Source organism: Bufo bufo, chromosome 4 (genome assembly GCF_905171765.1).
Source record: "Bufo bufo chromosome 4, aBufBuf1.1, whole genome shotgun sequence".
In the NCBI taxonomy this organism is placed as follows: domain Eukaryota; kingdom Metazoa; phylum Chordata; class Amphibia; order Anura; family Bufonidae; genus Bufo; species Bufo bufo.
Window position 1 is genome coordinate 133,073,602 of NC_053392.1, and position 144,179 is coordinate 133,217,780.

General features: G+C 44.6%; 2 protein-coding genes across 2 annotated transcripts in view; one reads left to right on the forward strand and one right to left on the reverse strand.

Annotated features, from left to right (window-relative positions):
- PPP1R7 (protein phosphatase 1 regulatory subunit 7) overlaps positions 1-7,822 on the forward strand; it is a 20,931-nt gene extending 13,109 nt beyond the window's left edge. Inside the window, exons 7-10 of the mRNA XM_040427931.1 lie at positions 4,488-4,604; positions 5,345-5,449; positions 6,657-6,743; positions 7,327-7,822. Of these exons, the coding sequence (XP_040283865.1) occupies positions 4,488-4,604; positions 5,345-5,449; positions 6,657-6,743; positions 7,327-7,503 (486 nt within the window). The 3' untranslated portion in view covers positions 7,504-7,822. The remainder of the gene's footprint in view (positions 1-4,487; positions 4,605-5,344; positions 5,450-6,656; positions 6,744-7,326) is intronic.
- Positions 7,823-16,002: 8,180 nt separating this feature from the next.
- LOC120997700 (high density lipoprotein binding protein) lies at positions 16,003-69,584 on the reverse strand. The gene is made up of 28 exons (XM_040427932.1): positions 69,464-69,584; positions 46,532-46,598; positions 45,025-45,125; positions 44,789-44,943; positions 44,337-44,552; positions 39,869-40,075; positions 39,546-39,761; positions 38,518-38,724; positions 38,326-38,433; positions 38,093-38,197; positions 36,793-36,871; positions 33,511-33,650; positions 33,323-33,427; positions 33,128-33,241; positions 30,587-30,673; positions 30,367-30,498; positions 28,621-28,839; positions 27,687-27,908; positions 26,580-26,798; positions 26,347-26,491; positions 26,123-26,268; positions 25,905-26,009; positions 19,695-19,829; positions 19,450-19,593; positions 18,689-18,862; positions 17,535-17,651; positions 17,267-17,401; positions 16,003-17,156 (listed from the first exon to the last, which is right to left on the reverse strand). Exons 3-28 carry the CDS (start codon positions 45,098-45,100, stop codon positions 17,022-17,024), a joined length of 3,843 nt encoding a protein of 1,280 aa, XP_040283866.1. The 5' UTR covers positions 45,101-45,125; positions 46,532-46,598; positions 69,464-69,584; the 3' UTR covers positions 16,003-17,021.
- Positions 69,585-144,179: the final 74,595 nt, after the last annotated feature.

The following is a 144,179-nucleotide window of genomic DNA, read 5'->3' on the forward strand; positions in this document are numbered from 1 at the left end:
CACCAGCGACCTTATAACAGCGGCAGAAACCAGCCGATACTCGCATACCATCTTCAAGTATGGGTAGAGTGAGGAAAAAGGGCGAGCCGCCGGGCAAAATCGCGGCGTTCAGCAGAGCTCAGGGCCAGGAGGAAATCCAAAATGGTGCCCGCTCTCAACACCACACGGCGCCCGACACAGTGCAGGAGTTTGATCCTTTCTCCCTACCACATATATTAATACTATAGTCACTCTATAGGTGACAAGTGAGATTGACACCCTTATAACTGATACTGCGTAGCGACTGCGTTGCTTGTACCAAAGTATACGCATTTGCTAAGCAATATATATTATTATATACCGCATTATATTTTTTAAAAGTACTGTGCATTGTACAAATCTTATATTGCATTGTTAAGTCTGCTCTACCTTCACTGCAAGTAATGGTTATTAAAATATCTTCAATTAACGCCAATGGACTTTAAAAGATAGTTACTATGGAAGGAAGTTCATTCCCTTAAATGTGACGTAATCTGTATTCAAGAAACCCACTTGAATTCATCAGATACTCATAGACTCGAGCATAAAAATTTTGTCAATATATTTGTATCGCCTGCAGTGAACAAGAAAAGAGGGGTAATCATCGCCGTTAGGGATTCCCTCTCTTTTCAGCTGATCCACAGTAAATCTGACGATGAAGGCAGATATGTTATACTAGTATGTAATATTAATAATGTGCCATACACTCTAGTCTCCCTGTACGCTCCTAACTCTAACCAACTCGCGTTCATCAAAGAGGTAATAAACACCACCCAATCCATTAAACAAGGCTCCCTGATCATATGTGGAGACTTCAATTTACCTCCTTCTCCATCTCTGGACAAATCCAACCAAACAAAAACGCATACCCCCTCACAATTAGCTCAGTATCTTCTGACGGAAGATATATACGACACTTGGAGAGTATTACATGCTTCAGAACGGGATTATACCTTCTACTCACACCCTCATAAACAATACTCCAGAATTGACCTGATACTGGTCGACAAATGGACCCTTCAAAAAATATTATCGGCTAATATCGGATCCATAACATGGTCTGACCATGCATCTGTCTCATGTTAACTCTGAGAAATTCAACCAACCTCCTTACATTTCTTGGAGGGCTAACAATTACCATTTATCATTGCCCTCAATACAAATCCAAATCGAAGAAGCTCTGAAAGAATATTTCAAATATAATTGCACCCCTGATGTTTCCCCTACTACAATCTGGTGCGCACATAAAGCTTTCATTAGGGGCCAACTCATTCGCATTTCATCCTTTCTAAGTAAACAAAGACTTATACGAACAGAACAAATAAGCGCTTCCATCATTGAGTTGGAAAAAAAGGATAAAACAAATCCCTCACAAGCCATCAAAAAACAATTGGGAGATTTACGATACGAACTATATCAACTTTACCAAAATAAATATGAACACAATTTGAGGACAGTAAAGGCAAAATTTTACTCGCAGGGAAACAGAGCTAATGCAATGCTAGCTAACAAAATTAAATCCATACAAAAAAGGGAAAAAATTACCATATATTTATAATCCCCCAAAAACAAAAAATACTTAAATCCCAGAAAATCTCAAATACTTTTGCCAACTACTATTCCAATTTATATAACTTTCAAGATAACAAATCAGTTCCCCAACCTAACTCAGATATAATTAACAAATTCCTATCTGATATTGCCTTACCTAAATTGACTTCAGAGGAACTCAACAAACCAATAGAAACAACAGAAATAATGCAAATTATAAAACTGACTAAAAACAACAAATCCCCAGGACCTGACGGGTTAACAAATTAAAATGTTAAAACCTTCATAAATACTTTTAGCCCCGCACCTTTCAGCCACATAATGACCACAGGTAATATACCACCTGAAATGCTTCAAGCCACAATAGTGGCTCTTCCCAAACCAGACAAATCCCCTGAATACCCAGAAAATTTTCGTCCGATCTCCCTATTGAACTCTGACCTGAAAATCTACTCCAAATTATTGGCCAATAGACTGTCATCTTTAGTCCCGCAGCTCATCCACCATGACCAGGTGGGATTTGGTAAATCAAGACAAACATTAGATGGTACTAGACGTGTGATTGACATCATACACTGGACGGAGGTGAATCGGACGCCTTCTCTGCTTCTATCCTTGGACGCGGAGAAGGCATTTGACAGAGTTCATTGGGGATATTTAGAGGCGGTATTGGCGAAATTTGGCATACAAGGATACATAGCCAAAGCCATAGGGGCACTCTACTCTAAGCCATCAGTCAGTCTTAATAAATGGAATGATGTCCACCCCAATCCAAATCACAAATGGGACAAGACAAGGATGCCCCCTTTCTCCCATTATCTTCGCACTTATAATTGAACCATTAGCGGAACATATCAGAGCTCAACCACATATCGCAGGTGTTAAAATAGGGAAGACTGACCATAAAATCAGATTGTTTGCAGATGATATTATCCTTGCCTTAACCGACCCGATAAAATCCCTCCCTATAGTAATGCAAATTCTAAAGTATTTCAGTTCGGTCTCCTATTGTAGTCTTAATATAGCTAAATGTCAGGTACTTAATCTTGGACTGAAAAACTCAGACCTTAGCTCACTGAAAGACAATTTCCCCTTTAAATGGAATCTGGACTATATTACGTATCTAGGAATTAAACTGACCTCCTCTACGCCTAGACTTCTACCAATTAACCTTAAAACCCTAAAAGAAAAAATGACCACCTTAAAATGAAAAACCACGAAATTTCATGGATGGGCAGAATATCAGAGTTAAAAATGTTTATTATGCCACAAATCCTATACTTACTGCGCAATCTCCCTGTCTCTATACCTATGAAATACTTGAAAGAAATACAATCAAGGCTCCTCAAGTGTGTTTGGCAAGACAAAAAACCAAGAGTTCAAACGAACGTACTCTTTTTGCCTATTTCCAAAGGAGGATTGGGTTGCCCATCTGTCATTAGATATTACAGAGCATGTATCTTTGAACAGTTGAGATTTTCATGGCTAATTCAGCCTAATAAGCACTGGATTGACATTGAAAATCATATAATGGGAGTAAAAGACCCTAAAGTATTTTATTGCACATCTTTACAAAAACGCCCTATTAAAACACAAATCTCTCCTACAATACAAGCGGCACTTAAATTATGGACCCTATTGACAACTAAAATGAATATTAATATATCCCAATCTGAAATTCCACTGGAGGTCGTGGGTAATTGTATCCTAGAGTTAAATATTCATAATTGGATCGATCTGGGTATCTACAAACTAGGAGATCTTTATACCAACATCACCCTTAAAGGTTTCTCAGATCTAACTTCGAAGTTTATAGTTCCTTATAGAGACTTTTTTTTAAATACCTGCAAATAAGAAATTTCTTATCTAAGGTGCAACTTCCGGTGGCCGTTAATATTTCTCAACTGATGAAGACATTGAGGAACCCTCTGTCCAGTCTTAAAGCCCTTTCTCTCAGTTACCACCATATGACTGACGATTTGGACTCTCCACTGATCCCGCTACTACGTAAATGGGAATCTGCATTAAATATAGTAATTCCACCAGAACAATGGGATTCTGCATTCTCCATCATAAGCGTGTCCTCCAAATGTGTCAATCATCTAGAAAACTCCAGAAAAAAAATCTGTATAGGTGGTATTATACCCCCTATAGATTTTCTAAAATCTACCCTTTAGCGTCTAATATGTGTTGGAGATGTTCGGCGGCGGAAGCCCACATGGAGCATATATGGTGGGAATGCAGAGAAGTCCAACCTGTATGGAATTCAATTAATATAATCTTATCACAAATATGTAGCGCCACAATCTCATTAACAATGGCCCAAAGCCTACTCTCTATTAACTTAGATTCTTTCCCCGAATTATATCGAACAGTGATCATTCTCACAATTATAGCAACCAGAACAAAAATTGCTCAGTACTGGAAAAATACAAAACCCCTCCACTGATGTAAACAATTATTGTTAATGGCGTTAATTATTTCCATGAAATAAGTGCTGCCACTAATAACAAAACAGCCAAGTTTAAAATCACATGGCATTACTGGCTTAACTCTCATTTCAACAGGGTCTCAACAGATTTATGGTAAAAGCTATTAGGATCACTCCTTGTCATTCTCTTTTATCACCTTTCTTTCTTCCCTTTTACCCTCCTCCTATCCCTTGTTTTTGTTTTATCATTGTATTATTTGTACTTCTTATTGTCTTGAACCCCTATGTTGGGGGAGTATAAGACTTACACAAATTTATTTTGTCAATGGAAAAGTAGACTCACATACAAATTTTTGGTATGTATTTGCTTATTCCCTTTTTGAAAACAATAAAATATGTTTTAAAAAAAATTATTATTGTTTCTCATGGAAATTGGAGTACTTTATTAAAATAGCTTCATAAGTTTGCTCATACTTTGTCTTTGCAGGAGATAGAGAATCTGGATACGTTAAGAGATCTGGACAGTTTGTTTCTTGGAAAGAACAAGATCACAAAGTTGCAGAACATGGATACGCTGACTAACCTGACAGTACTTAGTGTGCAGGTAGGTAACCTGTACAGTTATCTCAGTGCATGTACTCGCTGGACTGCAGCATAAGGGTATATCCACATTTCCACAGCAAAATCTGTGCTGACTCCATTGCAAAAATTGGCATGTTGCATGTGGACTTGGTGCAAGTTTTGATGCTGATTTGCCAATGGATTTCTCCCTCTGCATTGCAGAAGGCAAATTTGCAGTTGATAGCCACAACGTAAATGGACATGCTGTAGATCTAAAACCCCGCAGGGCAGTTTAGTGCATTTTTTCCGCACAGCATGTGGATGAGGTTTCTTAAAGGGGACCTGAAGCAGGTACAATATAGGGCTAGCCCAGCTAAATGTGATATCTATGTGGTGATCTGTTGCTTCATTCTGGAGAATAAGTGCTTTTAATCCATATGCAAATGAGCAGTGAAGTGCACTGAGGGTGGACCCAAGCCACTCTGTGCACACGTGCTCCTCTGCCAGCCCCTCCCTCCCTCTCCTTGATTGACAGGGCCAGACTCCTGCATAGTCATCTCACCTGTCCCTTTCAATCAAGGAGAGGGGAGAGTAACAGCTGACACCCTACCGCAATGGTTCGGATTGGAGCGAACTACATCAGTACAATAAAGTAATCCTTTACTTTGCTGATGTATCATAATTCAGATGCATTCTAAATGCACAGCTACAGGGCTAGGTTCATGTAATGTAGAAATGTGTACAATTAGGGTGCATTAACAGTGTAAACGCTCTCCTCCTCAGAGTAATCGCCTCTTGAAGATTGAAGGTCTCCAAAGTCTTGTGAACCTGCGTGAGTTGTATCTGAGTGACAACGGCATCCAAGTCCTGGAGGGCCTGGAGAACAATGTGAGCTGTGGAAAGGAGCTAGTTTTTAAGGACTACTAGATAAACACTCATTCACATGACCTTATCAGTTTTGAGGTCCGCAGTTCACGAATCTGTAAAATACGGGTGCGGTCCGTGTTGGATCTGCAATTTTAGCAAACTTTTTGAATTTAATGGGTTTTACAGTCAGCATTTTGCGGACAAGTATAGGACATGTTCTAACTTTTGCGGAACAGACATACGGATCAGGAAAGCACACAGATCATTTGCATGATTTCCTTATCCAGATATCTGTTCCAGATTGCACACTTCCTAGTTGCTGTTCAAGTTTTGGATCACGTAGATGGAGCGGTCGTGTGAAGCATGCAGATGCTAAGAGCTGTGGATTGACGCAGAAGGTGCTCAGTCTACTGTTTCTACTTGAGATAAATTGTGAGCGGTTTCTACAAAGTATTACGCACATTTTCAATGTAAAAACAAGCATCCTTGAAAGCCATAGCTTTTCTAGTTATGTTAATAATTTGTGCACCTTATTTTCCAATGGGGCTTTATTTAAATTTCAGTGTTTTTATATATATATATATATATATATATATATATATATATATCCATTTTAATATAAGGGTGGGGCAATAAAGCAAGAATTGTTATTTTCTTTATTTTTTGTTACATTTTTGTGCCCTCCCATAAGGTCATTGTGGGGCATTACATTTTTATTGAATAGCTGATTTCTCCTGTAACACATTAGCCGCAGGTACAGGGGAATACAGCCCCCAGAGAGGCAGTACAAGGCTGATTTGGGTCTGCTAAGATCCAGCAGCATGTGCAGATACCCAGGCTCCAGTGATGACCATGATCACTAGGGACCAGAGTAGGAATAGCTCTTCCTGATCTGTATACCCACAGCGCTCATTGAGTGCTGTCTGTACAGCGATGGGGAAGGCAGAGATGATAAAAACCTGTGTCTTTCTTTTCTATGAGGAGCCCAGCTGACAGCTAGCACTCTGATTAGGCTAGGTTCACAATGGTGTTTTAATTACAGTTATTCAGTTCTGGCATAGGAACAGAATACTGTAATTTGTGGAACCATATGCCAGAATCTGCTGCCTTTCCCCCCACCAGATCCAATTTACTGTAATGGGATCCACCTGGTTTTTGTTATTCTACCGCTACATGTTAATCAAGTGATCAGTGCCAATATAATTTTTCTCCTTTTTTTGTTTTACAGACTAAACTCACAACTTTGGATATTGCTTCTAACAGAATTAAGAGGATTCAGAATATTAGACATCTGACAGAACTCCAGGAATTTTGGGTAAGGCATAGTTAATCTTCAGTCCCTGGCTGCATCTACTTTAGTATGTTTGCATAGACATGCTCTATCTTTAAGTCTTTATCTTACAAAGGCCTCTTAACATTATTGTTGGCCATACATATTAGAACTGCCAGTTTCAAATATCTGTGTGGGGCCCCATCACTCTCTTCCAACAGCACATGTTAATAAAGATAACAATTGGGCAGTGGAATTTCAACATGCCCAATCCATTTGCTCCCAGGAGCGGTAAGCCACATCAGAGGTGTTTTGGCTTTCTCCCTAATCAGGTTATATGCATGTTCGGCCAAGCCGAGCACATGTATGTGTATGAGGGGGTCAGAAGAGATAGCAGTTGACCAAACCATCGTTCTAAAATTTAGTCCAGTCTGAGTAATCCATATCCTTAAGCAATGATCCATAATTTAATAACTTTTTTTATAGTGAATTTACTGATCGGAAGTTTCAAAAAGCTGTGCGAGTAGCAACAATATTGTCTGTATAATGCACAGACCTGTTCAGAGTGTTTGTGTTACTAGACCAGTCCAGCTAGGAGAGCTTCTTATGTGTGTGTTCTTTATCATAGATGAACGACAATTTACTGGACAACTGGGCCGACTTGGAAGAGTTGAGCGGTGCCAAAGGTTTGCAGACAGTGTATCTGGAAAGGAACCCTATACAGAAAGATAACCAATACAGGCGCAAAATCATGCTGGCTTTACCTTCCGTCCGCCAGATTGACGCAACCTTCGTCAGGTTCTGATAGATGCCATTATGCCTCTCTCTCCTACTGTAGCAGCACAGTACAACTCCAACCTCTTTCAAACGACTGAAATATCCCACTGCATCGTCCTCTGCCCGCCGTCATCACATTCTTATGTTCCCTGCACTGCATGATCTTCTCATATCAAACTGAATGTAATCGCTCATTCCATAGACTACTCTGCTGGTCTCTTCCAGGGACGCGCCTCTAATCAATAAATTGAAATGACCCCCATCTGCTGGTGCTGCCACACCACAGAATACAGTATTTATTTCCAGACAGTAGTCCTCTGGTCAATAAAAAAATTTTTTTTAAATCTCAGCATGTCCATTACATGTCATTTCATGTAGTGATCGATCCTGTAATATTTTTCATAGTTGCATCTTCTTGGAATGTTTTGGTTACGAGACTTGTTTTTTTTTTTTTATCTGCAACTTGGACACTGTCTTTTTTCCAGCACACGCAGTACCTTCTTGGTTAGTCATATTGCGCTTTTATTTTTTGCAGCAGTAAGCTTTTATGAACCAAAAATAATTTTATATATATATATATATAATAAATATAAAAAAAATTGTAGAAGATAGTACTTAAAGACGACCTTTTCACTGGTTTTGAGGTTACAATATTAGTACCTGGTAGGGCATTACTAGTAGATGTCGGGGTGCTTTTTATTTTGAATTTTTTTTTTCAGATCGGCTGCTCCGTTCCCCCGCTGTGCCCCTCATTCTCTTTTGCTGCCCTGTATGCCAATTTAGTAGCATCGGTACAGGGAGTAGTAGACTGCCGCGTTTCTCAAGGGGTTTCTCCTTCTCCCTGGCTGTGGCCTGTCCAATCGCAGCAGAGGATGTCACAGGGAGAAAAAAGAAACAGGGCTGTCTCCTCCCTGTACGGATGCTACTAATTAGCGCAACCGGCGGCAAAAGAAAACGGGGCAGCGAGGGAACGGAGCAGTGCATCTAAAGAAAAAAACCTGACATCTACTTATCATGCCCTACACTGCCAGGTACTAATATTATAATATCAGGACCAGTGAAAGGTCTTCTTTAAACAAACAAAAAAGTAAGACTCAAGATCAGGGATGCATCATATTTACCAATGCTCCTTTTATCCTCACCATTCACATTAGGCCTCATGCACTTCACTTCAATAGGGCTGCAAAATATGCGGACAGAACTCCGTGTGCTGTCCGCATCCGTTGCTCTGTTACGTAGCCCCGCAAAAAAAAATAGCATGCCCTATTCTTGTCCGTTTTGCGAACAAGAATAGGCATTTCTATAATGGGCCGCCTGTTCCGTTCCGCAAATTGCGGAAGGCACACAGGCGGCTTCCGTGTTTTGCGGACCGCAAAAAACTGAACTGTCGTGTGCATGAGGCCTTAGTGGAAGGTTTCAAAATCAATGGAAAATTTTAAAGGAGTATTCCAGTTTAAGCAAATGTATGAATATGGGAGAGAAAAGGAGATTTTTGTAAAACTTACCAGTAAAATCTCTCTCGCTCCGTGGGTATAGCTATGTCCTCTAGGAGGCGTTGACACTAGTAAAAGCTGTTAGCTCTTCCACTGGCATTTATACCCCCTTTGTGCACAAACAGTAGGAGAAGCAAGCCAACCAAGAAAAAACATGGAACACCAACCATGCCAAGGACTCAATGGGGTTCTAACCAGCAACTGCCACAACTGTGGCCGAACAACAACACTGGGTGGGTGCTGTGTCCCCCAATGAATATGGGCGAGAAAAGGAGATTTTTGTAAAGCTTACCAGTAAAATTTCTAAGTTTTACAAAAATCTCCTTTTCTCGCCCATATTCATTGGGGGACACAGGAACCGTGGGATGTCCAAAAGCAGTCCACAGGGAGGGAAAAAAAACAGACCCATGGAAGCAAGCGTCCCTGCAGGCATCTAAGAAACTGCCGTCTGCAAGACCATGCGGCCCAAGGCAGCACCCACCGATGCATAAGTATGCACCTGATAAAATTTTGGGAATGTGTGTAAGGAGGACCAAGTAGCCCTTACACAACTGTGAAGCCGAAGCGCAATTCCTCCCAGCCCAAGATGCGCCCACCACTATGGTGGAGTGAGCCATGACACCTAAGGGCGGAACCCTGCCCCGGGCGCAGTATGCCTCAGCAATTGCAGCCCGAATCCAACGTGCGATTGCCACCTTTGGAGGCCGCCAATCCCTTGTGAGGACCCTCCGGAATGACAAAAGGAGTCCATACGCTGGAAGGGACCGGAGGCTGCTAAATAAATCCTCAGAGCTCTTGACAACATAGTAACTCCCTTTCCTTAGGGTGTGAAGGAGAGGGACACAGTGAGGGAAGGACAATTTCCTTGTTGATATGGAAGTCAGTGACCACCTTCGGGAGAAAGGAAGGAACGGGCCGGAGAACTGCTTTATCCTTATGAAGAACCAGAAAGGGTTCTCTGCAAGAGAGCGCTGCCAACTCTGACACCCGTCTGATGGATGTGATAGCTACAAGGAAAACTACCTTCCAGGACAGGAGTCGGAGTGAAATCTCCCGCAAGGGCTCAAAGGGGGAAGCCTAAGAGGACTAAATTCAGATCCCAAGGTGGTAAAGGAGGACGTTACGGAGGAACCGTATGTGCCACTCCCTGAAGGAAGGTTCTTACAGCTCCCAGAGGGTGCTGGAAAAGAATAGAAAATGCAGATGCCTGACCCTTCAAAGAACTAAGGGCCAGACCCAGGTCCAACCCTGATTGAAGAAAGGACAGGACCGTGGAGAGAAAAACGAAGTGGGGGAATGTTCCGGCTTTCACAGAAACCCAGGAAGGACCTCCAGGTCCTGTAATAGATCCTGGACGATGCAGGCTTCCTGGCCTGAATCATAGTGCGGATGACATCCGCCGAAAAACCTCTTCGGGTCAGAATGGCGGTTTCAAGGGGAGATCAGGGTGTCCACGCTAAAAGCTTCCGAATCTATTGCTTGGGAGAGGAAGGTGGGAAGTTTCCGATTGAGGCCATCAAGTCCACGTCGGGGCGACCCCAACGTAGACAGATCGCCTCGAACACCTCCGGGTGGAGGGACCACTCGCCCGGATCTGTTGTCGTCCTGCTGAGGAAGTCCGCAGTCCAGTTCGCCACACCCGGGATGTAGATTGCTGAAATCGCCGGTACGTGGCAGATTCCTGCATCACCGTGAAGCTGCGTGAGCCCGAGCGCGGTGGTAGAAGAATCCATTACGCAATTCTTCAATAACCTGAACTTTAGACACCGAACTTAAAACACAAGTTCGCTCAACACTACTCCTCGGTCCAGGAGGGACTGAATGGCCTGGGAGAAGGCGGCCGCCCGCTCGGGGTCCCGTGGAGGACGGGATTGACAAAAACCTGCCTGGGGGAGGGACGAGAACTCAATCACGTATCCTGAGAATACAATCTCAAGTGTCCAAGCGTCAGAGACGTGGGTCCGCTGGACGTCCTGGAAGAGGAGGAGACGGACCCCCACCCTTTTGGGTGGGGGCGCACTTTCAGGCTGAGGATTGCTTAGCCGCAGAAGGTCGAGCGGCTTGAGTCCTGGGACGCCAGGATAGCTGTGCCCGAAAAGGACAGCTTTTTGCGTCGATCCTGGGTAGGCAGGCACAGATGTGTTTTGATCAAAATATATTGGCTAAGGCCCCTTTCACACGGGCAAGAATTCTGCACGGGTGCAATGCGTGAGGTGAATGCACTAAATTCAGACCCATTTACTTTAATAGGGCTGTTCAGATGAGCGGTGATTTTCACGCATCACTTGTGCATTGCGTGAAAATCGCAGCATGTTCTATATTCTGTGTTTTTCACCCAACGCAGGGCCCCATAGAAATGAATGGGTCTGCGTGAAAATCGCAAGTGTGGATGTGGTGCGATTTTCACGCATGGTTGCTAGAAGATAATAGGGATGAGCAACCTCATTAAAGTCTAATCACTGTATTATTTTCCCTTATAACATGGTTATAAGGGAAAATAATGGCATTCTTAATGCAGAATGCTTACTAAAATGTTGATTGAGGGGTTAAAAAAATATTACTCGCCTCATTCTGTTGTTCGCACAGCCGGCATAGTCTTCTTTCAGGACCTTTGATGTAATGAAGATATAGAAGGACCTGCGCTGACGTCACTGAGCGCGATTACGTCAAAGGTCCTGAAAATACTTTTTTTTTAACCCCTCAATTGACATTTTAGTAAGCATTCTGTATTAATACTATTATGTTCCCTTATAACCATGTTATAAGGGAGAATAATAAAATCTACAGAACCCCTAACCCAAATTTCAGTGAAGAAGTCCAGGTACCACATTCAATTTTTTCAAATCACGCACGTGCAAAATGCATTTCACCCCTGTGATAAAAAAAACTGAACAATGCAATCAAAACTGACTGAAATGGAGTGCACACTTGCACATGTTTTCCACAATGCACACGCGACACCAGTGTGAAAGAGGCCTAAGAGTCTCAGACTTTATTACATTAGTCCATATATAATGCTTGCATCTATTTTGTTAGTCCACTCTTTCTTCTGTGATGTCATGAATGTAGCCAGCGACATCCGCTTATTTATTACATCGTGCACGATGTTTTTATCTTTTTTTTTTTCAGTGGTTTTTGAAAAGCTCTTATCCCTGCACCAAGTCAGACCACTTGCTATCTGGATCATGGAGATTTTTTTGTGATATGTAGGAATGCTGCATAACTTGATGTTTTAGGTCCTGCTTGGTAAGACTGGATGAATGCCACAATTTAAATTTTTACACAATATGGGATTTTTTTAAATTTATTTTTATGATTCAAGCTTTGTATTGGTCAGTGTGAAAACTGACCAAACTACAGGGAATTTTATTAATGCGGGGATGGCCATTTACAGGCTTGATTTATGTTCACCAAATTTAACAAACTGTCTTATGCCAAGAGCCTCATTTTTCAATTAGTTTTTAGGTAGAGGAAACACTCATGGCAGATGGAAGGTTCTTAAGAAGCTTTGCAACATTCTGATGGGTTAGGCTACTTTCACACTTGCGGCAGTGTGACCCAGCAGGCAGTTTAGTCGTCGGAACTGCCCGCCGGATCCGGCTGTGACTGAAAGCATTTGTGAGACGGATCCAGATTTGTCTCACAAATGCATTGCAAGAATGGATCAGTTTCTCCGCTTGTCATGCGGACAGACGGATCAGTCTTGTACCTTTTTTTCCACATTTTTACCGGTCTGCGCAGGCCAGAATGACGGCTCCAGCATTTTGAACCGGCACTAATACATGCCTATGGGGAAAAATGCCGGATTCGCCATTCAGGCAAGTCTTCAGTTTATTTCGATGGAGATAAAACCGTAGCATGCCACGGTTTTATCTTTTGCCTGATCAGTCAAAACGACTGAACTGAAGACATCCTGAATGGATTACTCTCCAGAATGCATGGGGATATGCCTGATCAGTTCTTTTCCGGTATAGAGCCCCTGTGACGGAACTCTATGCCGGAAAAGAAAAACGCTAGTGTGAAAGTACCCCAATGCAGCAGCTAGAAATTACAAATGTGAGTTGCTTTGTCTTCTGGATAAAATACACATGAATTATGCCTAAAGGAAATCATACACACAGTTGGCGTTTAATGTCTTTGCAGCCTGCAGTTCTTCTGGAGGGATTTTCAGACGTAGTCAAAATTAATTATGTTTTCACCCAAGCAAAACTTTTTTGAAAAAAAAAAAAGAAAAACACCTTCATACATAAAGGCTCAGGTACACTGCAGACCCGAGAGTTGCATTGGCAAATACCTCTGGCAAGTTATGGCATCATTTGCCAAATGGTCACTCCATTCTCTATGCTCCAGTGTATCCTTCAGGTTCCTTATCAAAAGGGTCCAAGACTGGATGGGGCAACAGATCGCCTATACACAACAACAGTCTTGGCTGAACTACATCTCCAAGTTGAAAGAGCATTGAATGACATTCTACAGGAGGACACCCAGCATCTGTCATAATTTACCATTTTTGACTCAGGTTTATATGATTTGGAGCAGAATTTATGAAAGCTCAGCTACCCACCATGTTACTCAGACAGGGCAGCAGTCCTCCCTGGCGCTTTCCAATCAAGGAAGAATTTTCAATAAGTTAATTATACAAACTAGCTGTATTTTGGTCACATTAAGGTCCAGCTTGTGATGCAAAGAGGGGGAGGGGTGGGGTTTGGAAGAGAAGAGTACCTGGACAGAATTCAAGCCATCACACACCTTTCCCAATGCTGCCTCATTCAGATAGCTGGAACCCAGGTGCATTTCAATATCTGTATTATAGTTGCGAATCTAGACCCTACCACGGATCTAGTGACCCAGACTAAGGGTCCATTCACATGTCTGCATCCGTGCCGCAATTTTGCGTAAGGAGTGTGGACACATTCATTTTCAATGGGACCGCAAAACAGTTGCGGATGTGTGAATGGACCCTAATAGCATTACAGGGATTTAGGATGCGTTTCGTTCTGATCACTAGACCTGCAGTCTGGCTGAGATTTGCACCATACTACAGATTAAAGCAATCTGAAATGAGGCTTTAAAGAGGACTTGCCCCAACAAAATGCAGCGCAATCTGCAAAGAGCAGGTTATAGAACAGGAGGAGCTGAGCGATCTAGTTTTATGGGGTTTTATCAGTGACTGTCTGTACTATGTACAGAGCTTGCCATCACTGATAACAGCTCCCCGTGTATGTAAGGCCTCATTCACATCTCTGTTAGGAGATCCAGCAGGCTCTTCCAGCACAGAGCAGCCAGCTGGATCCTCATTGACTAATAAATGCCAGGTTTCAGCCGGACAAACAGTTGCATGAAGCTTTGGCCGACGGCTGGCATTTGTGCCGGGTCTCCAAAATAGAGATGTGAATGAGGCCTGACGTTTTGGTTTAAAATCCATCAAAGCTGTAACTGAGCATTACCAAGGAGAGTGTGTCTTCTGTTTTACTGAGCACTAAAGTTACCTGTGTGCAATAAGTCAAAGAGGTGGACAGTGTTAGGCCACATGTCTGGGCTGAGGTAGTGACTAAGTGAATCGACTTTGGATGAAACATCTGAAGTTGATTCGCACAAAACTTCGTTCTAATTGGAACAACGTTTTATGTGAATCAATTTCAGATGTTTCATCCAAAGTCGATTTGCTCATCCCTAGTAGTGACAATAGGCGGCTGGAAACCTCTGAATGTTACACAGGCGTCTTCTGCAGACTGAAGACAGATTCTCCATAGCAATGCTGTTAAGGCTTTGCCAAGACTTTCCACCCTGCTCTGTTTTCTAGTAGAAAGGAACATCTTTCCCTAAATAAGTATATTACAAAAACATTTGACAAGCCTTTCCCTACATAACATTAAAAATAAACCAAAATGACAGTTAGCCTAGTTAGAAAAAGCAGAAACTTACTGAATATTTTCCCTATAATTTGTATAATCAATCTGCTCAGCTCCTCCTGCTCTATAACATGCTGCCTTCAGATTACAATGCATTTGATGGTGACGTTTCCTTTCATTATACGTCCTTTATAAAAAAATATTTTTAACAATAAACTGCTGTCAGCTGCTGTGATTTTGCATACAGTAAGGCCTCTTGCACCTGACATATGGCTTCCGTTTTCAGTCTGATCCATATCAGTTTTTTGCACTGGCGTGTATTCAGTTTTTCACTGATCCAATACTTTAAAGGGAGTCTGTCCCCTCCATATGGCCATATACAGTGCTTACATGGCTCTGTAGCACACCTATACAGGATTGTAACGGTACCTTTGTTCTTTTCTTTAGACTTGCACCAGCAGGAAAAACGAAGTTTAATTCATATGCAAATGAGCACTCGCAAGTGCCCAGGGGCGGCGTTCAGTGTGTAGGAGCCCAGGCTGCTCTGCCTTCTTTTCACTTTACTCCTCCCCAGCCTCTTCCTTTGCCCGCCCTCCAAGTCTCTTGCCTCATCGATAGGACAAAGGAAGAGACTGGGGAGGAGTAAAGTGAAAAGAAGGCAGAGCAGCCTGGGCTCCTACACACTGAACGCCGCCCCTGGGCACTTGCGAGTGCTCATTTGCATATGAATTAAACTTCGTTTTTCCTGCTGGTGCAAGTCTAAAGAAAAGAACAAAGGTACCGTTACAATCCTGTATAGGTGTGCTACAGAGCCATGTAAGCACTGTATATGGCCATATGGAGGGGACAGACTCCCTTTAATGGGTGGCTTGTATCAGTGAGACGGACATGTTCTAAAAATATCAGAATGGATACATGGATCGTTTGAAATAACTGTAGTGTACATTATACCATGGATATGCTTCAGTTTTATTGCTATCCAAGTGACCTTTGGGTGTGCTGCATTATTCATGCTGCAATTTTTACAGTAGTAGTAAGTGTGGACATGACTTGACTGCCGGTGGACGCTCCTTTCCACCGACAAGAGCGTGTCCAAAAACAGAATCCATTTGAATCTTAATTTCTATCCTGAAAGCCTTACTCCACCCTCCCCAAATATTAAGACAATGACACATCGAGGGCTGGCTTTTAAAGGATGTTTATTTCCTGACCTTTGTGTACAGGAAGTTGATACTGAGGCACAGTAAGTAGAAATGTCCAAGGAGTAAGGGGGCTGAGGAGAGGTTTGGAAAAAACCTGGAACTAATGTTAACCCCCCCCCACCCAAAAGGACAAAACATGATCCTTTCCCCCGGCATCAGAGGTAAGGGGACAAGAGAAAGGGCTGTGACGGGACTAGAGAGATGTGGTGGGCTTTTCAATCCTTTCGTCAGCTCATGGCAAGGTTGTTCTTTAGCAGCAGAAAGCAACGTTTCATCCTGATGCCACTGGTGTATAATTCTAGGCTTCTCCACGGCCTGGACCATGATTAGCTGTAATGTCATAAAACCGGATGAGAGGATGGGGAGGGGGAAGCAAATACACCTTCAACAACTCCCCCCTTTGTGCATATCCCTCCCTCACAAATGGCTCTGGCAGTGAAAGGGTTACAGGGCACTTCATAATACATTCTGTGCTGTAGCAGGACAGTATGTCAATTAGAACCATGGTATTTTACACATCAGATAATAGCATTACCTGCATCATCCAAGTCTGGTTAGGAGATGACCAAGTATAGCTGCACACTTAACAGTTTTCGACCAAGTACTAAAAAGGACAAATGGACTATACGTTTCCATATGGATCCTAGGGACAGACAATATTCCATAAAATTGGAGCGGTAGTTTCAGCAATTCAGCAGACGCTACACTTACTCCAGATATCTAGCAACTGGCGAAAGGCTGTAGTGGCAGTATATACAACTTGGGAAAGGACTATAGCTGATGGTGTGTAGCAAGACTTAGCAACACTACAGGTGCAATCATAGGCTCTTTCTAGCAGGTAACTCAAATACCAAATTTTTGCTTTTGTGAAGAACCAGAAGTGCCAGGTAAACCCTTGCAGCAGTGACTGTCATAGGATCCTGGAAGGCAGAGGAAAAGGATGGGGGAAGGAAATAAGGGGATGACAGGTCAAGTGATTCAGACACCGCAACAGGAGAGTTAACAGGAAGCAGACATGTCAGCAGGCATTAAGCCTTTTCCACCACCATGTCTTTTTGGGCCCCATGGAGAGGTCTTGTGGGCCACTGGAGCTCCAAAGCTGGGGAAATCCTCTGAGCTGGTCATGTCAGGAGCCTTGGAGAAGTGGAAAAATAAATACAATTAAATCAGTCACTCTGATTTTATAACTATCCTAATATAATTCTGGGCTGATGTGCCATGGATCTTATTAGTAAGAAGCTAACCTTGTCATTACTGGCTCCTGATGTCCAGGGGGCATCACGTACAACGAAGCCCTTGGATGGCTGGGGTTTGTTCTCTTCCTGAGAGTGTGGCTTCATGTAAGACTGCATCGCTTCGCTCTCTGCCACGTCAGACATCTGAAACATTTAAAATAAAAATGTTAAATCTCCAATTTCTATTGCTGATTAAATACTATATTTAAATCCAGTAAAAAGTACTGCACCAAGTAATGTTCAAAAACACTAGGCAAGGATTAAAAAAGGAACCTACATATTCTTCCTCCAAATTCAGAAGATGGTCAATGGCTTCATCGACATCCTCAGGTTTGCCCGTCACGGACACAAGGTTGGGATCGGGGGCTCCACTCTGAGGGAAGCGAATATCCACCTAGACAAAGATATCGCCTATTTAATCAAATCATGCAGGATGGTAATTTATTAGCAGGCAAAAAACTACTCCTACACTCCTGTACCACTTAACCAAACAAGCTCTAGCTTTCTAGTGGCCAGAGATACAGGGCCAATATCCCTAAAGGTCCCATGCACACAACTGTATCTGGTTTTCAGGCCGCAAATCACGAAAACGCAAAATAAGGATGCAGTTGATGTTGCGTCCGTATTTATTTTATTTTTTTTGCAGACCCATCGACTTCAATGGGTCAGTGGTCCACATTTTATGCACAAGAATAAGATATGTTCTATCTTTTGTGGAACGGACATATGGATGTGTGCTTTTCGCATCCATATGGCTGTTCCGCAAATGACAGACTGTGTCTACAATAATTGCGGATAGCACACAGACCCAAAATTGATAAGGTAGTGTGCATGGAGCCTTAGTTGCACATCAATCTTAAATACTTAACCAGGACTTGTAACAAGAGAGGTTTTTGTCTCCTGTGGACTTCAATCTTTTAAAAGGATTCTTCAGGATAGATCATTAATACGACATCAGCAGGGGTCCAACTGCAGGCACCCCCACTGATCAGTTATTTGATGAGGCTGCAGCCTACCAAGCACAGCACATTGGGCAGAGGTTGTGCTTGGTATTGCAGCTCATCCCCATTCACTTGAATGGGGCTGAGCCCAGGCCATGTAATTGATAAACATGACATCACATGGCCTAGGAAGAGGCCCAAGCGCTGTGGCCTCTTCAAACAGCTGATAGTCAGGGGTGCAGCAAGTCTGATCCACACACTATGACTGACCTATCCTGGTCATTTCTTTTGGATAACACTTTCCTATTGGACACCCCCCCCCCCCCCCGCCCCCCTTTCTAATCAGCAGTAACTGCAAAAAGGAGAGACATCTTCATTTCTCAGAGGACCTAACTAGCAAATGTATCTCATCTAATGCCATATACCCCAACAGGGCATATGGCACAAATGTCCACTAAAAGGATTAAAAAGATCTGGTCACAACACGTACCTTAAATTCATCCATGATCTTGCGTATGGCTTTGCCTTTCCCACCAATAATCCGGGCATGGACACGTTGATCCAAGGTAATCTCTTCTGACACCATTTGCTCCAAGTCCCCAACAATTTGCAGGATTGCCTCTTTAGCAGCCTCTGTATTTTTCTCATAACCAGTGATGGTGATCTGAAAAAATAAATTAATATATATATAAAAATAACACATCAACTAAGTTTGCCATGTAGCTAAAAAATTTTTAATTTTTTACCCTTTACACAAGAAATTAACATTACACAGCGCGCCTGCTGTGCACAACAGGTCATCTTATTACATCCATATTTCTAAATAGGACATGCCGGCAGGCCACAGCACAGATGCACTAGATTGGTTGTCCGGTTTAGAAAACCCATTTTTATACACCATTATAGGGAATTCTGAGTTAGTAGAGAGGAGTCCCTTTGGCCAGAGAGGAAAGTGGTTGCAAAGAGCGTCTCTGGAGGACCTGTCCTGTATTACGGACAATCACCATACACACTTCAGATTTGTTTCCCTAAGAATAAAGGTGGTCTCTGCAACAGGAAATTAATCAGCATATTGTCAAGGGACCACTTCTACAAAAATATTGTTGACTGGGGTATTTGCAGTCTCATTGTTGGACTTGTTCACACTGCGTGTCTGTACTATGCTAATGTACAGGAAAAAATTTCAAAGAGGCCAAAGCTTTTGCATTTCAGTTGCAGGAAAAAGGTAAAAAAAAAAAATATCTATAGTACCTGGTTTTCATCACTCTTATCTGGAAACTGGATGTTGACATCATGTTCAAGGCGGATTTGGCTGATAACTGTACCTTTGCGGCCAATAATTTTAGGGTGATACTTAGGATCGACAGAGATCACCAGTTTAAAGCTTCTCAAGGCCTAGAAAACAAGAGCCAGTGAGAATTTTTTTAAAATAATCTAGAGGATAGTTGACACTACAATTCAATTTAACCAGACATTGCTCTGAACATATTACATACCCTGTCTTCCTGCTCAGCCTGCAGCTCCTTCACTCTATCAAGAAGGCCAGCTTTGGCGCGATCCAGGTTAGTGGAAAGCCCAGTGATGGTAATTATGTCACACTGCAGTTCTGGGGCTGGCACTTGAATATTGACCTAAAGCAGATGACAAATGCATGTAATAATTAGATCCACAAGAATAAAGACCTGTTCGAAAAGGTCATCTCAAAGGAAACTTGCTAGCAATTTTAACTGCCGACAGTACTAGTTAGGGCCCTGGGAGAACAGTAAGAACATACCTTTTGTGGAGCATTTAAATATCAGGAGTAGTGAATAGGATTTTTTTTGTGCTTACCTGTAAAAACCTTTTCTCACTGAGTACATTGGGGGACACAGAAGACCATGGGTATAGCTGCTGCCACTAGGAGGCGACACTAAGCAAAAAAAAAGTGTGAGCTCCTCCCCTCAGCTATACCCCTCCGGCAGACACTGAGCTAATCAGTTTGTACAAAAGCAGTAGGGGGAAGCCAGGAGAAGCCAACAGAACACAATAAAAAGGAAGAAAACTGGAGATGGGTCATCATCAAGAACCAGAGGGACCAAACTATGAGAACCAGCAATGTACATACAGGGTGGGAGCTGTGTCCCCCAATGAACTCAGCGAGAAGGATTTTACAGGTAAGCACAAAAAAAATCCTATTTTCTTGCTCGTATCATTGGGGAGGGGAGGGGGGGGACACAGAAGACCATGGGACGTTAAAGAGCAGTACTATGGGGAGAGAAAAAGAACAGAACGAATTCAAGGCTGGTCATAAGGCCCAGCACAGAAATGCGGGGAAAAGAAACAAGGAACCCTGAAAAGGGCCAGGAAGACCCATTCGCCGTAAGGCCAGCCAGAGTGGCTAAATACTCAGAGGCCCTGGCTGGGCAGAAGAAACAGCCCAGGCAATACAAGTCATGGCTTAGGAGATTTCAGAAGTTGAGAGCACACAGAATATCCACAAGGTGGACAAGAATGAAGACAAGGAAAGGGGGGGTGACAAAAAAAAAACAAAACACACCACTCAGTGTAATACGGATTGGAAGATTAAATGAAAATGGTATCTGGATATCAATGGCCAAAGAACCGCAGATGTGACAAAACTTGCCCCCCCAGAAGAAGTAGGGATGCCCAAAGGCAAAGACCCCACACACTATACCACCAGAAGAGAAGAACAATCCACCTGGAAGTCAGGCATGAGAATGGCCCACAAGAAAAAATTCTTGAGGGAGTGAAGTAATCCAAAGGGAACGACCCAAAACTGCAAAAAGAAATTGGGGAGTAACCTGACAGGGAAAGAGTCCTCTGGGATCTAAAACATCCCCTTCAGGCCTACAGACAAGGGGGTTTCTTCATAAGAATGTGCCCCCAGAAAAATGCCAATGTGGTAAGCAGAGGCATGTAGAGGAGGACCTTAAATTACAGAACAAGAGAGAGGAGAGAAGCCGTCTGATACTCAATGAAAGGCTGCCTGAACTGGCAGACCTAAATCGGAAGCTGCAGACAAGAACCAGAGATGGGAAAATTATAGCGCCAGGAAGGGAGTGTGGACCCCGAACGCCACAAGGCCCCAGAAAAAATAAAATGGTAACAGAACTAACACTACCCGCGCAGGCACCCCACAGCAGAAAGGGTGCATACGAGAACCCAATGGCTATGAACACTGGCCGTAACAGTATGTGGGGGAGCGCAACTACTCGCCCTGCGGAATTGGAGAAGTAGAGGCAGCCAATGTGGCTTAGAAAACCAGCACTTAGGGGTGACAAGGGCAGTAAGACCGCTCGACCCGGTGAGGGAAGCCATGTAGACAACTCATATGCAAACTGAATAAGTGCATACCCAAACTCCACACGGAGGGAAGGCTGATGCTGTCACCGTAGTAGATTGTAGAGGCAATGCGGTACATGTAAAGGGAACAACGCGCTAAGCCAGCGCTATAGAAATCAGTAGGTTATACCAGGTACAGAAAACATACTAATGCCCAGCAGAAGTGAGCAAACCCCTCAGCCTGTCATGGCAGAACATAAGCAAAGTGCCCCCTGTGGAAGAAGGAAATTTAGACACGATCACAACTACAACTAGCGAGAAGACACCATGCCTAGGAGAAATGTGTTGTAGATACCGCCGGAAAGCCAGGGCCAATACTCTACATTGAGGAGAGGGATGGAGAAAACCATAAAACGTAGTGTCTCCTGCCCAACGCAAAAATTCCCCCTGGGAAGGGTTCCCGCAGTAGTAGCCATGGAACCGGAGTAGCCAGAATATCTATGGGCAGCGCAAAAACTGCCTCACAGGGGGGAGTCGATGGCAACAACTATGGCCTCTAGGGTCACAGGAGAGACTCCACCTGAAAATGAGGACAACAGCAATAGTCATCAAGAATTAGTGCTAGCGCAACACTCCACCTGAAAAGGAAGAAAACTGGCAATCAGAGCAGATGTTCCACCTATGGAAGGTGTGTGGATGCCGGGCATGCCAATGAAAATAAACCAAATGAGATTGCCCCTCACAGGGACTCAAGGTACAAGGAAAGGTATGAGGTATACCAACAGCCTGTTAGAGCTACAGGCTGACCTGGAAGACAGAGGCTGCCACGTAGGCGCCAGACACCAATCCAAACTAAGACTACCTGAGGAAGGGGGTAGTGTGAAGCAGTCACAGTATCCAGCAGTAGTGCCAAAATACCACCTATGACGGGGGATAAAGCGGTTGTAGGTACCGTGTCTAGCCAATAGGCCACCCATGGAACGGGATCCCATGCAACAAGGAACAAATGAGTAGTCGCGGTAGACAATGTTGAAGCAATTACTCCACCCAAGAAAGATGGATAATGTAATAGGAGGAACAGTTTCCAGTGGTAGTGGAATTACTCCGCTGATGGAAAGAGGGGAACCGAAAAGATGTACCGGGTCCACTTGTAGTGCAAGCACTACTGGTTGTGCAACTACTCCGTCAATGGGGGGGGGGGGGGGGGGGGGGGGGGGGGAGGTAATACTACAGGATCTCTAGCACGCAATTGTGGTGTAACTAATCCCCCAATAGAAGGGGGAAAGCTGACAGGACAGAGGATATCCAGTATGAGTGTAATTACTCCGCCTGTGGAGGGGTTAATGCAACAGGACGTATGGTATCCGGTGGAAGTGCAATACTCCACCTAAGGGAGGGTAATGTAAAAGTCTGTACAGCATCCAGTGGTAGTGCAATTACTCTATAGAAGGAGGGTAATGCTGCAGAATGTACAGTACCCAGAGTAAGTGCAAACACTCCCACTACAGAAGGAGGGAAATGCTACCGGAAGCATAGGATCCAGTGGTAGTGCAACTACACCGCCTCTTGAAGGAGGGTAACGCTACCGGATGTATGGTATCCAGTGGTGGTATAAATATTCCGCCCATGGAAAGAGGGCAATGCTACAGGCTGTACAGTACCCAGTGGGGGTGCAATTACTCCTACGGAAGGAGGGTAATGTCACAGGCTGTATGGAATCCAGTGCAAGGACAATTACTCCGCCTACGGAAGGAGGGTAATGCTACAGAATGTACAGGGTCAGTGGTGAGCGCACATATTCTGCCTATGGAGGGAAGGGAATGTGACAGGACTCATGGAATTTAGTGGTAGTGTAACTACTCCAACTATAGGAGGGTAAGCTACAGGGAGTGCGGTATCCAGTGGTAGTGCCAAGATTCCGCTTACGTTATAAGACATATGTATCCAGCGTTAGGGTAAAGAAATTCTGCCTACAGAATAGCATGGGAACTAGGTTCAGAAGGACCAGATAGCTTCAAGGGTTAATAAAATAGTTTTTTTTTACATACAGCTCAATTCTAACAAAACAGAGCTAGGGGAACTGAACCCACATCCGTCTGTACTAATGACCAGCACTGTAAGCCTCAGCAGAGAGCCCAGTAAGCACTTAACTCAACACAGTAGTACTGAGGCAAGGAAGGGGTTAAGCAGAAGGCAGGGGCAGAGGTTATTGGGCAGCTGGTGGGGCTAAGGCATGGGCGCAAAATGTTCACGCTCTGTAAATATAGATCCCGCCACTGAAACACACTGGGAGATGCGGCCTACTAGGCTGCAGTGCCAGGGCCTCGAGTACAGGCGGGGCCAACCAGAAACTTCCAGTTGGGGCGGCGATGTAGGGAGGGAGCAGAGTGCACTGGGAAATGAGGCCGGAAGCAGGTGTACCAATGTCCCGAGTAAAAAAGCAGGGGCTGCCCAAGGAGACATGCGACCGCCAGGACTAGCTTGCAGGACGTTGATGGGATCGGGGACCGGAGGTGGAACCGAGGCGGTGAGTCACCAGATACAAGGGCCAAGGTCTAGGAGAAACATATATTCCTGTATTCACTTAGAGAACACAGAAGAAGAGGGGCTCAGGCACAGTGGGGCCAGCATGGGAGGTAGGCAATATACTTACCCAGACTGTTTCTGCCCACCCCGATTCCAGCAGTGTCACCTTCCTCAGTGTGCTGCCCCTTGAGGAGGGCAGCTACACTGGTAACAGGGGCGGGGACTTCCAGAAGTAGTAGCCAAGGTGACACTGTAGTTGGCGGGTAACAGCAGATTTGAGACCCACTGTTCCTCTTTGTTTTCTAGAGGTGGGGAATGAGCAGCAGGCTTGAGGACCCGCTGGTCTCCGCCCTCAAGTGTGGGAAAAACAGGTGGTGAGCCCACCTACAGCCCAAACCTAAAAAATAAAACAAAAAAGGAAAAACATTGGCAGACCTGCAGAAAAAAAAAATAAGTGTCTGCCTCCTACGGACACCAAGCTAAAACTGATTAGCTCAGTGCCTCAGAGAGGTATAGCAGAGAGGAGGAGCCAACACTTTTAGCTTAGTGTCGCCTCCTAGTGGCAGCAGCTATACCCCATGGTCTTCTGTGTCCCCCAATTTGACGAGTGAGAAATATGAACTTTGTTCTGCCCAGAGGGCAAAACTTCACTGGTAAGATCTCTCTGCAGTGAATTGCTTCACAGCCCCTCTCCTCTGCACTGCGTGGTCTCCTGGTTGGGTGCTACAGCTGTCACTCAGAGTAAGGCTGGGTTCACACGGGAGTCACGTTTTGGCTCCGGATGCGTCCCGGGTGCATTGCGGCAAACGCGTGCGAGTAGGTACGCAATTGCAGTCAGTTTTGACTGCGATTGCGTTCCATTGTTCAGTTTATCGCGTGCAATGCGCTTTGCACGCGCGTGATAAACTGACTGTGGTACCCAGACGCGAACTTCTTCACTGAAGTTCAAATTTGGGTTCGGTGTGGTGTACATGTAATTATTTTAATAGCCATGTTATAAGGGAAAATAATATCATTCTTTAATACAGAATGCTTAGAAGGTAAATTGAGAGTTAAATAAATTAACTCCCCTCCTCCAATTGATCACGTAGCTGCAGGTCTCCTGTTTTCTTCAGGACCTGTGGTGACGTCACTGAGCTCATCACATGGTCCATCAGCACAGTGATGGACCATGTGATGTGACGTCACCACAGGTCCTTTAGCCGGCAGTTTATGATTAAAGTAGTAAGAAGAGATCGGCAACTACGCAATCAAGAGGAGGAGAGTTAATATTTTTTTTTTAACCCTCAATTGACCAACTAAGCATTTTGTATTAAGAATGCTATTATTTTCCCTTATAACCATGTTATAAAGGGAAAATAATACAGTGAATAGACTTTCATCTTAGCAACCATGCGTGAAAGTCGCACTGCATCCGCACCTGCTTGCGGATGCTTGCGATTTTTTACGCAGCCCCATTCACTTCTATGGGGCCTGCGTTGCGTGAAAAAAAAAAAGAAAAAAAAAACAAAAACGTACAATATAGAGCATGCTGCGATTTTCACGCAACGCACAAGTGATGCGTGAAAATCACCGCTCATCTGCACAGCCCCATAGAAATGAATGGGTCCGGATTCAGTGCGGGTGCAATGCGTTGACCTCACGCATTGCACCCGCACGGAAATCTCGCCCGTGTGAACCCAGCCTAAAGGGGAGAGGCTGTGAAGCAGCTCAATGCAGAGAGCACTACAGTGTGAAGCCCTGCTGTGGGCATGTGCAGGAGCACAGACTTACAGAATAAAACTTCATATTCACACTACTCCTACCTCCACATAAAGGTATGTTTGTCTTTAGCATAGTCAAAACTGCTGGCAGACAACCTTTGAAAAAAGGAAAAAAAGGCTTTTAAAACCACATACCTCAAACTCATCCATCATCTTGCGGATACCTGTACCTTTCTGTCCAATGATGTAACGATGGAGATCATATGGGACATCCACCTCAATGCTGACTGGAACAAGAGCCTAAAGAAACAGAAAACATTCTATTACTTGTAAAACATGTATTTTTACCAACTTCTAAAAAGCAGCCAATATCTCCTGTTCAACCATCATAATCATGTAAACCCATCACCAACCTTTAAAGCTTCGTAAGCAGAGTCACACTTCTCCTTACGCCCAGAGATGACAATGATGTCACATTTCTTAGGGGAGCCTGGGTCTGCAACAACTTTATTTTCAGCACCTTCTCCATTCTCTTGGGCTGGTGACTCAGCATTGGTGGCTAATGAAGAAAAATTTCTTATAACATGTCCAGTTTCCCAAAACAACCACTCATTTGAACCAAGGTACATTTCCTCACCAGCCTGAGGGTTTTCTTCTCGGTCAGGGAACTTGATCTGCACACCATGTTCTCTTGTTATCTGCTGGATACGAGAACCTTTAAGACCCATAAGTGATCGATGGAATCGTTGGGGAATTATACACTCTATGGTGACCTGAGCTTCCTGGAACACAAAAGTGAAACAATCAGAATCCCCACAATAGTAACACAAGTTACTGAGCAGAAACAAAAGCCTTTATGTATTCTCTCACCAAATCTTCAATGATATCTTGGATCCGTTTCTTGGCAGCCTCAACACACTCCTTTGCACCCTTCAAAGTAACACGGTCACTCTGCACCCCAGAACGAGGGAAGCTAACTGTGACACCACCATATTCTTCAGCAATATCGCGGAGCACTTGTCCTCGTCTGATTACAAAGTGACGGTGATGCTTAGGGTCCACAGCCATGGTGTCTTCAACTATGTTATCCTATTTAAAAAAAATATTTTTTTTTAATTATAGCTGGTAGTTTGCATGAAAGAAAAAACAAACAAAAAAACCTCAAGATATCTGGGTCAGCAACATTTAGGCTAAGGCCAATTAGCTGTAGCTTGGGAGGCAGCAACATTACAGCAGGATCAGAAGCTTGTCATGTGACTCAAGTGACCGAAGGCACCAAAACAGTGGCTTTTTCAGACATTCTTACATAGATTGGTGCCCTCATACCAGACAACCATGCAATACTTGCTACCTACAGAAATCCGACCTTCACCAAGAGGAACTTGCATGCAAGTGGCACTGCAGAAGATCTCATTTGCCAGAGCAAAAAGCATGACATGAGGTCTCCGGAAAGCAGGACAGAATAATATAACTGTGGTTACTTCCGCACTTGCGTTGTTATTTCCCGGTATTGAGATCCGGCAGTGGAAAAAAAAGGGCTCTGAAAAAATGTGAGGTGAAATCTGATTGCCTTGGGCAACTAAGCCATTTTTTTTTTTTTTTTTTTTTTTTTTTAACACCAGTTTTGATAAATCTTCCCCAATGGGACACTGGGGAAAAAAATAATTGAAAATAACTGCACATTGACTGCATCCATTTTTCAGTTATGTTGCTAGGAGGTGCTGTATGGTATTCATCAGTTATTTTCGGGGGTGTGAAAATTTGAACACATGAAATCCAGACGGAAAAACTGACCACAAATAGAAATGATTCAACCTGCAAGCAAAACGCATGCTTTTTTTTTTTTAACAGACTGATGTTCCCCATAGCTCATGTGAAAGAGCTTTGGCCAAACCATTAATTTACACAAAATGTAAGACGCTACAAGTAGACCTTTATACAGCTCATGAATATAGAAGTAACTTATTAGGTTCTCACCAAACTTTTGATTAGCATTTCCAGTTCCTTCTGAGCGTCCTTTACGGCCTCTTCTGTGCCCACAATGGTGATAAGCTGCTGGTCTTTATCTTCAGCAGTGGGGAAGATTATACGGGCTCCAGTTTGGTCGCGCACCTTGCGGATGTTTCCTCCTCCTTTACCAATTAAGAACTTGTGATATTCTGGTTTAGCTCTGAGCTCTGCAGTAAAGCTCTTTGTTTGCTACAAGGGAAAAATGAAAACAATTACCAACTACAGAGTTAAAAAGTGAACGGACGTACCACATTTCTAAGCAACCACAGCACTACTGTGGTTTCACCTAAACTCTGGTGTAATTTTTTTTTACCAAAATTTGGGACATCTCATTTTAGACATTTATGAAGAAAGTTGGAGGCATGGCTTGAGTTTTCTCCTCTGGGACCTGCTTCCATCTCATGATCAGGGCCCTGATGCAAATAGGAGGAAAAACGGCGCGTGCGCAGCATTCTCCACTCACTGCTATGGGCTTTCAGAAAATAGTCAAGCACTGGCTCAGCTATTTTCTGAAGTCCCATAAGCACTGAATGGAAGGGGGCGCACATACGTAATGTCCTCTTCATTTCACATTCTGTCCTTGAAATAGGAGTGGGTCCCAGAGGTGGCATATTCTATCAATACATCATAAATGTGCAGATGGGAGTATTCCTATAAAATGCACTATTTTGCACCAAAATAGTCACAAAAGTCTTTTGCAAAGTAAGCCGAAATCAATAGGAGATATAAAGTTAGAATAGACCGTGTAAAGGTGCAGCAGATTTATATCATGCAGCTTCAGGCACTGATTAATCTGACAGATTTTTAGAGTGGCAGTCTACATTTACATGTAACTATATAGAAGTAAATCCGCTCCACTCTTCTCTGCGGATTCCCCAGCAATTGACGCAAACAAAATTACCTTTTCTTCTGCCAGTTGAAGCAGCTGTTTTTTGGCCCTCTCAACATCCTGAGCTGGTCCACGAATAGTCACTGTGTCACTGCCAGAGCCCTCACTCGGGAAATGGATGTGCACACCTCCACACTCCTCCATAATCGATCGGATAAAGCGCCCCTTAGCACCGATAAGGGAGTTGTGCAGTTTAGATGGAATGCTGACCTCCAGTTCAGTTATGTTAGCCTGAAACAATGGCCACCAAGGGCAAAAAAAAAACAAACCACAAATTAGTGCATCCAGTTCTATTAAAGGGGCTTTTATGGCTAGCAAGAGAGATTCAATGTACAAAATGTGATCCCAGAAGTGACTGCCACACACACTGCGCTAGTTAGAGCTGGGGGCAGGTGGACAAACAAACCTTTCATGAAGCCTTCATTATTTTATTATCAGTAGTATTATGAATATGAACTTACTCTGCCAAGCTCAGCTCATGCAAGTGCCAAGGGGGTGGAGCTTTACTGTGAAGTGGTCTCCGCAATGAGTTGCCTCACAACCGCTCCACTGACAGCTGTAGTTGTCTTCTGGTTGGATGTTACAGCTGTCAATCAGCATAGGGGAGGCGCTGTGAAGCAGCTTAATGCAGAGAGCACTTCACAGTGAAGCGCCACCTGCTGAATACTTGGAGTAGAAACTGGCAGAACAAAGGGTCATTCACACTATCCTTGATTCAGAACATTTTACAAAATAAATAACGTTTGTCCTGCTCTCCTCGGCCCCTAATAAGCGCCGTCAGCAGTTTTGAAAGGTCAGAACTGCTGACAGACTCCTTTCAAAATATTAAGGGAGTCATTGATTACTAGATATATGCCACTTTTGTGGCATACATCTGGAACGGTTTGTCGCATGCCATGGTGCGGCAGAATCCGCGACTTCTTCCCCGCTTACGCCGGGTTGGGGAAAAAAAGTAGGTGGGCTGACAGGCCAGTCTCATTCATCATTTTTTACGCCTGGTTTAGGCATAGAAAATGGTCTAAATTTAAGACCGCTGGGGAGCCCTGGCAACAATTTAGGAGCTCCCCTCGCTTCCAATCCTGGTTAGATACAGATGTTTACACCTGACGACATCTCTGACAATTTCTTCAGATGTCCCTCCTCCCTTCTCCCGCCCACCTCTCTCCCTCTTCCCTCCCCTGGTCTATTGTCTGTCTTTGTCTTGTTTTTTTGTCTTTGTTTGTTGAATTTTCGTGTTTCTTTCCCTGAGCCACGATGTTAGAAGCACCATATTTGCCTTACTATTATTACGTAAATTAGGCGCCCGACTTGCACAGTGTAGGACTCGAGAGGACACTCTTACCTCAGTTAAAGAGTTACTATATCTTCAAGTCAGGGTCTACCTTATTTGAACACCCACAATTTTGCAGGGGATCTCAGTCCCACAATACCTGTTAATTTGGGAGGAATTTCCAGATTACTTTGTTTCAAACTGTGCCTTGAATTGGGGTTTAGGTTGTAATGTATTACTGTTAAATCATAGAAGCCTTTACCCTAAGCTGGAAAGAGGTGGCATTTATTGAATATATTGTTTATAATGCTCTGTGTCACTTTCTTTGTCCTTACATACAATAAAAAAAGAGATTTAACAATAAATTGCACCTCTACATAACTGAACATCCACTGCCAGCTGTAGGGCTTATTAAGACCAACGTCTAAAACACCAGTCTCAATAAATGACCCCTAAGTGTATGTGTAACTAATGCAAATACCACTTACCAGTTCCTTCTGAATAGCCAGAATCCTATCCCTTGCAGCCTCAGTGTTGGGTTTCTTCCCAGTAATGACAATCATTTCCGAGTTGCTGTTCTCAGCTGGGAGGTCAATTTTAGTGTTACACTCTTCCCGAATCTGAAGAGGGAAGCAAGCACTCAATATAAAGAAAATGAGGGGGGGTGTGCACAAAAAAAACAAAAAACAAAATAGCAAGTCAATCTACCTTCTTAATATTGGCACCACCCTTTCCAATGATGTTTTTGTGGAACTGCTTGAAGATTGGTACAGAGATGGAATAACTGTTCTCCACCTGGAACATAAGAGAATCATAAGAATCATAAATGGTGTACGTTCTGTTAGAAAATACCAAAAAAATAAAATCAAATTGATAATGAAAAATCCCCTATGTACATGGCTTAATCATATACAGTTGCAAGAAAAAGTATGTGAACCCTTTGGAATGATATGAATTTCTGCACAAATTGGTCATAAAATATGATCTGATCTTCATCTAAGTCACAACAACAGACAATCACAGTCTGCTTAAACTAATAAAGAATTAAATGTTACCATGTTTTTATTGAACACACCATGTGGTGCAGGTGGAAAAAGTATGTGAACCCCTAGACTAATGACTTCAAGAGCTAATTGGAGTGAGGTGTCAGCCAACTGGAGTCCAATTGATGAGATGAGATTGGAGGTGTTGGTTACAGCTGCCCTAAAAAACAAACAAAAAAAAAAAACCACACACACACACACACACACACACGTACACACGTTCTGGGTTTGCTTTTCACAAGAAGCATTGCCTGATGTGAATGATGCCTCGCACAAAAGAGCTCTCAGAAGACCTACGATTAAGAATTGTTGACTTGCATAAAGCTGGAAAGGGTTATAAAAGTATCTCCAAAAGCCTTGCTGTTCATCAGTCCACGGTAAGACAAATTGTCTATAAATGGAGAAAGTTCAGCACTGCTGCTACTCTCCCTAGGAGAGGCCGTCCTGTAAAGATGACTGCAAGAGCACAGCGCAGACTGCACAATGAGGTGAAGAAGAATCCTAGAGTGTCAGCTAAAGACTTACAAAAGTCTCTGGCATATGCTAACATCCCTGTTAGCGAATCTACGATACGTAAAACACTAAACAAGAATGGATTTCATGGGAGGATACCACAGAGGAAGCCACTGCTGTCCAAAAAAAACCATTGCTGCACGTTTACAGTTTGCACAAGAGCACCTGGATGTTCCATAGCAGTACTGGCAAAATATTCTGTGGACAGATGAAACCAAAGTTGAGTTGTTTGGAAGAAACACACAACACTGTGTGGAGAAAAAGAGGCACAGCACACCAACATCAAAACCTCATCCCAACTGTGGAGTATGGTAGTGGGGGCATCATGGTTTGGGGCTGCTTTGCTGTGTCAGGGCCTGGACGGATTGCTATCAACGAAAGGAAAAATGAATTCCCAAGTTTATCAAGACATTTTGCAGGAGAACTTAAGGCCATCTGTCCACCAGCTGAAGCTGAAGCTGCAACAGGACAACGACCCAAAGCATAGAAGTAAATCAACAACAGAATGGCTTAAACAGAAGAAAATACGCCTTCTGGAGTGGCCCAGTCAGAGTCCTGACCTCAACCCGATTGAGATGCTGTGGCATGACCTCAAGAAAGCGATTCACACCAGACATCCCAAGAATATTGCTGAACTGAAACAGTTCTGTAAAGAGGAATGGTCAAGAATTACTCCTGACCGTTGTGCACGTCTGATCTGCAACTACAGGAAACATTTGGTTGAAGTTATTTCTGCCAAAGGAGGTTCAACCAGTTATTAAATCCAAGGGTTCACATACTTTTTCCACCTGCACTGTGAATATTTACATGGTGTGTTCAATAAAAACATGGTAACATTTAATTCTTTGTGTGTTATTAGTTTAAGCAGACTGCGATTGTCTATTGTTGTGACTTAGATGAAGATCAGACCACATTTTATGACCAATTTGTGCAGAAATCCATATTATTCCAAAGGGTTCACATACTTTTTCTTGCAACTGTAGGTGGACTGTGGAAAATATGTAGGAATTACACGCAGGCTGAAACGTACTTGGTGGTATACACAAGATGAAGACACTGAAGGATCTACTAAAACAGATATAATAGAGCTGGGACCCACTCCTGATATTGATGGGATATCCTAACATTATGAGATCAATGTCCGAGATGGGCCAACCCATTTAAGAACCATATTACAAGTTAAAATTTTTAGAGCACCGTTTCATTTCTATACAATTGCTCAGACTTGCTCAAGACTGGTTATTGGGGTGCGGTACATTGTTCTATTTGCACAGGTATCAGAGTTGATAAAGGACACACCCCATCATCTACTGCCAATATTTTTCTGAATATTGCTACCAACAATATAAGCAAGTCTCTGTCCAGATCTGCATTGCAGTTTAAGACTAACCCCAGTGTCAGATTGCTCTGCCATCAAAGACCACTGTAACCTGACAGCCCCCCCCACTTATGATGGCTTCTACCACGGTGTCAGTCATGTTGATTGGAAAATGTTGTGCAGCACTGGTTTCCCCCCATTCAATACTGGTGGAATCTGTCGGAGCTTCTGAAGTAGATAAGTAGGTCTTTCCATTTTACAAGTCATGATGCACTAGTATTTCTGAACAGTTAACCTTGTAGAAGTGGCATAGCAGCAAAATAGTATAAACCCTTACGTGAAAACTAATATTAAGATGCCTAAATCTGTCCATACCATCTCTAATACCATCTTCTGCAGATACTTTGTACACTTCTCCACCTCATTCTTGGGGCCACGCAGCTGCACAATGTCGCTTTTGGTAGCAGGATCGGGGAAATTAATGATTACCTAAAAGGAGATTGCACAAATTAGATCGCTGAGACGTTGTCAAATCTATTAAGAGGGCATGAAGATCTAGAAGTGCCTTACATCAGGGAATTTTTCACGAATCTCCCGGATTCTTTCACCCTTTTGCCCAATTATTGTTCGATGGAATTTCTGGTCAACGATCAGGTCCTTTGTGCGCTCGTTTTCCTTTAAAAAAATAATTTTATATATGTTAACACTGCATCGCTTTTTTCCTCTAAAATACAGAAGTGGATTCTTGCTGGACTTACCATTCGTAAAGCCAGCTCCAGCAGCTCTTTCTTTGCTTGCTGCACACCTTGGGGATCTCCTTCAATTCGAATCTGACTGCTCTTCTCACTGTCCTGGGGAATCCTTACAGACACTTTGTACTGCTCCTTTATCCTATTAACTAAAAAGACAACACTAAAGCCTATTGCACACGACCGTACGGCTTTTTCAGTGTTTTGCGGTCCGCAAAAAATACAGATGACATCCGTGTGCATTCCGTTTTTTGCGCAACAGAACATCTGGCCCCTAATAGAACAGTCCTATCCTTGTCCACGGACAATAGGACATGTTCTATCTTTGAACGGAAAAACTGAATGCATACAGAGTACATTCCTTTTTTTGGAGACCAATTGAAATGAATGGTTCCGTATACGGAACGCAAATTGAAAACTTTCTCCATTTTGTCCTGCTGCTAGTCATCCCATCCTGGATCTCACACCTCACATGGTGGCACCAAAGGGATAACATCCCTTCATTATAATAGTCTGTGATAACTTAACAGTACTCGATAAGTAAAAAAATGGATATAAGTGACTTGGAGGAACAATGGGGAGGGGGGGGGGGGACTGAATAGTTTCCGGTGTATCTGTGAGGAAGGTGCGTAGAATTTCCCAATTATATTTATTACACAGGGTATATAGAACTTCTGTTTAAGACGGGCTATAGACAGGATGCTGTTTGCCTGAGATGTGGTAGGTCGCCTGTGGGTTTAGCAGTTCGGTGTAAAGGCATGCTTAATCTTGACAGTGGACTATTTCACATTGTGAGCAAAATTTTGCACATTTTGGACTTTGGTGAACATCTGAGACGGCTGGGAGAGGGGGTTTATATTCTGTTGGGGTTACTTCTTGTATGTATAACTGTTTAAACGCAAAAATTATTTGATCAAGATTCTAACTTAGATTTTCCGAAAGAACTGTGAAAAATGAAAGGCGGAATCTGATCGGTTGCTATGGGCAACTAAGCCAGTTCTACTTTACACCAGTTTGAGAAATCTCCCCCACAGTTCTCAGCAGGTTCAGCTGACAATACACTAGTGTGTATGGAGGCCTAACAAATCACTGAAGGAAATTGCAGACCAAACACTGATGTGTGAACTAGGTCTTAGGGAAGGGAGAAAAAAAAAAAAAAAAAACACTGCCTCAGGAAAATGTGATCGGGGACTCATTACATCCATTTGTTAAACTGGTATATTCCCATCATAATAGAAATGGACACTGCTAGGATATACCTTACCATTATGATCAAAGTAAAAAAAATAAAAATAATAATAATTATTTACTAAATGGAAGAAGCGACTACACAACTATTGCTATGGCCATTTCATTCTGAGAATAAACTCAACTGGTCAGGAAGTGACGTATATCCAAGCAATATAAAATCACTCCTGGAGGTGGGGAAAACTGCTTTAGGGTACTTTCACTCTTGCGGCAGGACAGATCCGACAGGCTGTTCACCCTGTCGGATCCATCCTTCCGCTATTTCACCGTGCCGCCGCTCTGTCTGACTATAATGAGGACAGGGGCGGAGCTCCAGCACAGCACAGAGAAAGGCCGCCGGACTAAAAGTCCTGCATGTCCGACGGCCTCTCACTGTGAACTGCGCCAGAGCTCCGCCCCGTCCCCATTATAGTCAATTGGGACGGAGCGGCGGTCCGGCGAAATAGCGGAAGGACGGATCTGACAGGGTGAACAGCCTGTCGGATCCGTCCTGCCGCAAGTGTGAAAGTAGCCTTAGCTACGTGCGAGGTGCACAACATGAAACATTTAGCTGATCAATGCGTGTGTATTGAATTGTCCGCCCCCTGCCTGATGTAGCTTTTGAATAATAAAGTCGCTGGTTTTACTCCACACGGGTGAGTGCCGCTATTTCACTTTCTTCTACATTACCATGAAACATTTAGAGTTTTTCTCCTTTCCCCATTACGCTATGGGAAATAGATGACGTGCTACACTTCTTTGGGCTCAGTGTGCAGGTATTTAGTGTGCCAATGAGCATACACCGTTGCAGGTGTCCAATAGACTCCCATTGTATGAACATGTTACACAGAAATCAATTTCTATTGATAAGTGTAGACTAGGGCTGCAGTAAACGATTTTAGAAATATATTACGCTATCGATTATTTTTTACAATTAATCGAGTAATCTAAGAAAAAAATGAATTAATAAATAGACTGTTTTCATTTATAAAACTCATAAGACCCGCAGCCATCAGTCCCCAACACCCTTCGTTCCCCCCTGTGCAATCAGCCCAAGTGCCTTCAGCTCGACTATCCCCCCCCTTGTGCCATCATCTCGGACTGTGGCTGGCGCTATTGATGAGGGCACTGTGGCTGGCGCTATTGATAAGGGCACTGTGGCTGGCACTGTTCCTGGTGGCCTTTTGACTGGAACTATTCATGGTGATTCTCTGGTTGGAGCCATTCATGGGAGCACTCTGGTTGGCACTATACAGAAGGGTGCTCCAGCTGCCATAAATGGTGACACAAACTGGCACTAGTCATAGAAGCACTCTGACACTTTTATTGTGGGCACCCTGGGCTGGCACTATTTATGGGCACCTTTACTTCCTTTCTTGTATTCTCCTGGGATCTCGAGGACATGCCCCCTGCAAGCTGGAGCTGCAGCTACCACACAGCTTCTGTCCCAGCACCCAGAGCTGTGCTTGTCCATGCAGCCTGCTCTCCTCCCGACACCCGGAGTGCACAGCGTCATTGGTTGCCATGACGCTGTGCCCTCCAGGCGCCTGGCCTTAGTCACGCCCCTACCCCCTTGCGGTCACCAACTTACCTTTCCAGCAGGGGCGTGGCCGACACTCCATCGTTCCGTGCTGCTCAGGGCCTGACTTCACATAGCGCGTCAGGTCACGGCTTGTGTACGTCAGGAGGTCAGTGCAGAGCGGGACCATAGACATGCCGAGGAGTTTCCTGAGGCCCCCTCCTGGAAAGGAGTATTGCGGGCCAGCGGGAGACCACGGAGCGGAAGTAATAGCAAGTTCTTCACTCACGCTCCGTGGTCACGTGAGAAACGAATCCTCGATGCTAAAAATTCGTATCGAGGATTTTTTGTGTCTAATTAATCTATTTAATCGAGTACTTGTTGCAGCCCTAGTGTAGACTAATCGCTTTACAATAATGTTCGGGGTTAACAAAAGTCTAAAGAGAAAACACATGTTCACTGGTCAAGTGAACTAAGCTTTGCTATGCCTAGTGGGGGCCAAACTGGGCATTATTAATTTTCCCAAATCACAAACATCAACCTACTGTTTGTTCCACTCTTTCCAATGAGGTGTCTGTGGAATCGGTGGTCGATATTAATCTCTGCAAAATCCATCCTGGCGATCTAAAGAGGACAAAATAAATAGAATAAAAAAATCTAATTTTAAGCTTGTGATGTGAATAGTTTATGGAAATCACAGGTACTTTCCTCAGGTCTGATCAGGCTTTAGCCACTTTCTAGTTATTTTTACTAGTTTGCAGGACACAGTCATTAAAATGGGTTTTCCAGGACCAACATACTTAGGAGCCATCAAAAGGATAGGTTATAAAAATCAGATCAGTGGGGGGGAAGGGGGGGGGGGGGTCTAACACCTGCCACCCCCAAAGATAAGCTGTGGGCAGCAGGTGCAGTGCTGGACATAAACAGTGTATGGAGCAGGAACACCACACAGCAGTACAATGTGTAGTAGCCACTCAGGTACTGCCGCTCAGATCCTGTTCAAGTGAATGGGAACTAAGCTGCAGTCTTCAAGAAGGGCTACTACAGCACCTGGCATTAGTAACTAGTGCATGTGTACAGTTATTCAATGGGTGTACTACCTTCACATCTGCATTTTTGCTGGATCCATCATAGATCAGCAAAAACGTTTGTTTGGATCATACAACCAGCTGTATCAGATAGGAACAGATCCGGTAGAATTCTCTACAATAGCCATAACGGATCCGGCACTAAAACTATTGTAAGTTAATGGGAGACGGATCAGTTTTCTTTTGTGTCCGAGAAAACGGATCAGGCACCATTGACTTACATTGTGTTTCATGCTGGATCAGTCTTGCGCCACATCCCAGGACGCACTCAAAAATGCTGCTTGCATCGCTTGTGTGCGCCATGGGAACGCAACGGAACGCATTCTGGTGCACTCCTTTCAGTTTCTCCCCATTGACAACGAATGGGGACAAAACTGAAGCGTTTGCCTCTAGTATTGAGATCCTATGACTGATCTCAACAGCAGAAAGGAAAAGCGCAGATGTGAAATTAGCCTTAGACTGTTCTCAAGGGGCGACACATTAGAAGTTAGGAAATTGGAGTTGCTCTGGCAACATTATAAAGGAGGAATTACATTTGGCTGCGGCAGGAAGGGGTTAAGATCAGCATTGACTGAATAAAGCCAGCAGTAAACCTTCATATAATGAGTGATCGTTATAAAGTTCACAGAACAAAAGCACTTGTTGCTGCCAGCCCATTTATGTTTTAGACAAGCATTTTAATAGTGGCTTCATGTTAATCCGTAAATGGCGCCACAAAGCGTCTGATCAGAGCGCACAAACTAATAAAACTACTTACCAGATCACTGACAAGTACTTCCATCTGCTGCTGGGCCACAGCAACATCTTCTGTGGGGCCCTCCAGAGAAATCCTGTCTTCTCCTTCTGTAAACTCGATGTGCACCTGTAAACAGACCACCAGCATGATCATCCCATGTATTCATATAGCAGACACTGATCAGATTGTGTAAGGCTTTTCCATGTCTAGGAGGTCGCCAAGTGTCTTTAGCAGGAAAGGAGCCATTTACTTACCTTTGGTATCTGCTGTGTGATCTTTGCCAAATTTTGTCCTTTTTTGCCAATTATGAACCGATGCAGCCATGATGGAGCAGAGACTGTGGCCACAGTGAAGCTGTTCGCCTACGAAATCAGACAAGATTTAATGTCTTGGTTCCGCTTCATTTTGCTGCAGATGTACACGCCTATGTAAGTGGCTCTCTTTACCTTAGCATATACTTCAGTCAGTGCCTGTCCTAGTTTTTCAGGCTCACCCCGCAAAATGACTGTTTCTGAGCTGCTATCGCTGGGCGGTATCTCCACAGACACTCCTGTACGCTCTAGGATCTCCTGTAGGCTGTTTCCTTTAGGGCCAATGACATACTTGTGTTGGGATTTCCTCACTTCTACTGCGATGCTGGTGGTTTTCTTCTTCTGCAAAGTGAGAAAAAATAAAAATAAAACATTACGCAAAGAAAATAAACTGTGCATATCGTTTCAGTGTACATCAGAGGTACATGCTGGACCATTTCTTATGTATACCTCCAAAGGAGTGTGATACCAATAACTGTTCATTTGTAGTCACCCTCGGCAATGTACACTGCACACCGCAGCGTGAAAGCACCTCAAATTATACATAGAGCCTTGTATACCAGTTCTCAGGCTAGTGATATTTAAAGGGGTTGTCTCATCTCAGTTACTAAAGTGAGAAGAGACTAAGCCGTGACCGCCAGGAAACAGCAGAGCAGCCCAGCGCTCCACTGTATCAGTAGTTCCCATTGCAGGGGTGGATGGGAGCTACAGAAATGCATGTGTCCGCTCTTTAATTTCCAGGCTACCTGGTGGTCAGGACCTAGTATTAGCACGCCTTAGTAATGGCAAGATGAGAAACCTCTTTAAAAAGGCAGGACATCTATAATATACTTGTACAGCAATTTTTTTGACATGAATGATTAATTATACTGAGAAATAGAGCCATATTTTAAACATCAAAAATATTCTTTAGACAATTTTCACGTGTCTGGTCAGCATTGTTCATCAGTATCTGTAAGCCAGAACACAGAAGAGGCACATCTTTCCATTATAGTTCTCTGTAGGTTCCACCCCTGTTTCTGGCAAATTCTGATGCAAAAATACTGACCATGTGAAAGCGGCCTACGTCTTGCTCATTAAATCAAAAACAAATGCTGCGGCAATAGACCCGCCGTAAGGTAAAGCCAGGAGGACAGTTTCAGCCAAACTAAAGAAGCACACACCTTTTCTTCATAAATTTGCCGGATTCTTGCCACGGCCTGGGCCAGCTGATCTTTCTCGCCCATGCAAACTATTTCAGTTTTGTTAACACTTGGAGGGGGGATGTTTATTCTTGTTCCAGTTTCGTGCATGAGGTCGTTCACCGTTTTGTTGTAGGGTCCAGCAATGAAAGGGTGGTAAGCCTTCTCAATCTCCAAACGTTCCACTGCTCGTTTATCCTGAAAATGTGAAAAACGTAAGTGCAAGAAAAAGCCGTACCCATCATATTAAAAACAGCCCCATATATTACCGGCCCTGGAATGACAGCCATCTACACATCCCTTACCTGCTCAGCTGAGATGAGCAGAATCTCATGCCGCGCTTTTTCAATGCCCTCTTTGGTGCCAGTGATCTTAATCAGGTTACTGACATCATCGGGCCGGGGGACTTGAATCTTGGTAGCGGTTTTCAGTTCCAAGTCCTGAAGCTTATCTCCACTTTTACCAATTACAAAACGGTGGTGTTCCTTGGGGATAGCAATGGAGGCAGATGCCTAATACAAAAAAAAATTAAAAATTAAGCAAGTCCAAAGGAATAGTGAAAACTGTGCAGCTTGCCGCACACTGCCAAGTCATTCCCACCTACAGCAACCAATGGACCACACAACTCTGCAGTAAAATCCTGCAGCCCACTGGCTGCCGCAGGCAAGCATTGCTTGGCTATCTGTGGCCAGTGCTATGTGGTGACCATCTCCTTTTCACAATCGCTTCTGTGAAAATAAGCTGGGTTCCCCCATTAGCTGTAACTGGAGGGAGGACTTGGAAACAAGTATTGTTAACTTGCAGTTTCACCTAAAGAAAAAAAAGGAGAAATCAATGTGTCCCTGCAACATCCAGACATGCAATAACCTCCCAATCAGTGACCATTTGTAGGCACCAGATCATCCAGTTGGGAAGTCACTAGTGTGCACAACTGCACGTGGCAGATTCAAACCATGTTCACTTGGCAACATCAAAAATCATGATAGAGATGGACGTAGTACCGCAGTGACTTATACTGTACATACATTGAGAAATCAGCGGTTTCTCATGCACTGTATAGCTCAGCTGGGTCTTCTGCAATGTAAAGCTAACAGATGACATTTTGATGCTGGGTGTGGATATAGGGAACAGGGTTGTCTCTGCTTTACCCAACTACTTAATGTAGCTATATGTAATCTCCTTACAGGGGTTCTCCGGGAATTTAGAAAATTAAAATACTTAAATATTCCTTTATTATAAATATATTTTCAAATGCCTTTAATTTATTGTCTAGGGAGCAATGATTAGGGAGAAACAAAATGGCCGCTGTACCATTAGTAGACAAAACCTGTCCTGATAACACATGAGGACAAGTTACTTTACAACACTGAGGTAAATAACTGCCTCATCCTCCTCTCTACTTGTCAGGGATTATTATCCTGAATACAGATAAGAACTTTAGCTGAATCTCTGGGGAATTTAGTTCATGAGGAGACATGAAGTACAGAGAGGACAGACAGGACAGGCTGTGGTAATGGAGACTGTAAACAAGTGCTGCTGCTCATTATCCACACCTCACCCTCCTCTCATGTCTCCTCATCATCCCCATTCCCGCAGAGATTTACCTGTATTCAGGATCATAAATCTTCAATCAAAGAATACAACGAGGCGGCACTGCCTAAACTTCAGGCTTTCAAATACACAGGCAATCCTGTGATACATGCAAACCATCTATGTGGTGCTCTGCCCGCAATAGGTTCTCAGTAATCATCATGTGTGGCAGGGGCGGACAAACTTTCCTGGAGTCAAAGGCGACGGCAGTTTACGTCAGTGGCCAGAAGAAGCACAACTGCATGAGTCACGTCCCACAGGTGCTCATTTTATGTGCTGCTCTGCACCATTATCATGATAATCAAATAATATACTGATTTATCGCAATGCAAGATGTGTATTAACATATGTGTACCTCGCATTAAAAACAAGCAACAGTAATCAAACAAGCGCTACCCTAGATGTTCATTATTTTTGGAGGGAAACGCTAAGGTCATTCTTATCATTTAAGTCTAATGACCTAAGGCTTTTTTTTGGATAATCCATCTCTTTGTAACAGGCGGTGCCTGTCACCACCTTGTGGAGGTACATACTGAATACCTGAAAAACTCAGTTTGATAAATCACGTAAAGGAAGCGCATGGGGGAAACAATCTTGGACATCTACCAGATTTTATTGAGTTCAAATGTTCTCTGAACCTTTCATATATGCATCTAATGCTTTTGCCCACATAAAACGTCCGCATTGACACATTACCAGATGTACAATGCATGTACTTCTCTACAAGTTATGAAGCGATCAACTTTATGGTATATACCCCCGAAAAGCAGGATTTTATTTTCAGCATTATACCTACAGAACACAGTTTCCACATTTAAAATTTCCTTTTGGTCTTCTGCTAAATAATTGTGGAGCCCCAGTTATGGGTCTTCAACACAGTGAAAGCCAGATATCCCTCAAAAGGAAGGAAAACCGAGCAAAGGGGTGTCCCCATTACAGAGATCACCAAATCCACCATATTAAGTGGCCCCTATGTCAAGATCCCGCTCTTTTACAAGCTTTAAGGATGTGACGGGGAAGACCGCTAATCCATCCACAGACAGCCGTTTTTGGGGTGTTGCCCCTCAGTGTGGAGTAGGATTCTGGTTAACCGGGAGCAATGCCTTGGAGACTACTCAAACAAAACAATGGCTGGTCTTAGGGAGACCAGCTACAGAAAACACTTTGGATTGCTGTGTCCAGACTCTTAAATGAGGCTCCACAGTGTTTTCTGTAGCTGGTCTCCCTAAGATCAGCCATTGTTTTCTTTTTCTCTTCCATCTTGTAGCCAATTTTTGTTCTTTTTCTACATATCTACTCCTCACCAGTTTATCTTTTATGGTGTGACTTCTGAATGTTATTGGTCTATTTTTAGTGAACTCTAAGCTACTATCCCTTTTCAAGATATCCCAATTACTTTGTATTATTTTACGTATATTTTCTGCCATCAGGCTGTATCTAAAAGGAAAATTAATTTTTTTGGTCTTCCCCATTATTCCCTTTTAACAAATCTTGTTTTCTCCATAGCCAATTCAAGTTTTTTATTTTGGGTACCCTCTCGCCAACAGTCTTTCCTTTAGTTCTAAGGCTTGTGTTTCATTACCCATTTTTGTGCTATTTATTCTTCTTAACCTAATAAATTGGCCATAGGGAACAGATTTTTTTACACTCCTAGGATGAAAACTGTCGTGGTGCAGCAAGGAGTTGGTCGCCGTGGGCTTACGATAGCCTTCAGTGACCAACTCATCGCCCCTCACCACGACAGCCACATCCAGAAACTGTAAAGTCTGCCATAATTATAGGTGAACTTCATATTCATATCGTTCTTTTCGTTTAAATAGGTTACAAACTCAGCACATTGTACCTCATTTCCTGACCACACTACAAAATCATCATCGACCTATCTCAAATATGTTTTTATAGGACACAAGAATTGATTATCCACTGAAAAAAAATAAAACCTGTCCTCAAACCTTGCCAGATTAAAAAATATTTTTTTTTTTTAAAATAAAAACGCAAAACTGCATGACACTGGTGTCCCCATGGCCGTGCAGTGTTTGTTTATACTATTGTTCTCCAAATTTAAATATATTAGTAAGGATAAATGCTAAGCCTCCTTCAATAAACTGACAAAACAAAATTGCTCTTTCCAGTGTTGCCCAGAACATCCATCACTGCCGTAATCCCTGCTCTGTGCGGTATGAGTGTATAGAGATTTTCTAGATCTAGGGAGATCAAACTATACTCCCCCTGCCACTGAAATTCCTTCAGTGCCAAAAGGAAGTTGTTAGTGTCTTTCACATATGCAGGGGCATTTTTTAACACTGGTCTCAACCAGTCAATATATTTAGACAAAGGTTCAAATGTTATTTCAAATCGCATGGCTGAAAAATTAATACCCCAATTTCCCACTAAGCCTTCGTGGTATTTTCTACCCAAGATACATAAGTCGCCGAGCCGACCCCTGGCCGCCCTATAGTGTCTGGGATCAGCTCGGCAACTTAACCCTTGTCTAAATAGATTAACTGATTATTGACTGTCTGCAAAAAAATATATATATAACCGGTCCTATTCTTGTCCATTTTGCGGACAAGAATAGGCAGTTATATCAATAGCTGTCCGTGCCATAATTTGCGAATTTGCAGACCGCAAAGCACACAACGGTCGTGTAAGGCCTCCCGAAAATCTGCCTAAGGGTCCATTAACAAGTCCGTAGTGTATTGCGGATCCGTAATACACCCGACCGACACCCCCCATAGAACTGCCTATTCTTGTCCGCAATTGCGGACAATAGGACATGTTCTATTTTTTTGGAATGAATGGGTCCGCACCTATTCCCAATATTGTGGAACGGATGTGGACCCGTGAATGGACCCTAAGTGGGTCCTACATAAAACAAGCAACAGATAAATGCTCTAAGCAATCTGACAAAACTAGGATCTTCATAACAAGAACTCCCATCCTTCGATACAGAACACGTGGGAAACATCAGATCTCCTGACATTAGATACTGGCAGAAAAATCTGTTGATCTACACAACATTAAAGTGTCCCAAAAGATCTGTTAAATTGATCTTCAGAGGATTTCAAATTGCATCAGGTCCAGAAATACTACTTATTCCCGCTGTAGTTGTCCCCTTCGAGACTACACATCCAACTGCCTCAGAGGACTCCAAATTAACCTGGATGACATGACGCATCTTACCTGAGTCTGCAGCCGTGTCACTATCTCTTTTCTTGCTTTCATTACAGAATCAAGCTTTCCAGAAACCATGATAGACAAGCCTTGATCTTTGGCCATCGAAAGCTCCAGCTGAGCCCCAGTCTTCTGCATGATGTCCAAGCAAATCTTGGCCTGCTCGCCCTCCCCAAACTGAGCCATGTCCTTGTACCTACGTTCTTCCAGAGGGACATGGAACACCTATAGAAAGAAATCACTACGTGAAGACTGTAATGCTTTCACAAAGGTAGTGGAATTGCCTGTAACTAGCGCCAATTGATATAACAAATATTGATCATTCTTGTGATAATTTTCTCAAGAGCCTCCTCTCATAGATCATTGTACAAAGGCATGTACTGCTGATAAACAATCACTAATGTCAACATAAAAGATGTGATCAGCTGATCCATGGACATGTTTTACATGGGGCAACCAACCTGAGTTATAACGGAAGACTTGATAGGCCGAATTTTGCTCCATGCACCTGCAGGCTCAGAAGGGGTCTCGCTGCCAACAGCCTTTTCCGGGAGGGGTGGGAATGCATCTTTGTAAGTGGGGGGATCACTTTCCTCCTCAGATCCAATCGCTGCCACTGTAAGGAGAAATCAAAATGTTTGAGTATTGAACCCACAACAGAAGGAAGGTACATGGAACAGATCGAAACATCACTGACCTCTGACCGATTGTTGGGTCAGCCCACTGCGATGTTCATCAAAGCTTTCCTGGGTAAGAACCGCCACCGAGCTCATTGTCCCACGCAAATCCGTGTAACCACTGCAACAATCAAGTCATTTTGTAACTTTACAATGGATTTTCTAAAGTGATTAAAGCTCTGAAATACCAAAAGATAATCTGTGCCACAAATCTCAAATGGGGCAGTGTTTGACTGACTCTATACAAACTCCTCCTAGCCAGAGTCTTGAAGCTGGGAAAAGAGAGGACTGGGTTCCCCTGATTTGGCGATCAGCAGGGGTCCCAGCAGTCGGACCTCCAATGATCCTAACATCTATACATTGATTAGATAGATACTTCTGGCCGGAATACCCAACAAAGACTCTAGTGAATCAAAATGAAACCACCACGTGAGGGGAATTCCTGCATTGAGGAAGTAGAGAGGTTATATCCTAATACGACGACTTGACAAACCAGATACAGAAGCTTTTTATTTTGCGGCAATTGAAAATTAGTCGAAAGCTATATACTTACAACTGTTGAAAGACAAGTTAGCTGGATATAAAGGTGTGGTTATGAAAGTGAGCAGCCATTCAGGAATTGGGACAAGGCACAGTATAACTTTTAAAATAGAAACACAGCAACTTCCGCTATGGCACACTTGGCCAATCCACTCATTACATGAAATGGCTGCCATGCAATACTACAATGCCCCAACATTTCTAGCTGCAAAAAACTGTATGGCCAAGAGCAGCTTCTGCCAATGGAACAGGCTAAAACGCTTGGTGATCATCTAACAGGTTGGTGATAGATCGATAGATGGATATCAAAGAAAATCGGGTGCACGCTCCAAGGGAATAGACTTCTTACCCCAATGAATAATCCAGAAAATGAACAGCACCCCAGTAGATGTACCAAATGACTCCTGCCCCATCTCGATTCAGACTTCTGCAGCGCTTCTTTCTCTTTGTTCTAGTGATTGGTGGTGGTCTCAGCACTCAGACCCCCATCAATCAAAATCAGATATGTTGCTATGACATACCAAAATCATTTTAAAAAGCTCAGTAACACTAAGGAGGCCATTTATTAAGAATGGCGTTTTAGACGCCAGTCTTAATAAAGCTCCATCTCTGGCGGTAGATCGCTGATGTTATGAAGATGCGCGGGCCTCTCCATAACTTTGGCGCACTCAGCATCCGTTCTAAATGCAAGACAACTTCCTAGCTGTCTTACATTTAGACCTTTTTCTACGCCTGAAACACAGCCATGCCGCAGATTGCAGCACAACTAACCGTTGCCTCTGGGCATGAAATATGCTTTAGGCGTATTTCAGGTAAATAAATGACCTCCTAAGCCTGTAGTTAAATTACAAATATTAATAGAACAAAATAAGAGCATTTCACAGAGACCCTAATACCTCACTATAAATGCATTATTAACGGAATAACTAGAAGGGAAAAAAAAAGAAAAAAAAAAAAAAAATTATACAAATACAATTAGAAGCTTACCAGCTAAAGGGTCAAAAGCCAGAAAGTCCGTCCGGTGAGCTGAACGCTTTTTTCAGCCTGCCAGCTTCTGTAAGAGAAAAAAATATTTAAAAATCAGTAACTGTACAGACTTGGTCTGCAGACATCAGCATCAAACCTAAGAAAATGCAAAGTAACTTAAGAGAATTTCACTTTCAATTTTACTTTAATGCACTTTTCTATATACCGGTACCCCATGACAAGAGTCCAAAACTACACTCCAAAGATCACATATGAGACTCTTACAACTGGTCCAGATTGCTACAGCTTCTAAGACAGGTCCCAAGTCACTGCGGCACATCTAGAGGGCCTGATGCAAACAGTGACCTGGAAACACCTGCACCAACTAGCAGAATGGCTTAAAGGACAAATGTTGCACAAGACAAAATAATTAACATTTCAGCAATGAACAAAACAGACCGGTCCAACAACTACACGGAACATGAAAGACCAGAACGGTTGTCACTCATATGGAAACATTACTATGGCAATCTGCAAGAAGCAGCAAACAGTCCCATTTCCTGAAGCAACATTTCCTGGTCTACAGCAGGAAAACACGACGGTGACCTCAATGTAAAGGAGTGATCATTGCAAGGTTTCCTGTATGATTCAGCATCTACCTTGTTCCATCACTTTAACCGGAAAACCAGTGAAGGCGTCGGATCTGAACGGTCCCAGGCTGGCCAAGGACGTACCCAGTGCTATACCCATCCCAGGAGAAAGCCTTCATTTCATACACTTAGGAAAATCTTGAGGATATGTTCACACCATGGGTTTTCTGCATTGGATTCAGCACAGATTCTATACTGAATAACATGCCGAATCTGCTCTGAAACTGTCTCGAATGCAGTTCAGATTTTTAACGTGTGGTTTTCCAGACTGCGCCAAGAACGTACATGCCTGTTCATGGTGCGGTTACTGCACAGACGCCTTAGGCTACTTTCACACTAGCGTTTTTCTTTTCCAGCATAGAGTTCCGTCACAGGGGCTCTATACCGGAAAAGAACTGATCAGTTTTATCCCCATGCATTCTGAATGGAGAGTAATCCGTTCAGTTTGCATCAGGATGTCTTCAGTTCAGTCGTTTTGACTGATCAGGCAAAAGAGAAAACCGCAGCATGAATGCCGGATCCGGCATTTTTTCCGATAGGAATGTATCCGGCATTCAGAATACCGGAATGTCGGATCCGTCCTTCCGGCCTGCGCATACCGATAAAAATGTGAAAAAAATGTACAAGACGGATCCGTCTGTCCGCATGACAAGCGGAGAGGCGGATCCGTCCTTGCAATGCAATTGTGAGACGGATCCACATCCGGATCCGTCTCACAAATGCTTTCAGTCAGCGGCAGATCCGGCGGGCAGTTCCGACGACGTTACTGCCCGCCGGATCACACTGCCGCAAGTGTGAAAGTAGCCTTAGAAAGCTGCGGCAGGAGCTGGTTCACAGATTAGATACATTCAATAGAGCTAAACCGAAAGCAGGACTGCAGCATTCAAGATAATAAATAAAACGTGGCAGAAACTGCAGCAGTTTTTGCAATGCGATAGGTTTACACAATGAATTTTGACTATCCTCAAAAGGAAAGCTTGTGCGCCCTTATGTTATTAATACCAGCTATGTAGTAAGAAATTACCGTACCTCTTTCCTTGTACAGACTGATGCCGTCTCTTTACCGCTATCGCCACAGGTAGCAAAACCACTGCAGAACTGTGTGCAGGAAGTCTGCACCACATAAAGTGGCAGCAAAGTGGAGCATTAAAAGGTCTTCCACTCTGCAACTGTAAAACCGTATTTTCTGTACACAGCTCTGTAGGGAAACTCTGCATCATCTCTGCTACACTGCAAAAAGGGTCTGCAATGAAGTCCACATAATTTGACATGTGGTCCAGATTTTAAATCCACATCAGCTTATTTTGCCGATTTTTCTCTGTGCAACCTGCAGTAATCCGCGGAAAAAGGAGTGCCGCTGCAGATTTAGCCCCCTGCGAGTGGCCATAATGTAAGGGTACCTACACACAATGTGCAATCCATGAGTTTTTTATCCTGTGTGGAAAAACAGCGCAGTACAACACCAGCCAAGTGAACGAGATTAAAACAAATCTCACGCACACTTTGTGGATGTTTTTGGTGCGGAAATTGATGTGCCGTTCAGACTTCCGAATCTGCAGCATGTCAATTACGTTTGCTGTTTTAGGTGCAGAATCGCACGTGTGCAGGTACCCTAAAGGTTTATTCACAGCAGAAATTTTTCCAACTTCCCCATACATCGAATGAGGCTTGCAGAGCTCCATGTACTTGCCGCCAACAAATCTACATGCGATCATACCTGAAAGCGGCTCTGTGCATATGATAGACTATGGAGACCAACCTGATGGAGAACAGAATATCAGATGCTCTAAACTTGCTTTATGAAACCAATGAGGCTTTTTCAGACCAAAGGCAGGCAATTTCCTCCCCAAGAGGGTCTGCAGCAGCCGCAGTGTGCATTATAAGGAATATTGCCTCTCCTAGCATACACTTCACACACACACTGCCTGTGGCTTTTCAAAGATCATAAGACGCCTTGTGACTTACAGTAAATATCCTATACAACGCACACAATGTGCTCGCTGCTAGGTCATCAGAGCAACATTTCCACAGTTGCTATCTCTGAAAGCAGGAGCTTCCGAGTTGCATCAGATGTGGACAGGCAGCTGGGGTCTGCCCTTCTACTGCCAGAAATGAAGACACAAGGTGAAAGGGTTAATAGGACTTGAATTAATCCATGATCTTGCCGGAGGGTTCCGATTCTAGAAAACAAGCAGGGCGGGGATTTTTTTTAGATACAGATGTGCCTTCAGTCTCATGTGTAGAGTGGAGGTCCCATGGGAAGACCAGGAGGTTCAGCACTCACCGCTCCCTCATGTAACAAGCTTCACAGTCACAACTTCTACTACAGTTCCTTCAGCATCCCTGATAACCAAGGTAACCTTCTGCTATCAAGAGCTGCATGCGACAAGACAAATCCTTGCAGCATCACTGCAGAGCAACCGTCAGTCTTCAGGATTACAGCAACTAGCCGTCTGATGGTGAAGACTGGTAAAGGGACAATCCTAAGTACCAGTTCTAGTCGATACAAATCCTTGAGCCGTTCTTTAAGCCGTTCCTTTGGGAAAAGCTATGTTGGCCGTTACATTACTAGAACTAGTCTCTTCACAGGTTATCGCGTACATTTCCTTGAGCCCTGAACAGCATGCAGCCTCAGTTACAGTCAGAGGACAATTAATGTGAGATCTGGCTTGAACACCAACTTCCAAGACAAAACCTTAACAGAAGTGGACTAATAAAGGGTCACTGAGTTTTAGTAAAATTTTTGATACGTCAAACTTTTTTTCCCCTCAGTGCACAGATCCCCACTGATCACTAGAACGAGAAGTGATCCCATATTGTGCTCTCTCCGTGCTGCAGCTTCTCCCTCCTAGTTTTAGTGACCGGTGGGGGTGTCAGCACTCAGATTTTGATTTGTCTTTATAGCATACCAAGAATTTAACCAAAAAAAAAGTGACACTTTCAATAGACAACCAGTAGCTCACACCCACCAAAGCCACAGCAAAAATATGAAGATCTGCAATACACCCGGCCAGCACCCCCATAGAACTGCAATTGCGGACAAGAATAGGACATGTTCTATTTTTTTCTGGAGCTGCGGACCAGAAGATCGGGGCTGTCCGCATCTATTCCTGCCCCATTGAGAATGAATGGGTCCTCACCTGTTCCGGATATTGTAGAACAGATGCGGACCCATTCTACGGACGTGTGAGTGCACCCTTAACAGCCTCAAAAATTAAAACTCTTCAAGCGCATATGCTGAATATATCTGTAGGCCCCCATTCACCAGATGGAAGCTTACGTGTCCTGACATCCATCAATCTAGTATTTGTTCGCATAAGTTCTATAAACTGTATAATAAACCAAAGCAGACTGAGCTTCCTATAGTGGATCACCGCAAAAAAAAAACAAAAAAAAAAACTCAAGTATAACTCTTTTTGTAATGTGTAGAGGAAGTAATACATTTTTGTAATATACTTTAATTGATAAAATTGTACATTTCTATTAGAAAAATAGCTGTTGAAGTGGTCCCTTTTGAGTCTTAGCAACGCTCCTCTGTCTTCTGTTTACATAACAGTCAGTGTTAGCAAGTCTCCACAGTTATGTATACAGAAGACAGGAGCGTTGCTAAGGCTCAAAAGGGACCGCTTAAAGAGCCATTTTTCTAATAGAAATATACAATTTTATCAATTAAAAGTATATTACAAAAATGGTCAGTATCACTTCCTCTACACATTACAAAAACTAAATGAATGACATTTGCACTTTAAATGCCCCAAGGATGCGCCCTAGCAGCCTTCTGCACCCTAACTCTTCTGTGCTACTTCCCTGGACACTTCCCCTTCAACTGGGTACCTGACCTCACCAACAGAGCAGAGCCAACCAGTGATGTATGTCACTCTATGGTTATATAGTGGAATATGTTGTAGGCCTCCACTGGAGCTATACAAGTGGTGTTACACTGGGGGCACTGTACATAGGTTGTTTGCCTTAAAATAACCTGACATTAGTCAATCTGTACATATATATGTACCAAAGGCTAATCTGTGCTGCAGGGCAGTAATTCTGCTGGGTGGAAGATACCTAGGATATTCCCAGTCTATGACATGCCAGACATGTGAAATAGCCCCACAGGCCACTAACCTCTTACATTTCACATGAAGTCATTGTGATCAGTGGAGATCCCAGTAGTAGGAGCCCCACCATTCTAACCATTATCCCCCCTCAAATAGCAGACAGCATGTCCAGCAACATTCTGGACACTGACAGAACCCAGTGGCCCCATTCTACACAATGGGGTTAATTAGGTGCCTGATACAGCACTGCCATTTTAATTGATCTCTTGCAACAGTGCAGAATGGAAATTGAAAATGTTAATTTGAAACTAGCATTAGTGTTTCCAGTATTTAGATTTTTTTTATTTCCCCCCATCCACCCTGTGGTACCAGTGAAGAAATCTATTTATTTTTATTTTTTTTACTGTCTTTATTAACAAAAAAAATAGGAATACAACATCATCATACACTTATGTCGTCACATTCAAAGTATGCATGGAAGGTCCAAGACCTTTATAGTCCGAATTACATGGTACATGAAACAGTATTAATACAGTAACCGTTTTAACAATGCCTCTAACCAGCCAATGCAATGCTACCCATTCTTTATTTCAGCATTTAAAATATAAATGATTTGAGGTTTGCAGGTTTCCCACTATATCCATCCATTAAGCTATGCTTCCTCGAGCTGTTGATTTGGCTCGTCGTACCCTCGAGGTCGAATACATAGTCTGTGCTGCTCCACACTTGGTCAAATTTTTGTGGTTTGTTGCGATGTTTATATATTAGTACTATGTATGGTAAGATCTAATTTATTTGTAATTTCCACATGGTCAGAGTTGCTGTACCATCTCAGCACTATATACTTACTAGGGATCAACCTATATTGATTTTTTAGGGCCGATACCCATACTTTGTAAACTTTCAGGCCGATAGCCGATAATTTCTACCGATATTCTGGGAATTTTCATTTTTGAAAAATTCCTACACAAATCTGCTGAACATTAATGTTTATTGTTAACGTGTATTTTTTATTTTTTTTGTTTATTCTCTTTTTCATTTATACTTAATATTTGTGTTTGTTTTTTTACTAACTTTTAGCCCCCTTAGGGACTAGAACCCTTGTCCTATTCACCCTGATAGATCTCTATCAGGGTGAATTGGATCTCACACTGTCCCTGCTGCTCTGTGCTTTGTGCACACAGCAGCATGGAGCTGAACATGGCAGCCAGGGCTTCAGTAGCGTCCTGGCTGCCATGGTAACTGATCGGAGCCCCAGGATTACACTGCTGGGGCTCCGATCAGAGGAGGAGGGGGGGGGGGGGGGAGAGGGGATCCTGTGGCCACTGCCACCAATGATTAATACTGGGGGGGGGGGGGGGGGAGGCTCGGGTGGGGGGGCGCACTGCGCCACCAACGTTTTTAACACTGGGATGGGGGGCGCACTGCGCCACCAATGAAGAGAAATCGCTCATTAATTTATATACAGGAGGCGGGAGCTGGCTGCAGAATCACATAGCCAGCCCCCGACCTCTATGAGCGGTAGCTGCGATCCGCGGCACCTAAGGGGTTAACTACCACATATCGCAGCTACCGCTCAGAGGTCGGGAGCCGGCTATGTGATTCTGCAGCCAGCTCCCGCCTCCTGTATATGAATTAATGAAAGACTTCTCTTCATTGGTGGGTGGAGCGGTGGCCACAGCCCCTCCCCTTTTGTCCTCTCTCCTCTAATTGGCGGCAGCAGCACAGGGGGGAGGGAGACACTGCTTCCTTCTCCCCTGTGCTGCTGAGGGAACATAGAGAGCGCTGAGAGCAGCGCGATCCTTGTTCCCCATACATTATCGGTATAATCGGCAAAATAGATGCCGATACCGATAACGTTCAAAATCCTGAATATCGGCCGATATCAGTAAAACCGATAATCGGTCGATCCCTAATACTTGCGTGCCCCAGACAGGGATTCCCTTCGGAATATTGTCACATGGTGATCCCAATTATCACACATTATACCTAACAGGCAGGCCTCGGGAGTATAAGGTACCCGAACTGGCAGTAGTGAGGAGAGAAGGTCCGTTACCTCCCTCCAGAATGTGGCTATCGGGTTGCAGCTCCAGATAGTGTGCCAGAAGTCAGCCTCCTGTTCCCCACACCTCGGACATGCTGTACCCATTCTGTACATCCTAGTTGGTGTTAGATATGATTGATGAATGATGAAGTTGAATTTTTTTTATTATTCATGGCAGGTGATGCTTGGAAATGCGATTCTAATAAATCCGTTAGATTTTCATTTGTAAGTGTGGGTATCTTTCTTTGCTATTTGTCAATTACTGGAAGGTGTTCTGCATGAATCTTTGTTTGAACTAAATGCGAATACATTGCCGATACTAATCCTTTGGGGCCCTGGGCTTTGACGACTCCCATGAGTGGATATTTGGATACTCTGCTACTGTTGTGTAGGAATTTACTCTGTACTGCAGCCCTAAGTTGTAGGCATGAGAAGAAGTGGATACGTGGTATATCATATTTTATAGTCAAGGCCTCAAATATCATGATTCCTTGATCGTAGCCATCACCCAGGGTCCTAGCTCCCGCCGACTTCCATTTGTCTGCTCCCATTACTCCCTGCATAGTTGGTATGGCTTGGTTATCCCACAAAGGTATGGCCGAGACTACTTCAGTAAATTTGGCTAGCGATTTAGCCTCTTTCCAAACCTTCTGAGCTAATCTGTGTAGTGGCAGCATTGGCTTTTGGAATTTAGCTGACCCCTCTAATATTGCTCATAGGGAATTACATTTAGGGCTCATGCACACGACCATATGCCCTCCAAGACATGCAGTCCCTGAGCGGGCCATATGTCCCAGAGCGGCATACATCATGCACACGGGAGCGCACAGCATCATAGGTTAATATCATGAGTGCGGGACAATAGTCCCACGGGTGGCCTGATGCGCACAGTATCATAGTAACCTATGATGCTGTGCGCTCCCATGCACACGATGTATGCCGCTCCGGGACATATGGCCCGCTCAGGGACCGTATGTCTCAGTCATATCTTACTTGTGTGACCAGAGACAAGTCATATTTTCAAGCTCTGACTCATCTCAGGTTAATTTGCATATGTATCAAATCGGTTTTTATACACAATAAAAGCACACAGAGCTATGGGGACTGGGTATTGCGGATGTGCTAGCGGCCATCTAGCAACCCATGTCCTCACCTCTATACACAAAATCCAGGTGACAGGTTCCCTTTAATAGACAAGGTTTCGGTTGCCAGGGCGAATAAGGGGCAGCCCTGTTTCGTGCCTCTATGAAGGGGGAAGCTGTCCAACAGTTCTCTGTTGACCAATAGCTTACTGGTCGGGTTGTTGTACAGGATGTTGACCCATCTGAGGAACTGCAGTCCAAATCCATAACTTCTAAGAGCCAATCAGATATCGCCATTCTATGGAATCGAATGCTTTGGCTGCATCCAATAAGGCTAGTGCCCAGTCTGCGTTCATAGAATGTCCCAGCTGTGTCACCACCTGTACCCTTAGGTTTTCTGTAGTGGATTTCCCTGGCATGAAGCCTGTCTGGTCCTCGTGAACCAATGAGAGGATTACTCGGTTAAGGCGAGTGGCCAAAATTCTGGTTAGGATTTTATAATCCACGTTTTGTAGTGCTATGGGTCTATAGGATTCGCAGTCCAGAGGATCGTTGTCCGGTTTGAGTAAAAGTACTACCGTGGCTTCCCCAAGTGATTCCGGTAGGTGCCCCATCTTCAAAGCTGAGTGGAAAGTGGTCAGCAGTTGGGGAGCTAGAACCTCCGAATACCTAGCATAAACCTCTTTGGGGAGCCCGTCTGGGCCTGAGGATTTCCCATTGTTGAGATATGGTATAGCCTGTAGTACCTCCTCCAAGCATATAGGTTGATCTAATTGGGTACTTTGAGATGTAGCGAGTTTGGGGAAGGAAATCTCTTCTAGATATGTGGCTCTCGGTTTCAGAAACTATTATATTGGATCTGTACAAGTCACGATAGAAGTGTGTGAAGGTATGAAGAACGGTTTCTTGGGTTCTAAGTTCTTGTCCCGTGTGGTCTCTAATTGCTAAAATCACTGTAGATGGCGAGTCATGTCTGATCAACTGGACCAGTAGCTTAGCTGATTGATTTCCCAACTCGAAGGCAGTTTCATGTCCACTTTATCTTTAAGTATTGTTAGATATTGTCGTCACGCCTGCAGCCATTCATTTCTGTTAGTGTCAGATGGGTGATCAATATATTGTTGTTCACTGGGACTCCAGCTCTGATCTTTTAGTATCTCTTAATGTAGGAAATATTAGAATGCAGTGCCCCACGCAGAAATGCTTTTAGAGGGTCCCATACCAGTCCAATATTGGATTCACTTTTGTGTGAACATATATACATATATACATATACATATATACACACATACATACACATACACACACACACACACACACACACACACACACACACACACACACACACACACACTGCTCAAAAAAATAAAAGGGAACACTTAAACAACACAATGTAACTCCAAGTCAATCACACTTCTGTGAAATCAAACTGTCCACTTAGGAAGCAACACTGAGTGACAATCAATTTCACATGCTGTTGTGCAAATGGGATAAACAGGTGGAAATTATAGGCAATTATCAAGACACCCCCAATAAAGGAGTGGTTCTGCAGGTGGTGACCAGAGACACTTCTCAGTTCCTATGCTTCCTGGCTGATGTTTTGGTCACTTCTGAATGCTGGCAGTGCTCTCACTCTAGTGGTAGCGTGAGACAGAGTCTACAACCCACACAAGTGGCTCAGGTATGCAGCTTATCCAGGATGCTGTGTCTGTCAGCGTAGTGTCCAGAGCATGGAGGCGCTACCAGGAGACAGGCCAGTACATCAGGAGACGTGGAGGAGGCCGTAGGAGGGCAACAACCCAGCAGCAGGACCGCTACCTCCGCCTTTGTGCAAGGAGGAACAGGAGGAGCACTGCCAGAGCCCTGCAAAATGACCTCCAGCAGGCCACAAATGTTCATGTGTCTGCTCAAACGGTCAGAAACAGGACTCCATGAGGGCCCGACGTCCACAGGTGGGGGTTGTGCTTACAGCCCAACACCGTGCAGGACGTTTGGCATTTGCCAGAGAACACCAAGATTGGCAAATTCGCCACTGGCGCCCTGTGCTCTTCACAGATGAAAGCAGGTTCACACTGAGCACATGTGACAGACGTGACAGAGTCTGGAGACGCCGTGGAGAACGTTCTGCTGCCTGCAACATCCTCCAGCATGACCGGTTTGGCATTGGGTCAGTAATGGTGTGGGGTGGCATTTCTTTGGAGGGCCGCACAGCCCTCCATGTGCTCGCCAGAGGTAGCCTGACTGCCATTAGGTACCGAGATGAGATCCTCAGACCCCTTGTGAGACCATATGCTGGTGCAGTTGGCCCTGGGTTCCTCCTAATGCAAGACAATGCTAGACATCATGTGGCTGGAGTGTGTCAGCAGTTCCTGCAAGACGAAGGCATTGATGCTATGGACTGGCCCGCCCGTTCCCCAGACCTGAATCCAATTGAGCACATCTGGGACATCATGTCTCGCTCTATCCACCAATGTCACGTTGCACCACAGACTGTCCAGGAGTTGGCAGATGCTTTAGTCCAGGTCTGGGAGGAGATCCCTCAGGAGACCTTCCGCTGCCTCATCAGGAGCATGCACAGGCGTTGTAGGGAGGTCATACAGGCACGTGGAGGCCACACACACTACTGAGCCTCATTTTGACTTGCTTTAAAGGTCATTACATCAAAGTTGGATCAGCCTGTAGTGTGTTTTTCCACTTTCATTTTGAGTGTGACTCCAAATACAGACCTCCATGGGTTGAAAAATTTGATTTCCATTTTTAATTTTTGTGTGATTTTGTTGTCAGCACATTCAACTATGTAAAGAACAAAGTATTTCAGAAGAATATTTAATTAATTCAGGTGTAGGATGTGTTATTTTTGTGTTCCCTTTATTTTTTTTGAGCGAATTAGTGTGCCAAGTATTGGCGAGTGATCTGAGATTCCCCGGGGCAAGTATATTATGGACCTCAAGTGTAACAGTGCTGATTCATTACCTAGTATATAGTCTATCCTGGTTAGGGAGTTATGACTGCTGCTGTGACATGAGTATACTCTAGACCTGGGATATCTAGACCTCCAGAGATCGAGCTACCTAAACTGTTAAGAATCTGCAAAGATTTGAGGGATTCCCTGTATTGGGTTGACTTGCCACATCATTAAGGCGATCCAGCAAGGAATCTAACATCATATTTAAGTCTCCCATGCATTTTATTTTGGCATGTGGATACATAGCTGCAAAGGTGACCGCTAAATGTAACATCTGCGTGGATCCAGGGGGAGGATTATAAACACCTAGTAAAACGATGTACATTGTCAGTAAGAGCATGTATAAAGACATATCTGCCTTCCGTATCAATAGCTAGTTCTTTTGCCTCCCATCTTAGCTGTTTATGTACTAATAGGGACACCCCCCTTGAGGAGTGATAGGAGTGTGCGGACCACTGTACCCACTGTTTCTCTAGCCCCAGAGATGTGCGAGGTGTGTCTCTTGAAGACACAGTATATGCAGGATGGCATTTCTTATAAAAGTATGCACCATTGACATTCCATGAAAGAATTTTCAACTCCGCCATGGAATCTTGGACCTGTAGGTAATCTCAGGAGTTGAGCATACTGCAATGGCTATAGTAATTCTGAGCAGGTTTGTTTGGTTAACCGTAAACATGCCAACAGTAGAAACTAGACAAAGAAAACTTTAAGTCTTAACAACGTAATACTTGTAATTTAGGTGTTGTGTAGGGCTGCTATAATTTTCTATCCAAGCACAAAATTATAGTGAATGTGGCCTCAACTCCTTAAATAAAACCTATATAGGCCAAGACCAGAAGCTATACAGAATGTTTGCCACATATCAACTTAGCCTAGCCAGTCCGCTGGCATCATCTGGTGGCCCTTCTGCAGATTGTTGCAGGGACTTCATAGTCTTGGTGATCTCCGTAAGGCTAGCTCTTCATTGACTTCTCCAGGAAAGGTAATGAAGACTGCTCGATTCCCATCTATTATTCTTAGTTTTGTTGGGTAGCCCATGGAGTAGGATTCTCTCAGCCGCCACTTAACGTCCATGAAGGTGGCACAATGTTTCTGCAGTTCCATGGAAAAATCTGGGAAGATGGAGGCTTTGGTGTTGTCGTATTGGATTTCCTGGTGTCTTCTGGCTAGAGCCAAAATCATCTCTATCTTTGCAATTGAGAAACCTTGCGAGCATGGGTCAAGGTGGGGCTCCAGGTGGTGACAGCCTTGCTGGTACTCTATGAGCTCTTTCCACCGAAGACCACAGAGAATTCGGCATCCTGGAAAAGCTCTTTTATCCAGTTCTCTATGAACTCATCCGGTGTACGGCCCTCTGCTTTTTCGGGTAAACCGATTATTCTTCGGTTGTTTCCTCGAAGCCTGTTTACCAAATCATCCACTTTTTGTCTCCAGAGTTCTGCCTTAGTGTTGAGCTCAGACAAGGACCTGGGAACATTGGCCATGGCATCCTCTATACAGGATATACGCTCTTCGGTGTGTTGAACTGTCCCGCAGGTTGTGCATATCTTGCAGCAGGAGGCCTAGGTCAATTTTGACCTCATCTAGTTTTCCTGTTAGAGATGTCTTGCAAGCAGTGATGGCTTCCAGGACGTGTGCTGTCACTTGTTTAAGGGTGGGTTCATCTAGAGCCTCCTCAGATACCATGGCAGAGGATACATTGTCCAGAGCAGTACTAGCTCTAGTGCAGGCATGCTCAACCTGCGGCCCTCCAGCTGTTGCAAAACTACAACTCCCAGCATGCCCGAACAGCCTACAGCTATCAGCCTACAGCAGGGCATTGTGGGAGTTGTAGTTTTACAACAGCTGGAGGGCCGCAGGTTGCGCATGCCTGCTCTAGTGTGAATATTACGCTGTGGTAGAGGGGACCGTGATGTCTCTTTTGGATGTCTGGTAAATTCTTTCAGCTTATCTACAGCACTTTGTGTTTTTTGTGGCCCCATTATTCTGTTATTTGGGGGTTAATGTATTTGAATTTGAGTTATTCCCCACGCTTGTGCTTCTTTATAGACCTTGTTGCAATATGAGCTGCCAGGGACACGGGCAGGGGTTGTTCTGGGCTGCCTTTTAGTCCCCGTTTCAGGATTGCAGGGTCCTTACAAAAGGTAGGTGCTGGCAGTATTCTCACTTTATACCCCGCAGGGTTCTGGGGTCTCCTCTGTGCCTGGGTGCTGCTCTGCTCGGGCACTCCCTCCTCCTCCTCCCTTGTGCTGGTCAGTGGCTGGCAATATGGCCAACTGGTGGGAAAAATCAGTGGGTGCACTATATCTCCTACGCCTTGCTCCTTCCTCTCCCTGCCCGCCTCGGTTCCTCTCACCTCAATTGAGGCGACAGTGCCAAGTATGATTCTTGCCGGGGAATCTATCCGGCCGCACATGCGGCTGCGTTCGTGCCGCCCCTACCGGACTTCTGCAGGACGAGTCGGGTGGTCTCGCTGTGGCTCACTCTGTCAGTGTCAGGGCACTTTCAGGGGGTCTTTTGCCTTGATAGATACAGGTAGTGATAAGGATTTATCCCGCAGTGCTGTGCCAGCCACGACCCCTGAAGAAATCTATTCTTACCTGTTCCTCACTGCTCCTGGGTTGTCATCACTGGACTTTCAGTCCCTTGCAATTTCTGCACAGACAGGTCCATGTGCACCACTGCAGCCAGTGACTGGCCTCAGCTGTGTCATGCCATGGAGACAAATCCAGTCATTGGCTGCAGTGGCACACATGACCCCAATCCATATGGAAGTTTACAGGACAGGGACAAGAAAACTGCTTAAAGGGAGATAGAACGGACCGGGCGAAGTAGGTAAATACTGTATAGCTTTCTTCACAGGCAATGCTGGGTAGGAGATTTAAACAAAATCCTTCACATCCCCTTTTAAGTGTCACTAACCTTTCACCAAACTTTGCATCAATCAATAGAGTGTGTACACATAAGAAATAACACTTTTTGGCAGTTATATCACCATGTATCTGGCATTTTTAGCAGTTTCTCTGTATGCTTAATGTCTAGGTTTCCGTTCGCTCAGGCCTGGTGTGTGAAGACCAGCTGCCATCCATTGTAAATAGAAAGTAAAGGAGAATCTGCTTTCTAACCTTCTCTTATTCAGAAACAATTACAGGATCAGAGAGGACATTATAGAGCGGTATTGACCTGTATAATTGGAGCTTGTCCATCTTGGATGGGATGAAGGCATTTTTCAAAGCGAAAAGTTAGCAAATGGAGGGGGGAGCTAAATAGCTGATAACGTGAGAACTAGACATTTCTCCCTGATAAGACATATTACAAAGTTTCTCGTGGTCACTTGTATTATTGATTATGTAAAGTTGTGTGAAAAGTTAGGGACAGTTTAAGTGTACTGGATGCTATTCCTTCTCCCCAGAGTTTCCAATTCCCTCTAGTAGGGCACATAACCGATACTGTAGTATTAGAACAGCACTAGACATGAATGGTATTGGATTACTAGAGTATGGAGAAAAATGCAAGAAACACCGCAAATACATTACTCCCAAAGATAAAGCATGATGTATATGTTAGCGCAGATTTCAATTATGCTGCCATAGACTGAGACCCATGGCGTTATATTTAGGAAGCCACAGTGCCACTCTCACCAAATATATATCACAGACAAGCCAGGCATTTTAAGACGGCAGCAGAACCATCAATAGGACATACAACCTGTAAGGGCTCATGCACACGACAGTATTTTGCGTTCAGTATACTGTCCGTTTTTTTAGTTCAGTATGCGGTACATATACTGAACCATTCATTTCAATGGTTCAGCCAAAAAAAAAAAAAAATCCTAAGTGTCTCCGTGTGCATTCCGTTTCAGTATTTCCATACCGTGAAAAGATAGAACATGTCCTATTCTTGTCCGCAAATCACAGTGCTTGGCTCCATTCAAGTCAATGGGTCCGCAAAAAAACGGAACACATACAGAAATGCATCCGTATGTCTTCTGTATCCGTTCCGTTTTTGCGGAACCATCTATTGAAAATGTTATGCCCAGCCCAATTCTTTCTATGCAAGTACTGTATACGGAAAAATGGAAAGGAAAGAGACACCACGGAAACAAAAAAACTGAACTGCTCCGTAAAAAAACAGACCGCAAAACACTGAAAAAGCCATACGGTCGTGTGCATGAGCCCTAAATCTGTCACGCTGCACTGGGGGAAGAGATCGGTGCAAGGTATTGCTTACTCTCCCCATAGTGTTTACCAAGCCAACTCAGTCAGTCAAAGCCTTAAACATAACCCAGTCACACTAGCCCTCCGGTTGTAGGAGCAGCAGACAAACAAGACGCACAAACAACAAACAGAAATAAAAAGCGGCCGAATTGATCTTATTGACTCCCTTCGAAGGCCCAAATTTACTAATCCTGAAGACAGTACGCTTAGACTGGCAGTCTAGACCTGCACAAGATTTATCACTGGGGATAAGGCTGGAAGATAAATCTGGTGTAGGGATACACAATTCTCTGACTCTATACCAATTATTGGTTGGCTTAGGCTACTTTCACACTCGCGTTTGGTGCGGATCCATCATGGATCTGCACAGACGGATCCGTTCAGATAATACAACCGTCTGCATCCGTTCAGAACGGATCCGTTTGTATTATCTTTAACATAGCCAAGAAGGATCCATCTTCACCACCATTGAAAGTCAATGGGGGACGGATCCGTTTTCTATTGTGCCAGATGGTGTCAAAAAACGGATCCATCCCCATTGACCTACATTGTGTGCCAGGACGGATCCGTTTGGCTTAGTTTCGTCAGACGCATACTAAAACGCTGCAAGCAGCGTTCTGGTGTCCGCCTCCAAAGCAGAAAGGATACGGAATGGAGGCAAACTGATGCATTCTGAATGGAAAAGAATCTGCTCAGAATGCATTAGGGCAAAACTGATCCGTTTTGGACCGCTTGCGAGAGCTATAACGGATCTCAGAAACGTAAAGCCAAAACGCCAGTTTAAGTGTTAAAGTAGCCTTACTTTGAAAAAGATTTTTATGCCAGAATGGTCGTGCAACATTTGGTGCAAAATGGATTATCTTAGGTCCAATCCCCTTGTCAAGCGTATCAGAAAAAAGTAGAAACCCTAGATGCACCTAGTCGTGCCAGTTTTTGGAGCAGACACATTAATAAATCTGATCCAAAGTCTTCACGACTTCTTAGAAATCAAGCACTTCATTTGCACAAAGGAAAACCCCATGTTTGATCTACAGAACCCTACATTTGTTCTAGATTAGGCTACTTTCACACCAGCGTTTTTGCTGGATCTGTCAGGGCTCAGCAAAAACACTTCAGTCGTGATATACAACCATCTGCATCCGTTATGGACGGATCCAGTTGCATTACCCATAAATTAGCTAACACAGATCAGTCTCAAACCATTGTAAGTCAATAGGGAATAAATCAGTTTTCTTTTGTGTCAGAAAACGGATCCCTAACCATTGACTTACATTGTGCGTCATGATGGATCTGTCTTGCTTTGCACCCCAGGACGCATTCAAAAATGCTGCTTGAAGCGCTTGGGTGTGCATCATGGGAACGCAATGAAACTGAGCGGAATGCATTCTGGTGCAGTCCCTTCAGTTCAGTCTGTGCAGAAAGTAGCCTTAAGCATGCAGAACTTCAACCTTTGCTCTATAGACCTTGCAGAACAGATAAACCCACTAAAACCCTAATCTTTGCTATAGATCAGGAGTCAGCAACCTCCAGCTGTGGTGAAACTACAACTCCCAACATGCTCCATTCACTTCTATAGGAGATGTGACAAAAGCCAAGCAAATGTGCATTGCTAGGAGTCAGTTTTACCACAGCTGAGTGCAGGAGGTTGCTGATCATTCACATGTCAGTGTTCCATTCTCCACAGAGAGCACACGTCCCCATTCATTTTAATGTGTGTATTTGGACATCAGTGTCTTAGCGCGGTCTGTGGGTCTGTTTTTCACCACAAATGCATGCTCTATTTTGTCCGTGTTCATGGATCTATGACGCCCATTATAGTATATGGGTCCGTGAAAGCCATGGATGCCATCCGTATTGCATCCGTGTCTCTTAGACCATTAGGGCTCTATCACACGAATGTGCATTTGCGGATCCGCAATACACGGGCACAGTTCCGTGTGCATTTTGCATTACAGATGTGGACACATTCACTTCAATGGGTCCACAAATCCAGAGATGTGGAACAGAAGAACGGAACACTACGGAGTGCTTCCTGGGGTTCCGTTCCGTGCCTCCGCACCGCAGTAAGCTAGAACAGTATCTTTTTGAGGAACGGAGGGATCGCGGACCCAGTCACGTGAATAGGTCCACGATCCCCATGCGGCTGGGCCACAGTCGTGCCCGTGCATTGCGGACCACAATTTGTGGTCTACAGCACAGGCACAGACTTCATTCACACTGTCGTGTGAACGAGCCCTTAGGAAGAGTTTCTTTGAAAATTAATTTTTCAGCTGTTCAGTGTCCGTGAAACAATTGACACAAGGACCCAACACAGATCACGGACGCATCACTGACCACCTTCTCACGGACATGGATGTGTGAATTAGGCTTAACCCTGCAGAATAGATCAACCCCACAGAACCCAACCTTTGCTCTATTGATCAACCCCACAGAACCCAACCTTTTCTCTACAGATAGACCCTGCAGAAGCCTATATTTTCTCTATAAATTAACCCCAGCAGAACCCTCAAAGTCTATCACTCTCAGAAGGCAATCACAGTTCAAAGGTTAGTACAATAGTCCGACAGAGTACATCTTTAGGAAATTCCTTCGCTTTCTCGCTCCCTCTGCGCACATTCAAGTATTCACCGGCAGATGTTCCGTAATTACTTTGCAAATGAAGATTAGAATTAAGAACAATTTAGCGCAAGCTTTAAGGAAGAGCTGTAATAACACGACTTAAAGTGCTTTTAAGAAAAAGGAAAGTCTGGTACCGTGTTAGCCAATAGAAAACTAGTTCAGTGCTCTCATAAAGACCTCATGCACACGACCGTATTTTGTTTCCGTGTCCGATCCAATTTTTTTGGCGGATAGGATGCGGACCCATTCATTTCAACGGGTCCGCAAAAAACACGGACAGCACACTGTGTGCTGTCCGCATCAGTATGTCCGTTCCGTTCCTCCGCAAACAAAATAGTGCATGTCCTATTTTTTTCTAGTTTGCGGACAAGGATAGGCATTATTACAATGGATCCGCAAAAAAAAAAGTTCCGCAAAAAAAAAAAAAGGATGCCATACGGAACGTCATCCGTTTTTTGGGCGGATCCACAATTTGCGGACCGCAAAACACATACGGTCGTGTGCATGTAGCCTAAGAGAAACAAAATAAGAGTATTGCAGGTTTAATACCTTTTACATAGCGAGCTTTGGAGACATCACCAGTCCCTTCATCAGGCGTACTACAAGAATATATGAAGAAATCGAACAGATCTTTGATATGTCGTTCTGTTATTTTTCAAATGTCCATTCATTCCCCCATGTCTGTTCTTATTGTACATATATTGCCGTTTCTTCATATATTCTTGTAGTACGCCTGATGAAGGGACTGGTGAGGTCTCCAAAGCTCGCTATGCAACATCATTACTTCTATTTTTGTTCGCCATTAAAAAAGGTATCAAACCTGCAATACTTTTATTTCTCTTAAATGAGAGCACTAAACTAGTTTACTTAAAACCTGTAAAAGAGACAAACTTCTCCCCAGGTCTGAAAACCCACTCTGCGCAAAATATACTCAACCCAACAGTAAAGCTCAGTAGATTCCTTATAATCTATATGCCTGCCCCCACCACCACAAAAAAAAAGTTCACTTTCCTGTTTTCTAACCCTTATGTAACAAGTCTGCTGTAAAAGCTGCACCGATTTGTAGGCGGGCTGATGTCCGACATGTGGGGAGGAAGTGAGAGGGGCTGCGGTGCTGTGCACAGGGGGGGCGGTGGGGAATCAATGGGGATCACCGCACAGAGCAGGCAGGTGTGTATGTGCTGGGAAGGAGGTGCATGCAGCCTCCGAGCATGGAGCAATGCAAGGCTGGAGGGACAGGCCCCCCCTGTACTGCCACCTCAGCACAGTCTGTATTACCGGTATGGGGGAGGGGACAGCTTAAAGGGCCAGAGCTCCCTGCCAGCTCAGCATGCAGAGAGTGTTCTCTAGACTGCTTTAACAAGTTTCTATCTAGAACTACCAGTCAGATCCTTTGTGCGTCCATTAAACTAAACAGAAAGTTAGAAGTGTTGACGTGAAGGTCCTTACTACTGCCATATGGTTAAAAAATCGTGCCACGCAAAAGCCAAACTAAACCTTTAAAAGAAACCGGGGATCATTTAAGTAAAGGCAAGCAATGTTACCTAAAGAAATAGTCATCTGCCATGACATAAAACAGCATAAACAAGCCACCACGGGCAGAGGAGCGCGTACTATACACAGGGAAATAACTGTTACCCTGACAAACTAATAACCGCGAGAGCATTACGCCACGAAGCCCGTCTTTACCAGATTCCTTCAGATCTTAGAATGCTTGGAATTAAGGAATGTGCTTACAAAGGACAGAAGCTCCAAAGGAAAGTTTATGGAGCCTGAACATGGGAAGCAGGAAAAGAAACTGTACAAACCAAACTAAATGGCCCTGTAATAGGGGACGCTCAAGAGATGGAATATTTTCTGACGTGTATTTTTCAGAGGCAGAAAACGGAGGCCAACCCTCGGATTTCTGCTGCGGATGTGCCACAGGGTGCATTGTTAGGGCTCATGCACAAACATTTTTTGTGGCCCGTATGCGGAACCATTCATTTCAATGGGCTGCAAATAAAAATAAAAAACTATCCTATTCTTGTCCGTCTAGCAGAGGACAGGCCTTGTTACAATAGATCGGCGAAAAATACAGATTTAACACAGGCGTCACAGAGGCCACCCCTTTTTATGTGGATTCACGTTTTACGGACTGCAAAATACATACGGTCGTGTGCATGAGCCCTTATTCTACACGTGTTTTCTGACCAGAATAAGTGACACTCAACAGAAGAAAAAAAAGCTGGAAATCTGCACTGAAACTTTCCTATACAGAGAGACAGGGGCTGCAGAAATCTCATTCACATGGATGGGATGTGGAATTCAGTACATACTACAGCTGAAAAGTCTATTGTGTGAACATAACCTTTAGGCCTCACGCACATGATCATCGTTTTCATCCGTCTGCTTTTATGTGCAGACAGCGCACCGACTCCTTTCTATGGGGTCATGTGCGCATCCATATTTTTTGCAGATCTGTCTGGCTGTTCCACAGCTTCTAGAACAGGCCCCATTCTGGTCTGCGGAGGAGAACAGTCACTTTCATTGAGAAAAACATGGTGTCCACTTGGAAGGTATCCATTTGCGGACTGAAATGCAGATAAGGCTGTGTGCGCACGAGGCCTTAGGGCGCTGTTAAAAGCACAAATGGGCCACTATGGTCTGTAGTATTTTTTGTACTGCAGGACTATGGACTGAAACCAAAGGCACATGCACAGCACCACAGGATCGAGGCCTCCAAGATAGAATAGGTGATGTGGGAAGATAGTAAACTGTCAGGCTGCATTCAGACCATGATAATATGGAGGTATTTGGCATCCATATTGCAGCTCTTGGAGTCATAAGGATGTAAGGTGCTGAGAGTCCGGATCGGTTATGCCCACAGCTGGGCCACAACACAGGAGTAACAGACGGACACTGCCTACACCATATTAAGCTTGTGTGAATGCAGACTAAGTCTATGGCTATAAACATAGCTGATGTCTTAACATGTTCCTGTGGACTGCAGATAACGTGCAGACATCCACAGCATGTGAACATCGTCTAGGGCAGGCATGCTCAACCTGCGGCCCTCCAGCTGTTGCAAAACTCCCAGCATGCCTAAGCAGCCTACAGCAGGGCATTGTGGGAGTTGTAGTTTTACAACAGCTGGAGGGCCGCAGGTTGAGCATGCCTGCTCTAAGGCACTTGTTACAGGGGCTGGTGTTCAGCAACAACTTTTTTTTGCTCCTAGCAAAACGGAACCACCTTTATCTATGAAGCTGGGGTTACACAGCAGCAGAATTAAGCTTCATGCACGCAATCGTGTCCATATTGCGGTCAGCAAACCACAAAATATGGACGCCTTCAGTGTGCACTCATTTTTCTCACTAGAAAGGATTGTTCTCCTCCACAATACGGACCAGGACACGTTTTATAATTGGCAGAACAGATGTATGGACGCGGACAGCACACAACGAAATGAATGGGTCCACGTGCAACCCACAAGAAAACTAATTACGGATTGGACATGGATGGAAAGTACAGTCGTAGGACGATCCCAATTTACCATTAGGCCTCGTGTACACAACCCCATAGGTTGTCATTTGAGTCACATCACAACCATGATCCGGTCCAGTCACCATATCGTCTGAGCCTTGAACGGAAAGATCTAGAGAACCTCCTGTTTTACCTACGAGGGACTGTTCGGCCACATATGTACATGTAAAATCTAGAAGACATCTTATAATGCAGCCACCAGAACGGACAATCGTGAATATGGAAGACCTACAGCCAAAAGCACGTCCTCACAGACAGACAGACTGCCCAAAAGAAGGTGGGAAGACATGTACAAGCCTCACCAGCCAAGCACTGGGATAGACCTATAGCGTTGCACTTCATAAACATGTCCGCCATCCCATATGGAACCTACGTCAGGGTGTATTAGCAGCTGGTATTATATCAGTGACCCAGCCAGCCTATTGGGAATGCTGCTCCCCGGAGGTCCTGGAAATCTCAGGACTAGGTTACCCTATACATGTCCAGATGTTTATAAAATCAGACACGTGCTGTGGTCTGCAGCCTACGCTAGGAGTTGTAGTCTCACAGCCAGACGGTAAACCTACACCGTCTAGAACTGCAAGTGGTGGCTCAGCAGAGAGGACTTCCACCACCCAGAATAATTAAGGAACGTGCACCATAAAACCCACGAGCAGGGCCGAAGCTCCGCAACCACCGTGCGCCACCAGCTAAAGTTACTTGTACACCCAGTGAGTGCACTCAGCTTTTTCACTCCCGGAGATTGCAACACAGACTGCTGACTGGGAGATGGATTAGGAGGATTTCACCCCCACCCCTCCCTCGCCTATACCCCTCCCACTCCAGGCCTCATTCTATGCCAACGTCACCATTTCAGGCCCAGGTTAAACCTCTGCTACTTGCGGGAGGATTTAACCCCCTCCTCGCCAGATAGCCGACAAGTTAGCTTGCCAGGACATGCAAACAGCTGGACAATTCAAGTTACATTAACAAACAGGCCTGCCTCCCCATGAACCCCAGTTCCACTACGCGGTCCCATATGGACTGGTTAGCAGGGTAGGTTTCCAGGTAGACCACAGCCGCTAAAGGCACAACACAACGCTGGCATAAGTTACCAGGACGGGAAGCCAATACCCCTGTCCAAGCTGAGATCAGAAACTAGGGGGCTCAAAGAGGGGGGGGACAATGATCATCAGGGCAGTGCCATTTGGCAGATCCCTCGAGGTCTATTCGCTCCATACAAACAAAGGGGTTCCCAACCCAAGTAATCATGGATTCAAGAAAGGTTAGTACGGAACCAGTTGGGCTCAGTAATGATGTGTGAGCTGATAATGCGATGACTCACAGAATAACCCTTTACCGCAGTGTAAATATAAGGTCACGGCGTATTGGCACATGGTCGTGCACCGATGTCATGGACTTATTTTTTTAAATTCCTGATTTTCAGTTTTCTATTTAAAAACACAAATTGTTGATTCTCTAAACAAGATTGTGGTGACTGGTGCAAGGAAGAAGACTGATGGGGGCAATGGAGTCACTGGGGAGGAGGAGAAGCAGCAGGGAAGGGGGTCCTGCTGGTAGCAGTAATCCGGGGCAGATGTGGCAGGGCTGATCGTGTACAGGCAGGGCGCTGGGATGGTGCAGACACGTAGCAGTCAATGACAAGTGCTGCTCCTCTGTCCCACAGCCTACCCCAGCGGTTACTCCACGTAGGCAGCAGCAACACCACACCTCCGACCCCCCTACAGCTCCAGTGCCCCCTGCCATTGTCAGCAACGTATAAACCCGAAGCCCACCCCGTGCCCCCTCACACTCACTCCGTGTCCCGATCCGCTGACTGCCGGGGAAAGCGTCGGCCGCTTCGTCCAGCGCTTATATAGAATGAGTCCTAGCCTATCAATTAGCGGAACGTCATCAGCCGCGACACGTCAGCCAGAGGATGGGACTGGAGAGGGACCGGAAGCGGAAATGCGTCACCCGGAAACCGGATGTCTTTTTTCTTTCTTTTTTTTACCGATCAAACTTTATTGAACTGGTTGACACGGATTGCTGTAGTGGCGCTATGCAGTAGGACGTGATACTGGGGTGGGGGAGCTGCAGGACACTGTGGATGCGAGCCTTGTGTACAATGTATGGGCTCCTGGATGTCTCTGCAGCCAATGACTACTAATTATTTGTATTTAGATGATTCTCCCTGCAGCAAACTTGCCAACTCAGTTATAAAACTAGTGTATGGATATATGGGCAGGTTATGTTCAAATCTGCGATAGTTAGTTCCATTGATCTTCTCTGTTGGATGATAATTATTATTTATCTGAAAGCTCCATTCATTCCAAGGCTTTGTACAATTAAAAGGGGTGTATTCATGCATAGTATGAAACACATAGACACAGGATCAATCATTTCCACAATTTGAAATGCAATTTTCTTTGTAGACAACCATACTTCTTCCACCACAGAACACAATGTTTCTTATCAGAGTTTTTATTTTGGAAAACTGTGCACATTTTATTTGAATCAATCTCCCCTGCCCCTTAGATTTTCATTTACCAAAGTGGAAAATGACTGAAAATGGGGATGAAACTGATAATTACAGGAAAAAGGCTGTGACAAATTGGATGGGGATCCGCTGTGTAACTTGAACAAATGTATTTAATTAGTGTCCAGTGGAAAATGCACAGAAAGTGTATGTAGAGCAATACCACTTATTATACAGTCAGGTCCATAAATATTGGGACATGGACACAATTCAAACATTTTTGGCTCTATACACCACCACAATGGATTTGAAATGAAACGAACAAGATGTGCTTTAACTGCAGACTGTCAGCTTTGAGGGTATTTACATCCAAATCAGGTGAACGGTGTAGGAATAACAACAGTTTTCATATGTGCCTCCCACTTGTTAAGGGACCAAAAGTAATGGGACAATTGGCTTCTCAGCTGTTCCATGGCCAGGTGTGTGTTATTCCCTCATTATCCCAATTACAATGAGCAGATAAAAGGTCCAGAGTTCATTTCAAGTGTGCTATTTGCATTTGGAATCTGTTGCTGTCAACTCTCAAGATGAGATCCAAATAGCTGTCACTATCAGTGAAGCAAGCCATCATTAGGCTGAAAAAACAAACCCATCAGAGAGATAGCAAAAACATTAGACGTGGCCAAAACAATTGTTTGGAACATTGTTAAAAAGAAGGAACGCAACGGTGAGCTCAGCAACACTAAAAGACCCGGAAGACCACAGAAAACAACTGTGGTGGATGACCGAAGAATTCTTTCCCTGGTGAAGAAAACACCCTTCACAACAGTTGGCCAGATCAAGAACACTCTCCAGGAGGTAGGTGTATGTGTGTCAAAGTCAACAATCAAGAGAAGACTTCACCAGAGTGAATACAGAGGGTTCACCACAAGATGTAAACCATTGGTGAGCCTCAAAAACAAGAAGACCAGATTACAGTTTGCCAAACGACATCTAAAAAAGCCTTAACAGTTCTGGAACAACATCCTATGGACAGATGAGACCAAGATCAACTTGTACCAGAGTGATGGGAAGAGAAGAGTATGGAGAAGGAAAGGAACTGCTCATGATCCTAAGCATACCACCTCATCAGTGAAGCATGGTGGTGGTAGTGTCATGGCGTGGGTATGTATGGCTGCCAATGGAACTGGTTCTCTTGTATTTATTGATAATGTGACTGCTGACAAAAGCAGCAGGATGAATTCTGAAGTGTTTCGGGCAATATTATCTGCTCATATTCAGCCAAATGCTTCAAAACTCATTGGACGGCGCTTCACAGTGCAGATGGACAATGACCCAAAGCATACTGCAAAAGCAACCTAACTGTTTTTTAAGGGAAAGAAGTGGAATGTTATGCGATGGCCAAGTCAATCACCTGACCTGAATCCGATTGAGCATGCATTTCACTTGCTGAAGACAAAACTGAAGGGAAAATGGTCCAAGAACAAGCAGGAACTGAAGACAGTTGCAGTAGAGGCCTGGCAGAGCATCACCAGGGATGAAACCCAGCGTCTGGTGATGTCTATGCGTTCCAGACTTCAGGCTGTAATTGACTGCAAAGGATTTGCAACCAAGTATTAAAAAGTGAAAGTTTGATTTATGATTATTATTCTGTCCCATTACTTTTGGTCCCTTAACAAGTGGGAGGCACATATGCAAACTGTTGTAATTCCTACACCGTTCACCTGATTTGGATGTAAATACCCTCAAATTAAAGCTGACAGTCTGCAGTTAAAGCACATCTTGTTTGTTTTATTTCAAATCCATTGTGGTGGTGTATAGAGCCAAAAATGTTAGAATTTTGATGATGTCCCAATATATATGGACCTGACTGTAGGTGACAAAGTACGAGGTGGTACCACTCGCCTTATCTAGTTATGATAGAGACACAACATCCCAAAAGGCCGGAAATACTATGGATGGGAAGCTGCCTCGTTGTCCAGCTGTAGAGGAGGTCCAGATTGCAAAATCAAGACGTGTTGTCTGAGGAAGAAGGGACTGGTATAGTCTCGAAAGAGGTTGCTTTTATACACTGACAATAAATGGACTAAACCTGCCATCAATGTATCTGGACTCCATTGGGATAGAGGCGCCAATATCAGTCCATTTTTGATTTCACTTTGCCAACCTGAACAGATTTGGCTTGGGGTTTCTCCTAAGGCCCCTTACAGACGAGCGTTTGTCATGCTGAGAGTCCGCAGCGCTGTTCCCGGCCTGAACTCTCAGCACTGATGGGGTCACATAGCATTATATTGATTTATGATGCTAAGTAACCCTTACAGTTCTGGAATGTATTAGATGACACTGACATAATGCTGCTAGTGTTATCCAATACATTCCAGAACTGTAAGGGTTACATAGCATCATAAATCAATATAATTCTATGTGACCCCGTCAGTGCTGGGAGGTCAGGCCAGGAGCTGCGCTGTGGACTCGCAGCGTGACACACGCTCGTCTGCAAGGAGCCTAAGGGTGTTATCTAAGTAGGCTTTCAGTCTTCCCCCTTTAACCCTTGTACAGGGGGGGAGAAGCGAGGAATACATCTCTGATAATAGTTTACAAAACCCAGGCCCAAAGGAAGAGGCCAGTCCAAGACTGTGATGTCATTTCGGGCGAGAAGACCTAGATATTGTCCGGAACATAACACATACATACAGTAAGGTGGTCACGGAAGACATTGACAAATAATTGAAAAACTGCAGGAGCGTTGCAGAGGCCTAAGGGCATGATGAGGTACTTGTAATGGTTATCAACAGTGGAGGAGGCCAGAAGAAGCGTAACATACGTGAAACGGCCGTCGCCTCACGCTATCTGTGTGGAGTACCACGCTTTTACTGCCTGCTCCGAATGCCTTTCACTTGAATAAAGCAAAGTTTGGTGAATGCCGTCTCGTATTTTCTTACTGTGTGCATGGTTATCAACAGTGTTAAAAGCAGCGTTCCACCTGTCTCCCTCACGGATGCAGATCAAGTTGTAAGCCCCCTCTGAGATCCAACTTAATGAACACCTTGGTTCAATGAAGTCTATCGAAGAGTTGGTGGTAGAGAATATTTGTTCTTCAGATTCAATCATCTTATACAGACCGCAGTAATCAATATATGGCCGAAGACAACCTTTCTTCTTCTTGACAAAAAAAATTATAATCCAACTACACCTGGTGAGGTGGACTTTAGGATGAGTCCTTTCTGAAGGTCCTCTTTAATGTGTTCTGACATAACCTGGGTCTCAGGAAGAGACAACCGGTAAACACATTATGAGGGTTTGATACCAGGCAGATTGATGGGGCCATCGTAAGGCTGACAGTGTGACAAAGTCTCAGCCTCCTTTTTGTTTAAGAGGTTTGCATAGCTGGCATAGGATGGAGACAGACCCTATTCATTTTGTGGAACCTGCACAAGCTGTACAGAAGCCAGTCATTAACAGGTCCCCATCGCAGAAAGAGCTACGGTGTCCCATCAAAAGAGGACTAATAGACACAGATAGGACATAGAAGGAGATCTTCTCTGAATGAGGAACTCCTATGTGAGCATAGGCACAGTGGAGGATTGGTTCTGGAAGCGGTATTTAATTGACCGCCAATGACTTCTCCAATTGCACAGTAGGGATGCAGTACCAGGTCACCAAGACCTGATGCAGGAAGGTACTTGCGGAACTAGAGTGTAGGTAAGTCTGTTCGGCAAACAGAACGTCACCGCAAGACAGTAACATAGGAACTGTCAACTGACAGCCTCCCTTTGAAGGGTTTTTCTCAGAGTTTGATATTAATGTTCTATCTTCTGGATAGGTCATTAGTATCTGATCTGTGGGGGGTCCGACACCTGGGGCCCCTGCCGATCAGCTGTTTGATAAAGCAACGGCGCTCACAGTAGCGCTGCGGCCTTCTCTCTGCTTACCAAGCGCAGCACTGTACATAGTGTAATAAATATACAAATAATTCAACTTGTGTTCCTTGCAATGAACATAGGAGAGTTTGTGCTTGGGAAACTGAAAACTTATTGGGACACATTTACTATAATGTTTGCACTTGTTTTTATGTGGCAAAATGCAGTTTTAGACAGTCTAATTTTATTAGTCACATTTACTACTGAATTTGCACCTGTTTTGGAGGTGTTTTACGCCTCAATCGCCTATTTTGATTTTTTTTTTTACTTATTCAGAAATTTTCAAACCTTCGCACCTTTTTTCTAATCTATTTATGTTGGTATGCCTTTTTTTCTCCTGATTTAGTCACAAAAACAGTCTAATTTCTACTCGACTCCAAGACTGGTGTACTTTTATTTGTCAGTTTTGAGTAGTGAGCTGCACAAAATTTGGCCTGAAAAGTCGCACATTCTTGAAGACTGTTCTCAGTAAACTCGCACAACATTTTCATGCACATACTAATTAGACCCATCTTAGTGAATATGAACCTGTCGAACTGAAAAAGAACCACCAGAGGTCAGACTAATAGACTAATAGTAATACACCGTGTCTAATTTAGGAAGTGCTATGGGACTTTTAAAAAATATTAGGCAAAAGACCAACAGCCAAAGTAAATATGCCTGTCTAATTTTAGGACTAAAAACAGGCAAACTTGATAAATGTGTACTGCTTAAAAAAAATGGTCGTCCATTATGTCCACTGTTTACAGTCTGTGGTTTTGGTTTGAATTATCTTTTATTTTTGTAAGCTGTACAAATTCTAAAAGTGCAACATGGAATATAAAAAGGAAATATTCGGAAATGTCAGCAGAGGAAATCCAATTTGAGGATAAATTGACAGATGTTTTAGGCTTATTTTAGGCTACTTTCACACTGGCGTTTCTGGGTCCGCTTGTGAGATCCGTTTCTTGGCTCTCACAAACGGTTCAAAACGGATCTGTTCTGAACGGATACAAGCGCTTGCATTATCGGTGCGGATCCGTCTGTGCAGATACAAGACGGATCCGCACCAAACACAGGTGTGAAAGTAGCCTTACATGATCGATATGGAATGAGTCAGGATCTGTTCAGTGAAAAACTGATAGTTTTGCATGGAGGTATAGGCTACATGCACACGACAGTGAAAAAAAACTGCCATTAAAAATGGACACACTGGCCATTTTTCAACCATTTGTGCATCCAATTTTCGGCAGTTTTTCTTGGCCGTTAAAAAATGGTCATGAAAAACAGATCAGTTTCACTTGCATTTTTTTTTATAAAGATCCCAACCCTAGCAGTGCCCTCAGTATACATAACGTTCCTCAGCAGTAATAATATCCTCAATAGTGGCTGCAGCAGTAATAATGTTTCCCATAGTGGCCCCAACAGTAAAAATGTCCCCTATAGTGGCCCCCTCAGCAGTAATAATGTTCCCCATAGTGGCCCCAGCAGTAAGAATGTTCCCCATAGTGGCCCCAGCAGCAATAATGTTCCCCATAGTGGCCCCAGCAGTGATGTCGGGCGGTAATAATTCAATTAAGAATTATTAACTATGGTCATAAAAATAATTAACCATGGAAAAAATAAAATGTATAAAATTTGTCATAAATTCTTGAAATCATGACCTGGTGAATTGTAGACAACTTAATCGATACAATTCAGATCTGAGTCCGACTATTTCCTCAGATAAGTTCTTTTGACGTGAGATGACATTAATGATAAACATAAATAAGTAAATAAACACAATGATACATGCAAATGAATATATTCAGTGTTGATATAAATCATTACAAGCTTAACAATACATGTGAGTGGAAATAACTTGTCACATTATAACCAGGCTATTATTAGGTTAGGATATCAAAATAGGAATATAAGTTATATACATCACTTCTGTTCAGAGGAAACCTCATGATATCAGGATGGGCATGTCTAATCCTAAACATCAATATGGAATGCTAAATACATTCCCCCCCCCCCCCCCCCCCCCATCCCCAATCAATTACACATCACATGACTTCCAGAATGGGCAAACCCATTTAAGGATATAACTTAGAAGAGATAACTGTATCCTTCCGCCCCATCCTGGACTATTTTCACCCATATGATTTTGGTGAGACCATTAAGACAAATAACAGGGATCTAGGATCTTTGCTAGACCATATCTTAAATGGGAAGGACTTGAAACAAGTCTTTCCTGTGGGAATCCATCACTTAGCTTGGCGAAGAATATTACTATCAATATACAATATATAGGCAATCATTTAATGCTCTGATAAATTATGAGTCTTGATTCTTCTGCAGGTAGAATGAAGCCTCACAATATCCTTAGACTACATGTCAATATGGAGATGATCAATTAATTAATTAATTTATTTATTCGCCAATCTAGATGGTATAATTTCACCCACACTATCTAATTAGTCTTAAAATGAAATATCATTCTTTGTGTCTCTTACCAAGTCCTAGTAGGAATCTCACTTCTGCTCCTAGGAAAGCTGGGCGGTCCATTATAGCACATCTTACCATGGCTTTCATCTTGGTAGACCCCTCTTTCTTACTTTTTTTTTCTATCCTTCTTTCTCTAATGTGTGCTTTCTTATCCAAAAACTTATCAAATGATCACACCCGTCCAGATTAGGGTTTTCCAATCACATCGGATGGGTGTGCTCATATGGTAATGATCCTATGAGATCATATTTACCCAGAATGTAATATTGTTGTGAATGGTGTCATGATATCCACCTGTCTCCAGGTTGCACTGTTGTGTAACATATTACCATCAGAATTATGCTACACATTAACCTTTGACCTTTGCAACCTATATCAATGAGGGATAATTTTTTGACACCCTGAAACTATTTTCCCAGACCTAGTGGGACCATCAAGCGTTTCCCAGACTCTTGAATTTATGGGTTTAATAAGAAATACAATGGGCCTTACACTCGCACTGTGGGTTAGTATATTCTAACTGTCCAAACGACTGATTCATTAGGTTAGAATAATATCAGTCCCTCTGAGTAAATCCCATTAGCAGAAAACCAACGTAAATGCTTTCCATATATCCTAAGAATACATTTTCTTTTAGTGGGATACATATGCCATCAAGTATATATATATATATATATATATATATATATATATATATATATATACACACAGTACAGACCAAAAGTTTGGACACACCTTCTCATTCAAAGGGTTTTCTTTATTTTCATGACTATGAAAATTGTAGATTCACACTGAAGGCATCAAAACTATGAATTAACACATGTGGAATTATATACAAAACAAACAAGTGTAAAACAACTGAAAATATGTCATATTCTAGGTTCTTCAAAGTAGCCACCTTTTGCTTGGATTACTGCTTTGCACACTCTTGGCATTCTCTTGATGAGCTTCAAGAGGTAGTCCCCTGAAATGGTTTTCACTTCACAGGTGTGCCCTGTCAGGTTTAATAAGTGGGATTTCTTGCCTTATAAATGGGGTTGGGACCATCAGTGGCGTTGAGGAGAAGACAGGTGGATACACAGCTGATAGTCCTACTGAATAGACTGTTAGAATTTGTATGAGCTGGACCGCAGAGTGAAGGCAAAAGGGCCAACAAGTGCTAAGCATCTCTGAAAAATCCTTCAAGACTGTTGGAAGACATCTCGAAGCTCATCAAGAGAACGCCAAGAGTGTGCAAAGCAGTAATCAAAGCAAAAGGTGGCTACTTTGAAGAACCTAGAATATGACATATTTTCAGTTGTTTCACACTTGTTTGTTATGTATATAATTCCACATGTGTTAATTCATAGTTTTGATGCCTTCATAGTCATGAAAATAAAGAAAACTCGTTGAATGAGAAGGTGTGTCCAAACCTTTGGTCTGTACTGTATATATTAATACCTTGTTATAACATGTGCCAATATAGAATATTATACACTGCTCAAAAAAATAAAGGGAACACAAAAATAACACATCCTAGATCTGAATTAATTAAATATTCTTCTGAAATACTTTGTTCTTTACATAGTTGAATGTGCTGACAACAAAATCACACAAAAATAAAAAAATGGAAATCAAATTTTTCAACCCATGGAGGTCTGGATTTGGAGTCACACTCAAAATTAAAGTGGAAAAACATACTACAGGCTGATCCAACTTTGATGTAATGTTCTTAAAACAAGTCAAAATGAGGCTCAGTAGTGTGTGTGGCCTGTGCATGCTCCTGAGTAGGTGGCGGACGGTCTCCTGAAGGATCTCCTCCCAGACCTGGACTAAAGCATCTGCCAACTCCTGGACAGTCTGTGGTGCAACGTGGCGTTGGTGGATAGAGCGAGACATGATGTCCCAGATGTGCTCAATTGGATTCAGGTCTGGGGAACGGGGGGGGCCAGTCCATAGCATCAATGCCTTCGTCTTGCAGGAACTGCTGACACACTCCAGCCACATGCATTGTCTTGCATTAGGAGGAACCCAGGGCCAACCGCACCAGCATATGGTCTCACAAGGGGTCTGAGGATCTCATCTCGGTACCTAATGGCAGTCAGGCTACCTCTGGTGAGCACATGGAGGGCTGTGCGGCCCTCCAAAGAAATGCCACCCCACACCATTACTGACCCAATGCCAAACCGGTCATGCTGGAGGATGTTGCAGGCAGCAGAACGTTCTCCACGGCGTCTCAAGACTCTGTCACGTCTGTCACATGTGCTCAGTGTGAACCTGCTTTCATCTGTGAAGAGCACAGGGCGCCAGTGGCGAATTTGCCAATCTTGGTGTTCTCTGGCAAATGCCAAACGTCCTGCACGGTGTTGGGCTGTAAGCCCAACCCCCACCTGTGGACGTCGGGCCCTCATATCACCCTCATGGAGTCTGTTTCTGACCGTTTGAGCAGACACATGCACATTTGTGGCCTGCTGGAGGTCATTTTGCAGGGCTCTGGCAGTGCTCCTCCTGTTTCTCCTTGCACAAAGGCGGAGGTACTGGTCCTGCTGCTGGGTGGTTGCCCTCCTACGGCCTTCTCCACGTCTACTGATGTACTGGCCTGTCTCCTGGTAGCGCCTCCATGCTCTGGACACTACGCTGACAGACACAGCAAACCTTCTTGCCACAGCTCGCATTGATGTGCCATCCTGGATAAGCTGCACTACCTGAGCCACTTGTGTGAGTTGTAGACTCCGTCTCATGCTACCACTAGAGTGAAAGCACCGCCAGCATTCAAAAGTGACCAAAACATCAGCCAGGAAGCATAGGAACTGAGAAGTGGTCTGTGGTCACCACCTGTAGAACCACTCCTTTATTGGGGGTGTCTTGCTAATTTCCTATAATTTCCACCTATTGTCTATCCCATTTGCACAACAGCATGTGAAATTGATTGTCACTCAGTGTTGCTTCCTAAGTGGACAGTTTGATTTCACAGAAGTGTGATTGACTTGGAGTTACATTGTGTTGTTTAAGTGTTCCCTTTATTTTTTTGAGCAGTGTATATATGATTTATCAATTCGTTTATGCTAAAACTAAATAAATCCACTATATGTATCGAAACGTTATACTTTTGATTATATGAATAAACATACACACCAGATGTCTCTCATGAAACACTGCTACCTCCCTCATAGCCCTGTAATGAGGTAAGATCATTACCTTCAGATAAACCTACATCTGTGGTAACTTTTAATGAACAATGCTCTCTGTATTCAATATGAACCTTATACATACTCAACTTTCATGAACCTCTTTCGGCCATCTTTGAGTAAATAAGAATATGGCCTTTTATAGATACATATATGTATATAATCAAATCCACTCTAACTAGCATATATGGATGAATGTTTTGTCTTTAAAAATAATCTGTAAGGAAGTAAGTACTTCCTCGAACTTGTATAATTATAGAGAAAAATATAAGAATACACTTTAGGAACGTGTGGCCTTTCCATAAGCTCACACAAAATGGTGGACATATCACAACATGGCAGATGCCACACTATTTAACATAGCAATTCACGTTTGATTCATTCCGGGCCTATAATTATCCCGACAGTAAGAATGTCCCCCATAGTGGCCCCCCAGCAGTAATAATGTGCCCCATAGTGACCCCTGCAGTAATAATGTCCCCCATAGTGGCCCCCCCAGCAGTAATAATGTCCCTCATAGTGGCCCCCAGAAGCAACAATGTCTCAGAGAGTGGCCCCCAGCAGTAGTAACGTTCCCATGGTGGTCCATAATGTGCCCCATAGTCACCCCTGCAGTAATAATGTGGCCCATAATATCCCCCATAGTGGCCCCTGCAGTAATAATGGCCACCATAGTGGCCCTTAGCTGTAATGTTTTTTTTTAAAAATCACTCACTTCATCCACTTGCACACGTAGAGGCAGTCGTTCCTGTCTTGATTAAAAAGGACCTGCGCTAAGCGTGATGATGTCACAGTGTACTCCTAGCATGATCGCAGGACCTTTTCAATCAAGAGAGGAGTGACTGCCTCTGCACATGCAAGTAAATGAGGTGAGTTTAATAGATAAAGGTAATGTCGCACTAAAATGAGATGGAGATCCAACAGAGGTGCACCCACTAACAGACAACACCCAGTCTGATGAGAATAAATATAATAAAGAACAGAAGTGGGGCACTCTCTAAAAGTAAAGGGATCTTTTATTATACATAATACTATTAAACAATAAAATTGGCAATAAAAGTCACAATAAGATATCAACAATAAAATGGAAAAACAGCAGATAAGATGTTAATACTGACGATGGGATAAGTGGTAGGCTAAAAAAAATTAAATCAGACAATATAAATCGATATAAATATAGATCCCAATATAGAAAGCAGAAAATTTGAATTTTCGAAAATAAAATATTATATTCGGATGTTCAATGATAGTAGTCATACGAATATTGTTCACTGATCATACTTTGGTATATTATTCCATACACGGTTTTCAGTAATATAGGTGATTCTCTCCTGCAACCAGTCCTTTTAACAGATATTGGTTATGATGGTCGGAGTTCCAAGCGTATGCAGCCTTAAAATTTATTTGAACAATAATTCAGCTGCTCATACGCACAGCGGCGTCCCGCTGTATTGATATAGGAAGCGATCGCTTAGATGAGATATGCAAAGTCTTACCCGAGGATCTTTTATGCTGGATAGTGGGCCCTCGACTCGGCGTGTTTTTCCTAACTCCGGTCTCAAGGGCTGATGTTCAGATTCGAATTTGGCGCCAGTGAAGTTGTTTGCTACACGTGGTCTTGTTACCTTTCGGAAAGTAGCGTTTTTTTACTTCGGCAATTCGCTGATTATATGGCGGTCTCCAGGCTTCCTCAGTCTTGCAATCCCCCCATCAAGAAGAGAGGTATTGCAAGAAGGAGGAAGCCTGGAGACCGCCATATAATCAGCGAATTGCCATCATAACCAATATCTGTTAAAAGGACTGGTTGCAGGAGAGAATCACCTATATTACTGAAAACCTTGTATGGAATAATATACCAAAGTATGATCAGTGAACAATATTCGTATGACTACTATCATTGAACATCCGAATATAATATTTTATTTTCGAAAATTCCAATTTTCTGCTTTCTATATTGGGATCTAGATTTATATCGATTTATATTGTCTGATTTAAATTTTTTTAGCCTACCACTTATCCCATCGTCAGTATTAACATCTTACCTGCCGTTTTTCTAATTTTATTGTTGATATCTTATTGTGACTTTTATTGCCAATTTTATTGTTTAATAGTATTATGTATAATAAAAGATCCCTTTACTTTTAGAGAGTGCCCCACTTCTATTCTTTATTAAATGAGGTGAGTACCGTATTTTTTTTAACCCCTAAAAGGCCATATTGCTCTAGTGTACCTATTTTTAACAGTCGTTACACGGGTGCACTCCTGTCTAAGTGGCAGTTAAAAACGGTCCCATTGATTTCAGTGGGGTCCGTCTGGCCGTGCACATGTCCTATTTTTTGACAATCGCTGATCACTGGCCTTTAAAATAACGGCCATGTGAATAGCCCCATAAATTGCAATGGGTCTGAAAACGGCCGTCACACCTGTGCATGTAGCCTTCATCAATTTTCTCTGCAATTGTGTTCAGTGTTTCAGTTTTTCCACACAGATCGTAAATCTCTTTTTATTGAATAGAGAACAATAAATGGCATAGACAAACAACAGAGAACCGCACGCAGGCGGCCTATAAGTCATAAGATAATAAAGCATCTATACCTATGCAATACAGAAAAGGCCTCAATGTGCATTACCCTGCCCAATTAAAGGTTCTAAAACTAGAAATGAATCAGGCCATAGAGAAAATAACAGCAATGTGCATAAAGTATAAGAGTGCTTCAACGAATCTGACTTATATCCAATACCCTCACATGCATAGAAGGGGACATTAACAAAACATAAAAACAAACAGTAAAATAATGTCGGGGCTAGGACACATGGCCGCAGAGGGAGAACACAGTGACACACTCCAAAAAAAAAGTGATATTGCTTGAATAAATATAAAGTAATAGTTATATGGTCGACGCTGAAAATACAATACACACAGGCAATTTGGCTGCAAGTATAAGGAATGTGGGCAACACCTTCTTATTGGGACTAAAAAGCCCAGAGTCTAGCCATAGTAATATCAAGCTTGGCGTTAATGTCACAGATTCAATGCAAACTTTCCTTATAAGTTCCTCCACTACTGCCCAGAAAGGCCTTATTTTTTCACAATGCCACCAGATTTCAGACATTGTCCCTAAATTTCTTTTTTGCACCTCCAACAGATATCATTGTCTATCACTCCCCTTTCATAAAGAAATGCTGGGGTTCTGTACCATCTAAATAAGGTCTTATATGAATTTTCTTGTAACCTGACACACCTAGAAAAAACATGTGACCTGGAAAGTATCTGATGGACTTCTGTGACAGAAAAAAGTATTCAGCTCCATTTCTTAATGAAAGAAATCACAGAAAAAAACAAAGATAAAAACATCCTGCATGGTATGATATATAAATCTGCGGATGTCCCTGGCCATATTATTAACCGCTTGCCGTCACGGTAACGCCGATAGCAGCGCTCTCAGGTCTCAGCGACGCCTATTGGCGTCATCTCGTGAGACCTGAGATTTCCTGTGAACGCGCGCTCACAGGATTGCGCAGAAGACAAGTTTAACTACAGCCTGCCAGCGCTGATCATTGGCTGGCAGGCTGTAGATTTTTAAAATAACCAAATAGGTATATCAGACGCTATTTTGTAAATAGCGTCTGATATACCTGCTACCCGCTCCTTTGGTGGTCCCTTTTGCTTGGATCGACCACCAGAGGACACAGGCAGCTCTGTAAGTAGCACCAAACACCACACACACATTACACCCCCCCCCCTTGTCACTTATTAACCCCTGATCACCCCATATAGACTCCCTGATCACCCCCCTGTCAGGGTTCCTTATCACCGCCAGTTACTTAGCTACTTGTTAGGTAGTTAGCGCCCAGCCCACCACACCGCAGTCACTGATTAGTCACTAATTAGCGTCATCGCTGTTGCAGTACGCCAGTCCTGCAGGGTGAGCGAATGTAAGGTCACGGGGGTCAGTTAACAGACCGAGGGTTGCTCTTTGTACTCACAGTTTGTAGTATACCCTGGGCAGGCATACAGCAGTGATGGGGCACTCTCTGAATATAGGGACAAGATCCCTTACAGTTTGTGACGCCAGTGCCGGTAACTGCCATCGCGTAGGGACCCTCAGGCCCTCAACGGGGGTAAATTCCACTTCTTCTCCTTCCCGGAGATTATGTAGATGGTCGGGTAAGTAGCTGCGCTTTACGGACCTCCAATTTACATAAAGGTCTCGGCCGGTGGAGAAGTTCTTTATGAACCCGAAACCTCGGCCTTTATCGAAAGTCACAACTACCCCCATTCTCTCCAGACGGAGCTGGGTATTAGCATGGCGCTCGAATACTGTCTTCGCGAGCTCCTCAAAGTAGATCTTTTTAGCAGTAGTCTTGCGTATCGCGGTGGCGCGTATAGCGGCCATCAGCAGGGGCCATTGCGTCGAAGGCTTAACAAATCCTCAGCGCGAGCCAGGGTACGGCTCGGGCTGCGACCGCGATGGGGAGCAAGGTGGCCTCTCCGGTCCCGGAGTGTAGGCGGGTAGCTCCTCTCCCTCTCTGATCATCTCAGGCTCCGGGGTCTTGTTCGCAGGTAAGGCCATTCCGGCAGGAGACTCTCCTCTCTGCGACATGCCCGATCCTTCTACTGCACACAACAGGGCGGCACACAGGACCTCCCACTGCTCCGGGAGGCCGCCCCCTAGGTACTCCAACATGGGGGAGGCGGAGTCCATATTAACATACAGTACAGACCAAAAGTTTGGACACACCTTCTTATTCAAAGAGTTTTCTTTATTTTCATGACTATGAAGGCATCAAAACTATGAATTAACACATGTGGAATTATATACATAACAAACAAGTGTGAAACAACTGAAAATATGTCATATTCTTGTCATGGTCTTACCTTCTTGCTGTTCTCCTTCGTTTGACATGTGCTGGCGGCCATCTTGGTTTCTGGGTTTCTTGTAGCCTTCCACCCTGCGGCTCCTCCTTCCCACTGGGAGGAGCTGGATGCCTAGCTCATATATATAGGAGGTCTGTGGCTTCAGTTCCTTGCTTGGTCCTCCTGTGTTCACATGCTTCTAAGACTGCTGCTGCTTCTGGTTCCTGATCCTGGCTTCGTCTGACTACCCTGCTGGTTCCTGATCCTGGCTTCGTCTGACTCCCCTGCTGGTTCCTGATCCTGGCTTCGTCTGACTACCCTGCTGGTTCCTGATCTCTGGCCTCTCAAAGACTCTGCTTCGGTTTCACCATTCGTTTGGACTTTTGCTTTACAGCTTTATTTTCAATAAAGCCTTCTTATTTTCACTTATCTCTTGTTGTACGTCTGGTTCATGGTTCCGTGACATTAGGACCAAGCCATGAGTTCTGACGGTACAGGGCCATCCTCGCTACCCATGCTGGTTGCCAGACTTGATCAGCAGGATCACCTGTTGGGTCGGTTCGCTGTGGCGTTGCAAACCCTGCTTGAACGCACGGCTCATTTCGCTCCCGTTGCCGATGGGTCGGTTGTCGCTCCTACTGCCGCTCCGGTTGTTGCGCCAGAGTCTACCCCGACACCTGTTGTTGCGCCTGCGGTGTTTCGGGGTATGACCGGTTCTGCCCCTCTTCCACAGCGCTTTGGGGGAGAGCCAACTCAGTGCCGAGGTTTCCTTAACCAGGTGGGCATTTATTTCGAGTTGCTGCCACATGCCTTTCCTACTGAGAGATCAAAGGTGGGCTTCTTGATCTCGCTGCTCTCGGACAAGGCCTTGGCCTGGGCCAGCCCTTTATGGGAGAACAACAATCCGGTGGTTGCCGAGTTTTCCGGTTTTGTTGCTTCTCTTCGGAAGGTATTCGATGTGCCGGCTCGTGCTGCCTCTGCTGCGAAGCTCCTTATGTCCATCAGACAGGGTTCACGATCCGTAGCTGAATACGCCATTGAGTTTCGTACCCTGGCAGCAGAGGTGGGCTGGAATAATGAGGCTCTGGTCGCTGCTTTCTCTCATGGTCTCTCGGATGCCTTGAAGGATGAGGTTGCAGCTAAGGACCTACCAGTGGAGCTCGAGTCTCTTATTTCTTTCCTGATTTTGATTGACACCAGACTCAGGGAGAGACCTTCCTTTAAGGAGAGCCTGCGGAGGTCTTCTAACAGATTGGCGCCTACGTTTGCTGTCCCACCCGTGCCTCCCTCTCCTCCCACGCCTCCTGGGGATGACTTGTCTGGGGGTGAACCCATGCAGCTGGGGAGTTGCGCACTCGGTTGTTGCGAACCTACCATAACTCCAAGACCGCGGGGCATCCTGGAAAGAATCAGCTGTCCTGGGCTGTTTCACGTCTGTTCTGGTGGCCTTCCCTACGTTCCGACATCGCCGCATATGCTCCGTTTGTGCCCAGAGTAAGTCCCCTCGGCACCTTCCGTTGGGCCTTCTGCAACCCATAGCCACCGGGGAGCGCCCATGGTCACACCTGGGGATGGATTTTATTGTGGACCTCCCTGCATCCCGAGGCCATACGGTCATTCTCATGATTGTGGATCGGTTTTCCAAAATGTGCCACTGTGTTCCTCTCAAGAAGTTACCCTCTGCACAAGAGTTGGCCACGATTTTTGCCAGGGAGGTCTTCCGGTTGCACGGTTTGCCCAAGGAGATTGTGTCGGATCGGGGGAGTCAGTTTGTGTCCAGGTTCTGGCGCGCCTTTTGCTCCCAGTTGGGGATTCCTCTCTCCTTCTCCTCGGCCTACCACCCTCAGTCCAATGGGGCCGCAGAACGATCCAATCAGGCCTTGGAGCAATTCCTTCGTTGCTATGTCTCCGATCACCAAGACAATTGGGTTGACCTCCTGCATTGGGCTGAGTTTGCCAGGAACACGGCGGTGAACTCTTCCTCTGGGACGTCTCCCTTCATGGCCAATTATGGGTTCCAACCTGCCGTGTTACCGGAGGTATTCTCTCCCCAGGATATTCCGGCTGTGGAGGATCACCTTTCCGTCCTACGTGCTTCTTGGGTACAGATCCAGAAGTCCCTTGAGGCCTCTGCGCAGCGCCAGAGACTCCAGGCTGATCGCAGACGAGCGCCTGCTCCTTCCTACCAGGTCGGAGACTGTGTATGGTTGTCCACCCGCAACCTCAACCTTCGAGTGCCCACTCCCAAGCTGGCGCCTCGCTTTGTTGGTCCCTTCCGAGTGCTTCGCAGGGTAAACCCGGTAGCCTATGCCCTTGCGCTTCCTCCTGGCATGCGGATCTCTAACGTGTTTCATGTCTCCCTGTTGAAGCCACTGGTGTGTAATCGTTTCACTTCCTCGGTTCCTCGGCCTCGTCCGGTCCGAGTGGGCAATCATGAGGAGTATGAGGTGAGCAATATCCTGGACTCACGCCTGGTCCGCGGTCGGGTGCAGTTTTTGGTCCATAGGCGTGGTTATGGTCCAGAGGAGCGTTCCTGGGTTCCCTCCGCAGATGTCCATGCTCCTGCCTTGCTCCGAGCCTTCCACGCACGCTTCCCTCAGAAACCGTTTTTTGCTCCGCGGAGGAGGGGCCCTTGAGGGGGAGGTACTGTCATGGTCTTACCTTCTTGCTGTTCTCCTTTGTTTGACATGTGCTGGCGGCCATCTTGGTTTCTGGGTTTCTTGTAGCCTTCCACCCTGCGGCTCCTCCTTCCCACTGGGAGGAGCTGGATGCCTAGCTCATATATATAGGAGGTCTGTGGCTTCAGTTCCTTGCTTGGTCCTCCTGTGTTCACATGCTTCTAAGACTGCTGCTGCTTCTGGTTCCTGATCCTGGCTTCGTCTGACTACCCTGCTGGTTCCTGATCCTGGCTTCGTCTGACTACCCTGCTGGTTCCTGATCCTGGCTTCGTCTGACTACCCTTCTGGTTCCTGATCTCTGGCCTCTCAAAGACTCTGCTTCGGTTTCACCATTCGTTTGGACTTTTGCTTTACAGCTTTATTTTCAATAAAGCCTTCTTATTTTCACTTATCTCTTGTTGTACGTCTGGTTCATGGTTCCGTGACAATTCTAGGTTCTTCAAAGTAGCCACCTTTTGCTTTGATTACTGCTTTGCACACTCTTGGCATTCTCTTGATGAGCTTCAAGAGGTAGTCCCCTGAAATGGTCTTCCAACAGTCTTGAAGGAGTTCCCAGAGATGCTTAGCACTTGTTGGCCCTTTTGCCTTCACTCTGCGGTCCAGCTCACCCCAAACCATCTAGATTGGGTTCAGGTCCGGTGACTGTGGAGGTCAGGTCATCTGGCGCAGCACCCCATCACTCTCCTTCATGGTCAAATAGCCCTTACTTTCAAAGTTTTCCCAATTTTTCGGCTGACTGACTGACCTTCATTTCTTAAAGTAATGATGGCCACTCGTTTTTCTTTACTTAGCTGCTTTTTTCTTGCCATAATACAAATTCTAACAGTCTATTCAGTAGGACTATCAGCTGTGTATCCACCTGACTTCTCCTCAACGCAACTGATGGTCCCAACCCCATTTATAAGGCAAGAAATCCCACTTATTAAACCTGACAGGGCACACCTGTGAAGTGAAAACCATTTCAGGGGACTACCTCTTGAAGCTCATCAAGAGAATGTCAAGAGTGTGTAAAGCAGTAATCAAAGCAAAAGGTGGCTACTTTGAAGGACCTAGAATATGACATATTTTCAGTTGTTTCACACTTGTTTGTTGTGTATATAATTCCACATGTGTTAATTCATAGTTTTGATGCCTTCAGTGTGAATCTACAATTTTCATAGTCATGAAAATAAAGAAAACTCTTTGAATGAGAAGGTGTGTCCAAACTTTTGGTCTGTACTGTACATGTAGATTAAATGAAGAGGCGGTGGCGCAAACATACAGTCCTTCCCGTTCCCTCAGTGGAAGGCGCCAAATTTTTCCCGCCAACAAAATGTAGTGATGGCGCAGCAATAATTCCAGTCAGCTTAGGCGGCCATCTTGCAGCACAATGCTATCAATTCACTGACAGCAAGCGGTGACTCAGAAACCAGCAAACAGTCCAGAATATACAGTTTCACACCGCGATTTTCCACTGTTCTTTGGCCCCAATTTTTCAGATACACAGATAGGGCATTTATCACTTTATAGGCAATTATGGCACACAGTTCAGATTCCACTATGGCGTAGAAATATTCGCATCCTGTTCATGACGCCAAAATATGCAGTACGCCAGTCCTGCAGGGTGAGCAAATGTGAGGTCACGGGGGTCAGTTAACAGACCGAGGGTTGCTCTTTGTACTCACAGTTTGTAGTTTACCCTGGGCAGGCATACAGCAGTGATGGAGAGGCTGGCACATAGATCCTCTGGGGCACTCTCTAAATATATAGGGACCAGGCCGGTAGTAGGTGAGGTGCCCTGGGTGTTGGAAGTTTAGCGTCCCTGTGGCAAAATCCCTTACAGTTTAGGACGCCAGTGCCGGTAACGGTGGCACACCGATTTGTTGGAGGAATAATTGAGGTACACACGATTATGGTTAACTAGAATTCCTCTTTACTAAACAGTTCAACTATATACAGGTTTCAGACAGTTCCATATGAAGCAGCTTTGGTAACAGCCAGGCTTTACATAAATGGCAGGTAGAATCCTAGCAAGATAACTCAGAGGGAATCAACTCACAGATCAGGCTGTACTTTCTGCAGAATCCTGTCTGACTTTCTCCAAGGCCCGAATGCCTAATAGCTGGCTTTATCCTTGGGTAGGGAAACCTTCCTCTGGTATAAATCCACTTGCTGCAAATAAACTTCTGCCCTTCAGCTTTCTACTTGGCTGGATACAATTAGCACTGCTCTGTACTTTGCTTGATGCAGAATAACTTCAGGAGGGAACGTCTTCTCCTAAAAGCAGGTTAGGATCCTGGGCTATCTAGCTGCATGTTAGAAGCTGGACCTCAGCTCCTGCCTGGCTGAAGCTAATCTTGGCTTCTAAAACACACCCCCTCCCTGGACTGGACCTGACTATATATACTAGGGGGTTCCCTAGCTCCCTCTACAGCTTGGGAGGAGAAACTATACCCCTAGCAGGCCTGGTACACAGGAAATAAACATGAAAGTATACATTACAATGCAATATAAAATACCATAACCATGTTCCACAGGAGGTGGAGAACAACATGACCCAATTGACTGTTGAGTAGTGCCCACCCTTACGTAGTGGGACACTAAACTGTCGCTAATCAGCACTAGTACTATATAGTATCTGTAAGTGATCAAGACTGATCGCAATCAGATCTATATCAGTACATTAGGGTCACCTTAGGCTCTACAAAAAACGCAGTGTTCGCCCGATCAGGCCTGATCTTGTGCCCACACTTGCGTTCAGTCTGCCCCACCGCAGTGACAGAAATTTTTTCTTTCTGATCACTGCAAAAACACCATAAAATCGCTGCGGCTCTATAAAGATCACTTTTGAGCTTTCTGGATCTTTATTAGCGATCGCAGCTTTACTTCACAAGCACTCCTTTTTACTAGGCAGGTGTGCTCTTTTTCCTGGGTAGTCTCAGAGGAATACCCCCTAAATGTAGTTAGCCCAAAATGTCAAAAAAGGGGTATTCCGCTGAAGAGTACTTTTAGGATTTCACAGGGCATTTTTACGCATTTGGATTCCAAACTACTTCTCACGCTTTAGGGCCCCTAAAATGCCAGGGCAGTATAAATACCCCACAAGTGACCCCATTTTGGAAAGAAGACACCCCAAGGTATTCCGTGAGGGGCATGGCGAGTTCATATTTTTTTTTGGCACAAGTTAGCGGAAATAGATTTATTTTTTATTTTTTCTTACAAAGTCTCATATTCCACTAACTTGTGACAAAAAATAAAATTTTACATGAACTCACCATACCCCTCACGGAATACCTTGGGGTGTCTTCTTTATAAAATGGGGTCACTTGTGGGGTATTTATACTGCCCTGGCATTTTAGGGGCCATAAAGCGTGAGAAGTAGTTTGGAATCCAAATGCGTAAAAATGCCCTGTGAATCCTAAAAGTACTCATTGGAATTTGGGCCCCTTTGCGCACCCAGGCTGCAAAAAAGTGTCACACATGTGGTATCACCGTACTCAGGAGAAGTAGGGCAATGTGTTTTGGGGTGTATTTTTACATATACCCATGCTGGGTGAGAGAAATATCTTTGTAAATTGACAACTTTGTATAAAAAAATGGAAAAAGTTGTCATTTACAGAGATATTTCTCACACACAGTATGGGTATATGTAAAAATACACCCCAAAACACATTGCCCTACTTCTTCTGAGTACGGCGATACCACATGTGTGACACTTTTTTGCAGCCTAGGTGCGCAAAGGGCCCAAATTCCAATGAGTACTTTTAGGATTTCACTAGGCACTTTTCATGCTTTAGGGCCCCTAAAATGCCAGGGCAGTAAACACACCCCACAAATGACCCCATTTCGGAAAGTAGACACCCCAAGGTATTCACTGAGGGGCATAGTGAGTCCGTGGGAGATTTAATTTTTTTTTGCCAGAAGTTAGCAGAAATGGAAACTTTATTATTATTATTTTTTGAACATAGAAGCCCAATGGCTTAGGTAGGTTTAGCGTAGGACCTGCCTGACCTGAGACCACCTTGGCGCTCAGTGCTTTAAGTGGGCCAAAAGAGGTGCCGGTACTCTATTAGGCGCCGGTGCTCCCCCCCCCTGCACATCAGACCCCCCCATCACACACATATATATTAGTTCCTCTATGTACCAGTACAGTACCCCCCCCACCACCGCACATTCGTTCCTCTCTGTACCAGTACCCCCCTGCACATCAGACCCCCCCCCCACTCATCACACACACACACATTAATTCCTCTCTGTACCAGTACCCCCCTGCCAGGGGGGTACTGGTACAGAGAGGAATTAATGTGTGTGTGTGTGTGATGAGGGGGGGGTCTGATGTGCAGGGGGGGTACTGGTTCAGAGAGGAACGAATGTGCGGTGGTGGGGGGGGGGGGTACTGGTACATAGAGGAACTAATATATATGTGTGTGATGGGGGGTCTGATGTGCAGAGGGGTACTGGTACAGAGAGGCACTAATGTGTGGTGGTGGTGGGGGGGGGGGGCACTGGCAAAGAGAGGAACTAATGTGTGTGATGAGGGGGGGGGGGTCTGATGTGCAGGGGGGTACTGGTACAGAGAGGAACGAATGTGCGGTGGTGGGGGGGGGTCCTGGTACATAGAGGAACTAATATATATGTGTGTGATGGGGGGTCTGATGTGCAGAGGGGTACTGGTACAGAGAGGCACTAATGTGTGGTGGTGGGGGGGGGGGGGGGGTACTGGCAAAGAGAGGAACTAATGTGTGTGATGAGGGGGGGGGGGGTCTGATGTGCAGGGGGGTACTGGTACAGAGAGGAACGAATGTGCGGTGGTGGGGGGGGGGTCCTGGTACATAGAGGAACTAATATATATGTGTGTGATGGGGGGGTCTGATGTGCAGGGGCCCCCTACACATCAGACCCACCCATCAGACACATATATATTAGTTCCTCTATGTACCAGTACCCCCCCCCCCACCACCACCGCACATTCGTTCCTCTCTGTACCAGTACCCCCCTGCACATCAGACCCCCCCCCCCCCCTCATCACACACATTAATTCCTCTCTGTACCAGTACCCCCCTGCCAGGGGGGGGGGGGTACTGGTACAGAGAGGAACTAATGTGTGTGGGGGGAGGGGGGGTGCCTGTCACTCACCAGTACTCTTCAGAAGTTGGATTCCAAAGCAAAGTCGATGTTCTTTGCTGCACCGTCCGACTCCTGACTCCAAGGAGGACCAGTCACTGGTCGCCGCACTGATCGCTCCTCAGTCACAGGCGCGCGGGAAGGAGTTGACGTCACCTAACGTGAGGTCAACTCCCTGCCTGCGCCAGCCTGAGCCGTACTCTGCAACGACCCGCCCCCCTCCACTAGCTGCCCAGCCAACGACATTAGGGAGGAGATACTGCCAGCTCTCCGCTGCGCTCCGGTACCGGAAACCCACGTACTGGGCGCACGGAGAGGTGCTGGTACTCTCCAGGGCAATTTTTGGAAGTGGCGGTACTGAGTACCGCCGCGTTCCGGCCCACTTCAAGCACTGTTGGCGCTTGGTAGGTGGGCACAGATGTGTTTTGATCAAAATATATTGACTAAGAGTCTCAGATTTTATCATATCGGAGTGAGGACTTTGTCCATATATAATGCTTGCATCTACTTTACTAAGTGCATTAGTATCATATTTCTGTGATTTTCTCCATTTCTTAATCTTTCAGAAATATCAGCATCTCTACCTCCCTAACCTGTAGCAGAAGCTTATAAATTTTAGACATCGCTTTCGGCCAGGGTCTTGAAATTAACAGCGCCGACTCAAAAGCTGTATTTGGTCTGTGTTGGGAGTTATTAGCAATGGCTTTTTGGTAGATTTGATGGAAATATAGATATTGTAAATTATGCAAAGGAGGGCCAGTAAGTTTTTGCGAAAGGGAATATTGCGATGGAATTAAGCCGCCAAGAAGAAGAACCGATATAGGACATGAGTGTAATTGTCTCCAAAGGGCTTCAGTATGAAACGTTGGAGAAGAGTCCCCGAATAAAGACGGCAGAAAACATGCAGGTGTTAGAGGGGAGGGGAAAGGAGCTATATCCGAGAGATTCCTACTTCCACCCCACAATAGTAAAAGTCCTTTCGTCAGACTATTAATATTGCACATGGAAGAGGGAATTTTACCATTAGATCACATTAATGGGATAAGTGAGTTATCTAAACCATCCTTCTCTAATAGAATGGACAGAGTTGCCCATATATTTGCTAAAATCTAACCAGCGGTGCAATTGTATGGCTGTATAATATCATTTTATATCTGGTAGACCTATTCCGCCCTGTTGTTTTGGAAGAGAAAGAAGTCTGTAACTCAATCTAGACCGTGTGTAATAAATTTCAGTGGACGTTCTCTTCTTATTTCGATATGCTTGTTTTAATTCATCAATTCAAAGGATATAGTATAAGAACGCGTTGCGGCTCATATACCCTTCATCAGCTCAATATATCATACATTCTTACACATATTTATAACAAATAAATTAAGCACATGGAGTGACGTCAGACGCCATGGGCGGTGCTTAGACATACATGTCAATCAAATGGCTACATAGATACAAATAATAAGAAACACAATTGGAACAGTGAAGAGATTGACTATACCACTCAGAAGATCAGTCATCTGCGATTCCCAGTCTGTGAAAAATAAATATTCATTTAGTTGCATATAGGTTTAATTTATATTGGGGAAACTATGCAAACTGTGAGAGATCACATTTGCAAACATAAATCGACAATACAGACGGGCAATTTGTTGCTTCCCATACCAGCACACTTCCATGATTCTCAAGTAGCTTTTTGGAGGTGTAGAAACTCCTAGTCTGAATGTGCCTTTATCCATCCACAGGCAGCATTCTGGTGCACATGTGAGGCCCGGGCTATATCAGCCAGTCTTGGGTGGGGCTCAGAGCTCTCTCCCTCCTCCCATTGTATGCATGGTCACATGCTGGAGGTTACTGGAAGATTGTTTTGAGTCGGACCTTGCGCTCCTGTAATTCGCCCACTGGCTCCTGGTATTGCCCAGGTAGGTTTAGCGTTAGGTCCCCAGCTACTTGAAAAACCTTGGCGCGGTGCTTGGGCTCAGACATGTCCTCCAATATGTTGGCTAATTCTCAATTTTACACTAGTACGGGGGTTAGTAAAACCGCAGAGTGCACCTGTCTTTGTTTTTGTTATATTATTTTTACTGTTTATCACATCTACACATTTGCTATCCTGTGTAGGATGTCCATTGTGGTACTTGTGGTCTGCTGCAGGCATCCTCCATTGTATGCATTTTTGCTGGGGATTGCCATTAGCAGCGGGCCACAAGTGCAGGATCTGCCCCCTTCCCCCCTGTATAGATGCACCACTGCATATGGGGTTGAGCACTTCCTGCTTTTTAATACCACGCCAATTTGTAGTTTGTATTTCCATACACAGAACAAATAAGCTTGGCGACAGCGGGCAGCCTTGTCGAGTGCCGTTTGCTATAGTAAAGGTAGGCGACAGCAAGTTATTAACTTTGACCCTTGCTGAGGGGAGTGAGTATAGCGAAAAAATAGCGTTAATAAAGGCGGAGGGAAATCCAAAGTTAAGTAAGGCTTCTTTCATGAAAGTCCAATCAATTCTGTCGAAAGCCTTCTCAGCATCTGTGCCGAGAAGAATCATAGGAATTCCACTGGACTTGGCATAATGTATAGTATTTAAAACCCTATTGGCATTGTTCTTTCCTTCCTGGGAAGTAACAAAACCAGTTTGTTCCATATGTATCAGTGAAGGAAGGAATGCCTGAATGCGTCTGGCCAAGATCTTCGCCCATAGTTTCACGTCACAGTTCAAAAGTGAAATGGGACCATAACTACTGCAGAGCTCCGGATCCTTACCATCTTTTGGCAAGATAGCAATGTGGGCCTCCAACGCCTGTCTAGGGAACACTCCACCCTTCTGCAGAGTGTGGCAAAGGGATTGGAAATGAGGCAACAACACATTCTGAAACTTCTTATAATAACTGATGGGCAGGTCGTCAGCCCAGGGCTTTTCCCTACCGGTGTTGATGACAATGCTTGCTGGATTTCTGACATAGAAATAGGATCTAATAATGATGAGGCATCCCCTTGGGGAAGAACTGGAAGATGCAAGGAGGCTAGAAATCGTTTGATGTCCTTTATGCGTTCCTCCTTTCCCTCCGGGCCCTCTCCTGCATTTAGATTATATAGCTGCCCATAAAAATTTACAAACTGGGAGGCAATTTCATCCATTTGATATAAAAGAAAGTTTGTAGAGGAATGCACAGAGGCGATATGGGAACGGGCAGAGAGACCTTTAAGTATAGAGGTCATCATTTTCCCACCCCTATCACTATGGGCGTATATACGCTGTTTCGCATACATTAAAGAGGACCTTTCACCTATTCTTACCCTATGAACTAAGTATACAGCCATGTGGAGCGGCGCCCGGGGATCTCACTGCACTTACTATTATCCCCGGGCGCCGCTCCGTTCTGCCGCTATGCCCTCCGGTATCTCCGTTCCCTAAGTTATAGTAGGCGGAGATACCAGTCCCTAAGTTATGGTAGGCGGAGTCTGCCCTAGCGCTGGCCAATCGCAGCGCAGAGCTCACAGCCTGTGAGGTTATTTTCTCCCAGGCTGTGAGCTCTGCAATGCGATTGGCCAGCGCTAGGGCAGACTCCGCCTACCATAACTTAGAGAACGGAGATACCGGAGGGCATAGCAGGAGAACGGAGCGGCGCCTGGGGATAATAGTAAGTGCAGTGAGATCCCCGGGCGCCGCTCCACATGGCTGTATACTTAGTTCATAGAGTAAGAATAGGTGAAAGGTCCTCTTTAAATGTTTAGCAAATCTGGCCCCCAGGAGATCTTTAAGCTGGCCTTGCAGAGTAGACAATTCTGAAAGTTGTGCTACCGCCAACGAGCGTTTGAGTTTTCCCCAGAGTCGCGATCCGACTTAGCAAAGAATCAATCTCCCTCGACTTTTTCTGCTTCATAGCAGACCCCAAAGCTATTAGTTCTCCTCTAATATAAGCCTTATGGGTCTCCCAAATCATGGGGAATTAAATATCCGGGGTAACGTTATTTAGAAAGAAATCAGTGAGTTTGTCACTGTCAAGGCGGACAGGATATATGATGCACAGAAAAGTAAACAAACAAGTTTCTAGGCGAGAAGCTGGGAATAAGGTCACCTCCTGACAATCCCAGCTCTCCCTATACTACTATGCCCACATTCAGACCCTTGAGGTGGGAATAATGTGTCCTCGTGCCTGGGCTGAAAATACCCTAAAATCCCTAAGATGGTGAAAGGGGAATAGGGAAAGCCTGCTCCCTCAGGACCTGGAGGGGACAGGCGTAACATAAACAGCCTAGACAGCAAACCACAAGAAATCAGAAACAAACTTATCTTTTCTGAGCAGGAACAATCCTTCCTTCCTTGCTTCCACAGAGCCTGACAGAAGCTATAACCCGCAAAGAACACTGGAAGTTGGTGTGATTTAAACTGAAAACCAACGACCCCACCCAGGGCACCTGAAGGAAGGCGGAACTAGCTTGAATCCAAAATAAAACAAAAAGGCTAGACACGTGCTGCTAATCTGGCAGTCCTCCTCACATAGCCTGAGCAGGACATGACAGTCACTCAGTGCCCATATTACACGATCATCTTGCAGGAGAGTTTCATTTGGTCTCCAGGACCAAGCCTTTTTACCTGGAGTAGGGAGCCGCAAGGTGACATAAAGAGGAGCGTGATCTGAGATGGAGATTGATTCTATACCAGCCGACCCCAGCTCTGTTAAATGTGCCTGAGAGATTAAAAAAATAGTCAATACGTTGATATGAATTGTGTACCTGCGAAAAAAAAAAGTATCATGCTTGACCTCTGGGTGAAATGTTCTCCAAACATCCACCAAATGTAGGTTCTCCAAGGCAGATTTCAAGTTGCTCAGCCCCTAGAATGAGATAGCAGAACGCAAAGAGGAGGAGTCTAACAAAGGGTTGAGTGTAACATTAAAATCCCTTCCCAGCAGTATCAAACCTTCTGCAAATAACTGTAGCTGTTGGACAGTGTCCACAAGTCATTTCACCTGTCCCCCCACATTTGCCAGGGTAATAGGAATATTGTCCAATTTCCCCTTGACAAATATGAACCTACACTCAGATTTGGATTGGCTACATGTAAAATGGACAATGACCCGAAGCATACTGCCAAAACGGTTAGAAAGTGGCTTAAGGCTAACAAAGTCAATGTTTTGGAGTGGCCATCACAAAGCCCTGATCTCAATCCTTTAAAAAAATTTATGGGCAAAGCTGAAAAGGCAGATGCGAGCAAGGTGACCAACAAGCATGGCTCAGTTACACCAGTTTTGTCAGGAGGAATGGGCCCAAATTCCGACCAACTATTGTGAGAAGCTTGTGGAAGGATATCCAAAACGTTTGATCCAAGTCATACAGTTTAAGGGCAATCGTACCAAATATTAATGAAATGTATGTAAACTTTTGACTTTGCAGAAAGTAATAAAAATGCCTTAAAACATTCTCTCTCTCATTATTCTGGCATTTGGCAAATAATAATAATTATGGTAATCCTAATTGACCAAAAACAGGAAAGATAAATAAATAAATTATATTTTGCATCGCCATATACTAATGTCCATAACATTTAGATTTTTTTCACCAATGTACCTGTGTGGGGGCTTGTTTTTTGTGGGACGGGCTGTAGTTTTTATTGGTATCATTTTGGGGTACATAAGACTTTTTTATTAGCAATTCCATCATTGCTTTTAACATAATTTTTTAACGGCGTTCACTGCGCAGGATTAGTAACACGATACCATACAGATATGAAAAAATACATTTACTATTTTATTTTTCCTTATATTTTTATTTATTTACACTTTTTTTCACTTTTTATTTTTTTTAAACTTTTTTTTTTATCTAGACCCATTTGGATCTTGAAAATCCAGTGGGCCTGATGGCTATACAGTGCATTGCAATAGTCATCTATTGCAATGCACTGTATTGTCAGTGCTACACAGGGTCCCCCTTCAGCGTCTTATTAGCCTTAGGTACATGGCAGCCCGGATGCCTTTATAAGGCCTCAGCAGCGGCGGCCCGATGTAAGAGTGAGGGAGCTACCTCCCTCTCAACCCTATGGATGCTGCGGGTGGCTACTGACCGCGGCATCTATGGGGTTAACCGGCCGAGATTGGTGCCAGCACTGATTTTAGCCGTAGCAGCAGAGTGTCAGCTGTAAGTTACAGCTGACATGCTCTGCTGATGGCAGCAGCTCCGTTCCTGAGCCGCTGCCATCATAGACGGCAGAGAGGATCAGCTGCAGGAGGCATCTGAGGGACAAAGGAGGCAATGGCAGCATATAGGGGGCACTGGCAGCACACAGGGGGTCTTGCCTGATTTCAGGCTGTGATCTCCAATGTGGAGATCACAGCCTGAAACCGTCATTTTCACACTAAAGCGCTCTGATTGGTTAGTCTGCAGAGACTAACCAATCGGAGTGCTTGCCGGCAAGGGACCATTCTGGTTGGTCACTTGCCGGCTTTCCCGGTGTGTCTGCTCTTGGGGAGAGAGGAGACTCTGGGGCTGTGACACTTTATAGTGTCACAGCCCCGGTAAGCAGATTGGACTTGACTATGTCCAAATGCACTAAATTACTTGCAATTTGGACGTACAGTTATATCCAAATGCGTGAAGGGATTAAAATGAATGGGTCAGGATTCAGTCTGGATGCTGGCCATTCAGCATCCAGAAGGAAAACTCGCTAGTGTGAATGAAGGCTTTCCTTCCTTATGATCAGTATAACACATGCCCAATGGACAAGATGATCTTGTTGGACCTATTTTTTTCCCTTTCATTAACATCCTTTTAAGAATGACTCAAGCTTTCCATTTTCAGTCAGATGCAGGCACACTAGCATTTCATTCACAAGCTGCGTGATCCAGTGAATGCACAGAGCTAAAAAGAGATAAAAAACAGCAACCATATTTGCATTAATAACAGGAACCGATGTGCAAAATAATTGTGACCCAAGAATTAGAAACCAGTAGAGACCCAGTAAGTGTCGGAACTGGAGTGGTAGTATTTATTCCACTTTGAAGCCTTTCCCATTTATTATTATTTATTATTAAAGCGCCATTCATTCCATGGCACTGTACATATGAAAAGGGATGTATTTACATAATAAAAAACAAGTACAATAAACATGAACAACACAAGTTACAAACTGGTACAGAAGAAGAGAGGGCCCTGCCCCGGCTTACAATCTACAAGGGATGGAGGAAGTACACCGTAGGTGAGAGATATGTTGGGGTAGAGAATTCCAAAGTATGGGGGATGCACGGCAGAAATCTTGGAGGCGATAATTAATGGGTTCTTATGTTAGGACTCATTCAGATTAACGGTTTGCTGTCTGTTTTTCTCCCACACCAATTCATTTGAGTGAATGAGTCTTGTGGCAGAGGCGTACAGGGGAGAGGGTGGATGTGACACCTAAGGACGAGGAATGGCACCTCCCCATGCCAAATTCTCAACCTAACCACTTCCCTCCAGCCCTACTGTTAAGCTAAGGCAACAGAGTTGCGGTGATCCCATAGAAAATAATCGAAACGCCATATCCAACACTACTGGATTTTTTGCGACTGGCGGGCACTATATAAAAAGTAAGCACAGACAAGGGACTCTATATATAATGAGGGCACAGGCAAGAGGCACTATATGTGAAGGGGTCACAGAGAAGGGGCATTATATACAGTGGGCAGAGAAGAGTCATTGTATATAGCTTTCTGTGTGCAGCGTTGCCTGGCGTGTTTAACAGCGTAGCGTCTCGCCCTGGGCCGATACCTGCTTTGTCACCTGCATGACAGCCCTGGGCACTTCCTAATATCTTTGACAATATTTACGAGACCTTGCAAAGAAATGCCAGAGTTTAAAGTGCACCTACAACCCATGTATATTCCGCCCCTTCATCTATGGCTAATGGTGGCAATAATCTATTGATGGTGTAGGCATGAGGTAGTTTTTGAGGAGACCACTCCACACAACGTTGGCTCTTTTCTATTTGGCCCATACATAACTTGAGCGGTTGTATGTAAATTATGAGAGCATGTCTGTACTGGGATATTCAGGGAAATCAGTATACCGCTGCATAGCTGGCAACTTTTGAAAAGACGGAAGAGGGACAATCTGTGCAGCACCCGAAGCGCACAGCTGCGAATTTTTTCAGCATTAGGCCACGCCTCTAACTCCGCCCAAAACAACTAAACACCTAATCCCACCCAGTCCAATAAATCCCCCTACATAGTAATTATTCCTTCTTTATGCCACCACACAGTAGTTATGCCAGCATTGTGCCCCCTTCACAGTAGTTATGCCCAGTTATGTATCCCCTGACAGTAATATGCCCAATAAAGTGCCCCCTGACAGAAATATGTTTAAACCATTTTATTGAGTTTTAGATTTTAACATAACAATAAAGCATGTTTTCCCCAGCAGGGGATTAATATATCATCAAAAGGCATATACACAAGTGCATTTTACAATACCACCTGGTGTATAAAATAGATCATACATGATAATCACAAAGTGCAAGTTAATAAACCTCCCTTGTAGGTTTCCAGTAAAGAATGTAAAGTGATTGAGGTAGGAGAAAAGACGAGTAAAGGAAGTGATTAAGATAGGAGAAGAAGAAGAAGGAGAAAGAAGAGAGAGGGGGGAGAAAGAGGAGAAAAAAGAAAAGATTGGGGGGAATAAAGGGGTGACTGCCTGATGTAGGTGTTCCTCTATATCCCATAAGGAATTACTCAAGTAGAGAGCAATGTGGGAAGATCCAGAGAGGACTGAAATTCTAACCAGCTTGACCATACAGTCGTATATTTAGAGCACTGATTATTCACATCTGAGGAGATTTCTTCCATTCTAGCAATGTGTAGCAGATCTTGGTACCATTCCCTCGTGGTAGGTATATCTGTCGTACGCCAGTGTCTGGGTATTACCGATCTTGCTGCCGTGATGAAGAATCTTAATAGATTATTTTTCTGGGATGCAATGGAGCCCGGCAGGATGGAGAGGAGAGCCACTTGGGGGGAGTTATGAGTAGTCTTTTGTGTGATTTTGTGGGCAACTTCAAAAACTTTGTCCCAGAATGGTTTAACTATGTCACATCCCCACCATAGAAACATAGAATGTGTCGGCAGATAAGAACCATTTGGCCCATCTAGTCTGCCCAATATACTGAATACTATGAATAGCCCCTGGCCCTATCTTATATGAAGGATGGCCTTATGCCTATCCCATGCATACTTAAACTCCTTCACTGTATTTGCAGCTACCACTTCTGCAGGAAGGCTATTCCATGCATCCACTACTCTCTCAGTAAAGTAATTGTCACGGGTGTATGTGAGCAACGATAGTAATTCACAGTACAGAGCAACTGACTGGACCCAGAACTAGGGAGGATAAAGGGTGACCCCTGTCCGACCCTCAACGCTTTCCCTATTCTGCTACAGCACATGCCCGGATCAAAAAGGCGGAACGAGGCATGCCCACGTGCCTAAGACTAATGACCACTGTAACCCCTACAATAGTGGAAGGGGCACGGCCACCAGTGCCCTACTCAGTATATGGAGGGAACCGTGGCCACCTCAGATCCAGTCAGAAAACAAACAGGAATACAACAATGTCTGCAGACTTAGCTGAAGGTGTTGTAGCCGCAGAGAAGACGGATCCAAGGACAGGCTGGCAAAATCCGGAGTGCTAGCTGCAGCAGAACACAGGTCCAGTGGACTGATAGCCACAAGTGAAGAAACCAAAGCAAGAGCCACAACTGAAGTGAGAACTATAATCCACATCCTATCATAGGAGGAGGGGTGATATAAAGAGAGGGAAATCAAACACATGAAGGACAGCTGTGGTGAAAGAAACCAGAAGTAAACAGAGTAGTGAGAACGCCTCCCAGCTCTAGTAGTGACATCATCACAGGGGTGGAGAAACAGAGCTGTGAGAACGTCCCAAAGCTCTGGTAGTGACAGTACCCCCCCCTCTACGGGTGGACTCCGGACACCCAGGACCCACCTTCTCAGGATGAGCCCTATGAAATGCCCTGATGAGGCGAGTGGCTTTAATGTCCGACACCGGAACCCACATCCTCTCCTCAGGACCATAACCCTTCCAATGAACGAGGTACTGAAGAGAACCGCGGACCATGCGAGAGTCCACAATTCTGGAAACCTCAAACTCCAGATTGCCATCAACCAAAATCGGAGGAGGAGGCAAAGAGGAGAGTACCGTGGGCTGGACATATGGTTTTAAGAGAGATCTGTGAAATACATTATGTATCTTCCAAACCCGTGGAAGATCAAGACGGAAGGCAACAGGATTGATGACTGACAAGATTTTATAAGGCCCAATAAACTTGGGACCCAATTTCCAGGAGGGAACCTTCAACTTAATGTTTCTAGTAGACAACCACACCAGATCACCCACATTCAGGTCCGGACCAGGCACACGTCTCTTATCAGCCACACGCTTATACCTCTCACTCATCTTTTTAAGATTACTCTGAATCTTTTGCCAAATGGTAGACAAAGACGAGGAAAATCTCTCCTCCTCAGGTAAACCAGAAAGAGCCCCTCCCGAGAATGTACCAAACTGCGGATGGAACCCATAGGCACCAAAGAATGGTGACTTATCAGAAGATTCCTGACGACGGTTGTTCAGAGCAAACTCAGCAAGAGGGAGAAATGAACACCAATCCTCCTGGTTCTCTGAAACAAAACAGCGCAAATATGTCTCCAGATTCTGATTGAGGCGCTCAGTCTGACCATTCGACTGCGGATGAAAAGCAGAAGAGAAGGACAGCCGAACCCCCAGGCGAGAACAGAAAGCCTTCCAGAACCTGGACACAAACTGCGTGCCTCTATCGGAAACAATATCAGAGGGAATGCTGTGCAATTTAACAATATGGTCGACAAAAGCTTGCGCCAACGTTTTAGCATTGGGTAAACCAGGGAAAGGTACGAAATGAGCCATCTTGCTAAAACGGTCCACCACCACCAGGATCACCGACTTCCCCGAGGAACGAGGAAGATCCGTGATAAAGTCCATGGACAGGTGTGTCCAAGGACGGGAAGGAATGGGTAACGGGAGAAGGGAACCTGAAGGCCGGGAACGAGGGACCTTAGCGCGAGCGCACGTCTCACAAGCAGCCACAAAACCCTCCACCGACTTACGAAGAGCCGGCCACCAAAATCTCCGAGCAATGAGATCCACCGTGGCTCTACTCCCGGGGTGACCAGCAAGAACCGTATCATGATGCTCCTTAAAGAGTTTGTGACGTAGCTCAGGAGGCACGAACAACTTCCCAGAAGGACAACGGGCAGGTGTCTCAGTCTGGGAAGCCTGGACCTCGGCCTCCAAATCGGAATATAGAGCAGAAACAACTACCCCCTCCGCCAAAATGGGACCCGGGTCCTCGGAGTTTCCTCCTCCCGGAAAACAGCGAGAGAGAGCATCAGCCTTCACATTTTTTATCCCAGGTCGGAATGTAACAACAAAATTGAATCTGGAGAAGAACAGAGACCATCTGGCCTGTCTCGGATTCATACGCCTGGCCGACTCCAAGTATGCCAGATTCTTATGGTCGGTAAAAACGGTGATAGGGTGCCTGGCCCCCTCCAACCAATGGCGCCATTCCTCGAAAGCCAACAACTCCCTATCTCCCACATCATAGTTTCTCTCTGCCGGGGAGAGTTTTTTAGAGAAAAAGGCACAGGGTCGCCACTTGGCAGGGGAAGGGCCCTGGGACAAAACCGCACCCACACCCACCTCGGAAGCATCCACCTCAACAATAAAAGGTAAGGAAACATCGGGATGCACCAAGACGGGAGCAGACGCAAAATTCTCTTTAATCTTAGAAAAGGCTGCAAGCGCCTCCTCCGACCAAGAGGAAAAATCCGTCCCCTTTTTTGTCATGTCAGTGAGGGGTTTGACAACAGAGGAATAATTCAAAATGAACTTTCTGTAATAGTTCGCAAAACCCAGAAAGCGCATCAATGCCTTCTGATTCTCAGGAAGCTCCCACTCAAGTACAGCACGGACCTTCTCGGGATCCATGCGAAAACCAGAAGCAGACAGGAGAAAACCCAGAAATTGAAAATGAATCTCCGATACCATAAAAAGACATTTCTCCAGCTTGGCGTACAATTTATTTTCCCGCAGAATCTGCAGAACCTGAAAAAGATGATCCTGATGGGTCTGAACATCAGGGGAAAAAATCAAAATATCATCAAGATATACCAATACGAATTTCCCCATTAAATGATAGAAAATACTATTAACAAAATGCTGAAAGACGGCCGGAGCATTCATCAGGCCGAAAGGAATAACGAGATTCTCGAAATGCCCGTCAGGGGTATTAAAGGCCGTTTTCCATTCATCCCCCTCTCTGACCCTGACCAGGTTGTACGCGCCTCTCAAATCCAATTTGGAAAACACCTTGGCCCCAACAATTTGATTGAAGAGGTCCGGGATCAGAGGAAGGGGATAGGGATCGCGAATCGTGATACGGTTCAGCTCCCTAAAATCTAGGCAAGGTCTCAGAGAGCCATCTTTCTTTTTAACAAAAAAAAAACCCGCGGCCACAGGTGACTTTGAGGGACGAATATGCCCCTTTTCGAGACTCTCGGAGATATAAGTTCGCATTGCGATTCTTTCCGGTTGTGAGAGATTGTAGAGGCGTGCTTTTGGCAGCTTGGCGCCGGGAATGAGGTTAATGGGACAGTCAAACTCCCGGTGAGGAGGTAGCTCCTGAACACCGCTCTCGGAAAACACGTCCGAGAAATCAGAGAGAAATTATGGCACCGTTTTAGTAGACACCTCTGCAAAAGTCGCTGTGAGACAATTCTCTCTACAAAAATCACTCCACTCATTTATTTGCCTTCCTTGCCAATCAATAGTGGGGTTATGTCTAGTGAGCCAGGGTAACCCCAAAACTAGAGGAGACGGCAATCCGTTAAGGACAAAACAAGATATATCCTCCACATGAGTGTCACCTACAGCTAGCCGGATATTGTGAACAATGCCCTTCAGAGATCTCTGTGAGAGTGGAGCAGAGTCAATAGCAAAAACAGGTATAGCTTTATCTAATGTGCAAACCTGAAAACCATGCATGGCTACAAATTGAGTGTCAATAAGATTGACGGCCGCTCCACTATCGACAAAAATCTCACAAGAAATGACTTTGCTCTTTAGCGCCACCCTGGCAGACAGGAGAAAACGGGAACTGCAGGTCAGAGGAAAAGCATCAAATCCTACATCAACTTTGCCCAAAGTAGCAGATGAAGCAGAACTTGATGATTTACCTTTTGAGATTTTTCTCTTATTATCGCTCTTAGTACGGTTCAAGAATCTCCTAGACGGACAAACATTTGCCAAATGACCTATGCCCCCACAACAAAAACAGACCATACTCTGAGGACTAAATCCTCTTTTATCAGGGGCAAGTCGAGCTAGCTGCATGGGCTCCTCCTCAGAGGGGAGCGAGACAGGATGAGGCCCCTGCACACTGAATGAGTCCGCACCAGTGCCCCTAGACTGACAATGGCTGGACAGAGAGGTCTCGTTTCTTTCTCTTAGACGCCTGTCAAGGCGTACCGCCAATGACATGGCAGACTCTAAGGACGTTGGTCTCTCATGGAAAGCAAACGCATCTTTTAATCTCTCCGAGAGACCATGACAGAACTGACTCCGGAGTGCAGCATCATTCCAACCCGAATCAGCTGCCCATCTCCGAAATTCAGAACAATAAAGCTCCGCAGACAGTTTGTTCTGGCATAAAACACGTAGGTTAGATTCGGCCAGAGCAACACGATCCGGGTCATCATAAATCTGCCCCAGGGCCACAAAAAATCCCTCCACGGATCGAAGGGAGGGATCCCCTGATGGCAGCGAAAAAGCCCAAGTCTGAGCATTACCCCTGAGCAGGGAGATGACAATCCTCACCCTCTGCTCTTGATTACCAGAAGAGTGGGGACACAAGCAAAAATGGAGTTTGCATGCCTCTCTGAAACGAACAAAATTCTCACTGCCCCCGGAGAACGTCTCCGGAAGTGAGACTTTTGGCTCGCAACAGACTCCATGAGCCGGAGCAGGGCCCAATGCTTGAAGCTGGGTCATAGATTGACGGAGATCCGCTACTTCCAAAGAAAGACCCAGCATGCGGTCAACCAGGTCAGAAAGCGGATCCATGTCAAAAAAGGACGGTTTTGGTGGATTATAATGTCACGGGTGTATGTGAGCAACGATAGTAATTCACAGTACAGAGCAACTGACTGGACCCAGAACTAGGGAGGATAAAGGGTGACCCCTGTCCGACCCTCAACGCTTTCCCTATTCTGCTACAGCACATGCCCGGATCAAAAAGGCGGAACGAGGCATGCCCACGTGCCTAAGACTAATGACCACTGTAACCCCTACAATAGTGGAAGGGGCACGGCCACCAGTGCCCTACTCAGTATATGGAGGGAACCGTGGCCACCTCAGATCCAGTCAGAAAACAAACAGGAATACAACAATGTCTGCAGACTTAGCTGAAGGTGTTGTAGCCGCAGAGAAGACGGATCCAAGGACAGGCTGGCAAAATCCGGAGTGCTAGCTGCAGCAGAACACAGGTCCAGTGGACTGATAGCCACAAGTGAAGAAACCAAAGCAAGAGCCACAACTGAAGTGAGAACTATAATCCACATCCTATCATAGGAGGAGGGGTGATATAAAGAGAGGGAAATCAAACACATGAAGGACAGCTGTGGTGAAAGAAACCAGAAGTAAACAGAGTAGTGAGAACGCCTCCCAGCTCTAGTAGTGACATCATCACAGGGGTGGAGAAACAGAGCTGTGAGAACGTCCCAAAGCTCTGGTAGTGACAGTAATACTTCCTTATATTACTTTTAAACCTTTGACCCTCTAATTTAAAACTATGTCCTCTTGTAGCAGTTTTTCTTCTTTTAAATATTCTCTCCTCTTTTACCTTGTTGATTCCCTTTATGTATTTAAAAGTATAGAGACATGTAACATCATGCCTACCTCTTTATTACATCTCCAACAGATCTCAGGGACTGTGGGAAATATTCTGTGTAGTCTGGCTGGGTACCTATACCATCGAGACAAAATGTTATAGTTCTTTTCCTGTGCTGAACAAGCTATTGAGAGTTTATGAGAAAATGTAAAGGCTTTTTGCTGATCAGCACGTTCTATGTCTGAACCCAGTTCCTGTTCCCACCCTGTGATGAACCCTGGAGCATTTTTATTTGAGTCTTGCAATAAATTCTGATATAACTGAGAGATCAAGTGGGTCGGTGGAGACGAAAAAGTGAATAATTTCTCTGTTTCCGTTAGAGAAGTCTCAAAGGCGCACCTCTCTCCCCTAGAGGATATGTAGGATCTCAGTTGTTCGTATTCAAACCATGAGATCCGTGTGTTAGAGAATATCGCACTTATTGATGATAGAGAAGGTAATGAGCCTCCAGATAGTAGATGATGAAAGCGTGGTTCTTCCATAGCTTTCATTCCACAGAAAGAGTCTCTCCCTGCGCTAACAGGGAACGTTGGGTTGGGAAATATTGGGGTAAGATGGCTGAGTCGTCTACTGCAAATACCTTTTAGGGTTAGAGAGTCCCATAGTTTAAGGGTTTGTCTCAAAAATACATTTTTTCCGCTTAGTAGTGGGCGGGCTGCAGGGTCAATCCAAGGAGTGTATTTTAGAGGAAGCGAATAAAGAGTTTGTTCCAATCCTACCCATTGTTTTGTCCTTCCATGATATTGCCAATGAAGCAGTCTCGTAGGGGAGGCTGCTGTGTGATATAATTTAAAGTCAGGAAGGCCAACTTCTCCTTGCGATTTAAGTCTAGTTAATGTAGAGTATCCAATCCTAGGGCTAAGCTGTCCCCAGACAAATCGAGTGATTGCTGTTCTCAATTTACGAAAGAAGGACGAACATGGAGTTAGTTGGATGGTTTGAAATATGTACAAGAATTTTGGTAGAATGTCCATTTTAAGAACATTTATTCGACCGAACCATGATAGATTCTTTTTATTAACAGTGGCAAGATTTTTTGTTGTTCGTTCCAGTAAAGAAAGGTAATTTAGATTGAAAAGGTGGTCAGAATTCGTAGGAAACCGTGAGTACGACTACTACCCCCATCAGCCCACCGTGCACTCACATACTGCCCCTGCGGTCCGGTCCTCTGCAATATGCCCAGTAAAGTGTCCCCTGACAGTAATATGCCCTGTAAAGTGGCCCCTGTCAGTAATATGCCCAGTAAAGTGCCCCCTTCACAGGCAGTAATATGCCCAGTAAAGTGCCCCCTTCAAAGGCAGTAATATGCCCAGTAAAGTGTCCCCTTCACAGGCAGTAATATGCCCAGTAAAGTGTCCCCTTCACAGGCAGTAATATGCCCAGTAAAGTGTCCCCTTCACAGGCAGTAATATGCCCAGTAAAGTGCCCCCTTCACAGGCAGTAATATGCCCAGTAAAGTGTCCCCCTTAACAGGCAGTAATATGTCCAGTAAAGTGCCCCCTTCACAGGCAGTAATATGCCCAGTAAAGTGCCCCCTTCACAGGCAGTAATATGCCCAGTAAAGTGTCCCCCTTAACAGGCAGTAATATGCCCAGTAAAGTGCCCCCTTCACAGGCAGTAAAAACAAACTCCACATACTTACCTCATTCCCCAACAGCAGCAACACCAACAGCAGGACACATGAAGCTCCTAGCCGATCCCGCCCCCTGCCACGCCCTCAGCCCCTCCTCCTACCCAGACCTGCAGTGTGGAGCGCCAGCGGGAGGGGGGAGGGGGAGGAATGATGAAGCAGAGAGCTGACGGACGGGTCTTGCTTCATTATTACAGGCAGCTGTCTCTGCTTCCTATGGAAGGAGAGGCATCTGCCAGAGAGTGGGACATACCTCCCCTGAATCGGGACAGCCACTGAAATCCAGGACTGTCCCGCTGGATACGTGACGGGTGGGAGGCATGCCGCTGTATCATCTTAATCATGCTCCCATTGGTTCAATAAGGCAATCATATTTGGACTGTGTCTGGAGGATACGGCTCTTACTTCACCAGCCATTGGAGAAAGTCGGTGCTACACATTGTCTGCACTGTTATCTCTAATGTATGGACAATTGGACACTGATATTAGCAATAATCTCCTGGCTGCATCTAGCCCACAGTGCTGGTATGAATGTGGTCCTGATGCTGTATTACTTATGGGCTTGCTTCTGGTGCCATAACTATGTAGTGACGTTGGTTCTGGTGCTGTATTAGTTATTAGCTCGGCTCTGGTGCCATATTTATGTAGTAAGCTTGGTTCTGGTGTTGTATTTCTGTTATGAACTTGGTTCCAGTGCTGTACTTGACTTATGAGCTTGTTTCTATGTTTATGGTGCTGTGCACGCAGCTTTAGGATGTGCAGCAATTGAAAATACCCATTGGGGAGACCACTCATGTGTTTTGCAGGCCTATGTGCACTCCCGAGGTCCCGGTCACCAGAGAGGGCAGTACCTTTACCTATAATGTGCAAGCACGGCCACAACTGCTGGATTGTAGGTGGTCATAACCCCTGGAAACGAGCAGGGGTTTTTGGATGGTCAAAAAGGGACACTTACATCTCATTTCGTGAAAGATCCAGTCACTGGCGGAGGCAGGTTATTGCTGCAGCCAGTGATTGACTGAGCAGCATTCATAGGCATTTCAACATAGTATCGGGAAGTGAGGTGCAGCAGGGACCTGGTGCCATCAGAAATGGAGCAGCTGGGGATCAGTGAGATGAGCATAACTTCTTTTATGTTTTTTACAGCATGTGCATGCCGTGGGACGAGTTTTTTCTTGAACCTGAATATCCCTTTAAATATCAGTATATACCGGTAAATCATCTGATTATAGGTATGTTAACCCTTTCACTACTGCAGGATTTTTCATTTTTGCGTTTTCATTTTTCTTCCCTATCTTCCTTGAACCATAACTTTTTTATATTTCCATTCACATAGCTGTATGAGGGCTTATTTTTTGCAGGACAAGTTGTACTTAATGCCACCATTAATTATGGCATAACATTTAGTAAATAAATTCCAAATGGGGTGGAATTGGAAAAAAACACAATTCCTCCACCATTTTACAGGTTTTGTTCCCACGGCAATTTGTTTGCGGCAAAACTGACCCCTTCATTCTCTAGGTCAGTACGATTACAACGATACCCCATATGTATAGGGTAAAAATGTACTTTTTTTTGTGGGACAATCCGTAGTTTTTATTGATACCATTTGGAGTGTGCGTGACTTTTTAATCACATTTTATAAAAAAAAAATTTGGGTGATGATTTTGAAGCTCATATATGAGCCTATAAATTATGTTTTTTAATTTAGTGAAATTAGGGATTTTTAAAATGGGATTTGGACTGAAAATTGCTAATTTCTTATCCTGGCCTGCCATCTGGTGGCCAAAATAAGAATTGCAACATGAACACTATCAGCCTCGTCAGCGAGGCTGATAGTGTTCAGCGCTACCACCGATGCCCTCATTGGCTGCAGGGGGTGTCGGTCGGTAGCTTCCGGGATTTTGCGCATTTAGATACGATGATCTCACTTGATCATGGCATCTAAAGCCTTTAATTACCCCGATCGGTAATTAGCCGCAGGTCTCTGCTGTTTGAAACAGCAGAGACTTACCGGCCATGACGCCCGCTGCACGTGCAAGTGGGCGCCATGTTCCCACATCGCTCCATGTCGTAGTTTTATTCCAGCCACCTCTCAGCATGGTCGCCATGCTGTGGCCAGGACTCCGGCCCACCCCCTTTATAGTAAATGGGTCCGGAACTGACTTCTGACGGCACGGTGCACTAGCGGCAGCACGGATCCGGCAGGCTGTTCCCCCCGCTGGAACAGCCTGTCGGAGAAGGATGCCACTAGTGTGAAACTAGCCTCAGCTCTGCTTACTTTTCCACATTGGAAAGGGGGAGAGTCTGAGCAGGATTGAGAGGCTACATCTAGTCCATAACTCAAACCAGACAAGATTGCAGAGATGGGTCACCAGCAAGGTCACAAGAGCAACAATCTGGAAATGTATAGCTATCCATTAAGGGCACAAAATCCTTTCAGCTAAAAGTGCTCTCATTTGGAGGTTGCTTTTCTTCCTCCTGAACCTCTGTCACCAGTAGGGTGACCACATTTCCTAACTGCCATTCAGGGACACTTGCTTTTACAAGTGCATTCGTCAAACTTATACTTGAGACTGGCAAAAACATATCTGAGCATTTTTTAGTATTTCTGCACACATTAACTGGCTACTTAGACATCTCTTAAAAAATAGATTTATACCGTATACTGTATATTGTGTGGCACAGTGTAGGCTATATGTGTATAACATAAACATACTCCACTTGGCTTGGCCCTTGGGGATCTCGGACGCCACTTCAACACTTTGGCCTGGGGCTCGGCGGAGCTGATGTGCTTTATCCTAATGAGAAAGATTTCATAATAAGGATTTAGAGAATGGGCAGAGGGATAGCAGAGCAAGGAGAGGCTGATGCTGCTACCATGGGGGAGTAATAAAGCCCACCATAATGCCCTCCCCAGTAGAAATAATTCTCCTTATAATGTGCAAAACATACCCCCTTGTAATGCCCCCAGTTGAGCTAATGTTCCGATAATGTGCCAATATAAAATACCCCTTCTTAGTGCCCCCATAGATGACCCCATAGTGCTCCTCTCCCCCCTTCCCCATAGTACCCACCATGTAGTGTCCCAGTATAAAATGCCCCTATACAAAGCCCCCCATATAAAATCCCCCTTCTTTTTAGCCTCAGTAGATGCCCCTATAGTGCCACCCAATAATGTGCCAGTAAGATGTGCCCCCATAGATGCCCCCTAATCATGTGCCAGTAAGATGTGCCCCCATAGATGCCCCCAATCATGTGCCAGTAATAAGAGCCCCCCCACCATCATGAGCCAGTAGCCAGAGTGCCCCCCCTATCATGTGCCAGTAGCCCCCCATATGTGCCAGTAGCCCCCCTTATATGCCAGTAGCCTATCATGTGCCAGTAGCCCACCTTATGTGACAGTAGCCCCCCTTATGTGCCAGTAGCTCTCCTTATGTGCCAGTAGCTCCCCTTATGTGCCAGCAGCCCCCCTTATGTGCCAGTAGTCCCCCTTATGTGCCAGTACCCCCCCTATCATGTGCCAGCAGCCCCCCTTATGTGCCAGTATTGTAATTTGTACATATATATAAACAAACAACTTATACTTGCCTCCTCCAGGATGCGATGCAGGCCTCTTCCGGCCTGTGTCCCTCGCTGGCTCAGGCGGCGCGATGACGTCATCGCGTCGCCTGCATCGGCCTCTGATAGGCTGCCGGCCTAGTGCTGGCAGCCTATTAGAGGAACAGGGAGGGGACACACCTCTCTCTCCCCTGCCGGCTGCCGCAGCACAGACACGACTCCATGGGGGTTTGAGCACTTTCTGCCTGTTTAATAACACGCCATTCTTTTCATTTTGTATATCTAGAGATGCCTGGAGGTGTATAAACTCCAATTTAAATGTGCCTGTTTTCCATCCACAGATTACATTTAGGTGCACCTGTGAGGCCTGGGCCATACCAGCCAGTCTTGAGTGGGACTCGCAGACTCCTCCCTCCTCCCATTGCTAGCATGGTTACATGCTGGAGGTAACTGGTGAGTTGTTTGTGAGTCGGCCTCATGCTCCTGTAATTTGCCCACTGGCTCCTGGTATTGCCCACATGGCACAGGTAGGTGAGTGTTAGGTCCCGAGCTACTTGAGAAACCTTGGCGCGTTGCTCTGGCTCAGTAGGACATGTTGGCTAATCTCTCAATTTTAAAATCTGTTTGAGGGTTTAGTAAGACCGCAGAGTGTACCTGTCTTTGCTATTATTTTGTTATATTGTTATAGTGAGAATACAGACCTATTCTCAGTTGGATCCAGCAGCGGTTAATTTGCACATAAAGGACAGAAATAGTTTTATTGTTTTTAGGATTTTGCCTTCCTCCATGCCCAACTGTATCTCATCCTGTATCCAGGCTAGAGGCGGCCCAACAGGGTACTAGAGTCTCCTTTCAATTTTACAGGTTTCCCCAATAAATGTATCCTTTCGCTGTAATATTGTTATCACTTGTAATGATTGCTATCATTACATTAACACATAGAAAGTTTAATTCCACTCCTTCTTGGCGCTTTATTTTTTGTTAAAGGGCATCTGTCAGCAGATTTGTACCTATGAAACTGGCTGACCTGTTCCATGTGCACTTAGCAGATGAAGGCATCTGTGTTGGTCCCGTGTTCATATTTGCCTGCATTGTTGAGAAAAATTATGTTTTAATTTATGCAAATTAGCCTCTAGGAGCAATGGGGGCGTTACCGTTACACCTAGAGGCTCCGCATTCTTTGCAACTGCTGCACTTTCTCCACTTTGATTGACAGGGCCACCTAATCCCCTTTCTGCCCACTAAACAGTAAGAATGTCCCCTTAATTCCCCCACACAATATGATGCTCCTTAGTTCCTCCCCACAGAATATGATTCCCCCAAGTGCCCCCTCACAGTAGGATGATACCTTAGGTGCCCCTCTCCCAGAATGAGGCTCCCTTAAAAGCCCCCAGAACAAAGTTATGTTCTCTATGTGCCCCCCTCATACAGTATGATGCAGCATTAAATGCTCCTCTCACAAAGTGACACCGTTTAAAGGGGTTATGCCATAGCTGATGTAAAAAATGAAAATCAGTACTAACCAATAGATCTAACAGAAGTGCGGATTGAGGGGGCGGAGCCTGGCTGCTCACCAAGACGGAAGTGTGAGTGAGCTCCTCCACTAACAGCCCTGCAAACTTGTCTATCTTGCGGCTCTGCCGACCAAACAATGGTTAAATTCGGCAAGGATAGGTCCCGGGACAAAGCCAATCAGATAAAGACAGACCGAGGCTCGTCCAAAATGGAGAAATTTCTCCACAAGAAGGCCGCATCGCATGCTGCAACTCCAGGCAAGATGGCGCCCGGAGGCCACGAGGACTGGCGCTCTGGAGCCGACAGGGCGAGTGGGGAAGCTTCAGATGAGGTTTCTAGCAAACATACCGTCGTTCCAGCTAACATCACCCGGGAATTTATACAACACGCCTTGTCTGTGGCACTTGCTCCGCTGATTCAAGACCTGGCCGAGATTAAAAGTGATGTAAAACACATTGGGCACCGAGTGGAATCACTTGAAACTAATCAAGCAGCCATACTTACCTACTGTCGAGTCCTAGGGGATAACAGCGCTGCACACATGGACTCACTTAACACCGCTTATGCCCTCATTGAGGACCAAGAAAACCAGAGCAGGCGCAAAAACATCAGGCTGCGAGGTGTCCCTGAGAGCGCCCTGCATGCGGAGTTACCTAGGGCGACCGACGCCATATTTACAGATCTGCTGGGAGCTGAGAGGGCCGAAGAGATCATCAATGAACACATTCAGAGGTCCCTTAGACCCAAGCCAAAGGAGGGAGAGCGGCCAAGAGACGTTGTATATGGTCTCCTGAAGTACACAGATACAGCAGCGCTACTTAAATCAGCTAGGGAGAAGAGAAATGTGACTTTGGAGGGATCCAAGGTCCTGTTATTTCAGGACCTGGCGCCGTCTACTGTACATTAAACAAGAGGCAGTTAACCTTCTCAATAGGAGGTAAGATATGCACGGTCCGTGTACCGAGTGACCTACCAGCTGCCTGGGATCTCCTACGTTCTCCTCCTCTAGATGTTCTCGTGGCTCCCGGCAACAGCTCTTGGTTCGCCGCTCCCATCCCTCCCTGATGCATGCTGCTGGGGTGCCGCCAAAGAAGAAGAACCACCCAAGACCTTGAATCCCCTGATTTATAGGTACTCTGTTAAACCATGCTTAATCCACAATCAGGAGACTGTATGGGATCGGCCTCTTTGGACTCCCACTTGTGTTCCTGTCTTTCGGGGCTGTTGCCCTCATGCTCTCAGGATAACATGTAGGTATGTTGACTCTTGTTTTGGCTATTGCTCTAGCATTGCCTAAGCCTCACTATAAGTTGATCTGTTAGTCTGTATAGACCAGAGGGATAGAGATGCTAAATTCCTCAAGCTAGTTTAGGCAAGTTTTTATTACTCTATAGCTGTTTGCAGGGCCTGTCAGAACATGCTGGTTACTGTTAGTTTATTTTTACTACCCCCAGGTTATATCAGGGGAACGGGTGCATTACCCTGGTTATGGTGCACTCTTATAAAGTCCCTATAGTTCCTTTCTGTAAACACTCTTATGCCTTCAATGCTGAAGTTGACCTTAGAGATCATATATTTGTACATTTGTTTTATCTAAACTTAACCATGATATTAGCTGGTCACACAAAATATATAAATATGGCACCCAATTTGTAAATGGCAATAAATTGAATAATGGGAAGACCTAAAAACATTCTTTTATTAATCATATTAAAATAATAGGCCCAAAAATTTGTAACAAAAAAAACCCTCTAGGAGGTAATTTTCTACTGCCACCCAGAATGATATGGTGGAGAGTTTTAAAGCAGCCAGGAGGTGTGTTCACTGGCTCACTCAGAGGGTGAGTTAGGAATCATAGGGATACAGTAAAAGAGGGAGACAGATACTGGGTCTCTTCCCCTAGAAACGTCCCTATGTCCTAACTATTCAAACAGCACCCCTCTCTGTCTGTCCCTAGGTGTCCCTTATAGGCTATACGGTGACTGCCCAGCTTCGTCGGAAACAAAAGGACCAGTCACACCCTGGGGCAGACAGACAAATGCAGAGAAAAAAATGTCTCAACGCGTTTCACTGGCTGTGGGCCAGATCATCAGGGGACCAACAGACACCCGGAATTCAATCAAAACACACAGTAGGCGCTTGTTCCAACATCAGGTATCACCAAATATGCCGGCGCCAAATCGAGGTGACCAACAAATTGAAACAAGAACCTGATTTTGTCAGCAAGGAAGCGCAATTAAAAACTACACTGAAGAGATTTCAGTTTTACTTAAAGGAGAGAAAGCACCGTCAGTTCAATAGGGATTTACAAGACTTTAGAGAAAATTGAGTCTATATCACTATTGAACGCGGAACACAAAAAATAAACTAGGAAACCTGATTCCGATATTTCCTCCAGTGAAACTGATATCTCCGAGAGTGAAAAGGAGGGTTGTCCACCGATTCATGGAAGAGGTCGTGGACATAGAAGGGGAAGAGGGTCACATGGAGCCTACGAGAATAGTGGGTCACGGGGATCCTATGATAACAGCGGTGTACGTTTTTTTAGAACAGGGAATACCGTATCACCTGCGGAACCGCAACCAACCAGCGTCGCCCACGACCCCAAATCAAAACAGTGCGGGCAGATACTAAATCTATCGTCTAGAAGACTCGAACAGGCAGAAATGGCAATACTCAATAAAAGGGCTATCATTTGTACCGACATCCATTATTAACCTGTTTAATTGGATCAAGGATTTGAGTTTATTTGCCAGGAAACTCAAATGGCATAAACACTTTGCCTTGACCAATAGACGGGAAAGCAGAGAATTAGGTATTCCATCAGATATCCTACAGGATGTTAAACTCCTATTTAATCTGAGCGACAGCACTATACAGGAGGGTAAAGGGCCTTTTACTGTGCTCAAAAATAGAAGCACAAGAATACCACCAGCAGGTGACCCTTCCTGTATAGATGTTTTCATGAATCAGGTGTCTCGAGAATTGGAACATCTGACTCTGGAGAAACCCAGATTCAACTGTTCCAAAGCAGAATATAAGGCAATTGAAAGTCTGGCACGAGATAATAACATCATAATTAAATCCTCCGATAAAGGGGGCAATGTGGTGGTTCTGAACACACCAAAATATAAAAAAACTTTGCCTTGATCTACTGAGAGACAGGGACACATATGAGAGACTCATAAGTGACCCTACTATGGGATACCAAACAGCATTGAAAACCATTCTCTGCGAGGCAAAAATATCTGGTTTAATCTCAGAGGATGAATTTGATTTCTTGTACAAAAAATACCCCACCATTCCAACCTTTTACAGCCTTCCCAAGGTCCACAAGGGAACCACCCCCTTAAGGGAAGACCTATAGTGTCCGGGGTCAACAGTTTAGGACAAAACGTGGGGATTTACCTTGATTACATCTTGGCCCCCTTTGTCAGGACCTTACCATCCTACATTAGGGACACAGGGGATCTCCTGGGTCGTTTAGAAGGTATCTCTGTGGATGACGACACATGGATGGCCTCCATTGACGTTGAGGCGCTATACTCCTCAATCCCACATCATCTGGGATTGAGAGCAGTGGAGATGTTTCTGTTGACCTGGGGCCGCCAGTTTCACGCCCATAACTGTCTGATACTTAGACTTCTTGAGTTCACGCTTACCTGTAATTATTTCCTCTTCGATGGCGTCTTCTACCACCAGCTCAGGGGCACGGCGATGGGGAGCCCCTGCGCCCCATCGTACGCTAACCTGTTCCTGGGCTGGTGGGAAGAGACAATTGTTTTCGGTGAATCTCTGGCCCATGTGGTCGCACATGTGGGGACATGGGTCAGATTCATCGATGATATTTTTCTATTGTGGAATGGGGAAGCTTGCCAATTGCAACACTTTGTGGAGGGACTCAATACCAATGATGTGGGGCTGCGATTTACTTCAGAATCTCAAAAGGATACCCTACCCTTTCTGGATATAGTCATCACGAGAGGGGGTCGGGGGGAACTTCAGACCAAAACATACAGAAAACCAACATCCACAAACTCCCTACTAAATTAGAACAGTCACCATCCCCTTCCCTTAAAGAGAGGTATCCCCACAGGGCAGTACCTACGCATGAGGAGGAACTGCTCCACGTTGAAGGAATATAAACAACAGGCTGATGACCTACGTGAGAGATTTAGGGAAAAGGGCTATCCGGAATCGACCCTTAAAATAGACTGCCAGAGAGCCCGTTCGAGGAGTCGAACGGAACTTCTCCATCCTAATAAAACAGAGGTAATGAGAATCAAATTCGCCTGATAGGCACCTTTGATGGGGCTGCAAGAGAATTGCGTAATGTGATTTCTAAACATTGGAACATTTTACTGCTGGATCCTGACATAAAAGGAATCGTTGCACCAACTGCACAGATCACATATCGCAGGGGTCGTAGCATACGAGATCGCCTAGTACGCAGCCACTTCAGCGAGACCAACGAGCAGGTGGGAAGGTGGCTCAAACCACTGGAGGGTTGCCTGCACAGACATCTCGGTCATAGGCGCCAGCGCAGTGGAGATGTCTGTGCAGGGAGCTGTCAGACATTCACTGCGCCTGCGCAGAATACAGACGCGCATGGCGCAGGCGCGAGAATTCGTCCACTGGCTCAGATGGAGGATGGCATTCAAGAGGAGATGGGCGGGCTTAACGGACGAGCGGGGCGGCATACAATGTGAGTAGACCGAGCCTCTAGGTGCTGAAAAGACGCCCCCATAGCACCTAGAGGCTCATTAGCATATGAATAAAAGTTCGTTTTTTAGTGAAACGGATCCACACACAGGTCTGAGAATAGCATTGTTAGGTAGATCAGACACTAGCAGATCGCTAGTGTCTGAGAGCTAATTAGGTCAAAATGAGGTAGTAGAAACCCTTTAAATACCTATATTGGCCTCTTGTTCCCATAAAATTCAGCTCTCAGTGTAGTGAATGTCTCTTCAGCTCCTGTCTTCTGGTGAATAATGATTCTAGCAGCAGGAGCTGGGGAAATTCCCAGACAGGCTGTCTGTGAGGCTGTCTGTGATTGGTGAAAACTCTTGCTGTATGAGAAGCTGGCTGTGATTGGTCTAGACTTCTGCCCAGTAACAACAGATTAACACTATGCTTTCTGTTGTTTCTGCTGTGTCACTAAACTTACCTACCTTACACTACAAAATTAATCTTAAAGGCATATTATCTTTTTCTGCTTCTGTAAACACAAAATATAACAGTTATATGACATCCAAAACATGATGTCACAGTAAATAACTTTGCTTTTGTCTTTAACACATTTCGTATTAAGGCTATTGGCAGGTTTAGCTTTATACACATATAAGCTATACTAGCAACCTAGGACATGTCTTAGCTGGCCAGCTACACTCCCACCAAAATTACCTATATTTCTATGTTCTTAGTGGTAGGACTTGAACATGAATTTAAGGAATTTTCCATCAGGTTCTCAACTTCTAAGTGTCTTTTATCACTCTCAAGTAGAACTAACTTCTGTATAGGACGTTCCAACTTGAGTGGAGTAGTGAGACGTTTTCCTTTTTTGTCAAGTTTTGAGTCTCCTATTTGTAACAACACTCTTCTTACTAGTTTGTCTTCATCCTTTTGAACTTATAGAACTTTGGCCAATTTTTATTGACTTCAAGGTAAATCTTCTTTCACTAACACTATGTCACCAACTTGGACATTTCTTCTGGGTGTTTGCCAATTACTTCTTAGCATAAGATTGGCTAACTACTCTTTCCTCCATCTATTCCAAAACTGTTCTGATAGATATTGAATTCTTCGGCATCTCCTTTTAGCATATAAATCCTCTTTGGTGAACTTGCCAGGCTGTGGCTGTATGTAATCCGACTTAAGGTGAAGTAGATAGTTGGGAGTTAAAAGGTCCAAACTTGTTGGATCGTTGATGTTATCTGTTAACAATAGACATTACTTCATAGAATAGGGTCCTAAGTGAAGCATCATCTATTCTTCCGGTGTTCTTTTTCAACACTTAACCTAACACATTGCTCACAGTTCTGATTTGTCTTAACCAAACTCCTCTTCCTTGCATGTGGAGCATTCATATGAAAATCATACAGTTTCTCTAACAAATTCTCTTTCACCTGGATACATGTATAGAAGCAATTACATTACCTAACAGTGCGGCCCCCAGTGATGTATTTCCGATTATAATTTTTTCCAAGGATCCCCCCTTTCGTCCGCTGTGATCTCCGGTAGTTCTGGTGCCTCATATGCTAATGAGGCGATTCGGTTTTACTAGGCGGTGACTAGAATTTGTCCTCGGCGCGGTTATCTTCTCCCTGGCTAAGAGCGCATCCAATCAGAGCGCCTCGCTCTTAGCCAGGGAGAAGGAGCTCAAGTTCTCGCACGATTCGCGAGAACTTGAGCTTTTACACATCCCGAGGCGTGCGCCATCTTGGAGTCCCCGGCGGAGAGCATCGCAGTGGCAGCATAGGCGGCAGCAGCAGTAGCATCCTGTCTGTAAGTATGAGAAAAAAAAATAGAAAACCCTAGAATACTTACAGACAGGATGCTACTGCTGCTGCTGCCTATGCCGCCGCTGTGATTCTCTCCGCTGGGGACTCCAAGATGGCGCACGCCTTGGGATGTGTAAAAGCTCAAGTTCTCGCGAATCGTGCGAGAACTTGAGCTCCTTCTCCCTGGCTAAGAGCGAGGCGCTCTGATTAGATGCGCTCTTAGCCAGGGAGAAGATAACCGCGCCCAGGACAAATTCTAGTCACCGCCTAGTTAAACCGAATTGCCTCATTAGCATATGATGCGCCAGAACTACCGGAGACCACAGCGGACGAAAAGGGGAGATCCTTGGAAAAAATTATAATTGGAAATACATCACTGGGGGCCGCACTGTTAGGTAATGTAACTGTTTCTAGTTACAGGGAGAGCTCTTAGGGTTTTATAGGGCTCACCTATAAGTTCCTTAGTTTGGGATCAAGCCAGTCGCTCGTTTATTCATAAGTCCCAGCTATCTGAAAACTTCACCCGTGACATTATAAACCGCCATAACAGTCTTAAGCATGGATCCGGTTTCAGCCTTGATTGACCGCATGCAAGGTCTTTCGCTGGAGGTAGCAGATCTCCGTAAAACTGTGTCTCAGTTTCAGGTGACCGGTTCTGCTGGCGTTCATGGAGTTTGTTCCGAGCCTAAGATCTTGCTTCCGGATACGTTCTCTGGGGGTAGTGAGAATTTTGTTTGCTTTAGAGAGGCTTGCAAACTCCATTTTCGCCTACTTCCCCATTCCTCTGGTGATAAGGAGCAGGGGGTGGGGATCATCATCTCACTGCTCAGGGATAACGCTCAGTCTTGGGCCTTTTCGCTGACGGTGGGGGCACGGGCCCTCCGATCGGTGGATGAATTTTTTGTAGCTCTGGGGCAGATATATGATGACCCGGATCGTATTGCTCTGGCTGAATCTAAACTGCGTTTTTTTATGCCAGGGTAAACACTCCGCAGAGATATATTGTTCTGAATTTCGGAGATGGGCAGCTGATACTGGTTGAAATGATGCTGCACTCCGAAGTAAATTTTGCCATGGTCTTTCGGAAAGATTGAAAGATGCATTCGCTTTTCATGAGAGACCAGCGTCGTTAGAGTCAGCCATGTCTCTAGCTGTTTGTATTGACAGGTGTCTTAGAGAGAGAGAGGAGACTACTCTTTCCTGTCATATTCAGCCCAAGGACAGTGGGGCTGTCTCATTCAGTGCGCAGGGGTCTCAGTCTGTCTCAATCCCCTCTGAGGAGGAGGCCATGCAGCTGGGTTTCCTTGCCTCTGATAGTAGAGGATTCAGCTCTCAGAGGAGGGTTTGTTTCTGTTGTGGGGTATAAATCACTTAGCTAATGTTTGCCCCTCTAGGAGATTCATGAAGTTTTCTGAGGGTAATAAAAACAAAACAAAACAAAAAAAAACCCTCTAAAACCTTTCCATTTGCTACTATTGGCAACGTTGATGCGGAAATTGAAGGTTTGCCATTTGCTTGTAGTTCCCGTTTTCTCCTACCTGCCAGGGTGGCGCTAGACAGCAAGAACATTGTTTGTGAGATTTTTGTAGATAGTGGAGCAGCTGTCAATCTCATTGATAATCAATTTGCAACAACGCATGGTTTCCAGGTATGCACTTTGGAAAAGGATATACCTGTTTTTGCTATCGATCCCGCTCCACTTTCTCAAAGATCGTTAAAGGGCATAGTTCACAATATCCGTTTGACTGTGGGTGACGCTCATGTTGAGGATATGTCATGTTTCGTCTTAAGCGGATTACCTACTCCTCTAGTGTTGGGGCTACCCTGGCTCACTAAACATAACCCCACCATTGATTGGCAAGCAAGGCAAATAAATTGTTGGAGTGAGTTTTGCAGAGAGAATTGCTTCACGGCATCTCTTTCAGAGGTTTCTACCAAGACTGTGCCATCTTTTCTCTTTGAATTTTCGGATGTGTTTTCCGATAGTGGTGTCCAGGAGTTGCCCCCTCACCGGGAGTACAACTGTCCTATTAATCTCATCCCAGGTGCCAAGCTGCCAAAATCATGACTATACAATCTCTCCCAACCTGAAATGGTATGCGTACTTATATCTCTGAGAGCCTGAGAAAGGGACACATCCGACCCTCGAAGTCATCTGTTGCCGCTGTTTTTTTTTTGTTAAGAAAAAAGATGCTTCTTTAAGACCTTGTCTGGATTTCAGGGAACTGAACTGTATCACGATTCGTGACCCATATCCGCTTCCTCTGATCCCGGACCTGTTTAACCAGATTGTTGGGGCTAAAGTTTTTTCTAAGTTGGATTTAAGAGGGGCATACAACCTAGTCAGGGTCAGGGATGGGGACGAATGGAAGACGGCCTTCAATACCCCTGAGGGTCATTTAGAGAATTTGGTTATGCCCTTTGGTTTGATGAATACTACTTATAAAGGATCCTATCTGGGAAGGGTTAATTTATTACTTCAACACTACTGCCTATACGGCTGCTAACCACTCTTGTCCCAGACTAATAAAACATAACTTTTACTTAATCATGTTAAAACACGAGTGAAAAAATAAATTGTGAGCTACCTATAGGATTAAAAACACTGAGCACATGAGAATTGCTGTATATTAAGGGTCACTAAAGTGTATGGATTGGCGGGAGTGCACTAGCACCGCTCAACCATACACCAAAAACCCTGCTGTATAAACAGATTCCAACTGTGTCTGATAACTACTTGGCCCCCATGTCTGGGGTATGAACACCAAGATTCAGCAGGCCTAATGGCAGCATTCATTAGTGTATCAGGCACACAAATCACTGTGAAAACTCAATGTGGTCAGCAGATTAAAACCTAGATTCCGCCCCCCAACATGTTTCGCCAGCTACTCTGGCTTCATCAGGGGTATCGGGCAGACTTGAATACCTACCGCTGGTGGAGGAATTTAACCTCTCATCTATAATTTCCTGTGGGAGGAAGCACCAATCCTAAACAGGTTTGGATCAGGCTGGTTAATTCTAACCTATCATTGCTACTAATGTTGCAATGACAGGTTTGTGGCGTCACTTATGGGGGAAGGTCCAGGATGACCCAATGTAACCTACTCTACAGACGCAAGTATATACGATTTTGTGGCAATATGAATATAACATGGGAGCAGCCACAACACCCTCATTAGCTCGTTTTTCTCCAAGTCCTGGCGCATGTGCAGTAGTGAGCAGTAGGGGCGTCCAGAGGCTAAGTATGAGCATCCGACTATCAATGTCATTCTGGTGTCTAAGTTCTAGCGCATGCGAATTATGGAGATAGAAGGAATATCATTCTGGTGTCTAAGTCCCGGCGCATGCGCACTATGGAGATAGGAGTAATCAGCAAATACTGTGTCCCTACCATACGTCTGTCTAAGTGCCGGCGCATGCGCAGAATGTTAGAAAGCGCGAACCTAGGACAAGCATTGGCGGCGATCGGCACTGCATCAGTAGGCTGCTGTCATCTAAGTCCCAACGCATGCGCACTAGGATACCTCGGGCCCGCATGAAGGGTAAGTGTGTGCGGCTGTTCCCACTGCGCATCGGGTCATCCTGGACCTTCCCCCATAAGTGACGCCACAAACCTGTCATTGCAACATTAGTAGCAATGATAGGTTAGAATTAACCAGCCTGATCCAAACCTGTTTAGGATTGGTGCTTCCTCCCACAGGAAATGATAGATGAGAGGTTAAATTCCTCCACCAGCGGTAGGTATTCAAGTCTGCCCGATACCCCTGATGAAGCCAGAGTAGCTGGCGAAACATGTTGGGGGGCGGAATCTAGGTTTTAATCTGCTGACCACATTGAGTTTTCGCAGTGATTTGTGTGCCTGATACACTAATGAATGCTGCCATTAGGCCTGCTGAATCTTGGTGTTCATACCCCAGACATGGGGGCCAAGTAGTTATCAGACACAGTTGGAATCTGTTTATACAGCAGGGTTTTTGGTGTATGGAGCGGTGCTAGTGCACTCCCGCCAATCCATACACTTTAGTGACCCTTAATATACAGCAATTCTCATGTGCTCAGTGTTTTTAATCCTATAGGTAGCTCACAATTTATTTTTTCACTCGTGTTTTAACATGATTAAGTAAAAGTTATGTTTTATTAGTCTGGGACAAGAGTGGTTAGCAGCCGTATAGGCAGTAGTGTTGGTTTGATGAATGCTCCGGCCTTCTTCCAACATTTTGTGAACAGCATTTTTTATCATTTAATGGGGAAATTTGTACTGGTGTATCTAGATGACATTTAGATTTTTTCTCCTGATTTCAAGACTCATCGGGACCACCTATGTCAGGTCTTGCTGATTCTGTTGGGAGAATAAATTGTACGTAAACTGGAAAAATGTGTGTTTGCGGTTCCGGAGATTCAATTTCTTGGTTTTCTTCTCTCCGCTTCTGGTTTTCGGATGGACCCTGAGAAGGTCCGCACTGTGCTTGATTGGGAGCTTGCTGAGAATCAGAAGGCGCTGATGCGGTTTTTGGGTTTTGCCAATTATTACAGAAAGTTCATTTTGAATTATTCCTCTGTTGTTAAGCCACTCACTGATATGACAAAAAAGGGGGTAGATTTTTACTCGTAGTCGGTAGATGCGCTTAAAGCCTTTTCTAGTATTAAAGAGAGTTTTGCTTCCGCTCCCATTTTGGTACAACCTGATGTCTCTCTACCTTTTATTGTTGAGGTGGATGCTTCTGAGGTGGGTGTGGGTGCGGTCTTATCTCAGGGTCCCTCTCCTGCCAAATGGCGACCGTGTGCCTTTTTCTCAAGGAAACTATCCTCTGCAGAGAGAAATTACGATGTGGGAGATAGGGAGTTGTTGGCCATCAAATTAGCTTTTGAGGAATGGCGCCATTGGTTAGAGGGAGCCAGACACCCTATTACTGTGTTTACCGACCATAAGAATCTGGCCTAGCGTCTGAACCCGAGACAGGCCAGATGGTCTTAGTTCTTTTCTAGGTTTAATTTTGTTGTTATGTTCCGCCCTGGGGTTAAAAATGTGAAGGCGGATGCCCTGTCACGTAGTTTTCCGGGAGGGGGGAACTTTGAAGACCCGGGTCCCATTTTGGCTGAAGGGGTGGTCGTCTCTGCTCTTTATCCCGATTTGGAGGCAGAGGTTCAGGCAGTCCAGGCAGAGGCTCCTGATCTTTGTCCTCCTGGGAGGTTGTTCGTGCCTCTCGCTTTACGACACAAGGTTTTTGAGGAGCACCACGATACTGTCCTTGCTGGGCACCCGGGGAGTAGAGCCACAGTGGATCTCATTGCTCAGAGATTCTGGTGGTCGGCTCTTCGTAAGACGGTTGAGGGTTTTGTGGCAGCCTGCGAGACCTGCGCTCGTGCCAAAATCCCTCATTCACAGCCATCGGGTTCTCTCCTCCCGTTACCCATTCCTTCCTGTCCTTGGACGCATCTGTCCATGGACTTCATTACGGACCTGCCTTGTTACTCGGGGAAGACTGTGATTCTGGTGGTAGTGGACCGTTTTAGCAAAATGGCACATTTCATTCCCTTTCCTGGGTTACCCAATGCTAAGACGCTGGCGCAAGCGTTTGTTGATCATATTGTTAAATTGCATGGCATTCCTTCAGACATCGTTTCTGATAGGGGCACGCAATTTGTTTCCAGATTCTGGAAGGCCTTCTGTTCTCGCTTGGGGGTTCGGTTGTCGCTCTCTTCTGCTTTTCACCCGCAGTCGAATGGTCAGACCGAACGCGTCAATCAGAATCTGGAGATATATCTGCGCGGTTTTGTGGCGGAGAATCAGGAGGATTGGTATTCTTTTTTGTCCCTTGCTGAGTTTGCTTTAAATAACCGTCGCCAGGAGTCCTCTGATAAGTCACCATTTTTTGGTGCATATGGGTTTCATCCGCAGTTTGGAAAATTCTCTGGAGAGGGGTCTTCTGGTTTACCTGATGAGGAGAGATTTTCCTCGTCTTTGTCATTTATTTGGCAAAAGATTCAGGGTAATCTGAAGAGGATGAGTGAGAGATATAAGCGTGTGGCGGATAAGAGACATGTGCCTGGTCCGGACCTGAATGTGGGTGATCTGGTGTGGTTGTCTACAAAGAATATCAAACTGAAGGTTCCCTCCTGGAAGTTGGGTCCTAAGTTTATTGGGCCTTACAAGATCTGAGGAAGGGGCGTAAGACCCTGAAACGCGTCTGGCATTGCAGAGTGAGCGTGGATTCATAAAAAGAATAAGGATACCATATACCAGAAGATATAAGCGTATGAGATTTACCTCTATCACAGAACCGGAGTTACAGTCGCACAGCAGTGACGTCAGCTAAGCGGCCATCCGGAACCCAGACAACCAGGTCACGTGGGACGCCACGCTTGGCCGAGTACACCATGTGGGACGCTGCAAGTGTACGGCCACCTGGGAAGCCAGCGCTGCGGTCAGGCAGCCAGGAGGGGTAAGACCGGGACACTACAAGCTGCGAGACACTGTAAGTAACCTGAGGCCAGTCTCAGCGTGAACAACCTTTACATATCTCTGTACGCTCACATTACCGGACATTGGTATATAACTACCACTACTGCTCCATCAAGATTTGGCCATAGTGCTGTTACTGCATCATTGCCCCAATATAATTGGCCATAGTGCCACATCAGTACCGCATAAATATTAGGACTGTTGATCGGGACAATTGGCTATAGTGCCACCATTACAAGAGTCGGATTGGGACATTGCTTGCACTATTTTTGCTGCTATACTTACCTACAGCTATACAATACTGTGTAGGATTGCTGCATGCTACATATTTATATGTATATTTTTTTATGTATGTTTTATATAAATTTTAAGGGTGTGTTTTTAGAATATTAAAATATAATTTATCATCCATCTAGTGGTTCCCTTTTGAGTGTGCCCCCTCATCTCTGTATACACTCCATTTACTATTCCTAGGTCCTGAGGGTAGGACCGGAGGGTGAGCACCTATCCACACGAGACAGGGGTGAGCCGCTGTATTTTGTTCATTTTACCTTACAAGATCTTGTCCGTCATCAATCCCGTTGCCTTCCGTCTTGATCTTCCTCAGACTTGGAAGATCCATAATGTTTTTCACAAGTCCCTATTAAAACCTTATGTCAAACCCACTGTACCCTCCTCTTTGCCTCCTCCTCCGATTATTGTTGATGGTAATCTTGAATTTCAGGTCTCTAGGATTGTGGATTCTCGCATTATCCGCTGTTCTCTTCAGTACCTCGTTCATTGGGAGGGTTATGGTCCTGAGGAGAGGATGTGGGTCCCAGTGGCAGACATTAAGGCCATCAGGGCTTTCCATAGGTCTCATCCTGAAAAGGTGGGCACTGAGTGTCCGGAGTCCACCCGTAGAGGGAGGGGTACTGTCACCGCCAGTTCTGTGAGAAGGTCTGGCAGACGTTCTTCTCTACCTCTTGTATGATGTTCTTTGTTTTGGTTTCACTTTCTCATTTCCTTTCCTTCTGCCAGGTGTCACTTATTTAGACTAATCGTCTTCCTTTATATTCCCTCCCATACTGCCTCACTTTGCGGTTTATACTACTTCCTGGATGAAGTGTTCACTGCTGGAGGCTGCTTCTGTTGTTTGCTCAGATAGGTCCTTTACTTTATTGTGTTTCCTTTCTGGCTTGATTCTAGGTGACCCTGACTCCGTCCTTAAGTGCAGAGAGCCGGTGGTCGTGTCCCCTCACTATTATAGGGTTTTCAGGTGTCACACAGACTTAGGTACGTGGGCATGCAATCGTCTACCATCGAGACCCTTGCATGTGCATAGCAGTCAGGGAGAGCTCTTAGGGTTTTATAGGGCTCACCTATAAGCTCCTTAGTTTGGGATCAAGCCAGTCGTTCGTTTATTCATAAGTTCCAGCTATCTGCAAACTTCACCCGTGACAGTCACATATCACCGCTACAGGATACTTTCTGAATCTACAGAGTACTCCAGGCAGAGTGTTTGGAAGATCTGGTCCTTTTAGTAGATGATCATTCAATACAACACCATTGTACTTTGCTGAGCAATCAAATACTACTCTAATCTTATCTGGTTTCTTTGAGTAGTAAACACCTTGATGTGGGATGTACCACACTTCTTCTTTAGGTTTGTTATTAACTTTCTCTGCATGTCCTTCAAGGATGCCTTCCATGAATTTCAAATAATCCTGCTTGAATTTGGGATCTCTTCACATCTTTTTCTTCAAATATTTCAATCTTGCCAGGGCAAGATTTCTGTTATTTGGCAGATGAGGTCGTTCTCTAAAAGGTAAGGGCATTTCAAGATAACCTTGTTGATTCTGCAGAATATTTTCTTCTAGAGTGTGTACGAACTTTATGTCTTCTTGAGATACACTCTCTTCTTTAGAACTTATGTCTGCAAAGTCGGATTCAATGATCTTGATTACTTTTGCTGGACTTACAGTAGGTAACTATTGGACAGATATTCGATGACACAAACCTGTCACCTGTCTTGAGTTTGTAATCTGCTGTTTTCCTCCAACAACACCCCATCCTAGATCAGTTTGAACAGCGTAGGGTTCACCCTTTCCTCCTGTGATTACCTTTCGTGGTACCAAGGCTTCGGGACAATCATAGCCTATCAACAGTCCAACACCAAACTCCTTTAGCAGGGACATTTCATGAGATATGACAGATAGGTGCTCCCATCCATTGGCTGTTTCACAGGTAGGTATGCGATCTCGATCTAGAGGTATATTGTCTTTTGTATAAGCTGGAGGTAGATCTGATGTGCAGTTTGAATGAAGTCCTCTAACTCTCAGTCCTTTGACCCTTTGACTGTTCACCAATGTGTCTCTCCCCGTCATTGTGGTAAGTTTGAGTGTCACTGGTTCTGTAGCCACTTGTAATTTCTTGCAGATTTCTTGATCAATGAAGGTGACATCACTCTGAGCATCCAGTAGCGCATAGACGTATACCTTCTTGTTCCTCCTTTTAGGATTTAATATGCACACTGGTACAACCATTGATGTGCCATTTCTTTCTCCTTCCCTCACTCTGCAAGAGAATACTGATACTTTATTTTCTTCCTCAGTATCTTTAGGTATTGAGGATTTATCCTTCTTTGGACATTCTTCATGTAGTAGTGTAGGATGGCGTCCTTTGCAAACGCTGCATGTGGCCTTTTTCTTCACTCCTTAGTAACATGGCCTTTTCTTAGACATCCAGTACAATTTTTTTCTTTTCATCTGGGGACTTCTCCTTCAATTGTTGGCACTTATGTATGGAGTAGTTCTCTCCACAGAACATACACTTGAAGGTAATCTGAAGATTTGTCGGTTCTGCCTTTCTACTGATCCCAGCAGTGACTTTAGACTTGCTCTCGTAGGTATCTGGACCTTTAGCTGCTGTGTTGGTTGCAAAGCTAGTTGCTCTTGTGTGTCTTATATCTCTTTCAGGCCTTTCTTCTAAGGATTTTAAGACGTAAGATGCTGTTACTGGATTACATGCTATCCGTGCTTTCTTATTGATGAACTCAGAGAACTCTTTAAACTTGGGAAGTCCTTACCTAGATCTAACTGTTCAGTCACATAGCGATTCCATCTAGAACCACTTCTTCAGGTAGCTTAGTTAGCATCCTGTGGTTTTCTAGATAGTCGTTCAGTACTTCTAGTCCTTGCACATGTGGGATAGCATTGCTGCATGCTTGCAGGAAGTCACCATACTTTTGGAGCTTGAAGTGTTCTTTAGGACCTATTTTAGGCCAGTTATTCAGTTTCTCTCTAAAGGCTCTTTGTACTAAGAAAGAATGACCATATCTTGCATTAAATTTTTCCCAAGCTTGCTTGTAGGCTTCTTTGTCTTTTCTATAGAAGTTACCTTCTAGAACTTCCTTGGCTTCTCCACCAACATATTTCTGAAGGTAGAATAACTTGTCAACTGGACTGAAGTAATGATGCTCAATGATCATCTCAAAACTTGCCTTCCACTCTATAAACTTCAGTACGTCTCCTGAAAATACAGTAGGTTCCGGAACGGGAAGTCTAGCGAGGACTGTTCTCTGTTGTCCTGTTGGGACAATAGTTGTAACACTCTCCTGAGCATTGCCGTGACATCTAGGAATAGAATCATCCAGTTCTATTTTCTCACTTACTTCTGAATTAGGTGAGTCCTTTTCTTTACCTTTTCCGGCAGAGACAGAGGGTAAATTCACACATCTCTTTCCACACACTGGACTAGGCCTCTCTTTGCTTTTATGAGCAGGGATGGAAGGAAAATAACTTATTTCTTCACTACATGCTGGAGATTTCCTTCCATTCTCCTGGGCATATGAAAGAAAGTAGTAGTCTGTTTCTTCACTTAGTACAGATTTGAACCTATGACTACTCTGACTGATATCCTCCTCATGTACTCTGAGTCTGGCTTCTATGATCTTAACTTCTTTCTGCCTTTCCAGACTTTTCATCTGTTGGTGCTGTGCCTTGATTTCAGCTTCCATCTGATGGCGCTGTGCATCCCTTTCAGCTATCCGTTGGCGCTGCGCCTCAATGGCAGCTTCCACCTCAATTTCTGCTTTCTTGACAGCAAGTTGTTCAGCTAATTCCTTTCTTTTGGCTGAAGTATTTGAGGACTCTGATATATGGGTGGCACTTCTGCTAGCGAAGGAAGTCACACTTGAGATTGTGGTTCCCCCTAAGGACCTAGCATAGTCTCTCATATAAAGCTCATTCATTCTACTTCTTGCTTTAACTTCATCATAGTTTTCTGCAGATAGTACTCCCTTGAGCTTTAATAAATCTTTAGAGACCGCAGTACATGTGTCCATGTTCCTTACAATGTCCTGGGAAGGTGTCGTAAGTGACCGCAGGTTGACATATGCTGCCATAAGCTCTGATTCAGATTCTTATACCGTCTCTACCATATCACTCAAGTTCCCTTTTATACTTTCTTGTTTTAACTTTCCACAAATGCATTTAATGTACAATTTACACTTCTCATACATTCTGGCAAACCTTTTTCCTTTTAATGCTGCTTCTTGCTCCAAATTTTCCAGCAACTTTGGGGTCGGTTTTCTGGCACGTGATGAATGTCTTAGTTCATCTGCTTGGGCTATAGTCAGGTCCATAAATATTGGGACATCGACATAATTCTAAATTTTTTGGCTCTATAAACCACCACAATGGATTTTAAATGAAAAGAAGAAGATGTGCTTTAACTGCAGACTGTCAGCTTTAATTTGAGGGTATTTACATCCAAATCAGGTGAACGGTGTAGGAATTACAACAGTTTGCATATGTGCCTCTTACTTGTTAACATTACATTAACAGTAATGGGACAGAATAAGGCCTCGTTCACATCACCGTTTCTCCTTTCCAATCCGTCCATTCCATTGTGGAGCAGGAGAACGGAAAGGACGGATTCTGCAGATAACTGAGACCTAACTGAGCATAACGGAGCCTAAAGACCCCATAGACTATAATGGGGTCCGTTCGGTGTCCGCTCAGAACGGTCTATGGTTTCTTTAGGCTCCATTACGCTCAGTTAGGTCTCAGTTATCTGCAGAATCCGTCCTTTCCGTTCTCCTGCTCCTCAACGGAGCCAGAGAACGGAAAGGAGAAACGGGATGTGAACGAGGCCTAATAATCATAAATCAAACTTTTCAATTACAGCCTGAAGTCTGGAATTCATAGACATCACCAGACGCTGGGTTTCATCCCTGGTGATGCTCTGCCAGGCCTCTACTGCAACTGTCTTCAGTTCCTGCTTGTTCTTGGGGCATTTTCCCTTCAGTTTTGTCTTCAGTAAGTGAAATGCATGCTCAATCGGATTCAGGTCAGGTGATTGACTTGGCCATTGTATAACATTCCACTTCTCTCCCTTAAAAAAACTCTTTGGTTGATTTTGCAGTATGCTTTGGGTCATTGTCCATCTGCACGGTGAAGTGCCGTCCAATGAGTTCTGAAGCATTTGGCTGAAGATGAGCAGATAATATTGCCCGAAACACTTCAGAATTTATCCTGCTGCTTTTGTCAGCAGTCACATCATCAATAAGTTATAAGGCCGATTTATTGGCCTGTATTTGTGGGAGGGGCTCTGCCCCGCTATTTAGGGTCATTTCCCCCTCCCCTACATCCTACGTCTGCTCAGCACAGATCGTGGCTACATCCGTTTGCATCCGAACAAGTGCCTTACTGCTCGTGAGTCTACGCCGTGCGCCCACCTCTCAGGTAAGATGCCGCCTCAGTCAGCGGCCCGCGTTTCTTAAAGTCTGGTCGGCGGCGCCGGCTCCCCAGGCAAGGGTGAGTCACACTGCACCGGAGAGATCTGCCTGGATGCATCGGCTCCCACGCGGCAGTGTAGGCAGGGTGCAGGGGTCAGCGTGGTCCCGAACTCGTTACGCAAATGTCTGGCACGGGACGCTGTGCCATTAGTGAGGCAGGTTTTGTTTTACTTACTTTTCTGGTGTCCTCTCCTGTTGCCGCCGGCCCGCTTGCTTCAGGTCTCCTGTGCGGTGTCTCAGGCTTGTTTCCTGACCGGGTCCTTGCGCCCCTGGTGGCCACAGTTAAGAATGCAGGCCGGGGAGCTCACAGGACAGTGTGTGGCAGGCTCAGAGATCAGCTCCCTCTGGTGGTCACTCCTGCTACTGCAGAGGAAAGTAAAAAAAAAACTAAAAAAAACAAAAACACAGATATATACACATACTCATATCACGTCTGGCAATATTTTCTTTTATACACACACTCCCTAGGTAAAAAAAATAAAATAAAAAGGGAATAATAAACACAATAACTCATTTATTGTTTTTAAAACATAAAAAAAAAGGGGGGTAAAATAAAATACAGTGGTACATATGCATGTACTACGGTTTTAGCAAACTCTCCTTTCCCATTTCATTAAGTCGTGTTCAGTCATTTTCAGGTACGGAATTACTACGCTAGTTCGCTTCATACCTTCATAGTTTACGCATAATACGCTTGTATATTCATCAATCTCGCTCACGTCTCCAGTCATGTATAGCCGTTTTCCTTGTCTGTTTAAGTATGTTTTCTCCGTTCTCTCTTGAGGGACGTTCCTTCTTTTCAGGGTCAACTGTCAATTCTGGGTGGCCCAGTTTTGTTTCCAACAGGTAGTATAGGGAAGTTTTCAGTGGTAGGTTCGCTCCCTCATTCTGACTTCTAAAAATCTCACGGTTTTAACTTAGGTATTTTCCTCATCCCGCTATTCGCTCCTCGCGTGCTGTGGGTAAGTCAGCTCAGTCTGTCGGTGGCAGTAATCATTGATCACGAGGTGACACCATTCACGATGGCATGCGTACGCACACCACATCGTTCGGTGGTAGGGTTGTCACTGGTGTCTGGTCTTGGGTCGTATGATTGAGCCTTATTGTCACATACTGTATCTACAGGGTCATGTCTCATGCCTCTGATATCATGGAGGCCTCGGTCAACGAAAATGCCGCCAGGCTCTCCAAAGTGGGTAGCATCACGTCACTACGGAATTGGACCGTACCCAGGTTGATGGCGGAGCTGTCCAGGAAGGGTATCCCGTTTACAGCCTCGGCCAGAAAGGCAGAATTATACCGCCTACTCATGTCCACTTCGAGTCCTCAGCGTCAGGAGGAAGTCTCGATGGCCACAGTCCAGACATCGCTCGCTCAGATTCACCTTATGCTCAACAATCTCACGTCATCAGTCACGGACATTCAATCCAGACTGGACACGGTCGAGTCCCGTGGTGCTATTCTCACTCCTCCAGGTCCAGAGTTGGCCATCCCATCCACGTCCGCTGCTGGGGGTACCGGTACGACTGTCTCTGTTCCTAATATCACTCCGGCTCACTTCATACCGGCCAACACCAAGAAAGATATTCTTGAAGGCAGAGACGTCAACTTGGCTTTCCTGTTGATTGCTACTAGGGATTTCTCAGACAGCAAAGTCATCGCGTGCGGTGATGTCTCAGTAGTACTCAGGGGCCGTGATCTCAGGCTAAACAGAAAAGCTTACCATCCCTGAGTTCCTTCTAGCTTTCAGCCTGTATAGAGATGTGATTTGCTCCGTACGGCCCGACCGCAGGGAGGAATTAGATCTTTATTTGTTCAGGGTAACCGAATTGGGGTACAAATATGGTGGTAGTTCGTTCTACGATTATCACTGTTCCTTTTCTGCCAAGGCCGCGGTGGCCCTCAGTCAATTTCAATTCCTCACAAACTGGGCTAATATCGACACTGAGATATTTTGCAGACACTTTGCTGGCCTTAGGGCTCCTGCTTGTTCTCTGTGTCAGTCTACCACACAGCAGAATGGTGTCACAAGGCTGCCTCAAGTGCCGGTAGTAGCCCTTCCGCACAGCCGTCTAGGCACCCTGAACCCCAGAATGCCTCAGGTTTAGTCGACAAGTTAGGAAGGCCCATTCAATACCTCGGCCGGTCACAGATCTGCAATAATTTCAATTTTTTTCTCCTGCAATTACAGTCAGTGTAGGCTGTTACATGTTTGTGTGAATTGCTTCAGAGCCCATCCCAAATCAGTCTGTACATTAAAGGCGGATAAGTCATATTTGAGTGTCGTTAACGTTGATTGCCTGCTGCATTTCCTACGCAACCACCACGACCCTAGCTTCGTACAGTCCCTCATGTCAGGGTTTAGATCAGGTTTCCACACTGGCCTAATTGCCCTGCCCGAATCATCTTATGAATGCAGGAATTTATTGTCAGCGGAGCTTCACCCTCAGGCAGCAGATGAACTGATTTCCATCGAGTTGGCTAAGGGGTTCCTAATAGGCCCCTTTTCTTTTCCTCCTTTTGGTCGGTGGAGAGTGAGCCCTATAGGCGATGTCACAGGCAAATTTAGAATAAAGAAAGATTGATCATCGATTTATCAGCCCCACACGGTGTCGGTGGGTAATAATTCAATTATGAATTATTAATTTATGGTCATAAAAATAATTAACCATAAAAAAATTTAATTTTCTAAAATTTGTCATAAATTCTTAAAATCATGACCTGGTGAATTGTAGACAACTTAATTGATACAATTCACATCTGAGTCCGACTATTTTCTCAGATAAATAAGTTCTTTTTGACGTGAGATGATGTTAATGATAAAATGTAGTTCTGCATTATACAATAATACACAGGTATTATAAAAATATGCAGATTTATTGGTTACAAGGTTATAAACATATACAAGTAAATAAACACAATGATACATGCTAATGAATATATATAGCGTTAACATAAAGCATTACAAGCTTAACAATACATGTGAGTGGAAATAACTTGTCACATTATAACCAAGCTATTATTAGGTTAGGATATCAAAATATGAACATAAGTTATATACATTACTTCTGTTCAGAGAACACCTCATGATATCAAGATGGGCATGTCTAATCCTAGACATCAATATAGAATGCTAAATACATTCTGCCCCGCCTGTATCCTTTCGCCCCATCCTGGACTATTTTCACACATATAACTTTGGTAAGACTATTAAGACAAATAACAGGGATCTAGGATCTTAAATGGAAAGGATTTGAAACAAGTTCTTCCTGTGGGAATCCATCACTTAGCTTGGCGAAGAATGTTCTATCTATATATATATATATATATATATATATATATATAAGCAATCATTTAATGCTTTGCTAGATTATGAGTCTAGATTCTCCTGCAGGTAGAATGAAGCCTCACAATATCCTAAGACTACATCTCAATATGGAGATGATCAATTAATTTAATTATTTATTTATTCGCCAATCTAGATGGTATAATTTCACCCACACTATCAAATTAGTCTTAATAAAATGAAATATCATTTTCTGTGTCTCTTACCAAGTCCTAGTAGGAATCTCACTTCTGCTCCTAGGAAAGCTGGGTGGTCCATCATAGCACATCTCACCATGGCTTTCATCTTGATAGACCCCTCTAGAGAGATCAACTTCTCTCTCCTTCCTTCCTTTCTTTCTCCTTTTTTTTTCTTTCTGCCTCCTGTGTATGGCTTATGATCACAAACTTATCAGTTAGACACACCTTCCTAGTTTGGAACTTTCCAATCATTGTCGGATGGGCGTGACCATTGATAAAAATGTGACATCATAACCTTACCCAGAATGCACTTTTGCTACTGTTGTAATGTCACCTACTGATACCTAGGTGGCACTACTGTATAAGCTATCTGCATCATAGTATAAAGGGTTAACTTATGTAAGTCTGAATATACATTTTGACCTTAGAAGCTTTAATTCAAAGCCATAGGGATTAATTCTGACACTTGTAGCAATTAGAGACAGACCTCTAGGCTTCTCTCTGAACGTTTCTCACACTTAATTTATGGATCGTAAATGGCTTTGTTTTTTCACAGAGATATCAGTACCTCCTCTGTCATACCAAAGATGTGATTTATTGTTACAAAACACACATCTTCACAGACACTCTTCTTGGGACAGATACTCCTAATGAGAAATATATACAATATACTGGATACATGTTGTCTTCGTAACATATAACAATATAATATAAACAAATATATATATGTCCTACTGATTGTATTATGCTAAGGACTAACTAAGGCTCATTAAATGAATACATACATATTATATATTTTGCTTCATTAATAAATATCTAATTGTATAGGTAATGATCACCAGCTGCATAGAGCTTATCTTTATTGCCCGTCATAAATTTAAAAGTAAACAAGGAGGCCTCTTCTCAGACTGGTACATTCATGAGAAGAATAACATTAAAGCTTTGTGTGACCTTAATTTGGCCTATTCAAGACATACAAAATTGTAACTATAGTCGAGCATGGCTCTTAAAGGCAATGAACATCCATCTTGACAATAATGAATTGGATATGAATGTATTTACCTATGAAAAGGCACAACAACGGTCACTCCACCCCTAGTATCAACTCTCTCATACCCTCTGAAGAAGTCAGTATGAAATATTCCTCCATAGATCAGGCTATCGCCATAATACTGCAGTTAGGCCGTAACACTATTCTGTCAAAAGCTGATATATCTGACGCCTTTAAGCTACTCCCCATCAGTCCAACTCTGTGGCAGTGGCATGGTATAAAGTGGAGAGATCTTTATTACTTTGCCTCTAAACTTACCTTCGGATCTAAAAGCAGTCCATGGTTGTTTGACAAATTGGCTCAGGCTCTCCACTGGATACTAGTCAACGAGTTTGATTGTAGTTTTGTTATCCATTACTTGGATGACTTTCTATTATTGGAACACCCCGGGTCCAGTCCAAAAGCACTACAGTCGCTTCTAAGCTGTTTTCACCAACTTGATATTCCCGTATCCCCAAAAAAGGTTGAAGGTCCATCCCCAGTTATCACTTTCCTAGGTATCACTCTGGATACAATAAACACGGTCACAAAATTACCGGAAAACAAATTGGACAGGATTAGGGTCATCTTTCACAATTTCACGCAGACCAGAACTATTAAAAAAGTTGATTTACAGTCTCTTTTAGGCATGTTAAATTTTGCTATGCAAGTCATGCCCCAAGGTAGGCCATTTGTTTCACGACTACTAGCTCTCCTTCCTTCAGCTCCTTCCCAAGACAGCCTCATATGCCTCGACGACCAAATAGTAGCCGATTTAGCCATGTGGGACTATTTTCTTAGTAACTGGAATGATATTTCTCTCCTCATCCCGGTTGTGTCTAACAGTTCCCTTATAGTCTTCTCCGATGCCGCTCCCAGTTCTGGATTCACAGCCATTTTTGGCACACATTGGCTAGCGAACTTGTGGCCCGACGAGGTTAAGACACTGCCGGGGTTTCTTCAGTCTTCAGCTTCCTTTGAGATTTACCCCTTAGTTGCAGCTGCTCATGTTTGGGGTCACGAGTGGACCGGTCACACTGTGTTATTCGTTTCCGATAACGCAGCGGTAATGAATATCCTAAATAACGGTCATCTAAATCCCCTCAGGTGTTATCATTCCTCAGACGTCTAGTGCTTCTTTCATTGCAACACCAGTTTCGATACATATGCTCACATATATCTGGGCAGAAGAATGTCGCAGCTGATGCCCTATCTAGAGCTAATTTTGGCCTTTTCTCACAGGTATTTCCCGACGCAGACGTCAACGGTGCCACAGTCCCTCCGTTCCCGTCACTGGTCTGGATTTAAACTCTCATTTCGCTACAGCTCGTTCATTACTGGCCAAGTCCCTGTCACCCAACACGGCCAGGACTTACCATACAGGTTGGAGGGCATTTCTTAAATTCCAAGACAAGTTTCCCCAAGGCAGTCTCGATTTTACCAACTACATCCTGGCTTTCATCGGCTATTGTCATCCTGAATTGAATCTGTCATACTCCACAGTTAAGTCTTACTTAGCCAGTGTATAGCATTTCTGAGCCTCCAGTCAACCAGAAGCTCCACCACTATTCTCCATTCATGTAGTCAAGGCTACTCTCAGGGGTCTTGAAAAATGCAATCCAAATATACGTCCGGGCCATCAGGCCACCACCGGGCAAACATTTAGTCAGTTATCTGTTAGACAATAGCCCTTTTGGCGCCCAACAGAGTCTAGTGATAAAAGAATAAAAGCAGCCATATACCTGGCTTTCTATGGCTTCCTGAGACCAGGAGAGTTTACCTTAGCCCGTAGTAGCCACAGGTATATGACTGTCGGGCAACTGAAGGTTAATACAGATAGTTTCATTCTCTCGCTCACGTCCACCAAAACATCACAGTCAGGCCCTCCTACCCAGATCTCGTACTACCCTACCACCAACCGCTGGTGCCCTGTTCAAGTGCTACACCAGTTGTTAAAAAGTATTTACAGTACACCACCCCACAGGCCACTGTTGCCGTTCAATGCAACGCATCTCACAAGCACCCAGTTTTTTTCCACATATTCGTTCCCTGGTGGCCAACCTAGGTTTAGACCCGGCATCTGTCTCTGGCCACTCCTTTCGGATTGGCGCCGCTTCCGCAGCATCCAAGAACCGAGTTCCTGCTCACATCATCAGGAAATTAGGGCGGTGGCACTCCTCCTGTTATTCCAGATACATACCTCACCCGAACGTTGAGAACCTGGTACTGTAAGTGCGAATTGTAAATAAAGTTTTCTGATTGCATATGGTCTCTTTTTGGCCTCCTTATCAGTCATCCCTACGACGTTGCGGTTACGGCACAAATCAAACCGTTTAGCTAACAACTAGTTAGGGTTCCGGTTTAGGTGAAGCCCCGACCACAAATACAAGAGAACCAGTTCCATTGGCAGCCATACATGCCCACGCCATGACACTACCACCACCATGCTTCACTGATGAGGTGATATGCTTAGGATCATGAGCAGTTCCTTTTCTTCACCATACTCCTCTCTTCCCATCACTCTGGTATGAGTTGATCTTGGTCTCATCTGTCCATAGGATGCTGTTCCAGAACTGTGAAGTTATTTTTATATGTCGTTTGGCAAACTCTAATCTGGCCTTCATGTTTTTGAGGCTCACCAATGGTTTACATCTTGTGGTGAACCCTCTGTATTTACTCTGGTGAAGTCTTCTCTTGATTGTTGACTTTGACACACATACACCTACCTCCTGGAGAGTGTTGATCTGGCCAACTGTTGTGAAGGGTGTTTTCTTCACCAGGGAAATAATTCTTCGGTCATCCACCACAGTTGTTTTCCGTGGTCTTCCGGGTCTTTTGGTGTTGCTGAGCTCACCGTTGCGTTCCTTCTTTTTAAGAATGTTCCAAACAGTTGTTTTGGCCACGCTATCTCTCTGATGTGTTTGTTTTGTTTTTTCAGCCTAATGATGGCTTGCTTCACTGATAGTGACAGCTCTTTGGATCTCATCTTGAGAGTTGACAGCAACAGATTCCAAATGCAAATAGCACACTTGAAATGAACTCTGGACCTTTTATCTGCTCATTGTAATTGGGATAACGAGGGAATAACACACACCTGGCCATGGAACAGCTGAGAAGCCAATTGTCCTATTACTTTTGGTCCCTTAACAAGTGGGAGGCACATATGTAAACGGGTGTAATTCCTACACCGTTCACCTGATTTGGATATAAATACCCTCAAATTAAAGCTGACAGTCTGCAGTTAAAGCACATCTTGTTAGTTTTATTTCAAATCCATTGTGGTGGTGTATAGAGCCAAAAATGTTAGAATTGTGTTGATGTCCCAATATTTATGGACCTGACTGTGTATTTGTTGGAGGCAAGACTAATGCTGCAAAAGAATCTTCTACCTCAGACAGGTTCCCTTGGTCTTCAACTTCTACTCTATCTATCTTTGTATCCTCTAACAGTGGCATGGTAATACTAGGCTCTGACATTTTACTTTAAAGGGTTTCTACCACCACATTTTCGACTATTTAGCTGTCAGACACTAGCGATCTGCTAGTGTTTGCTCTACCTAACCATGCTATTGTAATCCCTTTCTGTGCAGCGGTTACCCTAAAAAACATAGTTTTATTGGTATGCAAATGAGCCTCTAGGTGCTATGGGGGCGTCTTTTCAGCACCTAGAGGCTCCGTCCACTCACTATTTCCGCCGCCCAGCACGCTCCAGCCCGCCCCTCTCCTCTAGATTGACAGCCCACTCGCGCCTGCGCCGTGTGCTTCTGTATTTGGCGCAGGCGCAGTGACTGTTGGACTGCTCCCTGCGCCGTAATCGGCGCAGGCGCAGTGAAGATGCCGGCGCAGGGAGACAGTCACTGCGCCTGCGCCGAATACAGAAGCACACGGCGCAGGCGCGAGAATTTGGCCGAGATGCAGAGAAGTAGTCTGTCAATCTAGAGTAGAGGGGCGGGCTGGAGCGCGCTGGGCGGCAGGAATGGTGAGTGGACGGAGCCTCTAGGTGCTGAAAAGACGCCCCCATAGCACCTAGAGGCTCATTAGCATAGCAATAAAACTAAGTTTTTTAGGGTAACCGCTGCACAGAAAGGGATTACAATAGCATGGTTAGGTACAGCAGACACTAGCAGATCGCTAGTGTCTGACAGCTAAATAGGTGAAAATGTGGTGGTAGAAACCCTTTAAATGCTATAACAATCAATACAAATATTAAGAGTCCTTTCACTTTAAATGCAATCTTGACAAATGACGAAAAAAATGACTTTCACTTTAAATGCAATAGAGTCATTGTAATACAAACTGTCCTTTGTTTTACTTTAAAATCTTTATCTGAACACAAAAATGTCTCTTTATGCCAAAGCCTATATGCAATGATAAGTAATAAAAGGAAAGCTCTGACCTTATTCTGAAGAGCAGGAACGAATGTCAATCTTAAGGGAGACGTGTCTTTTCTTAATATGATGTGATGTTCTGCGCTGACTTGCAATGCTCTGTGCAGACTTGCGATGCGCTAGCTTGGATACGCTGCTTGCGATGTTCTGTGCTGACTTGCGATTCTTTGTGCTGACTTGCGATGCGCTGCTGAGTGCTGCAGACCTTGGGCCTAGTGGTGGGAAACTAGCTGGCTGCAGTACGTGGTCTCTTTGTGGATAGCGGTGCGGGCACTCTAGCTCTGGACTTTGGCCTCCCACCATTCGTCTCTTTCTCTCTCTAGGGATCGCAGGAGGGTTGGCGCTCTTTCTCTGATTATCTTGCTTTTGCCGTTCTACCACTTTAAGATTCGGCTGCAGTTTGTCTAATGCACACGTTCTATGGCCTTTATGGTAGCTCTGCTGAGGTGTCTTTGCTTGCTCACTCAGGGAACAGTTGCTGCGCGGCGGTATATGCTGGGGCTCCGCTGCTCTAATGTGCTCTTTACTGTGCAAGTTAAGGAGCGCTATCGCTTCGCCCTCTGAGGGCCATAGTTCCACTGTGGCAGGCGCAGCACTATGAAGTGCCTTTTGCGCTGTGGCATTAGAAGAATTTTGATATCTCTGACTTTTAGTCTAACCAGACTGTCTATTACAGTTGTAATTCCTCTAGCGCCGTTTTGTGAAAACAGTAGGTTTAAAGAACACACCAAATGCTTCAAATAACTTCTTTACTAACTTCAACTTTTCTTCATATATAACTCTGTCGCCTCCACAGCAGATAGTCCATGTAAATAACACGTGTTGAAAAGATATCACAAAATGGCAGTATGCATAAGATGGTGGTTCAACTGTTCAATCTTGTCATTCAACATAAAATGGTGGATATATTTCTCTCTTGAGTATCTGTACTCTCACTTTAAGTTATTTAAGCACTTTATGATCTCTCTGAGAGGTATATCTGAGGTCTAACTAACTGTTCACTTGCAGTATGCAGTTAGCAGTGACTAGTTGCAGATTGGTTGAGTATGATCTGGTATTGTCACGGGTAGAGTCACGGGAATCAAGATAAAGCGGAGGTGCACCCCCTGAGCTGCCACCCGGTCCCCTGTCCCTGCCTACTTCCACCACCCGCCCTAGGTGACGGAGCACAACTGGGCAACAGTCCTTAACCTACTAAGTGCAAGCAGAGAAAAAGAGACAGCAGGGAAGAGGACAGCCACTGAGAAGTTACAATAAGCGGACAAGAGGTAGAACAAAAACGGAAGGCGAGGTGGGTCAACTAGCCAAAGTCAGTCCAGGAGGTCACGTCAGAACAAGGGAAGAGGCAAAGACAAATCCGTAAACAAGCCGAGGTCAAAATCCGAGAGGTAGCGTCAAGGTACAGGGAGCAGGCAGAAGAGGTTTCAAAAGGCGGATCGAGGTTCAATTCCAGAGGTAGCTTAATAACAATAAAGTACACAGCCTATAGGACAAAAATCACAGGCAACCTGTAGCCAGCAGGCCGCCTGTATTTATAGTGGGGAGTGAGGGTCATATGACGTGGCCAGCGTCACATGACCGACAGACAAACAAGTCGAGCATGAGTGATCAGCTCGGCACTCAAGGCAGACCTAGGAGCAGGGAGCCTCCCAGCTAGCAAGGCAGCCCTGGGAATGAGGCCAAACACAGATCCTCGCTCCCGAAGCTAAGCAGCAGGTCTGCGGCTGATGGAAGACCGAGTGCGCCTTCGGCGCCCCGTTACAGTAGCCCCTCTTTTACGAGGGACCAGCGGACCCAAGCATTGTGGACGAGGTTTCTCAGGGTGTTCCCGGTGAAATTTAGTAATTGACCTGGAAGCATGCATCCTAGACATAGGTATCCAGGACCTCTCCTCAGGTCCAAAACCTTTCCAGTGGACCAGGTATTGAATGATACTGGGTTAATAAGCTCAATAATATTGTATGGTCCAATGAAACGCGGCGAGAATTTCTTAGAACATTGTTTCAAAGCAAGATTTTTAGTCGAAACCACACCTTATCGCCGAGTACAAAATTTACCCCTTTGGAACGTCTCTTATTGGCGTGTTTACACTGGGTTTCCTGGGCCTTTTCCAGGTTCGATTGAACCTGTGCCCAGACTGTGCACAGTCTAGAGGTAAAAGAATCTGCCTGCGGGTTTAGTGAGGATACAGAGGGATTAGAACTAAAGCGAGGATGTAAACCACTGTTACAAAAAAAGGAGATACCCCCGTGGAAGAATTAACCCGATTGTTGATGGCAAATTCTGCCAACGGGAGGTATCTCACCCATAGGAGTTGATTATGCGATACATAGCACCTTAGAAAAAGCTCCACTGCCTGATTTAACTGTTCCGTCTGCCCATTGGTCTGTGGATGGAAAGCAGACAAAAAGGACAAAGAGATGTTGCATCTTCTACAAAAAGCCCTCCAAAAGCTAGAAACAAACTGAACGCCTCTATCAGAGATGATATTCTCAGGGACACCA

Bases quoted from the DNA above. Each gene is read 5' to 3' on its own strand.
- LOC120997700 (XM_040427932.1), bottom strand. From the start codon at position 45,100: ATGAGCTCGGTGGCGGTTCTTACCCAGGAAAGCTTTGATGAACATCGC. The intron at 39,762-39,868 runs GTAAGGGATGTG...TCACATTTTCAG, and splicing joins TGCTCATCTCAGCTGAGCAG to GATAAACGAGCAGTGGAACG. The intron at 26,492-26,579 runs GTGAGAGAATAC...TTTGTGTTCCAG, and splicing joins AAGATATCATTGAAGATTTG to GAAGCTCAGGTCACCATAGA.